This window comes from Triturus cristatus, chromosome 9 (assembly GCF_964204655.1).
Source record: "Triturus cristatus chromosome 9, aTriCri1.1, whole genome shotgun sequence".
Taxonomy (NCBI): domain Eukaryota; kingdom Metazoa; phylum Chordata; class Amphibia; order Caudata; family Salamandridae; genus Triturus; species Triturus cristatus.
Window position 1 is genome coordinate 589,883,305 of NC_140592.1, and position 144,179 is coordinate 590,027,483.

Below are 144,179 nucleotides of genomic sequence, written 5' to 3' on the forward strand. Positions count from 1 at the left end.
AAGAAAGGTTATGAAGAAACGATTTCAGTTTAAGAGGGTCCTCAAAAGAGCGAGTGGAGCCCTCATGTGTGATTTTACACAAACAAGGATGGAGGATGCCATAACGAATATTCAACTGTCTCATTTGTGGACGAAGAAGTAGAAATTCCTTCCTTCTTGCATTGGTAGCATTAGACAAGTCTTGTGAAATAAAGATGTTGTGACCAGACCAAGTAAGATGACGTTTGGATTTGGCAGCTGAGAGAACTCGCATTAGATCAGTAAATTCCAAAAACCACATGATAATACCTCTAGGTTTAGAGGCATTAGGTTGAAAACGTCCAAGTCTATGGGCACGTTGAATGTTTAATGCAGGGTCAGGAGAAATGCCTAAGAGCTCAGACAGAAATTTCTTCAGGAAGAGAAGCAAATCAGGACCCTCAATATTTTCTGGTAAACCATAAAGGCGCAGGTTGTTACGTCGGTTGCGATTTTCAAGGTCCTCAGTGTGAAGCTTAAGACGATGAATTTCCTGTTCTAAAAGTGGAATTTTAGTAGTAATATCTTGAACATCACTAATACGCTGCTCCATATCGAACACCTTAGCTTCCATAGTAATCCATCTGTCCTCAATTAGCTGGAGCTTCTCATTAGTAGTAGCCATAAAAGATTTGAGTCCCCTCACTTCATCCAAAATAGTGTCAAGAATAGGATTTTGAGATGATAGAATGGGTGAGTGGGGGTCATTCTTGGCTCTCTTGGGTTTGGTACCAGAAGAGACTGCTCTAGCCACATGTGAGGCTTCACTAGCCATCTTGAAATGGTAGGATGGTCGAGAGGTGATTCTTAATAAGGACTTCCGTCTGCCCATCCGTCAGAAGAGGACACCAGACTCCTCGACACGCCTTTGGAGACCAAAAACAATGACAAAAATGCCAAAAGAAAAAGATAATAGCATGTGCACGTGGAGGACGTCACCTTCCGTGAGCACTCCGGTGATATTATATACTCGTGAGCAAAACAGCGACACGACTAAAAATGACCAAACACCAAGAGGCTAGGAAGTGTGACAGAAATAAATCAGATTAAAGTAGGCACATATTAAATAAACGGAGCCAGAGAAAGGAGAAGAAAGTGCAACTGGCAACAGGAGCATTGTTGGGTTTTGCAAAACGGCTGGGCTGCAAGCCCTTGCCCGCGATTTTGAAGATATATAATGCTAAGTGCGTGCCTATGGCCCTGTATGGCAGTGAGGTCTGGGGCTATACGTCGTCAGGGGAGATTCAATTAACCGAGAATGCCTTTTTTCGGAAACTTTTGTCATTGCCTGTTTCTACTTCAATTTTTAATATCCATGAAGATTTGGGGGCTGAGTACCTAGTGGATCAGATTTCCGTCGCACCATTAATGGGTTGGTTAAGGGTTTGGGTGCAGCACCCACCAAGCCTAAACCAGCTCATTATACAAGATTGTCTGGCACTTGACAAAGCCATGTGTATTCCTTGGCTACGATATATTAAATCTAAGATGGAGATTCTTGGCTGCTTAGAATTATTTGAGAGACCATGTGAGCTGTCTAAATTAGAAATAAAAGACTTAAAGTCTCAGTTCATGTGCAGGGCAAAGTTGTTGAGAGAAGGCGAGGAAGCGTGTAAACCGTCCGTTAGGAGATTTGTCATGTTAAGTATGGGCAATGAGATTCAGCCATACTTGACCTATATAAATAATCCTTTTCACTTGTTCTTATTGATTAGGTTTAAACATGGCATCTTACCTTGGCTCCTAGCACACCCGAAGGGCTTTTTTAAAGAGGGCACCTTGGGCCCCTGTCCCTGTGATAATGCCTCCGAACAAAATACGCTGCATATGATTTTTTTCTGTAAATTTTACACCTTGTTACGTAAGAAATTTATTTGCCCCATTTTTAAGAACTGTCACTTTGAGCAAGTAAGGCCCGCATTGGTATTCCTGCAAATGCTGGGTTCTCCTTTTGTCTGTTTCGGAGTTGCCAGCTATCTTTCGGGGTCTATTAGAAGGAGAAATCGAATGTAGTTTAATATATCCTAGTCCTACTTTTCAGTATGTTTGATAGTCCGAGACCGGGCCTTTTTATCTTTTTCTCTTGAAACCATGAAATAGTTTTATAAATTTTGGCCTGCCTTACTTTTTAATGTCAATATTCGCCAATTATTTGTTCAAACACGTTCTTATGTATATTTGTGAACTGCGTATTGTTTGAAACTCCGTTGTTAATTATTTTCAAATGTAACTATTTGCAAATGAAATTTTGTGTATGCTTTGATGGTTTTAATTATTAACCGAATAAAGCTATTGTTGACTGACTGGCAACTGGCAACGCCTCTGAAGAGTCTCCAAAATCATGTTAAAAAAATAACATGCTGCTACTTAAGCACACAGCAATGAAGGCAAGAACATAACATCAGCTGCGAGGCGTGGAATCCAGCAACAGTCATTAGGTAATATGATGCATCAGATAATATAGAATTCAAAATAGAAAAAAAAAAAAAAATGTTGCCGCGCATTATAATCAGAAACGCCGGTTACCTCATATCATGCAGCAATGTGCGAGCGGTCATCACAAAATGGCGGCCGCCGCTCGCATTTCACTGAAGAGAAGACACCATAACGATTATTGGGTCCAGGAAAGCAGAATCCAAGGTCAGAGCGAACAGGAACGCCACACCAAACTTTCAGCAATTCAGACCCATCTTCGAGGTGTCCCCAAGGGTCAAATATCAGGCTGAAACAAGCAGAAACTCTCCGCGTACGAGCGGAGCTCACGGACATGCCGCCATCATCCCGCGGCGCGAGACCACGCCCCCAGTAAATCATACCTTAATCTTTTTTGCGCTGTATATTTATGCATGACTTATGCAGGTTGTAGAGTACATCATTGTTACCTTTCACTATTTCAGTGACCACAAGTTCAAGCCCATATGTGTTATCAGAATTCTTATTGTGATCTAAAAGAGTGGAACTTCGTAGAAATGGTCTTTGTGAAAGTGCTTCAGTGACAGTCATTAGTTGCTATTTAGCAATGCTCAACTTTGAAACGTTTGTGTTGATCAGTACTTAGTGCCTGATTACATGTACGGCGGTCCATTGGACCGCTGTACTCGTGGTAGCGGTCCGACCACCGCCACACTGCACCCCCTCCTGCAGTATTAGGAGTGGCGCGATCGGACCGACACAGGACTGCTGCGATCCAGGATCCTGTGGCGGTCGCGCTGCAGTCAGGGAGCTGCAATATGCTCGCGGTGCTGCTGTGGCACTGCCGAGATTATTACGAGTTACCTGTCTGCTGCCCGTTTCATGGCAGTGAGCCAGCCATGAAAAGGGTTGCGGGGAGGTAACAAAGGGGGCCTAACAGGGTCCCCGTGCCACTCTTGGGCCTGGGGGTGTATTCATGGTGGCTCATGTTGTTCCCACCTGGAATTGGACCCGTGTTCCTGCACAGTGTGGCATGCATGCCATAATATGCAGAAATATGCCGTTGGTTCTGTCAAGGCGGCGGATGCATGTTAGGCTCTCTTATGAGCCCGAGAGTCCACTGCTGTGAAACCACCTCAGCACTGCCCATCCAACCAGGATCAAACTCCTAATCCGGCAGGCAGGCGCGCCACGGCTTTGGCGGTATTCCAGCAGATGGCGCTGTGGGGCACTGCTGGAGGATCACCAAAGTCGTAATATGGCCCTTAATGTAAAAAAGATAAGTGCAGGAATTGAAGATTTCCTTAAGGGCCCTCACTAGCACTACTGAATGCCGGAGCAGCCAAATACAGGGCTGTCTAGTCTTGATTCTCCCTCCTGTCTCTTTGTTCCACCAAACTACAGTTACTGTCTCTCTGGCTCACTCTTCTTTTTTATCATTGTTTTTTTCTTCTGTCCCTTTTAAAAAAAATCTTTCTCTTCCTCCGTCTGTTTTCCTTTTTCGCCTTTCTCGCTCAATGCTCTGGGTCAAATCCTAATGATGAAAAATAAGTCCCCTTACCCAAAAATTAGCACCGGTGCACACCAACTACAACCACCTGCAGATATAAAGCACTGCTGTTGGACTACCATTCTGTGGACTCGGGCTCCAGGCATAGGGCAATGGCGCCTCTTTTACCTTGGACCAGCTGGTGGGAGTTGCTTGGGCAGTTACTCCTGGCGCCTGGAATTGTGTTTCAGTGGCTATTGGGCTTCAGGGGGCAGTATCTCGAGTGACCAACAGTCAGTTGCGTCGTTTTGTAGGAGCTGTTTTCAGCAGAAAAACGTCATGAAGACGTAGCACACAGTTCCTGCAATACGTTTTCTGCACAAAGCATTCTTTCACATAAGATAATTGCGCAAACTAGTGTAGCCACCTTGGGGGAAAATACGCAAAATATGTTTTAACTGATAAAATGGGAATTGATTGAGGTCACCCTCGTATAATGATAATTTAGCCTGGTCATATAGAACCAGATGGCACACTGTTGCTTTTTGCACGAGAATTTGCTCCAGTTTTTAAAAAATTTTTTTTAAAGGGTGTATTTATTTTTCAATTTCACAGTTGATTAAATACATCCATAGTTTTATATTGTACAGTGTTTATGAACAAAGAACAAACGTTGCATCCATCCCGCCCCATCCCATGCAGATATCAGAGAAGTCTCCCCATCCCCATAGGCCCATAGTAATACAAACTGTGTGTTCAGTACAGGTAATATAGCAAACTCCTTTATTCTTAGTCCAAAATCCTCCCAAGGTCTTGTTGTATCTCCCCTAGTCGGATCTTGAGTGACCAGAGTTGTTTTAAGTTTTACAATTTTGTTCCTTAATATTTGTCTTAGCGGTTGAAGAAATGGCGGACAGAGACAACAGCAGCATCAGAGTCCAAGGAGAGAGCGACAGAAAGGGAATGACTAAAAACACCAACCTGGCCATCTTTCTTTCCCGATGCCAACCTTCATCGGCCACACAGAGGGCCAGTGCAACATTTGCAAGGTGGGTGGATTGTCTCTGGTCTTAGGGGTGCTAGAGGTAAGTAAAAGCGCGGCAAGTGGGTGTGGTACAAATGTGCAAAAAAGTAGCTGTCAGTCGTTTAACCAGTACTCTGCCAAACTGAGGGCAACCACTGCCCTGTTAGGCCAGTAGTTTAGCAAGGATGCTATGGGCACTGATGCAAGCTATGGAAATGCCCCCTTGGACTGCCGTTGTGGTAGTAAAATACAGCAGTGTCGGGCTCCAGTTGGCCCTTCAGGGCTGTGGGCCCGGTGCCACTGCACCTACTGCACCAATGGTAGCTACCACCCTCTGTGGCGACCAAAGGGATGGCCTGTAGGAGGAAGTCTGTGGCTTCCTCAGCCACATCATACTTGCCTGAAAGCCAACAGCATGTTGCACAGATAGTTCTCAAAATGTGTTATTAAATGGGAAAACAGAACACTTGCAATGTTTGAAATGTTAGTTAACTTAGTTTGACAAAGTACAAATTTGAGCAAGCAACATATTTTTTTGTAAACATATTTGTAGTCGATATACACCATCCGCCTGCAGTCGCGCAGACGTTTTAGCTTCCCGGCTCACAACGTATTTTAACTTTTCTTTTATAGTACATGTATTGTAAGAAAAACACATCTGAAAATATCTTTCCAGACGCCTCTCCCTGCACCTACTGTGCTTCTGATTTCACATGAAATGTGGTGCACCCATGCAATCTTTTCCGCTCCATATATTTTATTAATAACCGAAAAGCACTAGTGAATATTCCTTTTTTGTCTGTTTTTGGAGGAAATCCCCACATGCAGCACTACAGTGTTTAGCTGGCTTTCAATACTTAACAATTAACATAGCAATTGAGAAAAGCTGTTACGTCATAACGGTGGGCCCAGGCCAAATTATTGTACCAGAGGGGGCTCCGTACGGAAAGGATTGAAGACTATTGACAGTGAGTGACGTAGGAAGTGGTTATGATGCACTTCCGATCAGGCCACTCATTTGCACAGCTCTGGGACTGGCATGTTCACTTCTCCATTTTAAATCACAGCTTTCTTCCAATGATTGTGACTAGAGTTCTTTCAAGTCTGTTGAATGGCTCAACTTCTTTTTAGCAGGATTATTAATATTATCATCATTATTATTATTATTAGTAGTAGTAGTAGTAGCATCGTTATCTTTGCAATATTACTATATTATTAACAACAGTAATAATAATAATAGTAATAAAATAATAATGACAATAATACTAATAACAAAAATAATAACAATAAAAAATAACACTTATAACAACAACAAAAACAACAACAACAATAATAATAATAAAAATAATAATTATTATTATTATTATCACCATTATTATTATTAGTAGTAGTAGTAGTAGTAGTAGTAGCATCGTTATCTTTGCAATATTACTATTATTATTAACAACAGTAATAATAATAATAATCATAAAATAATAATGACAATAATACTAATAACAAAAATAATAACAATAAAAAAATAACACTTATAACAAAAACAACAACAACAACAATAATAATAATAATAATAATAATAATTATAGTAACAACGTAATCACAGCCAATTAGGTAAATATGAAAGTTAAGAGCATGACACATTTCTGCCAATTCATATCCTTCCTTCTCCTCATGAGGACTTCCTTTTTCTTGCAGGTCAGGCTGGTCTCTGAAGAAACATTTGGTTTTAGCCCTGATAGTTCCATTAGTCCTTTTCTGCCCGTTTGTCCACCAGTGTGACTTTGTATCCCAAATTCTGACTCCACCGGATGACCGACATTTGAAAGAAACGACCCACTCCTTCTCTCGGTGGCAGGTAAGAGTCCTTTTCTTTTGTAGTTGGGTCGGTCAAGAAATTGAAGAAAGTTTGAGTGTCAGTGTAGTCCTCAACCTTCTTGTTTTTCCCACCAAAAAGTAAGTCTCATGGTATGCAATTCCTACAACTTGGTCAATGGCAAGACTGACTGGTTTTCACCAAGAAAATGTGACATAATCTCAATTTGTAATGTGTTGAGATATTTTCATACAGCAATGGTGCAAGACTGATTTGCATATATCCAGGTCTAAACTGGAGTAGCATGGTGAGCAAAAGAATGATGGATTTAACCCAGATCTCTTGACTGGGGGTGAATGTTTTGATTTGTTCTGCATTCCGTCCATAAATTGTGTGTCTTTTGTTACCTTCTAATGCCAGCATGCCACAGAAGAGCGTCTTGGCTTGCCTCCTTGTTACTCTGAGCTGGGCTCATACAGTGCACTTATTTTGAGGCAACTCTATCACTGAATTAGTCTCAGGGTGCCAGAGACAAGATTCAGAGGAGTGGAGGAAGAAGTTGTGGCATTGAGGAGGGCATGGTCTGCATTGCTCTCCCCACCTCTCAGTGCACATACTTTCTGGAGCACGTCTGCGGAACACAATACACTCCCTTGCCACAGCCGCTACGAGAGGATCACTTGGATGTGTGGATGCCTCTAAACGCTCACTTAGTAACTGCTGCAGTGAGAAAGCAAAGTAGGGTGTGGAGGAATACTTTGGAGAGCTCTGCATTCCCGTGAGCTTTTGGATGTGGGTTGGCTGAAAACAGCCACTGCCTTTTACTATAATATGCTTATGCCCACTGGCTCTGCTTTAATGAGGGCTCAAGAAATTCAGTCACCCTGGAAATTACGTGATGGGATCCCTTAACACCTGGAGATGATAGGCCAACCCTATAGGGCACAGATGAATTGCTGGAGAAAACTCCAAGTTCATCTTCTCCAGTTCATTCAGATAGTCACCTCCCATAGTTCTGTGAAAGATAAAAGTGCACTCCAAGGCTAGACATTTGTTCTTGACATGGATAAGATTTACCTTTTGCCTCCAGTCTGGGGTAGGTGAGAGGAGTGGGCTGCACAAGGCACGGCCAGCAACACAGATATGTTTTCCAAAGAAACCTGGTAGATGCCTGGAGACTGTGGTAGTGTCTGTGACCCAAGACAAAACTGGGGCCTGGTTCACGGACGGTGTGTGGGCTGAGGTCAGCGTTTCCAGAGTGGGCTTTTTGTCATATAGCAAAGCATAATTTATTCCATTTGTACAAGATAATAATGACAAGGGAGGATGCAAATTGTTTTCAAATGTATGTTCTTTGTGTATCCTGGGTTACGACTTCTTGATTACATGGCTGGTAGAGTGGCAAGCGTGAAGCTGGGCAGGTGACACAATGACTTAGTAGCTGTCCTTATGATGTCCAAGGTGCAGCCTTCTTTCAGGAAGCCTGTGCTTTGAAACCCAGCTACCCCACTTGACCAAAGTATGTGATTCTGGGCATGAAACACTGTATTCTTTTTATACTACAGTTCCCATAACTTGTAATGAGTGCCTTGGGGCAATCCAGTTGTACTCTTTGAAAGCACGTGCTACATGACTGAAGATATCACTACCAAGAAGTAATAATAATAACTTTATTGCATGATTTAAAAAAAACCTTTCCAAGGGCAAAAAATAAAATGTACCAAGAAGTAGGGATGTGTCGAAGACACAGGAACACGTATAAGGAAAAAAACAATAAAAACACATTGTCTGGATTGATATCAGGAGATTAGGCATTGTAGTTTGGTGACTTTCTTTTACTTTATCACCTTGTACACCACTACAGAGTTCCGAGGGGTTCATCGATGCGGAAAGAGTTGGTTATGGCTGTTTTGATGTTTCTTATTATTTATTGTAGATTTATTTTCTTTGAAAGGGGTTTCATTTTTGTGTCAGTTTGCAACGAAGCCTTTATTCTCTTTAGTTGTTTTGAGGATGTAGCTGCAAATGAAAAGGGGGGGCTATTGGCCCCCCCGCCCGCATGGCGGTGCGGCGACCCCTCCCCTTGCCCTCCGGACCTCTCGGTGGTGGGGCGTGTCCTCTGGGGCGCGCCCTGCCACGATTGGTTGCCACCCACCCTTGACCCGGATGGCGTTAATCGACATCCGGGTCGGGGGGAAGGGGGGGGGGTGGGCCGCTGGGAAATAAAGAGGCGGGGAGCGCCCAGGTGACCCCCTTGTTGCCTGGACGCTCCCCCACACCGGACGTGCCCCGCGCTCGGGGCTTCGTGTTTCATGGTTTCGGCTCCCGGAGGCTGCGCGGCGCCGCTATCGTTGTCCCCGGTTCAGGTGTCTTATTACTGCATTCCTCCAACGTCACATGGTACGCTCTGAGTGGTGGACAGCGGTGGTGGTCACAGGTCAATTCCGGCTGGGAGTACGCAGGATTGGAACGGTAAGAGGAGAGCGGGGGGCTCGCATTATATCGCTTCTGGTAGCCGCCGGGTGGGTCTACGTTAGAGTTTACTCACCCCTGACAAACCGGATAAGCCGGGGCGTTGCGGTTACGGTTGCATGGTGCTTACAGCCCCCTGTACATCCTCCTTCTGGTAAAGGTATTAAGCACACTCACACCTGTGTTGGAATACTAGGAGTGTAGGGCGGTGCACCTCAGTCATGCCGAGGTCGATGGGTGGTAAAGGAGGGTCCAGGATGGAGGTTATGATGCAGGCCATGATGCGGGAGATGAACAGCATTAATAGGCGGTTGGGGAAGGTGGATGAATTGGAGGCCCTCATGAATGAAAGGTTTGCTGAACCCCCAGGCCCTTCAGGCAGGCCTGCGCGGCGGCGAAAGGCACCCTTGCCAAGGGGGGATTTTGCTAGCCCGCCAAAGAAGTCTAAGGCCAAGAAGCCCAGGTGCAGTGCCCCAGCCCCAGTAGTTCCGGTCTCGATTCCTCCCGCACCCGCGAGTCCAGTACCTTTTATACCTGTGCCTGTAGTTCCGGAGCCCGCTGCACCGGCTCCTGCCATGCCGCCGGCGTTACCTCCTGTGGGCCCTGTTTCCCCGCCCGTGGTACCGATGCCAGTGCCGGGCCTGCCGCCACCGGTTAATCCGTTGCCTGCCATACCAGTGCCACCGGCCACACCCCCTGGGGCGCCCGTAGTCCCAGTTGATAACCCGGACTCGGTCCCTGCTGAATTGGCTTCTCAAATAGCGGCCTTATTGCCTTGGTTACAAAAGGGGGGCGTGTTACCGGCTTCATCAGATCACGCTGCGGAAGCAGCGCAGTTGGTAGAAAGGATTAAATCGGCAGCGGCAGCCGACAGAGCTGCGGTACCCTCATCTGCTTCACTTTCAGGTTCCAGCCCTGCTCAACCGACCGCAGATGGTGGTCAACCGCCCCGGGTACAAGGAAATGGTAAGGAGGTGGCGCTGCCTTTCTTGGGGGATGGGTCAATGCCTTCCAGGAGTGAGAATTTGGCACAACATGTGTCCCAGGCAACGAAAGAAATGATCTGGGCGGGAAAATATATTTACATTTTTTCATTGCTACTTGATAGCAGGGAAATGGAACATGCGAAGACACTAAAGGAATGGATGCTTCCTAGTGAATGGAGGGCACAGTGTTCTAGATTTAGGGTGGAGGAAACTTTGCTCAACTGGGTCAGGGCTTTCGCAGTATTCACGAGCATCATGTCCGAATGGCCGCCTAATGTGCAGGCGCCATTGGCTTGCTACCAGAGTAGGATTGTGGGGTGGAGCGAGCAGTACCCGGGGGATGCCTGGAAGGAGTATGATGTCAATTTCAGGAAAGCTAAAGAATTTGACTCATCACTGACATGGGATAGGGTTGACTCTGTGTCGTGGCATAGGCAGTTCTCAGGGAGCTCAGCCCCACTCCAGTCCACCAGTGCGGGCAGGGGGTACTCCACCAGACCTCAACACCCCTTTCGGTCGGCCCAGGGGAGCGAGGTCCCGGGTAGGAGTTGGGGGGGGGGGGTTTGAGAGAAAAGGGGTGTGCTGGGATTTTAATAAGCGCACCTTCACGAGGGCCCCTGGCACCTGTAGATTTAGACATGCATGTGCAGTCTGCGGTCACCCCTCCCACCCCGAGTCATCTTGCAGGTCTAAACAGGGCAACCACAGTCAGAGGGGGAGGGGGAAGCCGGAGTAGTGGAGATAATTTGGTTATCCCCACCCCTATAGATGTTTTGGCAATGATTCCTTGGTTGAATAGGTACCCGAATCACACAGCGGCCACTCTACTTCAGGAAGGCTTTTCCCAAGGTTTTAGGATCCCGGCAGGGGGGTACACAGGTAGTGCACATTGCAGGAACCAACTGTCAGTACAACATAACCCCACAGTGGTGGCTGCTAAGATTAGCAAGGAACTGTCTTTGGGTAGGATAGCTGGCCCTTTCTAGACGGTGCCTGTCCCCAATTTTGTGTGTTCTCCACTAGGGGTAGTACCTAAGAAAGAGAGGGGGGAGTTCAGACTGATCCACAACCTGTCGGCACCTAGAGGAGCGTCATTGAATGATGCAATGGATGAGGGGATTTGTAGTGTAAAGTACGCCTCATTTGACCAGGCAGTTGACTTATTGCGGGCACTGGGGCCAGGGGCGATGATGGCAAAATCAGACATAGAATCTGCTTTCTGTCTCCTCCCAGTCCATCCTCTGGACCACCATCTATTAGGTTTCACTTTTGATGGCAAGTTCTATATGGATAAATGCATGCCCATGGGCTGTTCCATCTCATGTGCCTATTTCGAGACGTTCAGCTCATTTTTGGAATGGGTCATGAGAGAGGCGACGGGCCACCGGCAGGTTATGCATTATCTGGACGATTTCCTTTTCTTGGGAGCGGCGGGATCTCAGGAGTGTGCTTGGGCGTTGCAGGAATTTTGTGTGCTCATGCGGGCTTTTGGGGTCCCGCTAGCGCCGGGGAAGACGGTTGGACCGTCCATCTGTTTAGAATTCCATGGTATCGAAATTGACTCAGTGGAAGGATGCTTCAGGTTGCCCATGGACAAAGTGTCTAGGTTTAGAGCAGCCCTACGTCAATGCCTACGCAAAGACAAGGTTACATTGCAACAGCTACAGGAAGTGGTGGGGCAATTGAATTTTGCGCTTCGGGTCATCCCAATGGCACGCCCCTTTTCACGCTCCATTGCTCAAGCTATGAAAGGGTTACGGGAGAAACATCACCGCACGAGGTTGTCATCTGAGGTTCGCCAGGATATGCTTATTTGGATGGCATTCCTGGAGGATTTTAATGGCAGAGTAGTGTGGTCAGGTCCTCCCGCCACATCAGCAGAATTGGGCTTATGGACAGACGCTGCGGGGAGTGCGGGCTTTGGTGCCATCCTGGGGACTAAGTGGGTCGCCCAGCGGTGGCCAGCGGAATGGAGAACACGGGGTCTGACCGCCAATATTGGCTTTCTGGAACTCTTCCCGATATGGGTAGCATTGATGGTCTGGCCGGAACACTTATGCAATAAATCCGTGGTGTTCTGGTCGGATAACATGACAGTTGTGGAATGCATAAACCAGCAGGGGGCACGCTGTCCATACATACTGCGCTTAATAAAGGAGATTGTGTTACAATGCTTAAAATGGAATGTGGTGTTCAGAGCCAAGCATGTCCCTGGCATCCTCAACAATGCAGCTGACTCCCTTTCTCGCTTTAAAATGCAGGTTTTCAGGGAACATCTTCCTGCGGCAGACCCCCAGCCAGCGCAATTCCCGGCAGTACTTTGGCAGATTGGTGCCCCAGATTACAGGACCTCGTGGTTGCTAGCTTAGCCCCCAGGACCAAGACAGCTTACGAAGGGGCGTTTTTGTCTTACCGGGCCTTTTTGGGGCAGGAATGGGAGGTTAGGTGGGCGCAGGAGGACAGTTTTGCAGCTTACCTAGAATCGATGCACAGGGAAGGGCGCTCAGTGGCGGCTGCGAGCAGACATAGGGTGGCGGTCTCCTTCTTCGCACAGGGTAAGGGTATGCGGGATCCCACTAACACCTCTCTGGTACGCAAGGCCTTGAGGGGTTGGCGCCGTTTACAGGGTTACCGGGGTGATAAGAGGAGGCCCATTGGACTGGCACGGCTGACAGCCTTTCTGGGGGCGCTGCACAGTGTATGTAGCTCACAGTGGGAAGTACTTTTGTTCAAGGCTGCATTTTCCCTGGCCTTCTATGGGGCTTTGAGGGTTGGGGAGTTAGTGGCTGGGTCAAAGGATGATAGGGTGGGCGGACTACAGTGGGCCGGCGTGAAGATCAGGGAGGACGTTATGTGGATAACAATTCAGAGATCAAAAACTGATCAGGATTCTCGGGGTCACACCATAGTGCTCCACCGGGCACGGGCTAACCCTTGCTGCCCGGTTTCTCACGTGGAGGCTTTATGCAGGCAGCGGGAGGGCACGGTGGGGGGCGCACTGTTGTGTCATGCCGATGGTACACCATTGACCAGGTACCAGTTTAGACGAGTCTTGGAGCTAACGGTCAGACGGGCAGGTTTTGATCCAAAGGAATTCGGCACCCACTCATTTAGGATTGGGGCAGCAACTGAGGCAGTGGCGAGGGGTCTCTCAGTTGAGAATGTGAAGAGACTGGGGAGATGGTCGTCCGAACGTTACAAGAGTTATGTACGAATTGACATGTTGTGATAGGATGGTGCTCACGCCTGGTATGTTTCTGGTTTTTTGCAGTTTCTCAAACCTGTCACGCAGGGGAGGAACTCGCCACCGGGCGCCAACTACCGACATCGGCACAGCACGGAGGACACAAGAAATTGGTGACTTGGATTGTGGGCCACTCTTATGTTAGGCGTGCGGAACATGTTTTTCTTTCAGGAGACCGTAGGAAGAAGGTGGCGCAAAAGGGGTTTGATATCTCATTCTTCGGGAGAGGGGGTTTATGCCTCAGCCAGTTTCGGAACTTTTTCCAGGGACTCTTAGCTCAGCAGCCCGCTCCCCCCTCAGTGGTGATACTTCACCTGGGGGAGAATGATTTGGCCAAATTGGGGAGGCGCATGCTTATTGAGGAGATCATTTCCACTGCGGGGTGGGTGGCCAGGACTTGTCCGGGTTCCACAGTAGTCTGGTCGCAACTTATCCCTCGGTGGCAGTGGCGAGGGGGGGACTCGGTCAGGGCGTTGAATCACTCGGTACGGAGGATCAACACTAAGTTGGACAAATTATTTCGAGCCCCCCGGTTGCAGACGATTCCACAAGGGTGTATCTGGGGTGAGCAGTTCTACCTGAGGGACGGGGTGCACTTGACTGAGGCAGCGAACGTCTTGTGGTCTAATAATGTCTGGGCCTGGTTGGAGGGATTTGCAAGGTAAGCACGCTCCTGGCTTAGGTCTAGGGAAGGGGGAGGCCAGATCGTCGGTCAACAATGCTGGCCTGTGGCGGTAAGGTCATGACCGGTGAGCAACTATTTTAAGGTCTGAGGGGGCGGGCATCATCCTATGGAGGTTCCCGCCCAGGGGGAGGGGCCATTGGCCCCTCCTAGAACTGCAGGGGCAAGGTAACTGGTGCTTCAAAGGGGCGCGGGTTGGGGAGTCACGCTTTCCTTAGGCTGGTAGCCACCCCGCGCGCGCATACTCATGACGTCACCGGATGGCACAGAGTAAGGGCCCTCCTTTAGTGGGTAAATGAAGTTCACGGCATGGACCGGGTAATTACCGGGCCCGGCTGCGCATGCGCACATCTGAGGCGCAGCTAGTAGGACCTGACACCGGTTAGCGACCTTGCCATTTGGCCCTGAAATGTTAGTATACAAAAATGCAGAGGAGGATGTTAGACTCGGTTAGGAAACAATCTGTATTAGAGTCTTTGTTAAGGATAGTCATTCACACCTGTTGACAATAATGTATCTAATGTTCTGCTGATTTTTGTATAACGGTTTATCATGCAATTATAAAGATTTTTATTGTTTTATATCTTAATAAATACGGCCGGGGGGTCTTGTGACCTCCCGCCTTCCAAAGATACCATGCTTATGTTCCTGTCTCCGGGGGTGGTGAGGTCATAAGGGGGGGGGGGGGGGCGGTAGCCAGTCACTGACCATGTGTATTTTTAGACATTTGGGGATTCAGCTGCAAAATCATTTTTGCACATTTGGGGATACCACCGCGCATGTGTTTTCCCACATTTGTTTGCTGAAAGGGTAAATAGATACTCTCTTAGTTGATGTAGGTATTACTTCCCATTGTGCACATCTTTTCCTTGATATAACATCCCCTTCCCATTGGTTTTTATCTCGCTGTTATCTCACAAGTATCCTCTCCATATGCATCTCTCCAGCGCCACATTTGTACAGGGCACATACACCCTTGGTTATTCTGTAATTCTGTACCATAATTTCGGACATTTCAGCCAATATGACAGTGAATTCTGGGATTTATAGTTTCACCTTTTTAAGAATGTGTATGGCAGTGGCAGACAGTAATTTGAGCAGTGATAGGGACGGGGGGCCACTCACTCACACCCATGCAGTCACACACACACATACCCATTCACAACCCTCACTCACAAATACACATACTTTCATATATACACACTGGCACCAAACATTACAAAACATAAAACGTAGGGGCATATCAGCACCAACCGGCGATAATTATCGCTGAGCGCGCTTAGCGCTAGGATAATTATCGCCGGCTATCGCTGGATTTTATCGTGGAGATAGCGCACTATCTGTGACGCTTATCTCCAAAGCGATACAAAATTCCAGAGTTAGCTGCCAAATATGCGATTATCGCTGGAAATCCAGCGATAATCGCACAACGATTGGCGATACGTTGTTGATCGGGCAGGGCAGACTTAGCCATTATATCCACCTTCCATTGGATATAATGGCTAAGTCAGATTGAAAGCAGGCATAAGAAAAGTAGCGATAAGCGCGGTTAGCGCTACTTTTCTTATCGCCATGCAAGTTAGCGGGAGGTTTGTTGATAGGAGAAATGTCGGTTAGCGACATTTTTCACGTTATTTTTGTGCGGAACGCCCACTTTGCATCTCATTAGAGATGCAAAACTGGGTATTGAGGGAAAGGGCGTTAAGGCAAGGATTCACGTGAAAACGGATGCTAAAGCGGCGATAATTTTATCGCGGCGCCTTGATGATATCCCCTTAGTGGCTGCAGCAATTCTGGAAGGAAACCTTTAGAAGTTCCAGGACAGTTCAGGACTCCCACCTTCTCTCATTAGCTGATCTTTGTTCAGTCAATGAAAGGAGACAGCAGCCCCTACCTCGTCGTGGGATGGGATCAGAGAGAGTTGCTGACCCCACCCCACGACGAGGTGCCAGTTATAGACACTCTGCCCTGGACACTTCAGGGCTTGAAAGTGAAGCGCCCCGGTCTGAGCCTATCAGCGACACTCCCCTTTATCATGAGGGGGATGTCCTCCAAGCGCTTTGCCAGGCTTACGAGGTCACACTCACAATAGATGTGACATCTTCACCCCGGCAAAGTCCAGCTTATGCAGTCAGGTGCCTGCACATTTAGCACATTTGTAGCACCTGGCTACCTGGCCTGAACGTAAAGAAACTTCAAATCTGCAAAAAGGTGGGTACGGGGCCCCTCCGTCTGTAAGGATGGTCTGCGGCAGATGTATGGGCATAAAAGATCTATCGTGCAAGTGCAATAAAAACGGCAGACAGGTACTTTATTTTCAGACATATTGCTAAAGTGTAGCACTATGCAGTACTTCTTTCACATGCTGTTAAGAATCCCAGGGACATCTTAAGGCTTTTGGAGGTCCTGGGCCAAACGTATTTTGGGGCCACCTGTTCAGAACAGCTTTGAATTTATGATCCAGTTTCAGCTCTTTCATGCCCTCTTTCGCCAAGTCACTGAGGGTGCACAGACACACTTGTCCACATTCTTAATGTGTTGACATCTAATATTCTGGGATAGTGAGGTGTGTTTTCAATATTGTAACACAGCAGCAGTTCACTAATATTAGTGCAAATATTCTTTGTGAAACTCCCATTTCTCAAAATTGATGTCCTCGTTTGACCTAAAAAATAATTTGGGGGTCGATGTTGCATGAAACATCAACACATTTTTCTGCAAAATGTTTGTAATAGATTCTCACGCATCACATGAAAGGAAACAGTCTGTTTAACAATTATTCAAGGTCATCAGGGCAAGACTCTCTGCATAACATACCTGGTTCTATCAGGGGGCCCCAGAAAGACTAGGGCCCTGGTCCAGAGCCCCCTTTGCCCATGTCTTAAAACTTCTCTGAAAACCATTTATACTTTATGGAAGGGTTCCCTACCTTCATCGATTAGGGTTCATATGCTGCTTAAATATTGTAATTAGTTTTGGCACTCTTCTTAGGATAACAACTAAAAGTTAATCTGAGAAATGTTTCATGGAAGCTATATTGACACTAATTGAGTTATATAGTGTTGCACTTATTTTGGGCTCATTTTTGGTACCACGAAAACAGGTTGCAAAATCTTGCAACAGTGGTTCGGATGCGTTTGTGGCACATGGATGCATTACATTGAGCTTTCACCCTCCACTAGCATTCATCCTGCTATTATTTTAATGCTAAACTGGGACAACTTGAAATATTAGTCGTAGATCTGTGTACATGGTGTATTTGTGACGGTGATGTTCGTAGTTGCCAAAGGTGGAAGAGGTGTGGCGCAGCGGCCAGGGCGACTGACTACGGAACCTGGGGGGTCATGGTTTGATCCCCAGTGCTGATGGCAGATCAGCCCAGCACCATGTGACTCTGGGCAATAGCTTGCTTAATCTTCCCGACGGCCCCCAGTGGCTTGACACCTTCGGGTAATTGTTCGTGCTTTACAAATACTGGACATAACATCACAAGAGGGTTCATGACATGTGTGACACCTTCAGCCAGTCTTGACTTTTCAACCAAGAGCACTTTACATGCTTAGATTTTTGAGGACGTCCTTACTGTGGTAACAGCAGATTTACATGCCCCAGAATACACTATGCTTTTGGAAAAAAACACACCAGGGCTTGCTGAAAGTATCACAAAGTCTATGGTTCTACTTGGCAGCAATGTGTTTAGTTAAACAAAATGAGTAGACTAGCATGCTATTGGGAAACATACTTTTATACTGCCAGATACTGAGGATCACATATGCAGCTCAAAAGCTAAACTCATTCTTCCTTTAATTTATCACCATTCACATCACTTAATCTGATTCATAGGAGTTTCATAGCAATTTAGAAGGAATGCAAATGGACAGCTCTGCATCCTCAATGATTTAACCAACCGTTACTGCTATTTAAAGAAAATATGCCTTTAGATGTTGCTTTTATACCTGATATTTATTATTTATATGATATTTATATATGGTTTATGCCTGATATTTATTATTTACATGATATTTATACCTAATATTTACTGTCTGATATTTTATACCTGGTTCCTTATACCTGATATAATTCCATGCATATACAATAGAAAGTTTTCTATAAAAGTTGATAAAAAAAACAAATATTACTAGGCCCACCTACACAGCAGCAATAGGGGCAGTGGGGACCATGTCTTAATGTCTGAGATGAGCCTCTCTATGAGTGGTTGGATATTAAGCTACCAGGTCGTCTTTGTGTCCAATGTCACGTACACCGCTAGGTAGCAGAACCACTGGTGACCCACCCGAAGGTCTGCTGCCCATTCGAGGTCTTGGGTGTAGGAGTTAGCTGGAAACACTAAGGACTTAGCCTCGTTAAGGAGTGGACCTAAAGTCTCACTGAATATCTTAAAGATCTGTAAGGCTCTTTGGCCTGTGACCTCAGGGTTGATCACGAAAATCAGAATGTCATCATCCGTATATATTGCCACTCTATTCCAGACTTCCTCCCTCCAGTCAAACTCCCACATCTGGGTGTCCACCCGGAGCCAGGCTGCCTGTGGTTCATCTGCGATGGCAAATAGGAGAGGGGACAAAGGGCACCCCTACAAGAGCCAGATGTTGGCAAAAAATTTAGCCCCAAAACTTAGATATCACCAAAGGGCAAACAGGTAAGCCCAGCTGACCGAAACAAAGGCCTTCTCCATGTTTGTAAGGAAGACCATCGCTGGGCGACCCAGAGTCTCCGCAAAGGCCTGTGCGCTATGGAATTGTCTGATGTTGTGTCTGCTGGCTCTCCATGGCATAAACCCAGACTGATTAGGGTGTACCAACATGGGGATCACCCTCAGAAGCCTGTCGGCCAATGCCTTTGCATTAATTTTAACCTCTAAGTTGATCAGAAAAATAGGACGATACAATAAGCACATGTCTGAGGGCCTTCCGAGTTTAGGGATAATCACTATCTTGGTGCTCCAGAAGTCCGATGGGAGATGGCGAACCTCCATAACTTCCAGTAGAGTCTCGGCTAAGGAGCCCTTCAGTCTGTGCATGAATCTTTTAATGAGTTCAACTGGGAGGATGTTTGGGCCAGGGTCTTTCCGGGTTGGAGTTGGGCCAGAGTTTGCAACAGCTCCTCTGCTGTGAGATCTCCCTCCAGGGAGGCCTGTTCACTCACTGAGAGACTCTGGAAGGGGGAGGTTATAGACAAATTCCTCTATTTGCTCTGTCTGTATAGTGGCCTGCTGAACATATAGCCCCTGGTAGTAAGATGTGAATTGTTGGACGATCAGTCTGGGGTCTGTAATTTTCAGTTTGGTTTGATAAGTGAGGTATGGGATTGGTGTGTGATGAATAATGTTGGAGCACAGTCTATGGTATAGTTTGCTTGATTTGTCCCCCACTAGTAAATTCCACTTTGTGAGGCAAGCCATATCCCCCTCACCTCATCTGGCTGAACCTGGCGAAGGAGTTGCTGGGTATGTTTCATTTCCCTGTGAGTCAATTTTGGCCAAATCCTTTGCATCTCGAGGGGTGAAATGCGAGCTTCTAGAAGGGAAACAGACTGCACCCGCCTCTTTTTTTCCCCGTTGAATAACTTATAGCCATTACCCTGACAGTGGTTTTAAAATCAGTCCAGAGGGTACCAAGGTATTCCACCGATCCCCGATTCGAGGCGAAATAGAAGTCAATTGATTGACCTGTGTTTCAGTCAGTGTGTGTCTTGTAAGGACTATGCAGCCATGAACCATCGTATTATGGGGTTTTGGTCTCACAGCCTCATTCGAAGGCTGACCAGTGCGTGGTCTGAAAGACCCCTGGCAAGTATACATGTCTGTGTGACATTATGAGCTTGTGACTTTGGTATGAGAAAGTAGTCTAACCGGGAAAAGGAGTGATGCATGTTAGTAAAAAGGTACATCCCTCTTCTCCCCGGGTATTGTTGGCTCCATAGGTATGACATGCCCATGGATTCCACAAATGAGGCCATCAAGGAGCACCTGTCCCGGCCCTGCTGTCCCCCTCGCCATCTGCCTTCCAACATATCTGTTACGCTGTTCCAGTCAGCCTCACCAACAGTCCCTCAGGGACCCCCCATGTAATCTCGCTATACCCTCCAGAAATGTCGCTCCCAGCATCGGAGGAGTGTAAAAAGTAATTAGTGTTAAGGTTTCACCGTAGAGGAGATCTGTGACTCGCGAAAAGTGCTCCTCTAGCTTTATATCAGTGTTATATCACACCACATGAATTGGACTCAGTTCCCCCCTTTGTGTTACATCACACTAGAATTGTCTTTCTTGGGGTGCTAACAATATACAAAGATAATAGCAGGTACCATCACAAACAATACCAGGTTCAGTTACATGGAAATGCATGAATATGATCACCTTCTCACATTCCTGCCAAAGATTTTATAATTGTTGTTCTTTCCTTGTTAAGTCCGAAAAACACCATCTGAGAACTTATGAGTTCTCTTATAATCATGCACAAATGCTGAGTCTCAAACAGGAGCACCCTGGCGACTCCACTCCATAAAATAGAATCACAAAATCAAATGCGAGTTCCTACCAGTCTGTAGCCATCACCTGCATGGGCGAACTCTATCAGTATCAGCTTGCCCCCACTACCCAGTGCTTTCCAAAATAGAAAACCCACCTCGGGTTGCGCCGATTTCAATCCGTAAGAGCTACACTGAAGAAACATCTCCATCCGTCAATAACAGGCAGTTATTGAGAAGTGCGGCTTCCTTAAATAGAGGCTGATCCAAGATGCCCAACGAGACTTTGTATAGGCCCGCAAGGGTTTGGGATTGCCAGTCATCTCAATCTAGTCAAAAAGTATGGCAGCCATCGTTGACTAGTCCAAAACAATGGCATGCATCTTTGACTAGTCAAGAATGATGGCGGCCACCTTGGACTGGTCAAGTATGACCTCAAGTCAACCTGGTTACTGAAAATGATGACATTTCAACCAACAGCAGGGTCCCAAGGGATGTCTTCTCCCACAGAGCTGCCTGCATGGTCCCTCCATGCTGGTCACATTGAAGGTGAGCTGAGGCAAAGTGCCTTTCATGACGTTATGTAGATTATGTCAGAGGTGTTCTGTAATGGTCTGTGGAGTCCTGTATATTGACTGTACATTGTGAGATAAAGAAGTTGTGTAATTAGAATGATGAGGTGTTTGTGAAAGCTGCCATTTTGTAAACAAAAGATAAGCATGTTTTTACAGTCAGTCTTGGGACAGCTCATGAACTGGAGGGATTCCTATTCTATTTTTGTGATTTTGTATAGTGCAAGACTACGCGGAGGCCACGCAGGCTGCCATAGACACTATAAATGGTAAAAAATTGAACTAACAAGGAGTTTCAGTCACAAAAAAGCCAGGGCTTCAAATTATTGCAGAAGGAAAGTTCACGCTCCAGTAGGCGCAGTGCCAGTGGTATGGTGTTCCAAAGCCTGGGGGCCAGTAAGGAAGTGGACCGGCCACCAGCAGCGGGATCTGCGGATCCTGGGGACCTTCAATAAGTGGGCTGAAGAAGATCTGAGGGGTCTCCCAGGGAGATATGGGGAGGCTAAATCTCTTAACAAAGAGGGGCCCTTTCTATTGATTGCCCTGTGCATGATGCAAAGGGTCTTGAAATGCACTTGGCGTTCCACTCAATGCCAGTGAAGATCTCTCAGAGCCTTGGTGGCCGAATGATGTTTAGGAATGTTCATCAGAGGACTTGCAGCAGCACTCTGCACAGTCTGCAGCCTCCTGACAACATAGCAGGGTGAGCCCAGAAACAGGGCATTCCCATAGTCGAGATGGATAACACAAGGGCCTTAACGATCACTCTTCTGGCAGTAAAGTGAAGGAGGTTAAAAACCTTACGCATTCCTGAATGAAGTTAAAATACTGAATCCTGAAGTGAAGCTCTTTTAAGGAGAAGGCCTCTTTCCAGTGATATTTAATTCTGAGTAGATCTAAGTGCACAAACATTGACAGACTTGATCATTGGTTTCCCGATGTAGGTGAATCAGGTTGTCAAGAGAGCTCCCCATTTGGGTGGGTGCCTCTGCCTACTACTAAATAGGATTGACCGAGATGTGTAGGTTTATGACCCTATTACATTGTTTAAATATGACATGACATCAGCATTCACCAAATCATACTAATGCAGGAGCCACAAAGGAGAATCCATCTTCATTATACCGCCCATTGAAGCTTCAGTATACTCTTTAAGTCAGATACATTAATCCTCAAAGACATAGATGATATTCTTCACATCAAGGACACTAGTAATCCTTGCCTTCTGATCCAACTTTACTTCTTAGTAGCCTTCAGTTTGGATGACTGCCAATACCTGACTCATTTCCTGCCAACAAATAAAGCATCAACCACAAGCACCAATTTCAGTGGCTCTCTTCCTTTTTCTTTGGTGTATAGCACATTTGAATGCCTCCACATCCCAGTGATTACCAGTCACATGCACAGCACACTGAAAATGTATACCTTTACTCCTTAAGTTGCAACCTCTATATGGAGCCTCACACAGTCCTCAAGAGTCAACCCAAAATCAAAATGCATCAATCTGGTGATGGTGCAGCAAAACTCTCTGAACATTTTTCCAATTCACTACTTCCATTGATTCAAGGACTGCCCCTTTCCCCCCTCGGTAGGGAGTCTATTACCTGCCTCCTACCGTGTATACCATCAATATTGACAACACATTGACATGCTCACGTACAGGGATGTAATCAGCCATGAAACTTAACAAATTCAAAATGGATACTAAACTGTTGGTATTCACCATTTACCGTCACCTCTCCTTTAAAGCACAACTCAAAGAAACTGCAAAGCTCAAAGAAAACCTAAATAGCTATATACCATCTCTCACCCCTGCACAGGACTAAATCATACATCACAGAAGCTGGCTTTATTACCACTACCTAACCATTTCTCATCTATCATCTGGCGGTGGCAATGTCCTTATTACTGGTTACCCTATCTCCATAATGGCTTCAGTGAACTCCATCCAATATGTTGGTGACTAGCTCATCAAAGAGTTGAAGAAATATGGTCAATCACAGGACAACTGCCTGCACCTAAAAATGATTGTAACATTTTTCATTTTCTTTTTTAAATACATCCTCTTATTCTTTAGTTAAACCAATCACAGGCATGGTGGCCTGCTGATCCCAATCATAGATGAGCAATTTGCGACCTACCTCATTATATTTATGAGATAGGTCGAATTGCGACCCACTATGATTCGGTATTTTATTAAATGACCTTTTAGTACATAGGTTGTGTCGCAAAATACAAATGCATTTGGTAAAAGTCAGCGTGCAAATTGCAACCATTTTTACTGAATTCAATTTTAGTACTTGAGGCACAATGGGCCCGATTCACAGAACTAATCTGAGACAAAATCCTAAACTTTCTACTTTTGATATTCAGAGAAGGCATTTAGTAGTAGTAAAGTTAGGATTTTGTCTTAAATTTGGCTTAAGACAAACTTAAGACAGACTTAAGACAAACTTAAGACAGACATAAGACAGACTTAAGACAAAATTCTAACTTTACTACTACTAAATGCCTCCTGTGAATACCAAAAGTAGTAAATTTAGGATTTTGTCTCAGATTAGTTCTGTGAATCGGGCCCAATGAGTCATAATGCCTGTTTCGTTTTGCGAATTGGAGGGTTTGCCGCAGCCAACTGTTTCACAATTCAGGCCTGAATTTGTCCTGCATTTTGGAGGAAATACCTGGTAAATTGGGAGAGGCCTGAGAGTATCTTTTTCTTGGCTTGTTGTGTGATCAAGACATTATTATTTTATTATATTCACATAGGGTGTCACAGTGTGCGGTACATTATATATGGTTTGCTTTGTTGCGTGCCAAAATTGCTCTGAGGATTGTTCATTTGCTGTGGGTAACTGCCAGTGTGATCAGCCATCATGGCTACTGGAAAAATCGAGATTTGTCAGCTGCTGGTTTTCCTCCATAAATCTGAACTAAATGCCACATAGTTTTTCACGTGCTGTTGTTTTCAAAAAATGTTGTCCTAATTCCTGGCACAAATGGATCAAGCTTAATATTGGTTGTTGCACAAGGGAGCAGTGCTGACACATTACACTTAAAGAAAGTTGAACGTTCCCCTCTCAGCTGTGGATTGCTTCAGTCTGGGATTTAAACTTGGTGACATTTGCTCAGGTACGATAAGTATCCCTCTCCCTTTGTTGTACTAGGGGAGGGGTTTTGGTTGTTGCATTAAAGTTGCATTAAATAAAAAACCGCAAATACAGACTCTTTTTCTGGAACGAAAATGTTTTATTTCACTAGCGGCAAAAAATCATGACACCGTTGTCGAAGTTGCAGGTATTTCAAGATGGCGCTCAGCCTCTAAAATTCCCAAACATGTTGCACTTCTATCCATGTTGCAGTTTTCACGCCTTCTGATTGTGCCCTGACAAATTTGGTAAACTCACTTCTCGCGAGTAATTTACAGATGAGTTCATTTATCTTCTGATTTTATTGCAGGTGCAGACTAAAGTTTGCAAAATGAATCTAGCAGCACTAAAGTGAGTGGAACTTCTTGATGTCTTGAGAACATTAAAGGAGCAAAATTCGGAAAGCAAATGCTGAATGCTGCCTTAGCTTAAAGTCTGATAAATCTGGGTATTATCTTTCAATTGGAATAGGGGTAACCAAAGGAGTGTGGTCAGTTAATCATGATATGTGCATCTATAAAATGCTGACGACAAAAGGGTTGCCAGGCCAATATAGTCTCCCCTTTTCTTGCCTGACGCACACCTAAAATTAGTGGTTAATTTCTAATAAAAGCCAAGGTCCCCAAAGCTTTTCTTTGGAGCCCACTGTAGCACATGTTGGGATTGCCGATTACCAAGCTTTTCATTCCGTCTCCCTAGCCTTTCCTCCACCATCCCCCACTTCCTGCCTGTTTATCTACCTCTTGCATGATTTATGCATTACTGCTTTCTCCCTTTGGTGCTGTTATCTCATGGTTTTCTTCCTCCTTCTTGTTTCTCCCTCCCCTTTCGGCCCTTCTCTGAGCCAACATTTGTAAAATGGAGTGCTAGTTCCCACTACCTGCAAACACCAGCACAAGTTAAGCACTGCCATAAACTCTACTTTCTCTCAAGCAGTGCATTTGCCCGTATATTAGACCACTCCTGTGCCTTTCCCGATCCTTTCTTTTAATGCAATCTTTATGGTAACTCCCTTCATTACTTAAAGACAGTGGCCTGCATCCCTCACCTGTTTTTTTGCAATAGTTTTAAATAGCTCGAATGTGGCCAACCGGCATTAGAGCGTTTTACATGAGCACCAGATTACAATACGCACGGTCAGGTAGATTTGTTTTTTTTTAGGCACAAGAAAGATTTGCGTGGAATCACAGGATGGTGAGCCGATGCTGGGGGCATATTTTCAAGTCCCTATCGCCACAGGAACAACACTTTTTATGACGTTCCTGTGGCGATAAGCCTTTCGCCCTTTTTACAAGGCAGCGTTAAGCCCCTTAATGTGGCTTTACGCCGCCTTGTAAATAAGGCACCCTTACACGCTATTCTTAGTGTGAAAGGGGAGGACAATCGGTGTTGCGGTGGGCGTTCTGCCGCACCACATATTGATTTTGACGCTGCCCCCTATTTACAAGGGTGGCGTAAATAGGAGGCAGCGCCAACATTAAGACCAGGGAAAACCCTGGCGAAAAAAGGCGAAAGAGGAGAAATGCTTAATTTCTCCTCGTTTTTGCTGTTTCTATGTGTGCTGCATTGTGCAGCACACATAGAAACAGCAAATCGCCATGAATGTGTACCTTCCTATACATAAACAATCATTTTAAAAATGACGATTTGCATCTTTTATGTGTGCTGCACAATGCAGCACACATAGAAGTTACAATTCGACACACATAGAAATTACAAGTCGCCATTCTGGATTGTTTATGTGCACAAAGGGACACATAAACAATCATTACCCCCAACGCAGACACCCTTGCACCATGGTGCAAGGGTGCCTGCGTTGGCGCTAGGCAGCTAGATATAGCGCCAGCGCTAGGGGAAACGCAGGGGTGCACCGCATTCTTGTGAATACGGTGCATCCTTATATTTTCAGAAGGGCGGAGCGTGGTTTTAGCAATTTTTGCTTAACGCCACGCTTCGCCATTCCCCTTTGAATATGCCCCCTGGTACCTCAGTTCCAAAGTCCTCAGTTCTTATCTCAGGACACATCACCTTCCTTCGTGTGACGAATAACTCCCTGATGTTCTCTCTTGGCCCGCCACTTGCCTCTTTTACTCATTCACTTCTGAGGTATTTTTTTTATTTCTACCCTTCTCAGCTCTCTCTCCCCCTCCTCAGTTCACATTTAGGTCCATGCATCCCTCGTTTTGCAATTTCTGGTGCTGACCTCGTACCATTTAGGTACTTCTGTTTTTGGACCATCTTTGATCTATCTTTAGCTCCCAATAGGCATGGCTTCCCAAGCCAATACTTAATGCAGTCAGGCCAATAAGCTTTCTTCTGCTACTATAGTGTCTTTCTAGATGAGTTGCCAGGGTGATCTACAGTGCAAAGCTCAAGATTTAATTAAAAGCAAGTGAACCACTTAAGGCTTCTGAGATATTTTACCCTCTTTGTTTTGCACAAGGCACAGCAACATTGCATTGAGCAAACAGTTGTTACCACTGCAAGAAGAGCTGAGAAACCTACAGGCAGAAGTTCAGTGTATGAAGAAAGCTGAGCAGCAACCTTCCACCACCAGGCAGGTACTTAGACTACAAACAGTGTCTTCCCACTTGGGTTCCACCTTTAAGGCTAATGTATTTCAAACAGCGAGAAGAGACAGCTGAGTATCTATAAGGGCCTTTAGTTCCTCTGATTCTATTACTACTTCTGACATCTCCTTCCTTATTGACTCTACCTTGCCCTGGAGCCTGGCATTGGATGGTATTTTGAAAATAATCTCCAATGCTATTAGTATATACTGAGTAAGGGGAGAACTGGGATAACGTCTATGTAGTGGGTAAGCCCTGGCATGTCCAGCCTAGTGATTGTGCTGATCATGTATGACTTTGTATGGTAAGTACTCGGTTTCTTTGCGTTCCAAACAGAGTCAGGTTCTATGGGAAATGCAACCGCAGAGGCAAACAGCTGGAGGATTAAGTAATGTGAAGATGCCTTTTTTTTCAATTATCACCTCCGAACAGTGTTGCCTTTTCAATATTCACAAGATCTGGCTTAAACTGAGGCTTCACTCATTACAGCAACTAGAAAACCTTGTAGGAACTCCCTCTGACACACTTTGCAGCTATAGCAGACTAGTCATCGTCAATCTTCTCAGCTATTCCACCCTGGTAAGGTTGCCACCTTAATCAATGTCATCACAACACCATGATTTTGGTCCTGTTATTTGTTGTTCAAATCATTGTTATTGTAAAAAATGAAACACAAGATGTGAGGAAGCCTAAAGCTTACTTAGAAATGATGCCAAAAATAGCAAGAAGAACACCAAAAGATCTAAAACAATTGTCTTTTCAACTAATTAGGGCCCTCACTAGAAAACTGTCTGTTGTAGCCTAGAGGTAAAACTGATAAAAAAACGACCTTGTGAATATATCATATATTTCGGGCAAAGCCCAACACTATTTAAGATATATTCCGGGAAAAGCCCAACACTATTTAAATGAGGCCCTGACGTCACATGTCCGCAGGAAAATTCTCATTATGAGACTTATTACGTTACGCAATACTGACTTTAATTCAGCATGGGCACACCAGGGGGAGAACATTGAGTGTAGGCTGTGTTCTTTCTACCAGGAATCTTGGCTGCACCTCCTGTGCTGCTGCCCTAAACTGAATAATGCACGTCAGCGTTTTATTTGCCCAATTTTTATTGCCAACGGGGCAAAGACCTATAGAGAGGCCTCAGCCTTATGCTTCACGAAACAAAAAACAATGAACCTAGCAAGACTGGGGAAATTTACGTATCTGCTCAGGATCGCCTTAAACGAGGCGTCAGAAGATATTCCCACCCCTTGACATATACGCCAGATCTTATAATACGCTGAAGGAGGCAGGGTGGCCCCTGACAGGCACCTAGGGGTTCCCCTCCTTACTTAAAGGCTAATTTGCAAACCAGATTTTTTTAAAGTCCTAGCCCACTTTAAAAGTTCCAATACTTATTTGTTTTATTCAAATATGGAAATATAAGTGACTCCGAGGACTTTCTCCAATGTGCCAAAGGTTGACGGACATTTATAAAGTCAAGGACTTTAAAGGGGAGGGGGAGGGACCGGTTTTTAACTGCTTTCTAACAATGCTCTTATTTTTTTCTGTTGAGATTTTAATTGATCGAACAGTTAATACAATTCAATTTAATATACCATTTTCTATCAATACCAGTCAGTACAGCTTGATCATTTGACAGAAACTTGTTACACTCAACAAAAATGTATCTAATATGCAGGTGTCAGGATCTTAAACCTGAGGAAGCAAGAGAGGGTCTTGAGGGGAAGATATCCTTCATATGTACAATACTAGCCTCATTATGCTCACAAAGCCCCTCTTGTACTTGCCAAGTCTGAAAACAAGGTTACACTATTAGGAAATGTGCAAGGTACAACCCTGAGTCTTATGGCTTCTGGGCCTCTTGGAGCCATTTAACTCAATAAAACTATGCCACAGATTTCTGTGCTAGTGCTTCACCCTTGTGTTCAAACCCTTCCCTTGCCTTACTCCATGTCACCTTAGGTAGACTAACTCGCTTTACAAGCGTCGGGATGGAGGGCATTTTATTGCATGCCCAACATCTAGCTATGCTTCTCGTCTTCTGAAATAACTCATTTATCAATCCCTGTCACATCCAAGAGAAACTTAAAAATCACACCACTTCCAAAGCAAAGGGGCTTCCTGCCTCATTACTCCTCAAAGTCAACGAAGCAAGCACAGAACAAATGTGGGGATTTTCTGAACCCTATTGTATAATCTTCAGATGAGCTGACATTAGAATACTGGACTGTTGAGAGTGCCATTGAAAACAGTGGATGCCTGTGGGTATAACTGCCACCAACTTCACAAAAACATTTTTCAAAGACTGTCCTTCCCCTTAGCTGCCTATCCTGGGAATCTGTGGAGTGGTGCAGGGGAATGACAGAGGCACAGGCTCTCGTTGAAGAAAGGGGCAAAGGCTTCCGTTCCCGTCTACTCCTTAGCTTCTACTGTCACTGTTATGCACTAAGAGACGGAACAGTGAGGTGGGTGAGATGGAAGCTTCCACAGCCATTGGCTGCACTGAGGAAGTGGTAGGAGCTGTGGTGGCTTAACCCTAAATTCCTGTGCAACTCCTGCTGCCCTTTCATATCAGTTACTTTGGGGCCATCAGTATGCAGTGTCCCGGCAGTAGCTGACATGGATGGACCAACTTTACGCAGCACAACCGAAGTTACCCACTTGGCCATCAATCATTTTTTACATTTTTAAGGAAAAACACACATTCATAGATATGCTTCATACGTCGGCTGTATTCTTCAATCTTTTCGTGAAAACACATTTGTTAGACCTGGCACCTTGGCGTGAGTTTCCCTTCCACTTTTTGATGGTGTGCCTCGACTGTTTTGCTGGTGTTGTCCGCTCAGGGCACTGCGCCACGGCTAATCCGTGCCGCAGTGCAAGTGCTCCCTAGATAAAGTGTACCTGTAATTGATGTCCATGATTGGTTTATTGGATTCACTGTCAGTCCCCAGTAAAGTGCACCAGGGGTGCCAGGGCTCGTGAATGCCAATGCCGCTGGTGGGCTTGCAGCGCTGGTTGCGCCACCCACGGAAGCGGCCTTGTAAAGTGTGTCTAGGGTCTGCCACCGCAGACCCTGTGCGCGGTCCCGGACCATCGCGCTGACTGCGCAAGTGCCCCCACTTGCCAGTCCCTAAACCTTCCCTTACCTACATATTAGCCACCCCTCTGGTAGGCCCAAGGGCAGGGTGCATTGTAGGCATAAGGTAGGACATGCCCTGATGTGTGTGGCATGTCTTAGTAGTGAATTACATCCCTTTTCGTTCTTCACTATTGAAGGCTACCTGCTCTCCATAGGCCAGAATGGGCTGCCGGGATCACGCCGACGCTGTGACCCCAGTGGACTCAGAGAGCATGGTAGAAGTGTCAAGTTTAGTATGCCTGAACTCAGGATGATAAAATACTTCTTGTAGTCAAGTCTATTTTAGTATCCTGGGTTTGTAAATACTACTTTTAGAAAGTTAGTATTTACTGACCTGACCATCTCAGTCCGCCTCTGCTGTGTGTATGTGTTCTGCCTGGCAACAGTAAGGAGCAGGGTTGGGGAATCCCCAGAGACAGGTTGGCTGCCAGGTGGTGGGTAGAGAGATTACACCTGGATGGGTGGGAGGAGTACACCTTGACTCTTGAATAGACCTGTGCTCTGCCACCACAAAGCCGGCGCCACCCCCTGTGGGGCGGCTGATGTCTCTGCCCTGCTGCTGAAAGGAAAGAGCAGAGTCACCATAACAAAGTGCTCCAGAACTGGACTGAGCCAGGCCTAGGCCCCCTGGCGCTAAAGAACAAAAGAATCATGGTATAAAAGTAGGAGCCTGGCTCCTAAGAAATCAGAATCCTGTTTACCACAAAGAACCTCTGCCCGACTAGAAGGAGAAGAAGACGCTGGAGGAGCTGGCCTGCTGCTTGCCTTGCTGAGAAAGGAGAGGAAGAGACTTACTGAAAAGACTTTGCTACTTTGTGCTTGAACATTCTCCAAGGGCTTGATCTGAGCTTGCCCCCTGAACTGAACCCCAGGAACAGTGGGTTCTCTGTGCTTCTTGCTCATCCTCCAATTCGAGCCGTGTGTGCATCCCGCTGGAAAGAGACTGCGCCCCTCATCGCCCCTCCTAGGGCCGTGACACCCAGAAGCTCGCCTGCCTCAAACCCGTGAGAGCCCCGCTCCGTCCCGAGCCGCTCTCTGTCCCCGGGCCAGGCCGCCTGCATCCCTGTCACCGCCTGCTACTGGAGCGCGCTGACCGCGCTATCACCCCTCCCGCCGGAAGCCGTCCGGCGACTGTGATCTACGCCGGGTCATCCAGCTGCACTGACCGTGCCCTGTGACCCCGCTTCGCTATCCCCGGACATCTCAGGCCGCGCCGCCCCCGCTGTGGAGACCCCCCTGCACCGCCGTGCTAAAGGGTCGCTGGCCGCGCCTGCCTACTTGCCCACACCTGCTGATTGAGGACCCAAGAACACGTCCCGAAGTTGAGAGTCGCACCGACCTGTGCCGACTCTCCTAATCACGAAAGAAGTCCAGTATCGGGCTCGGGGCCCGCAACGCCTTATTTCCCCGTTCGCAGGAACCGATCTCTGTGAGTACTGGAACTACAAGTAAAGAGACTACAAACTATCCATTTGAAACTACGAACCAAGAACATTTGCCTGCTTTACAACCTGGTGGCACAGCGAAAACGTTATTGGTCTTGTGATAAGTCTGCTGAGATATATATACCTATTTTTACATAAAGAAGCGTATTTTTCTACATATCCAAGTCTGGTGTCCGTTTCTGGGGGGATTGATGTATTTACTGTGTGTATGATTGTAAGTGCTTAACCAACAACGCCTGAGGAATCGCCTTGGCTGCTCACGCCACGCACCTAGAGGGTGAGCAAGGGTCATTCACAAGGGGTTATCCTGCGCCCTGACGTGGAGGAGAGGGTTCCTGCTTGACACAAGGGCAACCTTGCGCCAACCAGAGATCCCCGACTCTAACAACATTCAAATACCCTTCTTGAGGTACGCGTTCTCTAATTAAAACAAACATACAAGATCAATTCTTGATTATACATTTTAAGACCAATTCTTGTCACCCAAGTGCTACGCCACTGTACATGTGGCATATTTATTACATCATGTAAAATCAAAATTATTATTAAAAAACAGCTTTTAAATGAAGCTCACTAGTCTTGGGGCAGGTAGTGTTGTTACAGAAATTTCCTATGACAAAAGACAGTGATTTGGTCCCCAAGGGTAGGTGCTAATTAACCTTTTGAATCAAAATAGTCCTTTGGCGGTCAGTCTGGTGAGGACCAATAGGCATCTCAGTGCACTCCGCAGTACTCCTTCAACGCTACGTATTTTATCCTCTCACAAGTGGGACAACACGTTGGTGAGACCAGGAACGGATCTTCCAGCATATTCCGATAGGTGTTAAATCTTCATAGAGAGCATTCTATCCTGACATAAATTATCCATTCTGTGGTTGATCCCACTTTGAGGGGTCTAAGTTCCCTCAATGACATAACACAAAATGACGCCCCCCACAGAATGTAGGGAAGGCCCTGAGCCTACCATATCTTCAAGTTAGTCATTGACCTTGACCTGAATGTGGTCCCCTGAAGGGTGGAGGTGGCTGCACAGGCTTGTGTTACACCCCTGAGTTCCCTGCATCATGGTCCAAGACACTCGCATGGGACAGGTGCATGTACACCAGAGCGCAGTCGCTAATTGGAGCCTGGCTGTACTGTAACTAATCCGGCTTGTGTGGGCAGTGCATCCAGTTGTGATCAGGATTCGGCCCGGGCAGAAAGAAGCACCTCCGGGCGTTGAGGATTTTTTGTAAAAGGTTAATAGTGATCAGTGTGTGAGTGGGGATTGTTTTGTGTGTAATGATTTTATGTGCTCCATCCCTAACAATACTTAACAAGCAGTCCCGCTTAACAGAGTGACAGTGAAGGACAGACTCAGCTGTTAAGAATGTCGGGGAAGAGCTGCCCAGAGCTATGTTTTTAATTATGTTCCGCCCTCTGGGGTTATGTATGTTATTGCTGCATATAGACAATTAATGTCCCACTCTCATGTCTAGGCTTTCATTAGGCCGAGCCTAGGCAGTGCACATGCGCTGTCTGCAAGACTTGTAGGGGCAGATTTATGAGGTTTTGCCGTAGGGAAGCGCAGCAGGCCTTCCTGCTGCGCTTCCCTACGGCAAAAGAAAAGGGCAGGGATGCGCCGTATCTATAAAATGCGGCGCATTCCTGTCCTTTTCCCCTGCGCCGGCGCACAATGGGCTGCCTGCGCCAACGCAGGCACCTCTGCACCATGGTGCAAGGGTGCCTGCGTTGCGGAGATGAATATTTTTGTACAGGAAGGGAAACCTTTCTGTACAAAAATAATCACAAGAGGCTTTTCCGTCTTTCTTTGTGTGCTGCAGAATGCAGCACACTTAGAAAAAGGAAAAACGAGGAGAAATAAAGATATTTCTCCTCGTTGTGCCTCCCTTACGCCTCCCTTGGGGAGGCGGAAGCTTTTGGAACTGCCTCAGATTTACGATTTCTCGTAAATCTGGGGCAGTGTCAAAAGGCCATGGGTGTTGCTGGGAACGCCCCCAGCAACACCCATTGCACGCCCCTTTAATGCAGAACACTGCGTTAAAGGGACTGATATTTATGAGGCAGCATTAAGCCCAAAAAAGTGGCTCAGTGCTGCCTGATAAATATCACGCAGGCTTCTGCGCCACGGAACGTCACAAAAAGTGACGTTCCGATGGCGCAACGGGCCTCATAAATCTGCCCCGTAGTATTCAGTAAAGGACTTAGCTCCCGCCTGCTGCTTACCATTTATTCAGCGCAGTGTCGGTCTTCGCTGAATGGTAACTGGTTTAGGCAGTGATACATCACTTCTTTTTTTTTTTTACACAGCAGCACCGGCCAATTACAGTTTTGTTATCTGTTACTTTGGGGAACTCTTTTGTTTGTTAATTGCATTGCTTCATGCTCGTGTCAGTGCTCGGCATATGTCTGTGTGGTCCCCCCGCCACCACCAGCGGTTTTTTAGGTCTCGCCTGGCGAACGCAGCGCGAAGCGCTGCTGTCGCCAGCGAGATCTATTGTTGCTGACTCGCGCTGGAAGTGGGACAGGAGATGGGCACGCGCAGGCTTTGGCGGATTTGAGTTGGTGTACGCGCACGTACAGCCACGCGGTGTGCACATCTCCTGTCCTCTTCCGTCCTGAGCAGCCTCATGCAATTTCATTTTTTTTTTCTAAATGCGCACACGCGCTCCAAGCACTTACCGGCTCCTGTTGGGACTCTGCGCTGCTCCTCTGCTGTTCCTGCCGGTCACTGCAGCAACACGCGGGGCTCCGTTTTGCTCACAGGAGCCCCGAGCCGCAGAACACGCGAAAGTTACAGGTACCGCGCATGCGCGGGCAGCCCCCTCCCTCGCAGGTCTCCTCCCGGCCCGGATATGGAGCTGCTTTCTCTTTTGCTTGTTTTAACAAGCGGTGTAAAACAATGAATTTGGGAATCTATCTTTCCGCTGTGGTCGCTCAAAGGAAGCCTATTTAGAACCTTGGTCGCGCAACAGAAACTCATTCTAGTAGGGACTCTCTGTTTGCATATGTACAGATCTGTGCTTGTTTCTTTATGTTATATTAGGTGCATTTGTTTAGCGGATGTGGGCGAGCCACTGAAAACTCGAGCCGGGCTCAGTTTGAGTTCCTGTGAACCGTGAGCTGAAAACGAGGCAAGCTTTTAGGTGGCTTCTGCATGCACGAGTTAAAAACTAAACATCAACATTTGAGTTTAAAAGTTTACACAAATAGACAACAATTTAGTGGATGATTTGTACAAAGTGAAACCAGAAAACCTGGTCATAATTCTGGCTTCCCTACTTAAACAAACAGTGTGATCTGAGGCAATGGTTTTATTTCACCAATTCCCTCTTTCTACATTATCATATATGAAAACACCTTCAAAGAGGTGCTTTCAGAATACGAGCAGTATAAACACTGTGTGTTCGGTTTTATCATATTTTAGGTGATCCTGTGTAATTTGCATGGCAGACATTTCCAGGGCTCGGCTCGTGTACGGGCTCTAGAGCCAAGCTTGCTCGTTGGTTCTCCATGGTAATGACCGGCAAAGTTGGAGCTGAGAAATATATTATTTAGTGATGGAATATACGGCATTGTAGTTGGCTAGATTTAGCTACAACCCTAACTCACCTCCCCCCCCCCCCAAAAAATAGGATATGTTTTCTTGGCTGTATGAAAGATTTGAAACATTTTAAAGTTTAACGTAACGTCCTCAGCGACTCGTTTCCACTTACACACCAAATGAAAAGAATAAAATGCAGAGAGGTTGTGCTGTGCAAAATAATACAAGGCTTGTTTTATACATAAAAAGTGACAAATCGCGGCTATTTTTCTTGGACTGCTCTATAACATGTCTGGTGTTCTACAGATACCCTTTGCTGGTAATTTCACTTTCCACGTGAAACCTCTCTGACCTTTTAAAGTATTTCTCATTAGTCTCTTGCCACCCAGTAAGAAATAATAGTCTTATTAAAGTGGCAGAACCCGTTGATGAAGTCGAGTGCGTTTTATGAGATATTTAGTGCAGCAGCAAAAAGTGCTGCACAGGCTAGAAGAAGTTTTACAGGTTGTCTTCGCTGAGGTGGCGTAGACTCGACAGAAAGTATAATAAAAATGTCAAATAAAAAACTGCTCAATTTAGATAATTCCTCCTAAGGAGAAATGCACAGCACCGCCGTGTGATTATTAGGGGCAGCAACACGAGCACACGGGCTGGAGGGCTGCGGAGGGACCCAGCCCCATATTGTGCGGTGCCCGCCACGCACACATGTTGCGGGTTGGATCCGAGGGTTCTGTCCTTCATGCCTCGGTGTGTTCCCGGTCTGCGATGGATACGCTACAAAGTGGACTAGATCAAAGGTTACATCTATGAGCTGAAATGTCACTCTTGCACTGCGCAGACTGGCGGGGGTTGGGGGCAGCAGAAGAAAAAATAATTATTAATGTGCACTGAAAGTCTGAAGGGCACTTTACATGTCCAGCCTGTGTCTGAGAGCAAGCAGACTGTTCGGAAGCCCAGAGGTCACCAAGGGACACTTTACTGCGGAGCCACCAGGCGGCTCGAGGTCACTGTGTGTGAAGAATTTCTAGCGTCATGTTATGCGCAGCGTCGTGACACTACATAAGAAGGTAGGCAGATGTACGTATGGGAGGCGGGTTTATAGAATTCACATGTGGGATATGTCCAGTGAGACAACATCACTATACATTTGATACATTATACATATACATGTATACATAGATAATATATATTATAGCTTACATAATTAATCGAGGTTGCAGAGGCTATGTGGCTTATAGTAATAAAAGCGTAGGCCAGAGGGATCAGGCATGAAAGGCTGGGTGGGTCCTCGGACCTAGTGAGCTTTGAGGGCAGACTTGACTTGGAAGAAGAAGATAGAAGATAGTCCAGGGGTCTGACCAGGGAAGGTGTCAGTCGAGGTGTCTGAACAGGGCAAGTGTGGCCAGGCATGGAGCAGAGCAGATCATTCAACTGCACACCAGGGCTTTTGTGCAACATAATCACAGAAATGACTATAAAGAAGTAATCACTGTTGACTTATGTTTGTTTTACCTGAATTTATCAGAACAAGGATTGGCAAAGCCAATAGGTTCAGCCTATGTGTGATCTATTGGCTTTGGCTATGTTTTTTTTGGTATATTATAGACACTTTGCACAGCAACACGGGCTGCTGTACAACATTGCTTACAGTAAAGAAAACAAGCATTTGCAATGCAATAGGGCTCGCATTTATACGAGTTTGAGCTATTGGCATTGTAAATGACACTGCTTTTTATTTAATTTTTTTGTTTTTTAAACATAAATAAAAGGCACTGTCATTTACAATGCCAATAGCTCAAACTTGTATAAATGCGAGACCTATTGCATTGCAAATGCTTGTTCTATAGCACTGTTTTGTTTACTTAGCACGGGGAGCCAGTTTTTAGTTTCTTTGAACATCCTAGAAGTGCTTGCGTCTTTTAAAAACATCAGCTGCAGTTTAGTTTAATTTAACATGAGGCCATTTACTCACGTCCTGTCTCTGTTTATTAATAGTTCCCAGACATTGTTAAAAGAACAGTGTTTCCCTCTCTTGCAGTCTGGGACCTTCTACACCTTGACACGTGTATTTGAATGTGTCACTCCCCCTCGACCTCGTCTGCTGCATGCTCTCTTTCACAATGTCTCGGTAGAAGGAGAGTGCTGCGGAGTTTGTCAATCTATCTTGTGACATTTGAACTTACTTTATGTTCAAGCTATACATTAGTTGTAAGACAAATAAGTTCTGTTGCTGCACATACATACTGGACATTTTCATTTGTTATTACAATACCCAGCCAGCATGGTGGGGGTTGGTACCTTGTGTTGGAATGCGACAAATCAGTTCAAGAGTATGCAGATCTAACCTCTGTTCACACCCATCTCATAATGCAGTATTTTCTTCTCATGATTTAGTGGTGTGCAGATCTGTAAAGTTTGTTTTCTCATTAACTTCCCACAATTCTTCTTCTATTCTCACCTTTTTGCGGGCTCTCTGTTTGCTGCAATCATTCCTGCTCATGACTACAACTCCCATCATCAGTGGAGTGGTGTGGCTCACTGGTTAGAGGCGGCAGACCCGGAAGCAGAGGTCGGTCAGGGACCAGGGTTCGAATCCCGACGCGGCAGGGTCTTGGGCCAAGGTCAGCGGACTCGATAATTCTCGCCTCGGTGCCTACTCTAATCATGGATCACACTCAGCAACTCATAGCGTGCTTAATCTCCACTAACGGCCCCATCAGCGCTGGGGATGCTTGGTCTTCACCTTGGAGATGCCCAGTAAGGGACCATCTCACAGGGAAAGCCAGGATGGGTTCCCCAGCGGTATACAGCGCCGGGACGCCCCTTTGCTGGGGCAGCTGTGCGCTTTACAAGTATTTAACATTTAGTGAGGGAAAAGCCCTCCCTGCTTTTCTGGCTCTCGGTTTTGTTGCACGTTGTGACTTTCATCCTGGTGCTGGCAGAAACAGACAGTTTTTCTTCTGAATTTTCCCCGTTGGGGGTAGGGGGGGGGGGTTCTGGGAAGGTGGATCAGGGTCTCATCATGGAGCAAGTCAAGGTACAGATAGCCGTTGTCAACACTCGGGAGCTGCTGCAGTAGGGTATAGAGCGGGTCATGTCTTCTCCACTACCCTTCTCCCCAGCAGGGCCGGTCTAGCCATAGTGGGCACCGGCATTTCCCCAGTGCGCCAGAGGGGTGGGGCCGGTTTTGTGCCCACGGGGGAGCTTTTCTTACTGGGGGCCGGATCTGCTGCAGTGCTGAAATATCAGCCCTCTGAAAGAAAAGCGGGAGCTGTGCTTTTTGCTAGCACCCCCATCCCGGTCCTAGGGCCAGGCAAGAGCAGCAACCTGCCAGGGCTGGTTGCTGTTCCCAGCTCGACCCTGTTCCCCAGCTGTCTTATCTATCCCATCATCTCCACTTTTGTAAGAGTTACCTGGCCTGCTGTAGCATGGCACTCACTTTTATGTTTTTTTTAATTACCATGGCTCACTATTGCATTGCAAATGCTTGTTTTTTATTTGATCTAATGACGTGGGAATGGGGATTAATGGCGAGTGTAGTCCACTGCCGGGAGCCATAAGGCGATATTACCTCTTTGGTGTGTCGAAGTAACCACACTCACGCCCAGTCACTGGCTTTTCTGTTACCATGCAACATAAATGTTCTTTGATTTACAGTGATACAATCTCCTAACAACATTTCCATTTAAAATGTCCCCCACTCAGAAATGATTGAATATAAATATTAACTATTTATGTCTTTCCTTTACAATAGCTGAGTAATTGTTTTCATTAAATGTGATATATTTTATACGCTCCCCCAATGTTTACCTCTGTGTGATACGTTTCATTGTCTCTGAAATCATTTCTCTCTTTTCATAGCATATGATGGAAATTGTGGATAGCGTTATGAAAAACTTGCAAGAAGACTATGTCCATGTGGCCGATTTTGCCTTGGAATCTGCTGGTGCAAGTATTGTGGCGAGTGGAACGTCGCCAAACTATGTGCCTGATTGGTCCAACGCGCCCTGGTACATTTTTTCCCTGGAACACAATTTACGAATGCCAGAGGTCATTCTGCGTCCAGATGTCCATCCTGGAAACTGTTGGGCTTTTCCAGGATCCCAAGGCAAGGTGGTGCTGAAACTTTCCCGGAACATCCACCCCGTTGCTGTGACCGTTCAACACATTCCAAAAGCAATATCGCATGATGGTCACATCAAGAGCGCCCTCAAGGACTTCGAAGTTTATGTACGTCACATTCTGAAATTTAGAAGGCAGTGGTAGCGGCATCTTGCTGCATTGGCCTTACGGCTCAGTCCACCGTGTTGCATTAAGGGTTGTGTTAGAGGTATCTCCCAGAAGGACTTTTGACGCGAAACATGATGAAGCTGCTTACTGAGGATTCTCCTCATTGTGGCACACAATAAGTGCCAATAGTGTTCTACTTTGTAACTGGAGTTATGTGATTGTGCGGCTGCTGCGTTTTTCGCATAATTATAGATTTGCCGCATTTGCTATATAATCCATTATCTGCTGCGTAATCTGCAGATTTTAACAAAAAAATGTGTTTCTAGCTGACGTGGTTCAAAAGTTACTAAGAACTTAGCGACACGTGTTGCAGCACAGTGTAAGGCCCTTTGCAAAGACTCACTGGTCAGCTTACTGCTACATTCAGGTGTTAAACTGATATTAATGAGGTGCAGCCAATGCCCACACAGTGTTAACAAGTGTAAAAACCACTAAATAATGACGTAATGCTATCATAAAATGTACCGGATTATGTCACATAATTTGCCTTTTCTTCCTGTATAATTTGATCAACCCTGCAGCATAATTTAGCCCTCCCATGCTGCATAATTCCAGTGGCCCTGCATAAACAAATATTTTCAGCTTCTCCCTTGGATGGTGTGAGGCTACCTCATCAAACTCTTGGTCATATGTGCAACAGAATGACGGAGCGTGGCGTTAAGAAAAACTTGCTAATGCCACGCTCCGCCATTCTGAAAACGCACAGATGCAGCGTATTTACAAAGATACGGTGCGCCCCTGTATTTCCCCTAGCGCTAAATTAAGCTGCCTTGCGCCAACGCAGACACCCTTGCACCATAGTGCAAGGGTGCCTGCGTTGGAGGGAGTGATTGTTTATGTGCAGGAAGGTGTCCCTTCCTGCACATAAACAATCACAACTGGTGATTTGTAACTCCTATGTGTGCTGCATTGGGCAGCACACATAGAAGTTGCAAATCATCATTTTTTCGATGATTGTTTATTTGCAGGAAAGTACCCCCTTGCACAATGCAGCAAACATAGAAACAGCAAGAACGAGGAGAAATAAATAATTTCTTCTCATTTTGCCATGTTAAAACCAGGTCTTCCCTGGTCTTAATTTTGGCGCTACTCCATATTGACTCCATCTTGTAAATATAGGGCAGCATCAAGATGAATGGGTGTTGCGGCAAAACGCCCACCGCAACACCCATTGCCCACCCCTTTCATTCTAAGTAAAGCGTGAAAGGGTACCTTATTTACAAGGCGGTGGTGTTAAGCCACATTAAGTGGCTTAACACCGCCTTGTAAATAAGGCGAGGTCCCTTTCGTAACAGGAACGCCGTACAAAGTGACGTTCCTGTGGCAATAGGGGCTTGTAAATATGCCCCTCTCTTCCACCAAGAGACTATTGAAAATCTGAAATTAGGGACCATGTGGATATTGGGTTGCCCGGCGGGAAACCAGCAACAGATGGGTACAGATAGAGGAAAACACTACTCCACTGGAATGTCTTAAGAATGAACCCACTTCAGTCTGCCTGTGCATTGCATGGCCCATTAACCCCTTCCCCGCTCATGACGGAACCACTCCGTCATGAGCCACGGGTGCCGTGTGCTCATGACGGAGTGGTTCCGGCATGCTGCGGCCGTTGGCCGCCGCTCCGCCCACGCGGCGCTAATTCCCCGCCTGTGCGGGCGATTACCGCAGTGGGCGGAGTCGTGACGGAACCACTCCGTCATGAGCACAGCTCAACCGTGACTCATGACGGAGTGGCTCCGTCATGAGCACAGCGCCACCGCGCTGCCCCCAAACCCCCCCAGCGCTGCGGCGGAATTCCTGCCGCAGCCAAGGGGTTAAAGACCACATGCCATGTTGTCATATCACCTGGAGTTCAAACGATCATGTACAGCTGAGCTTTCCATATTGGCTACACACCTACTGGCATTATACACATTCAAAGGTGTTTCTGATTGTGCCTCATTCCTCGTAAGATATAAGATTGGCCACACAGACTCGCATAACTGTAGAATTTGAAGAATAAATCCTTGTGTTCCACACCTCATTCTTGCTCTTGCTATTGTGCAATCATTACACCAACATAGACATGGAGTATTTTTATAATGCTTGTTACAGTACAAATACCAAACCCCAAACTTGTTTTGGATTAATGACATAGCTTACGTCTCATGTGCATTGCGAAATCACAGCGAATAAGCAACCATATTACTTTCATCTAGGGGCACTGAAGATGTAGGTAAGACTAAAGCGATTTGAATCAGTCTAGAGAATTAAAGCTATGTTGAAGGCAGTCTTATTATCTTCCAAGCACCACACAGAACAGATGGCATATGAGCTAACAACTCAATTATTAGGTCTAATGAATGCTTTGTTATCGACATTGTTATTGATTGCCCCCTGTGAATATTTACATGAAGCTGTCATTTTACTGACCAATCTGCAACTCTAAAGACTAATTGTAGGTTTAGGTTTGGGTTTGGAAAGGCAATCTTAGCAAGGCCACCTCCCTTTCTGTGGTCAGGTGGCTGTCAGGGAATACCGGGCAGGATCCATGTTGGCTACCATTGTTTAACGCTAATGACCCAAAGCATTGAACAAAATTACGCTCCAGTTGGATAACCAAGTATTCCCTTTGTACTCCTAACTCTTTGATGGTAGCTTAGACGAACGGTTTCATCCAGGAGGTGGTAGCAGTTTTGGTCCTTCAATACTGTATGATACTGTAATCACACATTATAAAGTCAATCTAAAGTTCTAGCTGTTACTCCTAAGCTCCATAAGAGCTATAGGGTCTGATTACGAGTTCGGCGGTAAGGGAACAGCCATCGAAATGGCGTTGGACAACCAGCTGCTTATTTGGCAGCCTTCCCGCCATATTGCGATGTTGGCAGTATGCAGAACGGAAGACCGCTGGAGCATCGCTTCCACCGTCAGCCATTCGCCAACAGCCTCGACGGCAGCATAGGGCAGGCAGATACCAGAGGGCAGTACAGACCAGTTCACCCTTGTCTGAATTACGGGTAGGTTTTTGGTCGAGCTGACCGTGGCAGGAAGGCCGCCTGCTTCGAGTCGACAGAATCTAAGGAATTCGGCTGCATGACCACCAATTTCCTTTTCTTCCCTTCAGTTTCCCATGTGGATCCCTTTCTCCAGGGCCCCCTTCACATCAGTATCTTGGCCCTGAACAAAAAGACCCTGTTGGCGCCGAAATCCATTTACCCGTTGACTGAACTGGGCACATATGGGCCAGACTCCACCAATGGAAAAGTACTTGTAGTAGGTATTTTTTCATGTGTCATGCATATGTGTACAGTTAACACTTGTGCAGTCAAAAAATCACACCTGCATTGACACATATGAAGAAATATTGACTGCTGTCAGAAACACCGCTCTGTGATAGCGGTGTCATCGTAATACTGCCGTCCGGAGACCGCCGCTGTGGTGGTATGGTAGTAAGACCGCCAAACTCGTAATCAACCCTTAAGTTTCATGTCGGTAATGAACGGCATTTAACATTAAACATAGCCAGAAGGTCATAACACCCTCTAGGCAGATATATGGCTCCCAACATTATTTAAGTACAAAGACTTAAGCGGGAGAGCTGGATTTAGAGGAAAAGCTTTATTACACTGCACAATGATTGTAATCTGGAAGGGGCTTTGCAGATCTGTTTTCTGTCCTCTTGTAATGCAATGGAAAATTACCAAACAGATCAAGTGACATCCAGTCTATGAAATGACACAAAACATCCTTGATGCTGTGATTCATCTGACCGTTGTGTCCTAGTTTCCTCAGCACCTCAGGGTTCAGGCAAAGTGACTCCATAGACTTAAGTCATGGATGCAAATATTGTACCAAAAAAACAACAGCCTACCACCTAAAAGATAAAAGAGTGCAATCTACTACAAGGGGGTTGCTACTAAGTGGTAAAGGGGAGCTAGACAAGATCTCTAGTTCTGCATTGTGTGGTATTTTGGGTACTTAGAACTAAGAGTTACGGAACATATGTCAGGGAACCAGTGATACTTTGAAAAGTGTCCATTCAGTGTTCAGGATGATAAACTGCACCAGAAGATGGATTGGCATTTCACTGTTACCACCAATTGGGAGTCATACAGATTAGGAGCCTACAAGTGATTAAGGGTTGGTTACTCTGGTGACAAAGACACACAGGGGACAGAGAGCACAGGCTTGACTAGCTGGCTTCCACCAGAGACAATTGGCACCTTGGGTTAGTAACCAAATGGCCAATCGGCCATGATATCTCATAAACCTAAGGTTTTACAATTATGGTTCCTATGGTTCTGAGCTCAGGATAATCAGCCGCAGTCAACATAACAAACCCAACAAATGTCTATGTCAATGGAGACATTTTATGTTTACCGAATCGTGGATGGGCAACAAAGTTTTACAAAATGCCAGAGGAGTCCAGTAAATTTCTTCGAGCCATGCTTTTGTCCACTCCTGTGTGATGGGCCCAGGTGTTCACTGTCAATTGGTATGGTGGTGTCAAGAGGCTCAGAAGCAGACAGAGGGCCTAATTTACAAGGCTATTGAGCCGTCGGTGCATCACTTTTTTGACGCATCGGCAGCGCAGTGTGCCTGTCCATATTTATAAGGCCACATAAAATCACTCTGCGTGACTTTTCATGGCCTTGTTAATATGGGCCCCTTACATGGGTTACTCTGTGTGAAAGGGGCGTACCATGGGGGTTGCTGTGGGTATTCCCAAGCAACTTCCATGGAACCTGACATATTCCCAGATTTACAAAGTTTTATAAAGCTGGGAATGCGTCACAATCCTATGCCTCTCCAGGGGAGGCGTAGGAGTGGCGCAACGAGGAGTAATCCTTTTTTTTCTCCTTTTTTTTCTCCTAGTTTCCTCTTTTTATGAGGAAAAAAACATCAATTATTGTTTTTGTGCAGAATGGTGTCCCTTTCTGCACAAAAACAAACATCACCACAACCCAGGCCTCTTTTAACATGACGCAAGGGAGCCTGCACTGGTGTATGGCAGCTAATTGTGTATCAGCACAGGGGAAAGCACACAGAGGTGTCGTATAGTTGTTAATACGACGCATCTCTGTGCTTTTAAAATGACGCAGCTCGGTGCAGCAAATTGGCTTGTGGCACGCTGCTGCATCATTATTTTTTGTAAATGAGACCCTGAGTCCTTAAGCATCTGTGGCACACATCTAACCCACTGCTGATGCAAATGTCTTTCTTTCATCTTAGATTAGATTTGTTCAGGTCAGATGTACCTCAGATCCTCATGGCTCCTTGGCTGGCAGTATCTGTGACTGGTCCTCTAGGTCCCTCTCCTCTACAGTCAGCCCAGCAGCTCATCTTTCATACAGGACAAAATCGTAGGGCCTTATCTTATGGTTCAGGCTTTTTCGCATCCTTGAAAGAAACAGTGACTCAAAGTACGGGTCCTCCTAAAATACAATTTCTCCATTGGTGGTGCAGAACTTCTGTCTATTATGAAGTCCTGAGGTATCAGAGTGCTTTACATGAGCACCAGTTACGTTACAGACCGACACGTTCATTTTTTGTTAGGCACAGGGAGATTAAGTGATTTGCCCAGAACCACAGAATGTTGAGCGTCCCTGCCGAGACTCAAGCCTGGATCCCCAGCTCCGAGGTCGACCGCCCTAGCCGTTAGGCCACATTCTCTCCCCGTCGGGGCCTACTGGTGGAAAACACAAAGATAGCCATAATAAGTCAAAGCTGAAAATGTTAATTTACCTGCCTAAGTATTGCAGGAATGTTTTACCCTACAGACTCAACTTTCAGTCCTAACTCTCCATGACAAAGTGAGGCAGCCAGTTTGAAAGGCACTGTTCAGTACTGCTAGGAGAAGGTTTTGCCTGTACAAATAACACAATGCATTCTTATGTTTATATATTGCAAGCCTCAGATTTTTATTATTTATCTTCTGTTGTGTGCTAACAGTTTTGCTTGGAACTCTGTCTAGGGATTAAATAATGCAGAAGGGGAAAAGGCTACTTTTCTTGGACAGTTTGTGTACAACTTTATGGATGATCCTATCCAGATCTTCCGGTTATGGGTAAGAAGATATACTTTTTTCCAGATCAGATCTATTTGCATATATTTGTTTCCCCTGTTCTTATTGTTTATTCCTAGTTGACCAAAAATGCAAGTATTCTTGTTCTGGTTGTGAAGTCGGGGTTGTGAATCAGAGATGCTGCTCTTCTTAATTGGTGTCACTTAAAGGTTAAATTAAAAGCTGTGCATGGTTAATAGCTTTCTACGCCTGAATTGTGACATAGTCCAAGTTCCAATGGCCTAAGGTAAATTTAAAGACTTTATATGTTGAATGTTATAGGACACTATCCATCTTCATCAGTTAAATCCTCTGACACATTCATCAGCTGCTTTGTAATTCTGAGATTACCACCCTTTTTTGACAGAAACAATGACTCATGCTTTTCTCCACCACTGTCATCATTGCAAACATTCAAAATGATTCTCAAACTGAATTTAGTGTTTCAGAGCTGCAAATAGATTGGCATTGGGTTTCAGGCACTGTGACATAAACATACACTCTCTCTTCCTATTAGAAAATGTCACAGATAACCAACAAAATTTATACTATGGAAACCTCTTACTTCAAGACAATTCACCACAGAGTCCCTCAAACTTGATAGTTTGACATACATCACTCTCCTTACGAATCACCACTAATGTTTGGAGGCTTACTAGATCGCAAAGTATCACCCAAAGTCTAGCCTTCCCTTTGAGTGACCTCCCAACCTACATTAGAGAATTTAACTTCATTGGTGAGGAAAATTGACTTTGTATGAAATTCTTCTATACCATCTTCCTCAGGCGACCCAATAAATTATACTGGTAATTGTCAGGCACACAATTACTACGGCTGCCTGGCCATTGTGACCTTTATGTAAATGCCCTCTCCATTGTAATTTAATGTGCTTCTTTTCAAATTTACCTTGTGCATGATTCACTCTTTCACAATTGAAAATATCGCATCTATCCCTCATGCAATTACTTTTGACATGCTTAATGCGCTGCAAATAGACAATCCTGGAAAAGATTACAGGTGGATGTCAAATTACTTCTATAAAAGCTGCAAATTACCAGGCCGGTTGATGCCTAACATGTATGCTGGCATGGTCTCCTCCTATCTGAACAGGTGTTGTCTTGTCAGCTACCATACATCATAACCTGCTTCTGGAGTAGCACCGATTGGGGTTATCATAGTCTATCTAACTCTGGTGGTTTAAAAGATGCCCTTGGTCTCTCTGAGACATTGTTTGATATGATCTGTTATTTGCTCATCCATGCCATGTTGTTAAGTGTTTGCTTCTTGCCCTTGTAGAACAGCCTTCCATCTTGGTCCTCATCCTGTATCCATTCCCTGTTGGTTAGAGTTAAATCCCATCTTTGTGGTGCAGTGTGATACCATATTTGCTATACCTGACTTGTTGGGTTATAGTTTCTACCAAGTCAGTCATTCAATCAATCAAAAAACTCTATTTTGGTTACAAAAGCAACCATAAAAGTACATCACAATGACTTCAAACATATTCTCAAATCATTTATTTATACAAAATATGTCTTAAAAGCAGAAATATTTTTAAGTTTGAAAAGCTTTATTAAAAGTGTTTAAATACAAAAGATATCAGCCAGAACATCTAGGTTAAACAAAATAGGAATTAAATGACATTGAGCAAGCTAATATCCTAAAGATAAGAACAAAAGCATTTTTTTGTAGAGATTTTTAAGGGATAGGGGAGAGGGACAGAAAAGGGAGTGGAGACAAATAAATAAATAAAAGGGGGAAGAACGTTCTATCATTGCAATATGAGAGAATAACATTATGCAATAAAATGGTTTTTGCAAACAAAACGGCAATCAATAATTAAGTTAAGAAAAAGACAATAATAATAAAGAAGTCCAGCCTTTTAATATAGGAGAAAAAGGAATAATCTCCTAAAGGCGGTCTAAAATTTTCAGAAGTAGTACGGGACATGTTCTTCTTGGCCACCCGATCTAAGTATGAGGTAAGAGGTAACCAGAATAGATCCCTATTATGTGTGGGGTTACAGGAGGAAGCGAAAGCAATGTCTAATCTGTGAAAGTGACATGGAGAATTCCACCAACAGCGTATGGAAAGCTTTGTAAGGGACTTCCAATTAGAAGTAATATGCTGAAAGGCAAGGGCAAGCATAAGATCAAAGAGACCATGAGAGTGCAGAGGAAGATCTAAAGAATCAGATAGGCTGCCAAGAAAAAGAATAGGTATAGAATGCGAAAATGAGAGTGCGAAAACACGAGAGATATATAACCAGACAGTATTCCAGAATTGAGAGACAGAAGGGCAAAGAAACAAGAGATGAAGAAGGTCAGCATTAGGAAAAGAACATGTCCAACAATTAGAATCAGGAGAGGAAGAGAAACGGGCTAGAGAAAGCGGAGTAAGATATAGTCGGTGATATAAGTAGAATAAAGAATGAGTAAGAGAAGCCGAACGAGAAATTTTCAAAGATCTAGACCAAAGTCTATCCCACTGAGCAACGGACCAAACACAACCTAAGTCCGCCTCCCAAGATAATTCCACTTTAGATTTAAGACGCTCTGGGTTAGGGGATGAAAAGAATTTATAAATGAGAGAGGCCTTGGGAAGAATAGAAAAGATTTTGAGAAGAGGAGTTTGGGAAACAGAAGAAGAGGGGGAGGAGGGAAGAGAGTAAAAGAGGTCAAGAATAACTGTCATCAGAGTGACACATTTTTGCAAAAAGGAACGAGGACAATGAAAGGAAATCTGAAATTGGGGAAAGGAGCAGGGAGACATTCCATCGAAAAGCTGATTAACCCATATGATGCCCTTGGACCTCCAAGATTTCCAGAAGATGGGTATATTATTTATAAGTATAAGCGAATTATACCAGATAGTGGAGTTCAAAAAGGATTCGCGAGTAAGAGGCATAGGATTGAGAAGAGGTTTCAGAAGAGAAGAAGTATATTTAAATAAAGGAAGTGACGTATAAGAAGTCTTAGCGGAAAAACGTGTAATCTCTTCAAGAGAAAAGGGCAACAACAATGTCTGTTCGATATGAAGCCATTGAGGAGTGAAAGGAGAATTGGCAGGCGTGAGCCATCTAGACGCTTGACGGAGAGAAAAGGACTTGTGATAAAGATGAAAGTCTGGGAAATTGACACCACCATTAGATTTGGACTTACGAAGCATTGTAAAGGAAATTCTAGATTTCTTGTTGTTCCAAAGGAATTTGGATATACAAGAATCAATTCGTTTAAAGTACACTGCTGGGATATCAACGGGCAACATAGAGAAGAGGTATAATAAAATGGGTGCTATCATCATCTTGATTGAGTCCATTCGTCCCCACCAAGAGAGAAACAAGGGGTTCCAAGAAGAGAATAATTGCTCAATTCGAGATAATACCGCAGACATGTTGAGATTAATTGAAGAGGAAATAGAATTGGAAAACCAGATTCCTAAGTATTTAATTTTCGAGCTGTTCCAAGCAAACCCAGTTGATGAAAAGAAATGGGGGAGGCAAAACTTAGTAAGAGGGAGAATTTCAGTTTTATCTGAATTAATTTTATATCCTGAAACCTGTGAAAGTGAGTCAATTTCAAACAATAAAGAAGGGATAGAAGTTTCAGGAGCAGAGATGAATAAAAGAATATCGTCTGCATAGGCAGAAAGTTTCAATTGACTATCCCCATAAGGAAAACCCAAAATGGAATCATTGTTGTGAATAGAAGACAAAAAGGGTTCAAGAGCTAGAACAAAAAGTAGTGGAGATAAAGGACAGCCTTGACGAACACCCTGTTGAAGAGGAAAATACGAGGAGACCCGACCATTAACCAGAACCGAAGCTCTAGGAGCAGAATATAGCAAAGAAATAAGAGAAATGAAATGGGGGCCAAAACCATGCCAACGCAGTGAAGCGAATAAGAAAGACCAATCAACTCTGTCAAAGGCTTTCTCTGCGTCAACAGAGATAGCAGCTAAAGGTACAGAAAGAGAAGGGACCTTATTCAAAACATTAAGGAAGAGGCGAGAATTATCAGAGGTGAGTCGCCCCTTAACAAATCCACACTGCTCTTGACCAATAAGGTGGGGCATAAGGGGATCTAAACGCAAAGCAAGTACTTTAGCAAATAATTTATAATCTACATTGATTAAAGAGATCGGGCGATAATTCTTGCAGAATTTGGGGTCGCGACCATCCTTAGGAATAAGACAAATGGTGGCCTCCTGAAACGTACCCTCTGCCTTACCCGATAAATAAAACGATTGAAAGAGAGTCAGAAGTCTGGGAAGTAAAAGGTCAGAGAAATGTAAGTAAAATTCGACTGAAAAACCATCGGGCCCGGCGTCTTGCCTTTGGTGAGAGTGGTCAGAGCAGTAGAAAGTTCATGCAAAGAAAGGTCAACTTCAAGATCTGAAAAATTAAGATGAGGAGTCAGGGGTTTAGGAATTTTGTCAAAATAGGCTTGAATAAGAGGAAGAGTGGGAGGAGTCTCTGGTGTATAAAGAGCGCGATAAAATAACTGAAATTGGTCAAGAATGTCCTGATCCTTATGTAATAAAACATTGTCGACAGAGTAAATAGATTCAATAAGGGAGCGTTCTTTGCGCGACTTAAGATAATTAGCTAAGAGCTTCCCTGATTTATTTCGACTGCCATAATAACGAGCACTACTGCGAAGAAGTACCGAGGAAGCATTATCAGTCGTGATTTTATTGAATTCTAACTTGGTTCGAATAAGTTCCGGAGAAGCATTATTATTAGGGGAAGTATAGAACTCATGTTCCAAAGATTTAATACGAGCTAGTATATCTGTTTGCTTCTGAAGAAACCGTCTTTTCTTCTTGGATACAAAGTCAATAATAAATCCGCGAGCAGTGGCTTTAAAAGAATCCCAGAGAAGATGGGGAGAGATGCTAGGATCTTCATTAAGCGAAAAGAAATTGATAGCAAAAGAATGAAAAGAAGAGGAGAAAGAGGGATCGATAAGAAGAGAATTATTAAAGCGCCAACGAGAAGGCTTGGGATGTGGAGGAAACAAGTCAAGGTCCGTCACAATGGGGGCATGATATGAAATGACTATGGGTTCGATAGAGGAAGATAATAGGTTTTGAGATAAAGAGGGAGAAAGAAAAATGTAATCAAGGCGAGAAAAAGATGCATGAGGAGGAGAGAAGAAGGAATAGTCCAGGGTGTCAGGGTGAGGAAGTCTCCAAGAGTCAGTGAGATGGACTTGAGAAATAGTGTCTAGAAATTGTTTGTGGGGCTTGTGAGGTATAAACCGGACAGTTGACTTACGATCAAGAAAGGGATCTACAATCTGGTTACGATCACCACCAAGGATGAAAGAATCATTCCTATGTTGAATACATTTGTTCGCAATTGAGGGCCAGAAAAGTAAATCGGGTTGAGTGGGACCATAAGCATTAAACACAGTAAGGGGGATAGAATTCATTAGTAACTTAACTAGTATCCATCTCCCATCAGCATCTGTTTCTTGTAACAAAACTTTACACTTTAATCTCTTGTGACATAAAATAGCAACACAATTTTATTATTGGTAGAGGGAGAGAATAAGACCATACCCACCCATCCTCGTTTTAACTTAAGGGACTCAGCTTCAGTGAGATGAGTCTCTTGTAAAATAACTATATCAGGGGAATACGAAGCTAAGTAAGAGAGAACTCTCTGACGCTTAATGGGATTAATAAAACCTTTTACATTCCAGGAAATTACTCTGAATTTAAAAATTGGAGAACATTAATAGAAACAAAGATTACAGCATATGAAGAGCAAAAAATGCCAAAAAGTGAAAGAATAAAGAAGCAAGAAAAAAGGAAGGTTCCAAGAGGAGAAGAAAGGAAAAATAAAAAATAAACTATTGAAAGAAAACGAATGAAAGAATAGGATAATAGTACAAACAAAGGGGAGACAAAAATAAATAACAAATGAGAAAAAAGGGAAGGGAGAAGAAGGGGAGGATGAGGAGAAAAAAGTACAAGAAGAGACAGTACATATCCAAAAAGGATGACTGAGAGTAACATACCTGAAGGGGACATAAAGAGGAGAACGGGGTTGTGGGAGGATTCAACAAGAGTGACCTCCCGGCATCAGGAGATCAAGCCGCACCAAGACGGAAGGTGAAGAAGACGAACCATATGGGATGAAGGGGAGTACACCAGACGATCTAGGTGAATAAGATAAGTATTAGAGACAATTATAATGAAGGAAACATATTAAAAAACATAAATGCATGGAAAAGGAAATACAATACAGCAAAAAGTTGAGAATAGTAACAAGAGTGGACTTGGGAACATGTCATAACAACAACAAACCAACACTACAACAGGCAGAGGCTAATGCGAGAATGATAACTGAACTAGCCTGCAGGAAAAAAAAAAAAGGAAATTAAATTGTCAGCCATGAGCAGGAGTGGAGGTATCCATGCCAACATTAGTCTGAATATGAATGAAGTTTTTGAGTTCAGCAGGATCATGAAAAGTCCAAGTTTGATTTTGATGGGTAACTTTGAAGATGCAAGGGTGAAACAAATCATACCTGGCACCAAGAGAATGTAGGGGAGCACGAAGGTTCAAAAACTCTTTCCATCTTGCAGCGGTAGCATTAGAAACATCCTGAGCGAGAAATACCCTCTGGCCCAACCAAGAGACTTAGGGCCATATGTAGGTAAATTACATTTACCGATTCTTAAATATCGAATTTTACCGATTCGGTATTTATGAATCGGTAAATGTAATGTAGGTAAATTATTACCGATTCGGTAAATATCGGTATTTAAGAATCGGTATTTACCGAATCGGTAATGGCAACTGGCTTCCCATTCATTCCTATGGGCCTGGAGGCCCATAGGAATGAATGGGAAGCCAGTTGCCATTACCGATTCGGTAAATACCGAATCGGTAATAGGGGAGGCATTATCATGGGTGGCAGGGTGTCACATTGACACCCTGTTGCACCCCTGATTCGTGCATGTGTGCACATGTGGCGCACATATATGCCCTAAGGGCATGTATGTCTGCCACATTGCACATTTCAAATAGCACAATAATGCTTTTTTACAGGTATTCGTCATTTACCATCAACTTTTAGTTGGTGGTAAATAACGAATCCACACACCGACGAGACACTCCCCCTACATATCATTTCAGGATTCGGTATTTACCGAATCGGTAATTTTATCGATTCGGTAATTTTACCGATTCGGTAAATTACCGAATCCTGAAATATGCCCCCTACATAGCAAAAGCCTAAATACCGGTCGGTAATGGGATATTTACCAAAAATCGGCCGTTACCGACCGGTATTTGGCTTCCTACATATGGCCCTTGGCGTTTGGATCTAGCTGCAGAAAGAACTAAAAGGAGATCAGTAAATTTCAGAAACAGAATGATGACTCCTCGCGGCTTTGTTGACGACGATGAACGAGGACCAAGTCTATGAGCTCTTTGGATACTTAAAGAAGTGGTAGCAGGGAGGTCCAAAGCATCAGAAGGAAAGAGGAGAATAACGAGAAAGGGTCATCTCCTTCCAAAGACTCCGGCAGACCATAAATGCGTAGATTATTCCTCCTATTTCTATTTTCTAAATCCTCTGCATGTTGTTGGAGGGCAAGAACAGATTTTTCTAGTGAAGAAATACGTTGAGAGTTAGTATGGATTTCTGTAACCTGCTGCTCCATGGATAACACACGATTTTCCATAGTTGACCACTTTGCTTCAAAAAGCTGCATTTTAGTGTTGGTCTCCTCTACAAACGGACGTAAAGCACGTATCTCCTCCAGTAATAACTCCATGGATATAGGAGATGGCGACTTATCTAGGGGAGGAGAGTCCTGTTTCAAGCGCTTAGATGATGTGGTAGGAGGAGAAGCTTTGTTGAAAGTTGGCTGTGACGAAGAGGGACGGTTGGGTGCTGCTGTCGCCATTTGATCTGTGGTAGAAGAGGAGCCCGCCGTTGAGGAAGAAGAAGAAGGGGCCACAGGAGAGCACTTCGAGGGCACAAAAACAAATTTTGGATTGCGTAGTTTGCCCATAGAGACCTGAGCTCCCAGACAGTGGAATGAACGAAGACCAAACTACAGGTGCGCGTCGTATTCCAAGCACAGGAACTACCAAGGTGCGCGACGAAGAAGCGCAGGAACCACCGTGAACAATAAAAAAAATAAAAAAAACTACTGCGGGGCAGCAGTGCTCCAAGCTCAAGGCTCAAGTGGTCGTCCCAATCAACTGCAGAGCCACGCTTCTGGTGAAGGGCTGAAAGACCATTATTCCACTAGGTACTTCACATATAAATCCTCGGTTGGTTTCAAAATGACATTTGAAGTTTACTTTAACATTTATAATGGCCTCTCACTAAACCCAAACACAACTGCTCAAAATATATCATTTGCCGCTATCGTGGATAGTGCGACGACTGACGCACAAGAACATACTACTCAAGCGCGTTTACAAAAACTGCAAGTCCATGCTGGCTATACTGACACAACTTCGCCCTTTGACGTAAACCGGCAGATGTAAAACCATTAGACGATAGTGTGCCAGTCAGTGAGCAATCTGAGATCTCCTCAAACACGAAAGCGCTATGCTGCAGTGTTGGGTTCTTTGTATAATATATTGGTAGAATGATCCTTCGCGGCTCACTACTGAAGAGTTCTGAGAAAATGTTCCTCTAACAGGCCAATTGTAATCACGTCTGCCTCATAGCATTAACGACTGGACTGGTGCGCGCTTGTTTTATTAAGTGTGACAAGGAGAGGAGCAACACGTGCAGTAACACAGGAACATACTGCGTGTGTGAGAAAAACATCAGGTTTAGCGCATCTTCGCCGTGTCAAGAGATAGAGGACATGTATGCGCTCCAGCCTCACACGAGCGTCGCCTAGGTCTCAAAATGGCGGACGCGCTGAGGCGCCGACAAATCACGGTGAAACGAAGCATATCAGGCAAAGTAGTTGCTTATTGTAGTCTCACCGGTCGCACGCCTTGTTCCGCTCCCCGGAGCTGCAAAGGAAGTCGCTGGGACGATACAGAAACCACCGAGAATCAAAGGAGATCCGTCTCGGTGCAGCGGAGCTCCGAGCTCAGGCGGCCATCTTAGTTGGCATCCAAACCACGCCCCCCAAAAGCAGAAATATTTTAAAACAACAAAAACACAGCAGGGCATATGCACTTAAGAAAGTAGTTAATGAGAGACTTCATTGGTCTGACATCATAAAGTGCAAGGATAACATGTATTTTCTTTCAGTAAAAACACCTTTTAAAACCATTGCCTTATACAAAATACCTCCTGAAAGCAATAACAGTCAAAAACAGCAAAATCGCAGCGTAGGCACTTCAAAAAAAGTAAATTTCACCTCACAATTCCAGCAGCATAAGGTGCTGAAGTAACATAGATTTTGTTTGACAATAGTACATTTACAAAAAGGAACAAATATTTGCACACAGGGAACAGTAATATAACTGTTGTAGATAAACCAGGGCAGCACCACATCTTCTTATTCTACTCACCTTTAAAGCTGAAATAAAAAATATTTTATCAAAGACAGAATAAAACTGACAAAAAACATTAAAGTGAAGCAAGTTCTGGGTAGAAGATTAATCGAATGGACAAATTAAAACTTTAGGTGGATCAAATTGACTCATAGTAAGACCGAAGTGCCATCTCACAAAGCCCAGCTTGAATTTAGTTAACAGCAATCTGTCCCAAGTGCTGTCAACCCACTCAAGTTATGGCTGCAAGGCTGGCATGGTTTGAAGCTTCACATACTCCCTAATTGAACTTTATGAAAGTTTGGTTTCCTCCATTTGATGATGCCTCATTGCTTTAAAAGTTTTCTTGGCCCAAACCAAATCAGAGTTGGTCATGGCTGCTGGAATAGACAAAAGGGCCGGCCTATCCAGATTAATCTATTCCTACTTAATATATTTTGACCAGAGGATTTTAATTCCTCTGTCAAATGAGAGGCAGTCTAAAATGACCTCCCTGTTGAATGATGTGTGTGGATTTGTCCATACTGCACACCACATGGCAATGGGAGCCATTTTGATAATATGTGCACATACTCAACCCAAGCTCTTGGTGTACAATTAAAGTTGAACAGGTAGGGGGAACTCCCAGGCATTGCCTAAGCACCCTGTTACGTTTACCCGGGAGGGAGTTGGTATTTAAGTAACCACAAATGCCCATCCCATAAGTAAGAATGGGAAAGCGATTCCCCCTATAGATCTCCAAAAGGTCGGGCTCTGGTTTTCTTCCAATACAGCATGTTAGATTATAAATAGGCCCCATCACACTCATTAATCTATTAGGACCTTTAGTTGTGTAGGGTCCCCAATTCACCCTGGCATCAAGCACAACACCCAGATACAAAAAAGCCTGCTTGGAACCAAGGGGTGACCTCACAAATATACATTGTGCATCTTATAGTGCCTGGAGCCGCAGGCCATGGTGAATGATTTGGTCAGTTAGTTGCAAGGCCAAGTGACCCATAAAAGAAACAAACTCCTGAAACAAGGTGCTTAGGATGTTAAGGGTTCTAGCAATTAATATGGCATCATTGGCATACAGTAATACTTGGACCTTTTTCTTGCATATTAAAGGGGCGTCTGAGATTTTTTATGAGAGGACGAAGCCTAGTCCATTGATATACAAAAGAAATCAAATTGGAGCCAAGACACAGCCATGGTGCACCCTCTTCCCCAGCTTAAAGCTGTTGGTACACTCACCCGATGGGCCGAACCTTACTGAAGCTGTTAGGACATAGTGTAGGGCCAGCAGAAATTCCACTAGGCCACTATCCACCCTAAAATTGTTTAGAGTCTCCTACAGTTTGGATCTTACCACACTGTCAAAGACACAGGTCAGGTCCATGAAGGCCAGGCAGATAGAGCCATGCTCAACAATGGTATATTTACTAATCAATAAGTGCCAAGCCAAACATTGCTCCACCGTGCCAAGTCCCTCACAGAAACCATATTGCACCTCTAGCAGCGTGTCCGACTCCTTAATCCATGTTAAAAGGCTCTCAGGGACAACTCTCCCAGCAAGCTTCACAGCAGAGCCCAGCAAAGATAATGACTGATAACTGCCTAGCAGTTGGGAATTGCCCTTTTTAAAAATGGATACTATAATGGCAGTATGCCAATAATCTGGAAGGGCCGTTTTAACAAGGGCATTAAAAAACTTGCACAGCAAGGGGACCCAGAACTATGGTAGAGATTTATAAAGGTCCATAGGGACACCCTCAGGCACCGGGGTTTGTCAGAAGGAGACTTAGGTGCCGATTCCGATCCTGTAAAACCCGGGGACGAATGGTCGTACGGAGCGTATTCTCCATACGACTCGTACCCGGGAAATCCACCTTACAAACCAGCAAGTACAACTCGTACAGAAATACCATTTCCGTACGAATCGTAAAAAACACTGTAGGGATAAAAAATACCTACTATTCTGATCCTGGACAGCGCGTACGTGACGTCCGCACAGAGTCAGGCAGCGTTTTACAGACCAGCAAGTACTATTCGCACCTACAGCACTCCGCACGGCAATTTTTTTACGGGAGCCTAAAAGTGCCGGAAAAGCGAAGTACGCTGCGATGCACGATGAAAAGGGGGCCCGGTACGCGACGTACACGCCATCAACCACATCGTATGTGTCATCATGTATGGTGCGTACCCCAACATTGCATATGTACGGTGCGTACATAAGCGCTGTTGGGGTACGCACCGTACATAGGCCAACAGTGCGTATGTACGGTGCGTATGTCCGCACCATACCCCTCCACCCGCGTATGTCTGCACCATACCCCCCCACCCGCGTATGTCCGCACCTACCACCCCACCCACGTATGTACGGTCTGTACATACGCGAGAATTGGGGTACGCCTGGGGTATGGTGCGGACATACGCGGGTGGGTGGGTACGCCTGGGGTACGGTGCAGACATACGCGGGTTGGGGGGAGGCTGGGGGGGCCGTACGACTTGTAACCTGGGCACAAGTGTACCCAATGTAGGGGTCGTACAAAGTTCACTCCGTACGGGACATTTTCCATACGCTTGTGTATTCGGAACGGCGTTTTTTTTTAACGGATCGGAATCGGCACCTTTATAGTAACCTCACAAATTTCTTTGAGAGTAAATTCCAAGGCTAGGGGGAAAACCACCTGCTCCTCAATTGGCTGAGTGGAATTGCCAGAAACATATAAAACTTTAAAGTGGTTAACCCAAACCTTGGGGCTAGTGAAAGTAATAGCAGAGTTTTATTTAGCACCCTGAGACTTAATATGATTAGCCACTGCCCAGAAAGCCCTGGTATCTTTCGGTCTACAAGCCAAAACTAGCCTCCCCCAGGATTCATTTTGGATCTCATTGCACCTGTGTTGTTGGGTCACCTTATACTCTGCTCTGCACTGATGTATTTTACAGTTGTTCCTGGGCTTTCCCTTCAGCGCCTTATGTAAATTTGCCAAGGCCTTCTCGCTGATTGGTGAAACCATTTGGCTGTGTGATTCCTGGGTCTAATGGGCTTCATAAGCAAATGACTTATGTTTAGACCCAGCTGGGCGAATTGATTAGCCACACCCTGGTGGTCATCAGAAAGGGCAAGACATTTAAAGACTGTATTGAGATGATTAGCAGACAGATTTGACATAAGGGCTGGTATTTTTGTGTTTCCCCTATTAATTCAAGGAAGCAAGAAATGTGTCTGCATCAGAACCTCTGTAGAAGTGCTATTGGTAAGGAATCATGTTTAGCATCAAGCCACACAATCAGAGATATAAAGAGATGACTGGTTCTCTCTATGTTTAAAGAGAATCTGAATAACCCCAAGGTAGGTTCACTAATTAAAAGGCACAAAGAACATTCAAGAAATATGACCTCATACACATCACAGTACTTATCCATTACACAAAAATAAAGTTGGTGCCATGAACGCTATTCCCATATTCAAGTCTCCGCCGCTTCTAAAGTATCCTTGGATTCCTCCCTTTGTCTGATAATACCAACTGGTAACACGCCCTTTGTTCTTCATTAAAATGATTTGACCTTGCCAGTTCTTCATTAAAATGATTTGACCTTGCCAGTTCTTCCTGTCCCACTATCTCAGAACTGTAATTTGCTTTTCACTAACTAATGAATGTCTTTGGTCTGAACCTGCAGGGACGAAAACATGTCGAAAATAGCCTTCACGTTAAAATCAAATGTCTCAACTGTAGGCTTAAGACCCACTGTCAAGCTAATTTAACAATTTCTTTAATTGCATATTAGCTAGCTCTGCAACCTACATATAATCCCATAAATGAATGAAGGAATCAAACTATATTATGCTGTACTCTTAAATGTGGTACAATAAACTAAAACATGTATAATTAACCAAAAACGACAAATGGTAACAATTTATTAGGAAAGCATTGACCACACATATGACTAATTCTCACTAACCCCTGACGAATGCACTACATTAAATGCATTTTTGAGCACCACTTTACAATCTAAATGCATAGAAGATTAATATTAGCAATCCAGCTGTTTGTAAAAAGGAAAAGCATTAATATGCACACACATATATATATAAAAAATTCACAATGAATGCACGTTTTATACCTTTGGTGCACCATATCTCATTAGTATAATTGCATCACACGAGTACATAAGGCCAAATGTAAATATATATGGCGCCTAACCAAACGTAAAAGGTTGGAGCCAAAATTATGTTACTCCAATCCCTCTCTGTGATGGTGATCAAGATTACAATAAGACCAATCAAAACTTAGTGGTCTTGAGCATCTTTTGTCTAGGCTCCTCTAGAGGGTTCATATACTCATAATATTTGCTCTGACCTTTTACCTCCACATCTCCTCTCTTCCTCTTCACTCCCTGCACTCCCTGTCAAACTTGTGCAAGTTGATATCCTTTAAAGATCAAAAGTAGGAATATTGCATAAAGGGTGAATAATAAAAGATGTTTCAAACTAGTGCCCATTATTCAATTTCCCAAGCTTCCAAATCATCGGCCTATCAAATCAAATCCATTTCCAGTGGCTTCCCAAGCACCTGATGCTTCCAACTCTTTCAAATCCTTTGTCAACTCAGATATAGTCTTAATGTATTTCTCCAGATCCTTACTTTCGTCTGGGATAGAAGTACATCCTTGCTTGACATTTAACATTATCTAGAGACTCTGCCCTCCTTTGTAAGCAAAAGGTCCAACTCAAGTTGGTTTTGCACAACCATGGACCTCATCGCAATCATCTCAGTTTTTACAAGTAATAAGGAATTTGCAGTACTAGTAGACAATTTACCCACTGTTGTAGAGAGATTTCTAATTTTCAAATCATTGAGAATTACTTCCACAGATTGGATTATGATCAAAAAATATTTCCTACTACCTCTGCTACACTAACACCATGTTTAGTTCTGTATTTCTCTTCCCATACAGGATCATTAAAATGCTCCACAAAATAAATCTTCAGGAAAACTATGCCAAGATAACAGGTACCATGCAATCCATCAGGCAACTTAAAATACATATTCTGTTCACCAATAAAATAGACTCCAGGACCCACAGGATCCTGTCCCGCAACGAAACGAGAATTTTTCCCCCTCGCTTCAAATGTGCATTCACATTCGCTCTCTCCTAGAATCACGTATCTATATACCTCTGATCAACTTATATACACAACTTTCCTATGTGTTTCCAATCTAAAACTAGGGTGGGTAAATTTCCTTTTTCCTGAGGTTCAATTTCTTCACTACTCCACTCGTGATTTTTAAGAGGCTTATCAGGTTCATTTTGAGACTTTAAGTCTCTCAATCTATCCTCCACCAAAATCCACATCTTATATTAAACAGGTCAAATTAGATCAAAGTGCATATGCAGTGTCTAGTGAATTGAGTTAAACAAAATATTTGCCTGCAATCTCTGCACTTTTAAAATATGTATTTTTATTTAAATGTTTCATAGGGTGAACTTGTGGAAGAACTACATCATAATTCAAAAGTTTATATTGGAAACTGCCTTCTCCATAAAATATACTTAATAGAAGACTGCAAGAAATACCATATGTCAGAGGGAGAGAGAATGACAGATAATTCCCTCTGAAGCAAATGTGGGAAACTGAGTACAGACATAACAACTTCTAGCATTCATCTTATCTATATACTCATAAAGCAATCTAAAATATACATTTGAGGTATAATCCCCTCTCGATACATCTGTGTGTAATTTCCTAACCTCCCATACTGCATGTTACTATCAGAAGAATGTTTGCGTAATTGGGGCAACAGTAGATTTTTAAATTCGACTGAGCTTTCTGCAGCTGAATATGACCCTATAAACACTATAACTAATACTACAACTAAAGCCATTAGTGTGCTTGCTATGATGTATCTATGACTACTGGTATTAAAATTGGCTTCCGTTACTTCTTGGAATCTAAACCTTGGGTGGAACGTAGCAGCTGCAGAGGCTTGTCTGTCGGTTTTCAACTGCGCAAACAGCAAAAACTATTTTCAAACGATATACAGAAATCTTCATCAATCTTCATTCGCCCTACTTTGTGCTCTTCTAAAGGACAACCATAGGCTCCTTTGACTCCCTAGGTTCTCTGTACTCTTCCTTTCTTCCATACCAAGTTTATACATTTCTTTAGAAATAAACAGTTCTAGTTCACTCACTATTATTCCAAGTATGGAATGCTTCAGTTCATCAACTAACACAGGAAACTCGTTTACATCCAAAAAGGGAAATTCAGCCACATCAAAGATAAGATGTCTCAAGGCACTTTGTCTTGTCAACAAAGGAAGTTCAAAGGGAAGATCAAACTGGGGATCAAGTTCCTGAAGTTTCACTTCAACTTTCACAATGATTCTAACATTCCCATATCTAATTCTCTCTGTCATTTACAAGGAAGTATGTCAGTTAAGGGGATGAGCACATCTGGCAGGGCACTCTTGCTCGCTTTGATCTCCTGAGTGTTGTATTTTCTTCTCCTTCACTCAGATCTGTATGCTCTGTATCCTCTGGGATAATTGAGAGAGCCTTTTCTTCTTGCCGGACTAGTCTCCCTCTCTCCTGCCTTCTCAGGCAAAGGCAAAATTCTCCTGCTGCCCCTTGCGGTTATCTAGTACTAGGCTCGTCATCAGGGTCTGAGTCTATCTCTGTTATGACCACTGGAGTAGTATCTCCTTCACCAGTTTCATCATCCAACTCTCTAGAACCCTCCTCAGGCCAATCACTTGCTATTTCAGTTTCTGTCTGTTCACCTCCAGCTTGATTAACCTGCTCCGATGATATGTAGACCACCATTGGCTCCTCTGGAAGAGGTGCTGTTATTTCATCAAGGGGATTCGGAACCCTGCGAGTATGGGCAGCATAGATCCAATTTGAGAAACCTCTGCACCTCACAGCAGTTGTAGTCATGAGTATGACTTTGTATGGCCCTCGTAGATGAGGCTCCAAGCTTGACTTGTGTACATGCTTCTTCACCACCACCCAGTCTCGGCCATGGCACTGCTCCTGGTTTGGTGAGGCTGTAGCAGGTTCAACCTGATTGGTCACAGAATGCACCACGTCAGCCAATCCTCTGAAGTAATCTAGTGTCAGGCTATCAGTAATGTTCACAAGCACATTTCTAGTACAGCTGACAGTCTCATTGCCCTTCCCATGATGAGCTCATTGGGAGACAGTCCTGTCCTATGATTAGGTGTGCAGCGCAGACTAACAACGGCAAAGAATCTGGTCATTTCAAAGACATAGAAGCACACACTTTGGCAAGTCTTTATTTCTGCGTCCCATTAACCTGCTCCACAAGACCTGAAGCCTCAGGTCGGCAACTACAATGTAGTCTCTGTTCAACCTGCAAGGCAGCACACAGCATCTTCAGCACTTCACTATTGAAGTGCATCCCTCGGTCCAATTCCAAAGAAGTTGGGAAGCCGTACCTTGGTATCAACTTCCTCCACACCAGCTCTGCTACTGTAAGACTATCCTTCCTTCTGGTGGGATACGCCTCAACCCATTGTGAGAAAATGCACACCTCAACCAACAGAAATCTCAACCTGTTGCACATAGGCACCTCAATAAAGCCCATTTGCACCCAGTTGAAGGGACCACCTATGTGGCTCAATGTCACTACAGATCTTTTCCCTACATTGTTCTGTTGTCACACAACACATCTATGACGTAACGCTTCTGTCATCAACCTGAACCGTGGATTAAACCATGTTTGGCAAAACAATCTAACCACGGCATCCCTCCCTACATGCTTCGGACCATGGCAATGTCTAGCCATTGGCGGCAACAAACCATTTGTCAACACAGGTCTGCCATCTCCTGAAACTCATATTTCATCTTCATCTCTTTTAACACAACCTGCGTTTACCCAGCTCTGCTGCTCTGCTTCTGACACCTCTTCTTGTAACCTCTTAACTTCTTCCCAATCATCAGCTGCTGTAAGCCAAATATTGTAATTGGTCTCATCTGTTTGTTTGTTCATTTACATACTCTCCATTAAATGTGCAAGCATTGTAAGCACAGTACCTTGCAAATTTGTCCCCATATCTTTTGCCGACTGTCACATAGTCATCTCCTTCCACTGTGCAGAATATTTTATGACCACAACTTGCTCAGGCAATTGCAAAACGTTTTCTTACCTGTTCACCATTACGTATAGGGGATCCTGATGACGTCATAAATCCCCTCTGGGGCCATAACTGTCCGAAATTGTGCACCACACCAAAGCAGGATTGACTATCTGTAAGTATAGTCACCTGTTATCAATATGTAACATAGCATGCTCAGGTAAGAGCAATCAATTCAGATACTTGTGCGGAGACTACACTTTGAAGCCAAGCAGCTTCCACTACTCCTGTAATGTTACAGACTGCATAAGCAGCTCTCAAATTTCCTTAGTGATCTCATAAACATGAGTCATCTACAAACAATACGTAATCAGATTCAGGTAGTTGTTCATCTTGTATATCTAGTCTTGGCTTGGTGCATAGTTTAGTGACATTGAGACAGTCATGCTCCACTTCACCATCATCATTGTCATTCTCAGTAAGGGGTAGCAAAGTGTCAGGATTCAAAACAGAACACCTCTTTAAGGACACATTTTCAGCCACCAGTATGATCAGCTCATATTGGGTCAGGCTACTGTTTATGAGGTGCTGTGTCCTTGTTAACAACATTTTGACAGAATGAGGAACATATACAGTTATGGGATGACCCATTAGTATACTTCCACACGTTTTGATGCTGACACCTGTTTCTGCCACCGCTTTAAGGCAACCAGGCAGCACTGCAACTACTGGATATAACGTGGCTGAAAGTAAGGAACTGGTCTTCGGGCACCTCAATGTTTCTATGTTAACACTGAAAGAGCACAGCCCTCTCTTTCACTGCAAAAAAGTTAAAAAGCTTTGTTGTAATCAGGTATTCCTAGTGCTGGGGCACAGCAGAGACTTTCTCTCATCTCTAGGAAATCCATCAAATAATCATTGTCCCAAGGCACTGGATCTGACACAATCTTCCTCTTACCTGAGCATGCTATTTTATAGATCGATTAGAGGTGTCTATATTGTAAGGCTTGGCCATAAGGGAAAGGTTGGGGAGCCAACCATTCCCCAAACCATACTGACTTCTTTCTGCGTTGTTGGCAGATTCATTTGCATGATTGCTGAAATTCTCTTTTGTGACACCCTTCTCGCACCTTTCTCAATATGATGACTAAGATGTGGCACTGCTCTCAAACAGCAGTGCAATGTATTAGGGGACACCTTATGTCCATTCTCAGCCAAGTGGTTTAGCAATGCAATAGGGTCAGTTTTGCATGCTTCATGAGTATTTGATGCATGTAGCAGGTCATCAACATATTGGACTAGGAAAGAGTTACAAGGCATGATGAGAGTCTCCAAATTCTTCTTGAGAATCTAGTTAAAAATGTAAGTGCTATTCATATACCCTTGTGTTACTCAGCACCATGCCAAAAACACGGCTGCCGAGCCTGAAAGCAAAGAGGAACTGACTGTCCTCATGTAAGGGTATGCAGAAAAATGCCTAGCACAAATCAATAACAATATACCACTCAGCTTCACATGGAATTTAAAACAATATTACAGATGGATTCAGTACCACAGGACATTAGGGAATCAGAATATCATTGCTCTTGCGTACTAAGTGGTACTTACCACTAGGCTGATGCAGGTCCATATTAGGGGAGATACATGGACTTCCCATGGTCTTGTTCAGTATAACTTGTTTAATCATTGTCTAAATCACTGGAATTATCCCAGCAATCATGTCAGGGGTCAAATTATACTGCGGTGTTCTGGGATACTTCACATTTGGTTTCATCTGTATACTGAAAGGCTCAAATCCTTTACTGAGCCGAATATCCTTTCCTAAACAATCCCAAATGTCTGGTCTCATTGAATCTCTGAGATCTAAAGGAAAATCTTCTGTCATTATCGGATACATTCCAATAATCAAATTCTGATTTGCTAACTCAAAGGCAATGTCCTCATCACGGGTTTGTAGCTCTATTTCTTTCGGGGTACAGTATATGGTGCAGTCCAGTGTTCACAACTTCTCTAATTCACTTCAAATTTGAATGCTGTGGATTCATTCCCAAATTTGCATCTTCATCCCTGGTATTCTCATATTTTCCATATCCTGATCACTAAAAGAGAGTCAGTAGCTCTTCTGTATAGCCTTTGTTGGCTCCAGATCAACTTCATATTTCTGAGCTAATTCGGATAATTTGTCATGGGCTTGTCTTGCTCTCTTAGGAACATCCTTACTCATTAACAACAGTTCACTCTGCTGATCAGTTTCTATTTGATCCAGTGCAAGACAACCACTTATCATTTCATCTATTTCCGACTTCAATTTTCCCACATCCACCAAGTTTATTTTCATGGTGGACTGAAGAGTTCCCTGGCTCACGTCTGTACTCCCACTTTCATTTACTTTAACATTAAGGACTTTCAAAAAGTCTTCTAATTCCTGGAAGTGTTCTGCTATGTATATTTAAAAGTGGTTCCCAAGTAAATGAACCCAGATTTGGTAAACCCAGTAGTGACCTTAAAGGTTAAAATCCAGTCATGATGCACGGATGGGTCTGCACTTGCACCACAAGCAGAACTTTTATTAATCACACTTAAAGGACCAAATTCTGCCACCCTCTGACTCATGGGTGTAACTTCTAGTGATTGTTGTTGACCGGGGACAGCTGGGTTTTGAATCCCATTTCCCCTTGTACCAGGTTTATATATAGAAACCAATGGTCCAATGGAAACTGTAAGTGTATCTGGGACTGTACAAACAGTTGGGGTCCCAAAAACGCAAGCCCCTGAATTTCCTCCTATCTTTTTTTGATTCACTGTATTAGTCCCCATCACATTCTGGTCCTTCTTCACCGGAGAAATCCCTACCATATCAGGACTCATACTTACTGGTGCAGTAGGCAATCCAGTATTCTCATCTGCAGCATCGCTCCCACCTCCCACTGCTCGAATATCATTATACAGAGATGGTTGGTCAGACATCAATATATCTAGAAGACTGTCACTAGTATTGATATCTCTGTCTTCATTTTACACTCTGGACTTTTTTGTTATATTCTTCTTTCTCTTTTCAGTCCCTCTTTCCACTTCTCTGTTTTGTAATAATGGGTACATTTTCACTCCTTCTAACATGTCAGTTTTCCATCTTTTCTGCTTTGCATCCCAACTCACATCTGCATAAGTATGCACTGCTTTTTTCGCTTGCCTCTGATATCTCTCGTTTTCTCTGGAATGAGCATCACGCTCCCTAGCGTTAAGCACTTCAAATGGCACGGGTCTAGGTTGTGGTTTCATCTGATATCGAATTTTCATCAAATGTGTCTGCATCAGAACAACTGTAGAAGTTCTGTGGTAAGGAATCATGTATAGCATAAAGCCACATAATTAGAGATGTCAAGAGAGGTCTGTACCTCTCTAAGTCTAAAGGAAATTTGACTAACCCCAAGGTGGGTTCACTAATTAAAATTCACAAAGAACATTCGAGAATATGACCTCATACACATCACGGTACTTTTACATTACTAAGAAATAAACTTGCTGCCTTGAACACTACTCCCATATTCCAGTCTCTGGTACCAAAGTGTCCTCGGATTCCTTCCTTCATCTGATAGTACCAACTGGTAACGCTCCCTTTGTTCTTCAATAAAATTATTTGACCTGGCCAGTTCTTCTTCTCCTCACTATCTCAGAAATACAATATGCTTTTCATTAACTAAGGAATGCCTTTGGTCTGCACCTGCAGAGGAGAAAACATGCAGAAAGTAAACTTCACGTTAATATCAAATGACTCAACTGTAAGCTTAAGACCCACAGTCATGCTAATTTTAGCAGTTTCTTTAAATGCATATCAATTCTACACCTACATATAATCCCATAAATGAAAATCTTTAATGAAGGAATCAAACTATATTATACTGCACTCTTATAAGTAGCACAATAAACTAATACGTATATTATTAACTAAAAACGACAACTGGTCATAATTTGGAAAGAACGCATTGAACACATATATGACTCATTCTCACTAATCTCTGGCACATGCACTGCATTAAATGCCTTTTAGCACATCACCTTACAATCTAAACCTACAGAAGATCAATATCAGCAATCTAAATGTTTCTAAAAAGGAAAATTGTTTATATGCACACACATGTATATCAAAAACACACAATAAATGCACTTTCCATACCTTTGGTGCACCATATCTCATTAATATTGTTGCATCACACGAGTACATAACGCCAAATGTAAATATATATGTCGCCTAACCAAACGTAAAAGGATGGAGCCAAAATTATGGTACTCCATGTTCGCTATATTCTTTCCCCAATTCCTCCCCCATAGGTCCAGTCCATTAGATCTCAAGATGCAAAAATGTGATCAATGACTGATCCATACTCCCCCCTCACAAAGGTGTGTTTGCTTTTGAGGGGCAGAAAGAATACTTCAGTTAACTGACATTAATGAAGCCAAAAAATGTGATAAATTGGGAAAGTGCTTGGGCTCTCTGGTCCTTGCACAGGCATACATGCCCTGGGCTGATAGTATCAACTAGAGTGTTAACATTATCTTCCTGTGTGAGCCCCTGTTTTATGCTAAAACAACAGCCCAAAATAAGCTGGTACCCTTTGAGCAAAGGAGCAAGTTTATCATCACCTGTGATAAAATCATAAAGCATTTTAATTATAGCACTAAAGTCAGACCCAATTCACCCATTATAAAAGTTAATAAAATACTCAAACCATTAGGCTAGGTGGATAAAAAAACTAGCACTAAAGTGATATCAGTGCAAACCAGGCTAATTTTACTCACTAGGGTTACTCTAAATCAAGAAGTTAGCCCTACCTTTGCCCTGACAGAGGGAGATGGAACTGCTGAAACTGAATAGGAAACATAGCTGTTCAGAATAAGTCATCAGTGGCACAAGTCTCATGAAGAAAACTAATATCAAAATTATATATAAAGGTAACCCAATTCTCACTGGCAAGGCTAGCAATGTTCCAAAAAAGTATTTTGACCTCTTGCGTGATGTCTTGGTTGAGATTCCTGCTCCCATGTCTAGGCTTCTAGATTTGGAGTTGGCCATTGTGGGACAATCAATATTAGCTATATCGCTGGCTGGTTTCAAGCCACAAACCAAATGGCCTACTCTATAGCTGGCTTCCGGGCCTGGGCACGGCTCAGACCCCTGACAGACACTATGTCAAATCAAATCAAATCAAAACCAGGCTTTATTCGATTTTAGAAATTAAAATCATAAAAGCAGACATATTGATAAAAATAACAATTAAAAATCAAGACATAGGTTACATATAAAAAGCGTCATTACGCATCAAATGGAAATGTATTCAAGGTAATAAAGATGAGTTCATGTAAACCATGTAAAATTTCTTAGGCAATGGTATCGCCCTGACTAGATCAAACCTGTAACGGATTTAACAGTTTAGTTGTTTAAACATTTCCTGACTCGTAGCACACCCTTTAAAAAGCCCACCCCCTCCTTCCCATTCCCTTGTTCTGACCCCCCCCGTTTGCTGGTTGGCCGCCTCCTACCTAAATTTCTGATGCAGGTGCAGTGGCGAATGGCTTTAGCGCGAACACAGCGCAATGAGGACAGAGTGGTTCCTAATCTGTTGTTACTGTGCCATAACCTGCATGCTGGTTGCTGAACTACGCAATACCCAATAAGATACTGTTGGAAGCTGGTGAGCCTATACCGCACAGCATCTAGCGGTTACCAGTCCTCTCATGCTATACCTACTGCAGACTATGAATGGGGTATTATAGAGGGCATGATGGAAGGTATACCTATGCGCTGTTCGTTTGGCTTGACACGGTATGTTGAGATGCACTGCTTGTCATGGCTGAATTGTACGATATGCTAGACAAACTGCATGCGGATACAGCTACGCTCTCATGGGAATGTATAACAACTGTGGCATTTGAGATCTTTAGAACGTAGGGTCATTGGCCCTTAAGGGCGAGCTTGGTGAAGTTCAATTAGGTTGAGCTAGCTTGACAAATGTTGTAATATTCCAAACTTGCCTGTCGGACAGATGGCTCGCGCAGGGCATAGTGCCTTTAAAGTGGAACCTTTGCTAGTGACTATCTGCTCATAGGCCTGCTCCCGGGGTATCGCTAGGGTCCTCGGGCTTCCCTGTCTTTGAATTTGCTCTCTGAAGTGTGTAAGCTGTTCGCTGCCGGCCTATAAGGTTGTAGGCGCGTAAGCTGTGTAATGCCTCTTGCACGACCTGTTAAAAAATTAATAAACGTTGGTTAACAAAAAGCCCATCACTGAGCCAGTACAGTAACAATTTTCCAACTTCTGTAAGTACACAAGGGCTGGGTGGCATTGCCTCCATCCACCTTGTTTTAGGAAAGGGATCAACCATCTGTGTCTTTCATTAACATAATATTTACAAAATAAAATGACGTGTAATGTGGTTTGCGGTGAAATGTTATTACATGGGCAGCAGCTATGTCAATTATTATCAGCCATTTGCCCCAAAGGCGCAAAGTGATTCGGAACATGGATATTATAGGGGGATGGTTGAGGTGGCTTAAGACCATAGGAACCATCCCAAATTTGAGGATATTTAATCACGTCTCTATAAAAATAACCAAGAGGTGAAATCTTGATAATGCCAGGCTTATGTTGAACTTGGAGGAAAATCCTAATCAGATCACCTACAGTTCTCAGATTTCTGAAGGTAACATTAACACAAATTCTTTGTGCATACTCCTCAATCAAACCCACCCACCTTGCCATAAGAACGTCAGTAAATATTTTGCCCTGACACCTCAAATTCCCATGGATCCAATAAAAAAAGTGTGAATTAGGTCCACAATAGACTCAGTTGCGTCCGTGTGTGAAGTTGGACCATTAGCTAGAATGATGACAAATGGGCAGTCTGCCAGTGGGAGAGCTCACCTATAGGCAAGACCTGGGTCCGAGCTCACCTTCCTATAAGATGTTTGGGGATTTACATGTGGTCTCCGAGCCCCTGCTTGTGGGCCAGGTGCCTCATTGTCCCGCAAGGAACAAGATGTAGCTAGGACTCTCACGCAGGCTCCATTAGTTATATGAAAGTCCTGCCGCCTCACCCCCCCTCCTGTAGGCAAGGCTCTTGTACAGATCACACAGTTTCTTCTTGATACGCCCAAGGGGATCATACATACCCTTCAACTTAGAATCCAAAAAAGCCTCCACATCCATTCTGAGTTGGACAAACACCCCCAAAAGCCTCTTTCATTGAACCAATAATATCCGGCGGCAGATTCCCTGTTGAGCTAGGTTGAGTTGAAATAGCGGTATACTTACAAATGACCCCTCGCTTCTGATAGCCAAAAAATAGATTTGATAGCCTGCTCAATAGAGGAAGATGCACCTTTCTGCTAATCACTCCCCACTAGCTTAGGTTGACACTTTGTGACACAAAGGTTCCCCACTCAAATCAGAATTTTCAGCTAACTGGCTAGTGGAGGCAGCTTGCAAAATATGTGTGCCCCCGCAATCAATGAGTGCTAAGGCATTTGGCAATCATCTTTCAACGGTGCAAATCTCTTTATTAATAGCGCCCACTGCCTTTTCAAAAAACCCTTTGAGTGTGCTGACCTTTTTTTTGCAGATGCCCCCTTCATATTGGGATCCAGTTTTTGCCTAACCATCCTTTCATGCTGAAGGGCAGGTGATAATAGAAAAAAATAAAATGTTGCTAAAATGCACAAGACACATTTAAAGAGTGATCTAAAGGCAATCAGGATGAACAATTAATAGTATCTTTGACAACAGGTCGACGGGGGTGGCCAAGCCCAGATTCTAACAGGCTCTGACGGCCCTGCTCTTCACCTGGGCACGTGTCTGGACGTGCCCTCAGGCAGACAAAGCTGTTAAATAGTCAAAAAACTTTATTTCGGACAAAATGTCCTAGAAAGTGCATACACATAAGTAAAAAGAATAGAGTTATACATGCAGTTTCAAATTTAGAAAATCATCGAATCATTGAGTCATAAAATTTGGACAGAGATAACACGATTTTTGTTAGAGAGTTCATGGAACAATAAATATATAAATTAGACTAAAAAGCATTTTTCAATAAAAATAGGAAAAAAGAAAAAAATCCTATGTTTAAAACTAATGCATGAATGATGAATAAAAGAAATACAATTACAGCATAGAATTACACAATCAAGTTACATTTTGGGATCTCAGATGAGCCCTTCTAGTGCACCATGCCGAAAATAAAAAACCGGCAACCGAATAAACTATTGGGATACCAGTATCAGATTTCAGTATCCTAAATGCTTCAGAACAAGACCTGGTGCCAAGATTCCTGCAGATCTGAGCCAACCAGCGACTCCTTGCCTTCTGGTATCCAGCACAACAGAATAAAACGTGCAGCTCTGTTTCCTCGGGGTAATCACACATAGGACAATGGGTCGGATTTTGTTTACTCCATTTAGATGTAAAACAACGTAATGGGAGTACCCCGTATCTGAATTGTAAATAGAGCTTCCTGGCTGCAGGTGGAGTAATGAGATCAATTGCCGGTTCAAAGCAAAAAAATGCTTTGATTTCTAAAAAGGCACTAGTACATTTCCCAATCCTAGAGGAATTATTAAATTGAGCTAATCTGTGATCACTATAGCAAGCCTTCATTTGACCCTTTGATATTGATAAACAAGCAGACTCGGGATGAAGCCAACAATCTCCAAGACCCAGGCTAGTTAGGAGAAGTCTTATATGGTTGAACCACGGAATTTTCAAAGAACCACAAGACCTTAGTACCTCTGTGAGCTCCTCCCTATAAGGTATAAGCTCGGGAGTTGTCCACAGGCGTCGCCAATACATAATAGGTTTAAGTCCTACAACTTCATCTATTGGCATTATGCCTGTGTCTAGGCGTAACGGGACCCAAGGGGTACTACGGGGCAATCTAAATAATTGTCTTAGATATTGGTTCTCCACCTGTAATAATTTTGGCGTGTTTAGGTGGCCCCATAATTCTGCACCATACAATGCTCCACCCCTTGCCTGGGCCCTATAAATTTCCACAGCTGGACTAACATTTCTTTTGCTGGAATTGTTAAAAACCTTCATAATCCCTCCTGAGGTTTGTGCTAGTTTTAATGTAGATTTTGTAATATGTGCCCCCCAATCCATAGACTCAGTAATTGTAAGTCCCAGATACACAAAAGATGACACCCTTTCGAGCGGTTTACCATTTAGGCATGGATTGGGACGTGTGCTTTTTGGACAATTAAATGCCATAAATTTTGTTTTCTGAAGGTTTATTTCTAAGCCACGATCCCTACAAAACTCTTCGAATTTATCCAAAACCTTTTGTATCCCCATGGCTGATTTAGCAACCAAAAGGGTGTCATCGGCAAACATCATAGCCGAAATTCTGCGAGTGGCTAACTTGGGGGCATCTAAATCTTTTGCCGCTGACAGGGTATCAATTAGGCCGTTAATGTAGAGACTAAACAGGGTGGGTGCGAGAACGCAACCCTGTCTTACTCCACGATTAATTGGAATAGGAGCAGTAAGATTACCATCCTTTCCATACCTAATTTGGGCGTAATTGCATTCGTGTAAACGTTTAAAAAGATGTATTAAATAAATAGGAACCCCCATCCTTCCTAAAACAGACCATAGTTTCTCTCTCGGGACCAAGTCGAATGCTGATCTAAGATCAACAAATATTAAATAAAGACTACCCCCCTGTAAACAGACAGTTTTCCAGTATAATAATTGCAGTCTTAAGACTTGGTCCAGAGTTGATAATTTTTCTCTGAAACCAGCCTGTAGTATAGACAAAATATCCCTCTCCTCCATCCATGACTGTAGTCTGAGGAGGAGAACTCTCGCAAAAAATTTTTGGGGGATGCCTATCAGACTTATAGGTCTGTAATTGGTCGGAAGAAGTGGGGAACCCTTTTTAAAAATCGGAATTATTTCCGCACCTAACCAACTTTTAGGAATCTTCATGCCTTGCATAATTGCATTAAATAGCACCTGACCAGCCCCAACACACAGCCCCTCCTCCTCAATGCGGGCCATATGGACGATGAAGTCCAGCTGGGGAGCACCTCTCCCGTACAGAGCTGTGTCCTGCGCTGCTGGCAGGCAAAGCTCTTAAATAGCACCAGATGGGCGTGAACACAATCCTTCCTCCTCCTCAATGCGGGCTTTATAAGCGATGAAGTCCAGCTCTGGAAAACCTCTACTTTACAGAGAAGCGTCTGCGCTACAGGCAGGCAAAGCTGTTAAATAGCGCCCGACCGGTGCGATCACACAGCTGTCCCCCTCTTCCTTGCGGGCTTAACGGGCGATGAAGTCCAGCTTGAGAGCACCTCTCCCATACAGAGCAGCATTCCATCAAGTCCTGTTGTCCAGAAATGTATCTTTCTCCTCATTGCTCATTCAGTCTCTCAGGCATGGAGACTCTGACCTTTGAAAAGGTTTTTATTTTGTTTTCTAATGTCTGCCTCAAACTTGTTCCTGTAAATTGTTTCCTGCAACTCTAGGACAGATTTCCCTAATTCATCAGTAGCTGTTGGTTAAGCCCTTTTGATTGTTTGTCCTGCTATTTTACAACAACACTAATAAGGGTGGTGTTGTTATTAAATGTCTTAATAGTCAGATGTTGTCAACCACTAACTGATCTTTGTCCTTGTGGATTTATCTTCTGTTTTTATAGTACTAATTGTGATCTGTTCTTCAATTCCGAGAGATTAAGGTATACATAAAAGACATTTTGGTACAATTTGTTTTCCTTTTTGTATTAGGAATATACAGGAACCTTTGAATTCATTCAGCTCCGAATACTGAGCAACTGGGGCGAACGTAAATACACCTGCCTCTACAGATTTCGAGTTCACCAGGAACTTCCAATGCAACTACGGACCACCGAAACAAAAGAACAAGAGACAACAAAAACGTCATCCGTTCCATAGTAAAATGTTTGTACTATCAAATAAAAAACACCCAGGAAGTTGACACTATGGCCAATTGTAAAATGTTTTACATACAACAATGTCAAACAATAATTTAGCAGGAGAACCACTGTAGTCCAGTTTTATTAATAGTTGTATGGTGGGCATTGATAAGGTGGTGAAATAGGATGTTTTTTGCCACAAAAGTGAAGATTTGTGAAAAGAATATATGTAATGTGTTTCAAAATCACTCAACAACACCAGTGGTTTTATCATTAAAGGTAGTCTTTCTTCCAGTCATGTGTGATTCTTCCCAACCCCTGGAGCCCACTCTACATCCTGTACCCCATAGATATCATAACAATAGGTATTGTACTCCTGTGATGATTAGTGTTGTGGGAGATGTTTTCCATCTTTCCATTAAATGTAGTATAAATTGAGTTTATCCTACCGTAGATTGTGTTTACAATGTCCTCCATCTTGCACCAACATCACAATGTATAGTGTGATGATTATTGCTGTCCCTTTTGTTCAAAATAAAGCAAATCTGGGATCTACACTAATAAACAGCACGCGTTCCCAGTGTCTTTCTCGCACCACACATAACCATAGACATGTCAACCATCCCAGGCTATTCCTATAGAACGTATTAATTATATTGCTCAAGTAAAATGTGAAAATGGCTAAAATCCAATATATTACTACCATGAGGAAATCTTTGAATGTATTTCATAGTGAAATGTTTCTTCTTGCTTGTTCCCTATTGGTGCTTCCCATGAGAACCCTGTACTTGTGTAGAATGTATGAATGTCTGTGTATAAAGTCTTATAAAAGGATATGTGGATTTCTGTATTCAGCAGACCGATTTTGCCTCGCCCTTGGAGGACAAATTTATGCTGGATTTCACCTAGAACTGCCTTGAGTTCTCTGTACTTACGATTTGTTTGCTTTGCTTCAAAATTGATATGGCATGTTCTGTGTAATCTGCTTCTAAATTCTTTATATATTTATTTTTTATTTTAAGCAATTTATTGAGCGCGCAAATACCCGAGGGTACAAAAACATATTCTTGCTTTTACAAAAGGCCTAAATCAAAGGATCAGTGTGAGTATATGATGAAATTCTTTACTCCTGTAACTAACAAGAGCATTACTAATCAGAGCATGCATGATGTAAACTGCAAAATTAACAAAAAGATGAGAGGGTATGGCAGATGCACTAAAGGATAGCGATAAATGACAAAAGAGGAGAAAGGAAAACATAGTGCAGAACATATCACAGGGAAAGACAAAGATATTTTAAGGGGTCCGCCTCCAAGATTAAACATTGATATAATCAAGAAGGGATCTTTATGTACAGTACGGCAGCCAGAGGGAAATGAGACAGTGAGAAACTGGGATGGGGAAAGTATGAGCATAATTATTTAGTTAAGGGAAAAACGTTTGTAATTGTAGAGGTGGTTATAAAGGGTATCTATTATGTGTGCGGTTATGCAGCTTATTTCCAGCAATAACACAACTGCACAAGTAGTTGTTTGCAGCTCTAGCCTTCTTAGGATTTATCATACTAATGAGCTAGATTTTCCCCCTGAACAATATATAATGCAAAGTAAATGCAGCTTCAAACAAATTCTCAGGGATATTTTTGGAGCACTCCTACTGTCTATCGGAGTGGCATGAAATGATGTAAAGATCAGAAAATGATCCAATTCATAAAGCTTTATTCGGTGCATGAAAAATGACCATAAAAGCACAACCATAATAATAAAACAAATACACTACAATATCAGATACAGCAAAATAACAATTCAAAAGCTACAAATAACAAATAGTACAAGCTTAAAAACACATACTTTTCCTGGCCTTGATTGAATGAATTTAAAACTTGGCAGTTAAAAAACAGATATCGGCGTTTTGTAGGTTAAAAAGTAAACTCATTGCTTGATTAACTGTACGTATACCATATTTACAAAACATAGGTTTTAAATAGGCAATATGAAAATTCATATACAGTTTGCAGATAAGAAGAAAGTGCACAGTGCTCTGTTTAGAGATGCCATCACACATACAGGGCCCTTGTGGATATTTCATTAATGTTGGCAGTGCCACCAAATGATGAGCAATACCAAACCTCAATCTAGTTAACACAAACTTATGGGATGGCCTCGTTACACATACTAAATAGATGGGTAAACCTTCATCAAGCTTATACTTATTATAAAACAAAACAATAGATAGAGAACCATTAGCAATGGCCCGTTTTCTTGCTGTAAATGCCAAAAAATTAGTTTTCAACTCTTTTTTCGTAATTAAAGATGTTGCGTTAGGGTCCACCAAGATGTTTAAATTAAAAATCTCAGAAAAACATCTAACTACATATTTTAACCAGGGTATATTTAAGAATTTGTCCAGCGAGAGACAATCCTCGATGACCAATCTATTAAAGGTTTTTTCTTCTTGTAGCCAGATAGAACGCCAAATCATAAGTGGCCTCAAAGATAGTTGGTCAATAAGAAAATTAATATCAAGCTCTCGATGGATGAGGTCAGTACAAGCAGTGGGTGGTAAAGATAAGAGTTTTTAAAAAAAAGCATTTTCCTCTAACTGCAAAAAATGGGCAGGAAAATGTCCCCAAACACCCGCCCCATACAGAGCAATACTGACACACCTGGCTTGATAAATCTTAAGCATATCCGTGGTACGTCGGTCCCCAACCTTCGCAGCAAATCTAAAAACGCCATGGGCATTTTTAGCCATTTTGATACGAATATTTTTAAATTCATTTAACCATTTTCTATCATTAGAGAAGGTAATACCAAGATAACAAAATGTATCCACCTGAAGCACCTTATCCTTATCTATAAAAAAGGAAAAATTAGCAGATTTACTTTTCTTTACACTTTTGGCCCCAAAGGTCATAATATACTTTTTCTTCTTGTTGATAGTCAACGTCCTATCCTTAATAAAGGAAGAGAATCTATCAATCAGACGCTGCAATCCTAATGGAGTTCTAGAAAGTAGGACAGCGTCATCAGCGTATAATAGCACAGGCACGGGAGAACCTTTGATCAAGGGGGCATCTGCTGGGATTGTTTTTAAAATCGCGTCGATTCCGTTAATAAATAAGATAAAAAGGAGGGGGGCCAATACGCAGCCCTGTCTAATGCCTCTTTTTACACTGAATTTGGGAGAACATTCACCTTTGGTCCCAAAGCGCACACAAGTTTTTAAATTCCCATACAGTCTGGCCAGAAAATAAATTATTCCCTCTGGCGCCCCTAACTGTAACAGGGTGGACCATAAAATTGAATGGTCCACCAAATCAAATGCGCTGCTAAGATCCGCAAAACAAAGGTAGAGTGAGCCTAGCTTAGCATCTATATATTTCCCGATCAGAAGGTCAAGATTTAAACACTGATCAAGTGTACCCCTACCCTTTCTAAATCCGTACTGACTGTCAGCTAGGATACCCTTTTGCTCAGCCCATTCCTCTAACCTCACGAGCATAATTCTGCTCATGATCTTAACAGACGAGTCTAAAAGAGAGATGGGTCGGTAATTTTTGACATCGGACCTACTACCTTTTTTATGTATAGGAATAATAATAGATTCGCCCCAGGTTTCGGGGGGCACAGTACATATAGCAGCATTAAAAACTGTAGCCAAGAGAGCGCTCCATATATCGGGGGCCGTTTTATACACATCAATAGGGACCCCGTCTGGGCCCTGGGCTTTACCCCCCTTGCTAGCACAAATTCCGGATTCAACCTCACTAACAGTAATATTTAGGGGTAAGACAGGCCAACTAGTATAACAAGTGCCAGTACAACTGTTAGAATCAAAAATATTTGAAAAATGGGTAACCCAGCCGTCACTCGAAACATTGGAAGTTAGCATTGGGGTATTCTCATCCCTAATAAAGGGGGAATTGATAGTAGCCCAAAACAAAGTACTGTTAGATGATTCCGCTGCTTGATTGAGTGAGTCCCATGCCAGCTGCTGTAACTCTCTCTTCCTTCGCCTTAAAGCAAGCTTATAGTCCAGCCTTAATTTTACAACAGACTGAGTATCCCTAGGTTTTTTAGCAAGCGCAGTTTTTAATTCAATTAATGAACGGGTGCACACATGGTCAAACCATCTTGGGACATTGCTACATTGGCCCCCCTTGGATTTTGTAAATCTGGCCTCAATAGTTAAATTAATGTCCATAAAAGCATTTAAAACCTGCAATTCGTCATTAGAATTTTCAAAAATAATACTAATACTAGGTAAGCAGTCCCTCACAATAAGACCAATTAAATCACTGGCGTTATCCCCAGCCCATCTCAAACGAACACCATTTGGTCTATGTGATTCAATATTAGAGACCACAATGCCCGTTTCAACACAGCTATCAACCCAAAAAGTTGTTTCCAAAATAATCCAGTTGTGGTCGCTCAGGGTAGTTACTTCAATCCTAGGTGACGCACAACAGGAAGCAATATTAGAGGAAACAATCACGTGGTCAATAACTGAGCAAGAATGATGACCCTTGAAAGTAGGGATAATTTGTCCCGAATCCTCTCTCGGGAAACCAAGAATTTCTAAATCATAGTAACCCAAAAAAAATGTAATGAATCTCCATAGTTGTTATGACGAAAATGTAGGTGTTCCACTCCCACATCGTTGGTAAAACCACAGACATTTTCAGTTGACAGTTCACATAACGGGATATTGAAGTCACCAACCCAGCTAAAATCAAAAGAAACATTAGCTTCTGGGTTTAGATTTTCGATGGCACTAGCCCATTCGCGGACGACTACATCCCTGGAAATATCAAAAATATTATTATAATAATTAATCAGTAGGATATTATGGGCGTGTTCCTCTAACAACCAGAGAATCTGGGCATGTTCACCCACTGTTAAATACGTTTTTACTATGATTGGGCGATGGATTGACACTAATATTAACAGACCCCCCTTTGCTCTGCCAGGCCCAGTACCCTTTGCCACCAGATTATATGGCGCAAACCCCTCATAATTAATTTCATCCTTACACCATGTCTCCTGGAAGCATGCGATATCAAAAAAAATAATGAAATTCTGCCAGCCCGGAGCCTTCCCAGTAGATTTTAACCCTGCAACATTCCAACTGGCTATAATTATTCCATTGCCCTTTGTATTGACCCTAACTGGTGTAATAAATACAGTTGGAGAATTTCCTTCCATTAGATTTTCATTGACTGACCCCCTACAATCATTATCAGTAAAAACTTCCGCCGTAGGCGGCTCCGGAACCAGATTAACATTAATAGTTTCAGAGCCCCGCTTATACATAACCTTATATGGGGAAATCTGACTCTCCGGGTTAAGTCAGTCATTAGAATCCAAACTGTTGAGGGCATAAAAGCGATTATGCAAGGGAATGGCTAAACCCCGTTGCTGTATCGGCGGGGGTAGCCAGGACGAGTTATGATCATTAGGGGACATATTAATAAGGTGGCTATAGAAAAAGCCGAGGGGGTGTACACAAATACCATGATCGGGCAATGATAGGGAGGCTGATCTAAGCAGAACTGTAGTGACGTGTTGGGGATATTTAAAATTAACAATAACACAGTCACCTTTACAGGTCTTTCTAGAATTACCAACCCAATTGACCTTTCTTGTTGTTAAGATATCATTAGAGAGGGCCGTAGGAAATCCACATTGCTTATGCAACCAAGCTACAGTTTTGTTTTTCAGGGAATCATGAGATTCATACTGAGACTGGGGCATAAGTGAATCAACCCGTGGTACGTTAGTTAAAACCACCACATAAGGGGCACAATCTGGGGGAAGGTTAACAAAACCCTTTCTCCTTACCTCAGTCCAACCCACATTGCTGTCGGTTACCAGGGTAACCTGGTTTTCTTGGCTCGCAGTGTGCAGTTGGGCAGGAACAACTATTTGGTTGGCCCTGGTCCCCTCGACAGATGGTACTTCTAATTGATTAACCTTAGACCCCTCTGCAGATGAAATTACTACCTCTTTCCTTACGTTGTGACTTACATCGGTAGTCATTGGAATACCTACCCGAGTGGTGTATGTATCCAAGAGATTAGCCAATCTAGTTACTTCTACCGAGATCTGATCTAATTTAGCCACCAACGGTAAAATAATCTTATCAAGCTTGGAGTCAATATAGCTAAAGAGCAAATTAAACTGCTCAGGGTTCAACTGGGCATGACACTCTCTTTCTTGAGTCTCATCCCCCCCACCTATACTTGTAGAAGGTAATTGAACTCTCTTAGCCTTTTTGTTTCCCCCTCGTTTTATAGGTATTTTCCAGCATGCCCTAACGGCTCTACACACCGGGACAGAATCTCCAGGATGGTCAGAAGAGTCATTTACCACCAGCTGACTGGGAGTCATTAACACTAGATCATCACTGTTAATCGGCTGGGGATCGTGATCAGGACTAACATCTAACACTGGTACACCTGGGGAGATTGACAAGGTAGGCGGAGAAGCTGGAGGGCTACCTTGGCTGAGGGAGAGTCGGCGTTCATAATTAATTTCATTAACAACTTTCAGTAGATAATTATCTAGTGAAGTAGGCCCTGCAGAGGTTTTGATAGATTTTTGTTTGGACATGCTTACGACTACAAACGCACCCTAGTGCACAATTGGTAAAAAATCACGCACCCAAGCTATCATAAATTGCACAACAGACGAAAATAAACAAAATACAAAGCAATAAATCACCAATGAGGCTAGTTTGGTGCCCCAAACACAATGAGAAATGGCATTGGTATGATAAAGGGAGACTCACAATCGTGCATCAACCCTGGCAACATACGCCAAGGTCCATGGCCCTGCCCTGCCTTGTACGGCCACAGACGGCTTCGCCCGGCTCGTCCCGCTCGCGTCCCGCGTAGCGGGGCTCAGCGCTGCTTAAATGCGCCTCCTGGCGCCGGCGCAGTGTAGGTAGAGCACGTCGCCGCTGAGGCTGTCGGGAATTGAAGTCCCGTGATGGCGGCGGCGCTGCTTGCGGCTGCAAATGACTCCTGGCAGTGGCGGTGCTGCTTACGGCTTCGTTTGACTCCTGGCGGTGGCGGTTGCAAATGACTCCTGGCAGTGGCGGTGCTGCTTACGGCTTCGTTTGACTCCTGGCGGTGGCGGCGTTATCAGCGTGGTAAGTCCCCCCACTCCGACGGCCTCAGCGCTGCTTAAATGCGCCCCCTGGCGCTGGCGCAGCGTAGGTAGAGCGCGCCGCCGCTGAGGCTGTCGGGAATTGAAGTTCCATGATGGCGGCGGCGCTGCTTGCGGTTGCAAATGACTCCTGGCAGTGGCGGCGCTGCTTACGGCTTCGTTTGACTCCTGGCGGTGGCGGCGTTATCAGCGTGGTAAGTCCATTTTAGTTGATAGCCTTGCCATTAAAGCTGCAGGTGCTTTAACAGTAATAAATGAGGAATTGCTTGCAATTTGAGCTATGATTATGTAAAATCGCATTGAGTTGAATTTACTCCTCATGAAGGAAGGCGGAGTTTGCAGAGTCATTCATGCCTGGGAATGTTGTGCTTACATACTGTGCGTAGGTAAGCAGCTTAGCAGTTATGCTACTAACATTTGGATTGCAATTTATGAACTAACTGAGCTGGAAGAGTCAGGTGCCTGGGAAGGATTGGGATCTATATTCAGATCCATTGGAAAGAGATTTGCCAAGATAGGAAAATGGCTTGGTGGTGTAGGTGGAGGAGTTACGAAATTGCTTCTAACCCCTCTTTTGAGTGTATTAATTGGCATTCCATTTGTGCTTATTTTCTTAAAGTTTTGCCTAAGAATATCATCATGAAATGGTATTTATTGTGATTGTGGGAATAAGATGTTGTCAGCAATGAGAGAAAGAAAGAGAAAGAGTCTTGCACCAAACGTCACATGATATCACTGGATGACTATTGCTGTCCTTTTAGTTCTAAACTTGTTCTAAAAGGCACACTAATAAACAGAGAGTGTTTCCTGAGACTTTGTCTGACCTTACCTAACCAAGAACATTTAAACAGTCTCAGGCTATTGCTATACAATGTATCAACTGAATTGCTCAAGTAAACTGTGAAAATTACTAAAATCCAATATATTATTACCATGAGAGAATCTTCAAATGCATTTCATAGTGAAATGTTTCTTCTTACTCATTCCCTATTGTTTAAAGTCCTGAGAACCATGTACTAGTATATAATGTATGAATGTCTTTGTCTAAATTCCTATAAAAGGACATGTGGATTTCTGTATTCAGGAGACCCTTTTTCCACACCTGTAGAAGGCAAATCTATGCCGGATTCTCTGTACTTATAATTTCTATGCTTTGCTGCTGCATTTATATGGCGTGTTCTATGTAATCTGCCCCTTAATTCTTTATATAAAGCTTTGAAATGAGAACCCTTGTCTGTCATTCTTACAAGAATGTTTCAGCCCCCATTTTGAATTTTGATCTAATAGAAACACTGACCACCGGCAGTTATGGTGCACCAAAGACCATATTGGGACTATTCCACTCCCGATGAGTAGACTTTAGGATAAGTTTGCGCTCCGACAGTGCTATATGTTAGTAAAGTAAGATGACTTAAATACAACACCGATTTACATGACACGTCAAAGTTAATTTTGAAGCTGGTAATCAGTTAAGAAGGAAATGGGCTTCAGGTCTTCTCTGATGACAATGGCTGGAGCCCATTAGTATGCTCAGTTTTGAATACCTGTCTCTGACTAGATCAAAACTTCAATTACTGCTCTTCCTCTGCTCATAAATTGTGACAGGGTAGTAATCTGTAGTAAATCAAGTTCTCAGAATATCAATGTGTCCACCCCACTATAAGGTTTCTAATGGAATAAATTGTGAAATTTCAATAGTGAATTATCATTAATTCTATACTAACTGTTATACATTTAAATATTTTTTTTTTTTTTTTTGTCCTCATCTCACCATATAGCACCTGCAATAAAGAGCAGTAAGCCAACTATGATCCTGAGCTCCCTCTGGCTTCTGCATTTTGCATTAGCTATAGACCTACCCAGGTCGGCTTCTTCTGAAGCTAGGTGTAATCATAGGACCTGGGGGTATTAAATCAATCTCAAATCTCTTCCCCAGCTTAAAAGAGGTGACCACGTGCTAGTTACCATACCATCCAAATGACCAAGATCTAATCGGGCAGTACTAAAAGAAGTCCGCAGCCATTTTTCGTACAGTGGAGGTGATGGATCTTTCCATAGCCGGCATATCTCCCTTCTAGCTATAAGGATTAAATACATAATCAGACCTTTCTGTTTTGCAGACATCCAGTCTATCAAATCCTTATCAATTCCAAAAATTACTATCGAGGGGCTCAAGTTGATCTTAGCTTTGAAAATGGCTTGGAGCGCATATTCTACTTGCTGCCAAAAGGGCCTCAATATGAGACAGTCAAAAAAGATATGTAAATCATCGGCCGGAGAGAATTCACATCTTGGGCATTTTGCAGAAACTAGGGAAGCAAACTTGGCTATTTTCTTTGGGGTATAATACAACCGGTTTATGACATAGAAATGGTTCTTTTTTAACGAGGCAGGTTTGATGGATTTGTATAGTATAGCCAATGAGGATTCGTATAGCTCTTCTGCAACATTATCCAGGGCTGACAGGTTCCAAACCATCTGTTGTGAGGGAGACTCAGTTGTAACATTTTCCAAAAGACTTTTATACCAAAAGCCGGCCTCTTTTTTGATGAGATTTATATTTTGGAAAAGAGACTCAATTTCCCAATTTCCACCTATATGTTCTCTCTCTGCGGAAAACCAGGAAACCAGTTGTAAATACTTGAACTTTGAAAGAGAGCAACCAATTCGGGACTTTAACACCTCCCAAGGATGGACACCTTCTGGAGAAATGAGGTCAGCCCAGATCGTAAGACCTGCATCTTTTATGGGTTTAGCAAGGCTATCTTTCAGACAGGCGGGGATACCTGGGGAATCCCAGATTGGGGCAAACTCTGAGTAATATGAGATTCCCCACATTTTCCTGATTTTATACCACCCATTTAGGGCAGCTTTTAGTATCTTCAAGCGCACCTTTTTGAAGAACCTCGGGGCTCCGAATTTGTATAGGAAACCCCTTCCTCCACCTTCGAAAGTAGCCATTTCCTTCAGAATCATCCCCCAGTTTGAATCTCCCGGGGAGGTGAGTAGTGTCCGAACATTTTTAAATTGGAATGAATAAGAATACAAAAGCAAATCGGGAAGGCCGAGACCTCCCTTCAAAAGTTTTCGCCTTAGCTTCTTCCATGAGAGCCTCGTGGTTTTATTGGACCAAATAAAGCTGCCAATCTTGCCTTGAATTTTGCTAATATCTTTGTTAGAAAAACTAAGAGGGATAGTACTGAATAGATAAGTTAGTTTAGGCAAGATTACCATTTTTACCAGGTTAACCCTTCCGTATATAGTTAGGGGTAAGTTCTTCCATCTTAAGAATAGGTGATCAACCTCATTTGACACTTTTTTCAGATTAACCCTCGGAATATCCTCTAAATTGCTCACTATAGTTACCCCTAGGTATCTAAATTCCTTACTAATACGGCCAGTCCAATTCTCGACGTTCCAGCACATCACCTCCGTTTTAGTTGAGTTGGTAAGATACCCTGAAAAGACACCATATTCATCCATGATTGATTCTACTCTGGGGAGTGCCTCACTTGGATTATTGGTATATATAAGTAGGTCATCTGCATAGAGAGCTACCTTGCTGCTGTATAAGTTAACACTGAAGGGAGTAATTGACTCTTCTAGACGTATGGCTTGAGCCAAAGGCTCTATGTACAAATCGAACAACAGGGGCGAGATAGGGCACCCCTGCCTTGTCCCTCTAGTTATTGGAAAGCTGGATGTTAACATGCCATTTAGTAGAATTGTAGCAGAGGCCCCCTGGTAGCAATTAATCAAAGTCTGAGTAAAAATTGGGCCCAAGCCCATTGATTTCAGGAGTTCCCATAAAAAGGTCCAACAAACGCGATCGAAGGCTTTAGCTGCATCGAATGCAGCAATAGCCAGGGACTCCGACCTTGCAATCGCTAGGTCGATACTACCCATTAATTGGAGAGTCTGATCCTGAATGTATCTACCAGGGATAAAGCCCTTTTGGTCCCCGTTTATCAAGAGGGGGATTACCTTGACCAATCTCCCTGCGAGTATGCTCATAAAGATCTTATAATCAGCATTTAGCAGGGAGATTGGTCTGTATGAGTCTGCTTTCCGAGGATCTTTCCCTGGTTTTAGTACAAGAACAATGGTAGCTTCTTTCCAAGAGTTTGGAACTCTACCACTTAGGTTATATATTGAATTAAATAATGCACACATCCCAGGGACTAACTCATTTTGTAATATTTTATATATTTCGCCTGGAAGGGCATCTGTCCCTGCAGCTTTATTATTCTTGATCTTACTAATATATAGTTTTACTTCTAACTCAGTTATAGGGGCATCTATAGTGAGTCGACTGTTTTCAGTTAACGTAGGTAGTTCTTTGTTTTGCAGGAGTCTATTCCTAATGCAGATAGCATTCAGAAGTGGTTGCAAAACAAAGAACTACCTACGTTAACTGTATACATTTAAATATTAAAGTCCTTTTCCCTTTAGATGAGTAAACCACATGAACAATATTAATGCATATGTGTTAAGGAAAATTGTTAAACAACTGTATATAAGTATAAACATCAAGGCACACATTGATTATGTGTTATGTGACTGCTAACACGATAACAAATTGTCCCATTCCTCTACTTGAACATACACAAAAGAGATAGAAAAGTGTTCCAATACCTTCAACTACAATAAGTCAAAATATAGTCACTCTTGTTAGATGTTCTGAGAATATGTTGAACATCATTGGTTTGGGCTTCTGTTTCCACCAATCAACCCTCTGCCAGCACAAACACATCCATTTGCTCCGAGAGCCTTCAGGTCATAAATCTTGATTTCATGAACCCTCTGTGACACAAGTGGGGTACATTAAGAACTACAGACAGGCATTAACAAACACTTGCAAAACCAATAGGTCTGGCCTTACATTTTCTACTTCCCACCCCAAACCATGTTGTTGTCACTTTCTCTGCCTGTACTAGTTTTCTAATGCAAATTCAAGAACAACTGTGGTCACTATACAACCCCACAAATAAAGGAATATATTTTAACAAAATTAGGATGAACAATGAGGGATAGGCTAGGTCTAGTATATTGAATATAATTTCAGCTACGATGCTCAATAATATCAATGATGCTTCTTGCATCAATGATGTGCATTTCTGAAATGTAAACATCCTATGCTGTGAGAAGTGAATGATGATCAGAACAAGAACCCCATTAAATAATACAGCACCCATCTACAAACAAGAAATCACATCTGCAGCTGAACACTCTTGCCTAACTATCGTATTGTCATTGTCCGAGTCACAGAAAAGTACTATTTTCAACATGAAGGAAATTACCTTTACCCCTAGTATTGCCTTTTTCACACGTCATATTTGTTTTTTTCTGCAGTCAAGAGACTTGAATGTCCTGTGTTCCTCTGTCCTTGCTTCATACTATCGATCTCGCTCAGATTATTTTTGAAAGTTGAAATTTGTCACTTAAACTAACTTTTTTAAGTTACTTGCGTTCTTATGTTTAGCTGTAGCTTCTTCCTTAGCAATCACTGTTAGGCATGACTGGTTAAGCCTTTGTATCTTCTGTTTAAAAGCTGCAATTGATTTTGATATCAATGAACCGTTCTTTTTCCTGGGACTAGCTCACAGCACACACTCAAATGAATCCCTTGCAAAACCAGGTTGTTTCATGAAAAATTGTTTTGATGTCTCCACAATACGTTTCGGGCCATTTCCTCTTGCTGGCACGAGGCCTACCCACACAAGTGAAGCCCCATTTTTATGGGAAGACTTGGGGGAATGCTGGGTTGGTGGAGGTTTGTGGCTCCCATACATTTCCAAATCTTTCCATCACAGAAATGTGAGGAAAATGTGTTTTTTTTAAAAGAAAGTTTGCGGTTGTCAAGGGATTCTGGGTAACGGAACCGGGTGAGAGTCACACATGTTACCACATCCTGGATTCCACTGGATGTCTTGTTTTAAAAAAGATACAGGGTTGCTAGGTTTCCTTAGGTGCCGACTAACTACGACCCAAAATCCACAGCTAGGCACATTGCAAAAAAAGGGCCAGTTTTCAGTAGAAAAATGTGATGTGGCCATGTTGCGTTTTGGGCCATTTCATGTCCAGGACACTAGACCTACCCACACAAGTAAGGTATAATTTCTAGAGGGAGACTTAAGGGAATACAGAATAGTATAACAAGTGTAATTACTGTTTGTCTTTCTATGCTTTTCTGCCTTCCAAATGTACAACAGTGTGTAAAAAAGAAGTCATTTTAAACAATACCCTCTAACTCACATGCTAATATAGGTACCCACAAATTCAGAGATGCAAAAATAACCACTACTTCTAAACTCCATATCTTGTTCCCATTTCAGATATACATAGGTTTCCTTGATACCTATGTTTCACTCTTTATATTTTACCAAATGAATTACTGTATACTCGGTACACAATGAAAAACAATTGCAAGGTACAACTTAGTTATTGGCTCTGGGGCACTCGGGTTCTTGGTGAACCTACAAACCTCATGTATCTCTGCAAATCAGAAGGTTCCAGCGGATGTAACGGTATATAGCTTCAAAAAATGTACCATAGTTTGAAGTTACAGGTCGAAAATGTAGGCACAAATGGCTGATTTTTTTCAACTAAATTTCAATATTCATTTATTACAACTGTTACTTTCTCTGGGGAAACCATGAAGGATCTACACAAATAACCCCTTGCTGAATTCAGAATTATGTCTAATTTTCAGAAAAAAAATGTATAGCTATCTTGGATCTAATATTGGTTTCATACCCATTTCTACCACTAACTGGAAGGAGGTTGAAAGCACAAAAAATAGTGAAAATAGGCTATGTCCCAGTAAAATGCCAAAAATGTGTAGAAAATGTTGGTTTTCAAACAAAAGTCGGCCTGTTCCTGAAAGCTAGTGATTGAAGTACCACAAACCCTTCGTTGATACCATTTGCAGGGAAAAAACAAACGTTTTCTTATGCAGCACTTTTTTTTCCCATTTTTTTTTTAAAAACCCACCATTTTGCTGTATTTTGCCTGATTCTTTATCCCCTCCAGGGGAATCTGCAAACCATGGATACCTTTAGAATCCTCTGCATGTTGAAGGAAAAGACTGTCAATTTGCAGTGGATACCTTATGAGGACGAAATATTATGGAGGCCTAAGCTCGAACTACCCCAAATAGCCAAAAAAGGGCATGGCACACAGGGTAGAAAAGGCTTGGCAGCGAAGGGGTTAAAGCATTTAAATCCTTCACACATGTTAATGAAGTTAAGACACACAGTGAATATAATGTTGGTTACATGTACATAATTGCATATTTATGACGTATAAGGGTGGAGCCTAAATTGTGCTGCTCCAACTTTTATCTGTGACTTGTAGGCCACAAGACACAATCTAATAACACTGTGCGAAAGAAGATAGCATGGGACAGCGGTGGGGTGTCTCAAACGTTTATGAAAATGCTGTATAATGAATTTTTCAAGCAAGCGAAAGAGCTTAGTCTCTCACTGACTCTGGAGACAGGATAGAAAGCTTCTCTCCAGCAATCACTCAGGCGTAGACCTTCAAGGACATTGAAAACAAAACACTACAGGCACTCCTCAGCCATTTTGAAAATCAACAAATGCAAATAAGATAATAAATACTTTTATTTGTAAAAGGAATGATCTATACAAGATATATCAGAATGGTGTCTCTAGCTTGGACATGCATGCATTATCCAGAAAGTTACTTTTGTTCTTCTTTTCTGTAAATACATTAAAAGGACCAAACCTACTCCAGCACAGCATGAAATAGGATGGTTGCCATGTGGCAAAAGAGCGGCCAAGCAGTAAAAGCTTACAACAAAAGCAAATGAAAAACATAATTGACAGATTGGCCCATCAGCGCTGCTTCTGTAGTGGACTAACTCTTAGGCAGAAGTGCACGTTGTACACAAGCAAACTTTTGTCACTCCCAGTGAGAGTAGCCAATGGCTGAAGTGGGCTGATCAATTACCCCATACTGTATGCCATTGTGGGCATAAGTAAAATATGAATGACTACTTGACTGACCAATAGAAAAGAGTGCTGTCCCAAAGGCCCTCCACGAATGTATAATATGTAAATAATAACTAAAACAGCCTTAAAGGGGGCGTGGCTTGACAGGCCATCATGGCGGATGCAGCTTAGTTGAGCTCCGTCCACCTACGCCATAATCCGTGATTTATCCTGCCAAATCCTGCCTGGAAGAAGACTCACCTAGCTCCGCCGCACACTCTGCCTGCCCTGGAGTGTGGAGATCGCCATGTTTTGAAGATCGGTGGCAAGGTTGCTGAGGACGTCACGGATCCTTGGGCCGGACCGCCAAGTGCTGTTCCCGCTGCTGAGGTCAGCCTGGGGACTGTTGGATAAAGCTGCGGGGCGGGCACTACTCAGCACTCCAGAATAAGACCTTGACGGAGAGTGCCCCGTGTCTCTGTCTGGCTGCTTTGGCGGTATGCACAGCACCGGTGTGTGGAGATCGCTGTGGCCCATCCCCCTCTACGTCGCGTCCGCCATTGTGCTGGTGCCGCTCCAGAGGAGTGGCGACACCTGCCTTCGGACGCCGCCTTTAGTTCTTGGTGACTCGTTGGTGCTTGGGGCACGAATTCCAGGAGGCAGCGTGCTGTACCCCCGGTAAACTGCGTGGCTGTGCCGCCGTGGGGGTTCGTTGCCCGGCACCCTCCCCCTTCAATTGGCAGCCGCCGTCCCCCTGGTGCTGCGCTGGGAGTGCGGAGGTGATTGTTCTGGGGCGCCGCCCAGCTTCCTGCAGTTGGACACGTAAACCTAGCTGTCCTCTGTGCCAGGACATGTGGCATTTTGAACAGGCACTGGTGTGTGCAGGCCCTGGCGGGGCGGACTGAGTGAGACGCTGATTGGGCGCGAGGAGTCTGGTCATGACCCAGTTGGTGAGTGACCCCGCCAGTTCTCCTTTGCCCCTAGTGACCTGCGCAGGCTTGGCCCGGTCCGGGACTAGTTGGCGGCAATGCCGGCGCCCTTGGGACTGATCTCCATTCTCCGAAGAAGCACGCTATTGCAGCTAGTTCCAATTGGCCTCCACTGTTAAGCCTGCATTACATCCGGATACATGTGCACTGCCATGAGGGACTGGAGACGTGGCCTGAGATCGCTTTGACTGCTGCTTTTGGTTGGCCCCCACTGTTAGGCCTGTGTTGCCTCTGATAATTGCGCACTACCCGGAGGGAGCGGAGAAGTGTCTGCTGGAACAGTGGTGGGCCCGCAAATTGCTGTGACTCGTGGCCTCTTCCGGTGCCCGTCTCATGTGAGTTCTCCCTGGGCCTAGAGGGCTGGAAGTGGTACATTGGACAGTGTGGCCGCCTTCCTGTCAACGGACCCTGCTTCCCAGCCTGATCCTTTCTGTGTGTTTTTTGCTCTGTCCGAGTCTACCCTCCTGGTTCCTGCAATCCTAGTTCCGCCTGGGGAGACGGCCACCTACCACGTGGGTACGGGCTCATTACCCCCTTTTGTCGGTTCCACAGCCTGGGCCGACCATCCTAATGGGCAAGGGCGGGCCGAGTGGGGCCGTCCCCAAACAGGGCACTATTGACCAATATACTACGGCTACCAGTGGCGCCGTTGGCGGTGATGGGAGCAGTTCGGCACCAGACAATGCGGCCCTTCTAGCGGCAATCAACAGCGCCCGCGACATGCTGGACGCTAAGATCGGCGCAGTGGGATCTGAAGTCTCATTCCTACGCCAAGATCTCCGCAAGGCGGTGGACCGGATCACTGAGGCTGAAACTAGAGTCTCTACGGTGGAAGATTCTGTATCCTCCCTTCAGAAAGAAAGTAAACAAGCTGACAGTTGACACACAGGAACTTGCCTCTAGGGTAGAAGATGCGGACGGCCGGGCTCGGAGGAACAACCTGCGCTTCGTGGGTCTGGCCGAGGGTTGTGAGGGGGCATCCATGACAAACTTCATCACAAAGTGGCTCAAGGACATCCTACCTAACGACCTCCTATCCTCTGCCTTCGTTGTTGAGAGGGCGCACAGGGCCCTGACACAGAAGCCCCCCCCTCCGGGCGAGGCCCCAAGGGCCATCATTGCAAGGATCATGAACTACGCTGACCGGGACGCTATTCTGTGATTCGCCAGGACACACAAAGACAGCTTTATTCACGACTCCTGTTCAATCTTGATATTCCCGGACTACACGCGCCTGGTCCAGCAACAGCGCCAATCCTTCATGGCCGCAAAGCACAGACTTAGAGAGTTGAATGTTCAATACATGCTGTTATATCCGGCCCGGATGCGAGTGATCTACAACTCCAAGTCCTACTTTTTCGACACCCCTGAGGCGGTCTTCTCATGGTCGGACGAGCGTGTACAGCTCCGAGCAAACTCTCCATCTGCCATAGACTCGGACTCGCAGTCCGCAGCCGCGCCGCAACAAGTCCCAGAAGCGGCGGGGGCCGGGGTCAGACAGAGCATCACCGAGCCCTGAGCGACTGTCTTGATTGATCCAGACTGCTCCACACTCCAGATGGTGAACTGTAAGACACTGTATATGGTTGATTATATATCAGTACTGTCGGGTTCTGGGTGGGCGTGGGCACTGGACCATGAGCTGCTGGGCTGTGGGCATCTTGCACTCCCTGTTTTCTTGGGGTTATAGGGTGGGGTGGGATCCCTGGGTGTGATATCTGGGGGCCCTTCGTTGGGGGTCCGCTGCTCTTTGCACCGCGACAGATGCTCCTTGTGCTTGGTAGTGGGGGAGATATCCCTTCAGATATGGTGTTTTTTTTAAGTTTATATGTTTTTGTATTTGCAGACGGTGGGATATTTTTCATGTTGTCTTCCTAGTAGATGTCCTAGCTCCATTCAGCATTCACTTAGACTTTAATGGCACCTGATGACAAAAACTCCCGTGGGGACGTAACAGTGGTATCTTGGAATGTCCGGGGGCTCCTGAATAAGGTCAAACGTGGGGCTGTTCTCCGACAAGCTAAGAGGTATGGGGTTGATATCCTGCTCCTACAAGAAACCCATTTAATGGGCATGAATGCCCCGTGCCTCGCTCACTTCCGTTTCTGTCACATTTACCACGCAGGCTTCACGAGGGGCTCCAGGGGAGTGCCGGTTCTTATTCATCGCAGGGTTTAGTTTAAATACATCGCACATAGGGCAGATCCTAGGGGTCGATTCCTGTTCATCAAGGGGACGATTTGTGGCGAACAGGTCACTATAGGTAGCATTTATGCCCCCCACCATTGGGCGCTACTTGTATCGCAAATTTGTTGGGGGTCTGGGGCTTTCTTCCTGCTGGATTGACCCGGTTGGGTGGCGACTGGAACAATACCATGGGGCCCTTGGACCGCCAATGCACCCTAGACTCCTCACAACCGGTGGGTCCCACTAAATTGTCTACTCTTGCATCGACAATGGACTGGGCTGACATATGGCGGGAATTTCACCGTACTGAGCGGGAATACACATATCTATCGATGGGACATGGGTCGCAATCCCGACTAGATTACTTTCTTGTCCCCCGGGTTTTTCTTCACAGATTCTCGAGAATACACCATCGTCCCTGTTGTCTGTCTGATCATTACCCGATTACAATCCAATTCCACACGCGCTCCCACAGGCCCCCATTACGCTGGAGAATGTCCCCCTGGGATCTCAGCAGCCCGGCCTATCACGACATGCCCCACATGGTGATTACTACCTATTTAGCCGACAATGGCCCCTCTGCCTCTTCGAATGTTGTTCTCTGGGAAGCCCTCAAGCTGACTGTCCGGGGATATGAAATTAGCTATCGCACACAAGAGAAAAGTACGCGCCGCGAACAGCTCGATGCCCTAGAAATGCGCCAGGCGTCCCTATCTTCCCAACTCAGTGTCAATCCCTGCCCCGTCATTCGCCGCAATATAGTCCTCACACAGCAATAATTACGTCAATATCTGTTGGGCGAAGCCAAAGAGATCTGGGGAGCATCGCAACACCGGATATATCAGTGGGGGGATAAGTCCAGCAAAATGGTTCACAAATTGTGCCAAGCCGACGGTGCCCCGGCCGTCACGCCCCTTATTCGTGGCTCTGACGAGTCTCTGCACACGTCGCCGGCGGGGGTAGCGGAAGAATTTGCGAGACACTTTATGTCCTTATACGCCCGGAGGGAGCAGATTTCTGCCAAACTTTTTGCGGAGTTTCTCGTGGACATCTCACCTCGCAGAATCCCCGACTCCGTCCGGGAGCGTCTGGAGACTCCAATAACACTAGAAGAATTAACTGGCGTCCTGAACGCGATCCAGCCGGGTCGCGCCCCAGGCCCTAACAGGTTCCCCATGGAATTCCTCCGATCCTATATGCCTCTCTTAGGGCCTCATTTATTGGCAACCATGGCAGACACATCCGACCAGGCATGGATACCTAGTGACTGGCGCCACGCAGAGATAGTGATATTTCTTAAACCTGGCCAACCCCCTGAGGACCCGTCTTCCTATCGCCCCATTTCCCTTATAAATTTCGAACCCAAATTGTTAGGGAAAATTCTGGCCGACTGCCTTAGGGGGTGCATTACCGATTTGATACAGTCTGACCAGGAGGGATTCATGCCACAGAGGGCCACTAGACATAACATCAGGAGAGTCCATAATGCCATCGCTGCGGCCACCGCTTTAGGCCGTCCAGCTGCCCTTTTGTTAGCCGATATCGACAAAGCATTTGACTCACTAAGTTGGGTCTACCTTTTTCAACTGCTCGAGGCAATTAACTTTGGACCCCGTTTCTTGGCATATATACGCCTGCTCTATACGGACCTGACAGCATCAGTTTGAATTGCGGGAAACCGCTCTCGCCCCTTTCCGATCCAGAGGGGTACCCGCCAGGGTTACCCACCGTCTCCATTGTTGTTCGCCCTGGCGGTTGAGCCTCTGGCGGCCTGGGTCAGAGGTGATCCGGTTTTAAGTGGATTCGATTGGTCCCGCTCAAGATCTGATCGCATAGCACTATATGCGGATGACGTTCTCTTTTTTATGACTGATCCATGGTATTCTGGACCCCGAATATTAGAAATTCTTAGAGTATTTGGCAGTACCACCAGCCTCCACGCTAATCCAGCTAAATCCATCCTCTTCCCAGTGTGTGGACATCAAGGCTGTGAATCATGGGCCGCGCAGTTGTCCCGGGCCACAGATGGTTTTAAATATCTGGAGATATTCATCTCCCTGTGCCCTAAGATTTCATGGGCACACAATATCACCCCACAGTTGATCAGTCTCAAAAACGAAACTACAATATGGTCTGCTCTCCCTTTATCCCTCTATGGGCGCTCCACCATCTTTAAGATGGTATCCCTGCCTCGGATTCTATACCGCCTCTAAAATTTCCCTTACCCTATCCCTTGTGCATGGTTTGATCAAGTCAATGCAATACAAAATAAGTTCCTTTGGGGTGGTGGCGCTGTTCGCGTAGCGCTCCGCACCTGCGCACAATCCACGTATTGTGGAGGGATCGCGGCAGCTGACATTTATTCATGTTGCGTAGCGGCCCACATCCTTTTCATCAACAAATTATGGTATAACTCTCCCACTGATCCGGCCTATGCTATTGAACACGTCACAATGGAACCCGTCCCCCTCCTCCACTTACTGTATAGCTACACAAGGTTTGACCATTTTCCACCAGCTGGCAGGCAAGTCATACAGCTATGTAGGGCAAAGACTAGACAAATGGGATGGAAAGGGCGACTTACTCAACAGACCCCCTTGTGGCACGGTACGTATCTTCGACCTGTTAACACACTGAGCGGGTTCCGGGGGTGGGACTTGGTGGGGATTTCGACCCTTGGAAACGTTTTGAAGGGCACTACTTTAAAATCATTCCAGCAATTGCAGACAGATTTCGGCCTCCATAAATCACAATTTTACAAATTCTTACTGCTTCGACACGCACTCTTCCCCCTGATCCGCAATATGGAGACTCTCCCTGAGTTCCAGCCCTTGGAGGGACGCCTGTTGATGGGAGACCTCGGACCACACAAAATTAGGCAAATATACCAAACTTTGACAACACACACTCCCACCACTCTAGACAAGACCCGACTGGCCTGGCAGGCAGATGTTCCCGAATTGACGGATGATGATTGGGCTGAGGCGATAGCCAGTCCAAGGGGCGCGGCGGTCTCCACACGTTACAGGCTCATCCAATTCAAATATCTACATAGAGTTTATTACACGAGGGTGCGCCTGTGGCGACTGGGAGTTATTCAATCCCCAGTATATCTGCGGTGTGGGAGGGAGGACGGGTCTGGAATAGAGTTAAGTCATGTCTTAATGAGTTGTTGGGGTGGGTGCTCCCACTGGACCCACGTCTGTTTTTTTTGCATTCTACTGACGACATAGGGGGGAACCGATATAAACAACATCTATTGTTCCTCGCCCTCACTATTGGCAAATGAGTCATAGTGCAGGGATGGAAGGCATTCTCTCCCCCGACTAGAGGCAAATGGAAGACGGAATTAGATAGGTGCATGGGAGCCGAGATCGCGGTGTTTGAGGCTAGGGGCTGCCCACGGAAACATCGCAAGATATGGTCGCGGTGGGCGACATATCGTGGAATTGACCTGCCCCCTCTGCCTGTGGAGGACATCTGAGTGGCATCCTCCGCTCCTTGCTGTGTGTCCCCTAAGTTCTTATTGCTTGATTGTTCTATTGTCTCACGGGATTGTGTATTCTATATCTGCTGAATCATGTGCTGTACTTCGAAGATTGACCACTGTCTGCATATTGTTTAGAATATTATTTTACCTGCATGTTCAGCAGGGATTATTTATTTTCCTGGAAATGGTTATTGATGCACATATTGCCCGAATGATCCATCGTGTTATTGTGGGGCTCTTGCCTGATGGTTCGCAAAACGACCAAATTAAATTTGTTGTTAAAAAAAAAAAACAGCCTGAAAGTCCGGCCCTAAACATATTTAGGGTCAGAAAGTAGCAAAATGTGTCCACTTTTCACAGAGGATCCAAAGTGTCTTTGTAGCTCCTACCTATCAAGTTCCAATGTCCCAACTAAAAAATGTCAACAAATCTGCTGTTCCTCAGTACAGTTGGTGTAAAAGAAATGCAACAGTTTAGTAATCCTAAACAACATAGTGCACTAAAAGTACATAGTGTAAAAGCATTATAATGGGTGTGGGTATTACACTACACTCTCTAAACTACACAGGCACTCCATATTTCGATCAACGACAATGGCTCAAGGTATCTGCCTCTCAGTATCTCACTCTAGCTTCAGGTCATGAATTCAAAGAGGCTGTAATTTCATTCTGTGCATTTCCAAAGAAGCATCATAGTTTTTTGGATTCTATTTTTATTTATCATTATAAAACATAAAACTCAGTCATTTTTTTTTTTCAAAAAGGAGGTGCACTGAACGTAAAACACGAAAGTCCAAAATGTTTCTTTTCAAATTTTATTTCATAGTTGTACACAGCGACAGCCAACGCGTTTTGTTCCTATATGGATAGTTAACGGAACTTCTTCAGGGCTGTAATAAACATAAAAACATTTATATAAGATATATTAAAATACATTAAAAATGACGGACAATGACATAAAAATGCTGAACTAACATAATACTTGACTGAACGTATTTTTTTCAAACACAAAACAAAAAACGAAATTTATCTAAAACAACATAATACAGACTGAAAATAACTATAACAGCATATAATTTTGAGGATATGTACAGTGAAAAAGGGACAAAACATTCAATACCTCTTTTTTTTTTTTTCTGAAAGACAACAACATATAAAGGTTAAAAAAGAAATATAACCTTTAGATTTTTTAATATCAATTATACTGTTAGAAAGAAAGAAGAGGAGCCAAAATTCTCCTACTTTGCATCTATTTCTATTTAATAGATCTGCGAGAACTAATTTTGGCCTCACCTTCATTTTTTGTAGAGCTGTGTTAAGTTTCCATTTAGTATATTATTAGGTGTAATGTGAATGTCATCTGATACCGAATTGTAAATCAGTCTGACTAAATAAATCAGAGAGAAATGTGAAGGGAAAAGGAGAAGGATTACAAAACAAAAGAGGCCAGATCAATTGTAAAATCCAAAGAACATACCAAATCCAAAAATTATATTTATTTAATGTAACATAATGTTTCTCACCTCAAAGTAATAAATAGATAATCCGTAACTCTACCCACAGGAGAACTATTCACTGTTTCTTCAAATATATACAGTTGGATTCCTGCAGCCACATATCTTTCAAAAAGAGATATAAAAATCTAAGTTCTAAATCTAAACCATAAGAATATTAACATAAGCCTTCTAACGCTAAACTTCATTTTATATCTTACCTATATGAAATAGTAAGGACATCAATTTGTTTCTTTAAAATTATTTTTGCAAAATTGGCAGACCAAATCAATCCTAGTCAGTTTCTTAGCACCATCTACAAGAATCAGAACACATTATTTGTTATATTCAATCAATTAACAGTAATTCAAATGCTTTCTACTGTTTATTTTATGTAGTCCAACTGCATTGCGATAATATTTGTCTCACCGGTTTAGTTGCACTAGTATATCAAGATATGACGAGTTCAGATAAGTCGTCTCCCCAAATTACGGGCACTTTTTATATCCAGGGTGCCTGTGCACAATAAAGAAATATCAACAATAAAAGCAGCAATGACATTCAAGTGATTTCTCAAAATAGGCAAATCCGCAAAGGTGCGTCTCACGACAATAACAGATGAGAAAGCAACATAGAGAAAAACATCGGAAAAAAGGGGGGGGGAGGAGAAAAATATATAAATATTCATCTCATTCCCCACATATTATTCATTTAGTCTCATTTGTGTCACCCTTGGCATCGACAGTGCCCAATCGAATATCAAGATATAAGACACCCCATTTTAGCACATCAAGCGAATCATTAACATTAATCCATATCTTACACACCCCATTGGAAACCGTAGAAAATGCTAGTCTTAGTTTAATGCAAGTACCCATTCACCGCGTTAACAATATTCATTTGCCAGACTCCAACAGAAACATCCGTATGATACCTTAATAAGCGATTTCCATCTCGGTGAGCGGTTCCGTCTTCCTCGGTACATAGCCAAAAAAACACCGTAAACAAATAGCACCATATTTATACCCCAAACCTGATTTCTCGAGATGAAGAACACCTGGTTTCCGCGTTTGACACAGACTGATGACATCATAAGGAGTCAAACACTTAAACCACGTCTATTTGCAATAGGGGCATACAGAGTAAAAGTGTCGGCCATTTTGAAATGTCTTTTGATTGTACATATGCATGGAAAATACAATCCTGCTTTTTTTTTAGAAGGCAACAGAGATCACAGGAGACAAAATCTACAGTGGTGTTCTCCCTATCTCCTTCAAAGAAGATCACCTGCATAAGAACGACATATATCTTTATATATCACTATAATAATATTTTTATTTCGTATTTTAAATTTTAAATTTTAAACAGTACCCTTGTGATCATTGAATAGTTTTAAGCCCGCATCTTATACTAAAAAACAGTAAAAATTCCAATTATATCGCAAACCGGGTTTTAGCGGAAGCCATATTATAATGGTGTTTTCTCATTTTCTCACAACATAAAAAACAGTGAAGATTCAATTCTACTATAAACCAGATTATTACGGCAGCCATATCGTAATGGTATTTTCTCAATCTACCTCAATGGAGAAGGGTCCTATTTTGAAAAGACACCCGACCCCGAATGTCACTACAACGCTGTTCTCACACCGAATTCAAACCTTCAACAATCAACAGTATTCTCACAAATTTCAACCACAGAACTAATTGCATTCCGGAAGATTCATTGGCGACAAAATACAAAACTACACTTGTGACGATCTCAATTCTCCAACGGCAACCCAGAGTTACAGATTATCTATTTATTACTTTGAGGTGAGAAACGTTATGTTACATTAAATAAATATAATTTTTGGATTTGGTATGTTCTTTGGATTTTACAATTGATCTGGCCTCTTTTGTTTTGTAATCCTTCTCCTTTTCCCTTCACATTTCTCTCTGTTTTATTTAGTCAGACTGATTTACAATTCGGTATCAGATGACATTCACATTACACCTAAGAATATACTAAATGGAAACTTAACACAGCTCTACAAAAAATGAAGGTGAGGCCAAAATTAGTTCTTGCAGATCTATTAAATAGAAATAGATGCAAAGCAGGAGAATTTCGGCCCCCCCTTCCTCTTCTTTCTTTCTAACAGTATAATTGATATTAAAAAATCTAAAGGTTATGTTTCTTTTTTAACCTTTATATGTTGTTGTCTTTCAAAAAAAGGAAAAAAAAATGTTTTGAGGTATTGAATGTTTTGTCCCTTTTTCACTGTATATATCCTCAACATTATATGTTGTTATGGTTATTTTCAGTCTGTATTATGTTGTTTTAGATAAATTTCGTTTTTTGTTTTGTGTTTGAAAAAAATACGTTCAGTCAAGTATTATGTTAGTTCAGCATTTTTATGTAATTGTCCGTCATTTTTAATGTATTTTAATGTATCTTATATAAATGTTTTTATGTTTATTACAGCCCTGAAGAAGTTCCGTTAACTATCTATATAGGAACGAAACGCGTTGGCTGTCATTGTGTACAACTATGAAACAAAATTTAAAAAAAATAAAAGAAACATTTTGGACTTTTGTGTTTTACGTTCAGTGCACCTCCCTTCTGAAAAAATTGTTTAAATCTGTTCACAGAGGCACCATTAGGTGACAGGTGCTGGAGTTTTTTGTGCACTAACGGCCTGATAAGGCGGCATTTGAATAAGTGAGGTGCCATCAATTATGTCCGTCACCTGGTAGCTTTTTTGTTGTTATAAAACTCAGTCATTGACTTTGAGAACAGAGGGGCATATTAACAAGGGCTTTATCTCCGCTAAAAGCCAAAGAAGCGGAGATAAAAATATCACCCTATCAACAACAGGGTGCTAACATGCAAAACCGCATGTTAGCACCCTTTTTCACTACGCTTCCCTTTGCATCTCTAATGAGATGCAAAGTGGGCGTTCCAGAGCAAAATAATAGGAGAAATGTCGCTAAGCGACATTTCTCCTATTATCAAGCATAATGCTAACCCTGTTAGAGACAAAAAAAGCAGCGCTAACCACGGTCAACACTGCTTTTTGACGTCTGCTAATTTTCAGATTTAGCCATGTAATCCAATGGGAGGTGGATTACATGGCTAAATCCACCATGGACTATCAACAAGGATATCCCTATCCTTGTAGTTTTATCGCTGCATTACCAGCGATAACCTCCCAAAATGCCACTATCAATGGATTTTTTATCGCCTAGGCGGTTAGCGTTGTTAATAACGCGATAACCAGGCGATATTAGCCAGCGATAGTGGGCGTTTTAAAAAATTACCGATAAGCGCCCTTAGCGTTAATTTTCCCTGTTCCTCGTTAATATGCCTCTACATTTCCACAAGCAGAGTCAATGCCCCGGTACCCTCTTGAGGAGTCAATGGTACTTGTACTCATCACAAAAATGGATCTTCTATCATGCATATTGGCTCATGTTCTCCTAGTTCCCCTATTATTTCAGTCTAATATTGTTCCACGGATAACCACTGACAGTCATGTAATGCTGTATGTGACCTCATATTGATGAGCCTCCACTTCTTGCTTGTCAGTCTATCTTAAACACACATGGGCCTAAAAATGTTTCTGGACTGTCCGTATCTGACCCTTCTGGTTGTCCCATTGTATCCATCCTTGGGTTATGTTAGTACTTCTGCTATGATGTGGTCCCTCATAACATTTGGGGTGGGCATTATTGGGTGAAAACAACAGGGTTTGGAGGAATGGCATCAATCCCTACAAGTCTTCCACTATTTTTTCTAAGGTCTACCTCTTATCCTAGAAAGGTCTTCAACCAGTGCCCACTCCTGTATGTCTCTGAGTTAATACTCTATCTTAGCTCTTTGTGGTTGAAGCAAATATACTGTTCTTCTTTTCACTGAGAGTAACCCAAGTATTGAAAATGTATGTTTCATTTTGCTTCCTTTCTGTCATGGAAAAGATTGATTATCTTTATACATTTCTACTCTTACAGCAGATTATGCAGTCTCTAAGCATTGAAACTAGCATTTGTTAGTATTACTATTTTCATCCCCTCAAAGGGGTGTCGCAAATTTGTCTATCCATCAATGAAGGGCAACCTGCACATTCATACAGTGGAAAATGACCAAAAACCAAAAGTAATTGCCAATTCCCCTCTTTTCTTTGGAAAAGACTCACCCTCAGTTAATTTTCAAAATCAACAAACTTCCCTTTTGAATTTACTCAGATGTCTCCCATCATATAATTTCAACCACTGTATATTAGACCAAAGATAAGAAATCAGGGCAATATTAACACAATATAAATCAGGTATACTATTGTTTTATTAAAACTTTTTTTTGGTTGTATCCCAGATTGTATTACAGTAATGTATCCACAAATATTAAATGATTTTGCTGTAGACAACTTCATATAGCACATTCATGTAAAGATATAACAATCAGTTAAAAATAATCCACATTTAACAATACTAATTGTTAATTGTACATAATTCAATCCAACAATGAAATAAAACATTTAATGAACAAATCAAAACCACATTTCATGTAAAAAATATTTAAAAATGAATACAGTTGTGTCCTCTTGTCGACGCGTTTCGGTGTATAGTGTAATGCACAACACCTTCTTCAGGACCGATAATTTAAAAACAGCTCTCACTAGCATTCACAGTTAATCTACAAAAAATGGAATACATACAATTATATAACAATCATGTGGTATATATTTATTGATTCTTTTCTATGGTTAGATATACTAGACTAGGGATGACCAAAGAAATAGACCGAACAATCTTACATGAACCAAAAATTAATTACCGGTGTGCAAAACAGTTACATTTAGTACTCCTGAAGGATCACAACGTTGTTGAACCTTAATATGGCTATGTTCACTATGTCTGATGGCTGTATATGTCATATCGCACAGGGTACATTGCTATTAATTTAAATGTACATTATCAACCCCATAACATTTTATATAATAAGTTTAATGGGGGACCTATATTACCAATAACCATAAACGCTTGCCCATGGAAAATCGATGGAACCCCCAGGGTGATGATCAATTGTAAACCCATATATTGTTTGTGCATTTACTTACACAGCAATGGGGCAACAAGGTCATAGTCCGTAAATGAACAGGAAAACCGTAATTATTGATTTCATCCTGGTAATTGAATACAAAGAGTGTAAGAATTTACAAAATAGAAACATTTTTATCTTTTTTTTGTCTCCTATGATTATTGTTGTTTGTTTCTAGATACATGTAAAGAGGGTCACTCACCCAGATAAAGCGCATCTATCTTAAGAGTTGCTTGTGCGGATGACATGTGTCCAATTAAAAGATCATTTCTTATTGATTAGAGACTGTGAAAGCAAATTATATATAGACTAATATTAGTCACCTCCCATTTAATAGACCCAAATTATTATGAGTTCTATTACGACGTGAAATGGCTCACCTTCACGATACTGAAACAGTGTTCATTTGTATGTTTCATCATCTTCCCATTAAAGTTGAAGGACTGTGGTTATCTCACTTTTTGTCCAGGGATCGATGGTGTTTCTGCTCGTGTTAAATTAGAGCAGAGACCAGTTCCTAAGGTATCAGAAGGAGCTCTCAGTAAGTTACATGATTAAAAGAACCGGGTCAATGCACGTTGGCTACAGAGGCTATTCAATAATTGCTGTTAACTTAGTAATAAAACGATGTCACTGGGTATTTCTGTTAAGGTGACTATCATTTACTCTATACCTGTTGGGCACAGTTCGCTAATTAACTATTTAGACGAAATTGTATGTTCTGCTAACAAAACGTGATAGAGCTATGTAAGCGACTATTCTAGTTATTCTTATACACGTAAACGTAGCCGTAGTGTCATCCTCATAAAAACGCTGTGTACCGCTATGGGTTTCACAAGACTTTATACCAGTTAGGCATAGTTCACTAATTAACTGTTTTAAACGAGAATATATGTTCTATTTTAAAACTGTGATATAACTATATTGGCAACTATTCGGGTTATTGTATATCACGCAACTATAACCATAGTGCCACCCTCATAAAGCCGAATCACTGTGTACCTTAATAACAGTGATGGGACCGTCCTTTTTTACTGGGATGCCATATTTAAATGTAATACTTTTATGCTATATCGCACGGTGATTATAATGTCTGTGCGAAAAAGGTCTGCGTGCTACGGTTATCTTAGTTAGAACCTCTCTAAATATTTATATGCGCGGTTGATAGTTTTTACCTTACACGGAGCGTAGCGTCTCCTCGTACGGGAATCCCCAGAAGTTCTTCACAAACGGTCATAGAGTATCCTCTCTGTTTATATATTCTTGCCGCGTTCCACGTAATTACGTTTTTACGTAAGGAGCGGCCATTTTAGTAGTTCCTAGATCGTGATTATGTCGATCGTTAGACAAATTTCTAAATACTTTATATCACACAGATGACATGACACCTATTGGGTCAAACTAATTTCGAAGTCAAATTTGAATGTCAGATATTGAAGGCAACACTACACTCTCACTGATGTTTCAAACACCCGAGGACATAATATCCACTATGTTTGTAGTTCTCCATAAACCCTATTTACGAATGAAGCGGCCATCTTGTTAGTACTTGAATGTCTAGTTATACATGTTGGCCCAAGATGTATATATTTAAGCAGAATATATAAGGTACAAAAAGTTTCTGTTTTTTGAAATCTATTTTAAAATATGTCGTTTATAAGGTGCTGCCTACTAGGTCATACCTGTGCTAAGATATTAAACAAGTGTATCCATAAAGAAGGGTATCCTCATGTATTATCCTCATCATGTCTACACTTAGCAGTACAGTATAGTAATCATAGTGTACTACTCATACTGGTAATTATAACCATATTCAACTGAAGAGTGGAAAGGAAGTCGAGTTAAGTTGTCGATACAATCCTGTGATGGTGACATCACAGTGGCTTAAATCAAGGCTACAGTTGCAACTATCCAAGGCTACTAATTATATAGAAAATACACACAGATATTTTTGACGGAATTTAACAAGTGCCTGAATAATATATTTTTTAGAAGAACGTTATGTTCAGTATATAGTGTGAACAGTATAATCCCTATCTAATAATTCTTTCCCATTCTTCCCTATTATTAAGGCCCTGATAATAGGTCTTGAATTTGGACATGAAGAATTGTTCTCTCTGTTTTCTTCTTATGTCCAAATCCCCGCCTCGTATTGACATTTTTATTTTCTCAAAAATGAACCATTTAAGATCATCTTCCTTGTGTTGCATTTCTTGCCAGTGCTCAACTAGTGGTGCATTCTTTTTGCCGTTTTTTATTGCTGACCTATGTTCAGTGAGGCGAAACCGCATTTCTCTGCTAGTCTCTCCAATATATCCCTTCTGGCAGGGACAGATCAATAAGTATACCACATTCTTGGTTCGACAGTTAACCATTTCATTTATCCAATGTGATATCCCATTGAGTACTACTTTTTGTTCCTTGATAATCGTCTTACAATGTGTACAGGAACTGCATGGAAAGTTGCCTTTTAGTTTCATTCCGTCTGCAATATTAGTTTGTACATTCATTTTGGGTTCACTAAACGTTTTTACCAAATGGTTTCGAATGGTTTTGTTCCTTCTGTAGGAAAATATAGGTTTATTCAGTGGACATTTACCTGGTTTGTTTAACAAATACCAGTTTCTATTTATCAGATTCTTAAGTTTGTTACTCATATTGTTAAAGTTGGTAACCATAACAATATCCTGTAAGGTTTTTTGAGACTTATCTTGCTGTTCGAAGATACTGTCTCGATTATAGTATTTTGCTCTCTTGTGGGCTTCTTTAATGAGTCTTTTGGGATACCCACGACTTAAGAGTTTTCGTTGTAAGGTAAGTGCATGTTTTTCAAAATCTTTCTTATCACTACAATTACGTCTGATACGTAAAAGCTGACTAAAAGGAATACTATCCTTCTGACACTTGGGGTGGTGGCTCGTGTGGTGTAGAAGGGTGTTCCTATCTGATGGCTTGGTATAGAGCTCAACGTTAAGTTTGTCATTTATTGTTTTTATAGTAATATCCAAGAAATCAATAGATTCCTTGCTTCTGTTAGCTGTAAACTTAAGGTTTGTATCACCACAATTGAGCCAATCTAGCAAAGATACAAGGTCATTTTCCTCTCCATGCCAGATGAAGAACACGTCATCTATAAATCTGGACCAATGTCTTATATTTTCAAAATAGGGAGTAATTTCATTGTAAATATGACGATCTTCAAATTTACCCACATACAGGCAAGCCAGACTGGGAGCACAGGTAGCTCCCATGCTGGTACCTTTAATTTGACAATAAAAGTCATTTGTGAATAGGAAAATGTTATTCATGAGGATAATTTCAATGCATTCTACAATGAAAACTTCCTGTGGCGAGAGATCTTCTCCTCCCTCACCAAATATTTCCCTTATCATTTCTACAGTGTCATGTTGGGGTATATTTGTGTATAGTGACTCTATGTCTAAACAAACCAACCACTCAGATTCTTTATTAAAATTAAGTCCTTCTATTTTAGAAATCATGTCTGTTGTGTCTTTAATATATGATGGAAGTTTTTTGACAAGGGGGCTGATGAATTTATCAACATATTTGCTTAGTGGCTCCGTGATTGAGTTGATGCCCGACACAATGGGAAGCATAGGAGGGTCCACAATATTTTTGTGTACCTTGGGAAGCCCATAAAGGGCTGGGATTACCGGATGGTCATTGTGTAAAAACTGGAACTCATCCTCACTAATTACTCCATCCTCTTTTGCCAGCCTTAGTAAATTACTGACCTTTACTTTTAATTCAGTCCATTCACCTATGCTAGATTTCCTATAATGTGCAGGTACATCCAATAATTTCTGCATCCTCCTATTATAGTCAACTGTGTCGAGGACAACTATACTTCCACCCTTGTCGCCTGGTTTGATTGTGATGGAATCGCACTCATGGAGATTCCTAAGAGCTGTCGTTTGATTTTTGCTTAGATTTCTATCTACCCATTGTTTTTTATCAAACATTGCCTCAAGCCCTCTGGTGATAACCTTCTCGAAAATATCAACTTCCTGTCCTACCATACCAATTTTGGGTGTCCATGTTGATAATGGTTTCAAGCCTGATTTATTTATAGTGGGCCTTGGCTCCCTATCCTCAAAGAATGTTTTAATTCTGATCTTTCTAAAGAGATCACGTATGTCTTTCTCCATTGTGTATTTGCATGCTTGTGAGCTAGGTGCAAAACCTAAACCCTTTTCTAAAGTGTTAATTTCATCTACAGTAAGTGCCCTACTTGATAAATTAATGATGGGGGCTTTTAGGGAGTCTGTTGCTAGTCCCAGTCCTTCTGGCTGCGTGTTCGCATATATGGTCTCATCTGTCCCATTGTCCTTTGTTGATTCCCAGAGCGACCCCTTCCTCTCGTTCTGAATGTTTGGGGGTGTCTCCGTTTTTCTTGTCCTAAAAAAACAGGATAGTCCCGACTGCTACCTGCTACCTCCTCTCTCGGATCGTTCCTGGGCCTAGTATCTCCGTTTCTTTCTCCATCTGAGTCTGAACTATTATACGAGGTGTCAGAAAACGTAACAGTTTTTTGGAAATAATTATTTTTATTGTATTGATTGTTCCTTGGTACTTGCCCTGTTGGGATCGGCTGATCATAATAATCTTTTTGTAAGTAAGGATATACCAGCTCTGTATTAAATTTGGCAATATCCTTCCGCAACTTGTTAGACTTTTTGTTTATTAAGTAGTCTCTGTAGCCAGTTATATCTTCCTGGATTTCTTCCAGTTTACGTTTTGCATCTTCTAAGGCTGTACTATCTTTGAGTTGTTTTTCTAGGGTTTCTATTTCTTCCCTTTCAATTATAATTATTTCCTGAGCTGTTTCTATTATCAACAACATCCAGTCGCGACTACAGCGATTGGCTATTAAAGTCCAGTTCTCCTTGAATTTCTCATTTTTCACAAAGAGGCCGGGCTCGTTTCTAATTTGTAGCCCTTTAGGGATTATACCCTTTTTACAATACTCTATTATGAAATCCGAATGGATTTCAGTGCGGATAATTTTTTTCTTTAGATTCCACAAATTATTCCACTTTTCATCGTCACCTTTGGATAGGGTTACGGTATTAAACCAGGAAATACAGTCTTTTCATGCTCCACATGACACTCAGGCCAGCGATCATTACTTCAAAAGTAAGTAGCAACTGAACTGTATATTTCTCAGTCATATGGATCAGATGTGGCCTGGCGGGGAAGGATATAAGGGAAATGTAAAAACAAATAACAAAAAAAACCACTTGCATTATTGCTCCAACAAGGGTCTCTGCTCCGCTGGTCTCGGGCCAGAGCAGCAACCAGGAAGCATACCCAGGCTCCCTTGACCAATCACAATGCTGCAGTGCAGCTTTGCGATTGGGCTGAGCACCATGGTTCGGCACTCAGACGGAGACTGGGGGCCTGGGCATGTTCTCTAACCAGGCTGTATTGCAGCCTGCGTGGAGAACATGCAAAGTGCACATGACTGTTTGGCCGGCCCCAGAGGGCGGGTCAAGCATTCATGCGCACTTGGAGTGGGCAAACCACTCCTCCCCTGCACTGTTCTGAGAGCAGAGCAGAGCAGCCCCACCCGCCCGTCCGCCTGTTCGTAAAGCAGCTGAAAACAATAAAATGAGAATTACAACAAGTTATCATTTTATTTTTCCTTTCGTGGCACTGCTTAAAAGCAGTGGGGTAAAGCTCCTCCGCCTTAGCGGAGTAGCCGCTATTGAGCCACCGGTGAGTCATCATGCTCTCTGCTTTCAATCTACCAAGAATACTGCTAAAGTAACCAGGGCGTGGGCCGCAATGTGGGCGATTGGCGCATTGTCTACCCTATCCTTATTGCTGTCAATAAATGTAGACCTCATAAACAAACTTCAGACTCTTCAGAACACGGCCGCTAGATTAGTCCTTGACCGCCTGCACAGATTCCCGTCGGCGATATGTTTAAATACTCGTCACTGGCTTCCGGTGAAAAAACAAACCCTCTTTAAAACTCTATGTTTAACTAATAAACATATGTATGGAATCGGCCCAAAATACTGTCAGTCAAAGTTACGATGGTATCAACCATCCAGGACGCTGCGCTCTAGTGATTCGGCTCTACTTATCCCCCTTAGAATTCATACTGCTAGGCAAGGGGGACGTGCATTTTCCTCCTTGGCCCCTACATCTTGGAACAAAATGCCTTACTATCTTCGCAGTATGTCAGACCACAGCAGTTTCCGCAAAAAGCTGAAGACCTGGCTTTTCGGAAATTAAGTTTCAAGTCCGTTTCCCTTCAGAGTTGTCTGCAAGCGCAATGAGACTTGTAAGAGCGATTTGTGCGCGATACAAATGCCCCTGACTTGACTATACAGAGGGGTACTAGGCAAGGGTCCCCATTATCACTTAGCTATAGCACCTCTAGTGTTGTGGATCAGAAATGATGCATTGGTGCGTGTGTTTAGGTGGCAAGAGGGGGTGAGGGCCTTATATACCTGTAAACTGACAACATTTTGCTCTTCCTGCAGAACCTGCCCCTAGGGGGCGACGAGTTGTACAAATACTGGAGCTATATGGGGTGGTTAATTGGCACAAATCCATGCTGGTTTCCATTAAGGAGGAAGTAAATAACCATGGGCGGCTTAACCAGCTGCAAACATGTACAGATGGGTTTTAAATGCTTGGGAACGCATTTAGCCCTGCCCGCTGGTGCCAAGCAAAAGAACAATTTTGCACCTCTTGTGGAATGGACTAATCAAGACATGAGACGTTGGGTACTCTTGCCCCTCTATATTAAGGGCAGGATCACATTATACAAAATGATTACGCTCTCTAGACTTTTGTATGTCCTAAAGAATCTTCCAATAGAGGTCCTGCATCACATATTACATAGCATCTGAGCCGCATACAGACACTTTATCTTGGTCCAAGCCAGAGTGTCCTATGCAAAGTGCGTCATGCATCCTTTTGACGGGGACTGAAGGCAACTGATATCCGGTCCTACTATTGGGTAGCGCAGCTGATGGTAGTGAATGATTGGCTCTCAGGAGACTGAGATGATTCAGCACACCAACTACAGCAGGAGAATTTTGGTGCCTGTAGCACACTATACTTCCTCTACCATACTAGGCTTGATCCTGCACTATCCGATATTGCAAACATTACATTGGAGGCATGGAGAACTTAACTTGCTACCCATTAGATGGTATGAAACACCCACAAAGGAGATACCATTGTGGGTCGGTAACTCATTATAGAGTCTGAGAATTCAAAGACTGAGACAATATTGGCATTAGAAAGCTGGGGATTGTCTGGTCAGGAGGGCACATAAAGTTGTTTGAAGCACTCAAGGAGCAGGTAGATCTACACTGCACTCAATTATTCTTAATCCTGTAGTTAAGATAACTATTGATCCTACTGCAGACTCCCCCAGAGACACTTCCAGAGTTTATACCCCTAGAGGCTCATTTAATGCTGGGAACCATTGGACCTAAGGTAGTAATCAGACTATATTGACCCCTTATACTTAATGTTTCTGACACTCTTGCTGGCTTGCTGCAGTTATGGCGGGGAAAGGCCAAGATGGCCCAGCATGAGTCAGCAATCTTGGTCCACCTATGGTTTATTCAATTCCGATATTTACAAAGTATCTGTTATAGGCAACTAAGACCCTGTGGAATTAGTAGCAGACCTAACCCCATCTGCCCTAGATGTTTGGTAGAGGATAGAACATTCTTACATATGGTATGGGCAAGACTCCTGACCTGGATATACTGGGTACACATAGCACATTGTCTGCAATCAGGGTGGGGCAGGCCAATACAGCTCACGCCCAGGATGGACCTCCTTGGCATTCCAGAAGAGTGGCTCACTCTGAAACTGGACGGTGGAAATCGATTACAGCCTAGTCATCGGAAAGGAGGTATTCAAGCCTATGGGATACCCACAAAAGGATCACATGATATGGGGGACATGATATGAATATTCTCAATCATGGAGAAATATGATCCTAATGCCTGTAGAATGATGGATTGGGTATTGGACAGGGATCCTTTCCTGGCTCTTAATGCCCCCTATTCATCTTCATGGCACCAACGTGCAACACAATCTCTTCTCCCTGAGCTTAGATGGCCACACAGAAAATGTAACCAGAGGTTTCCTGATTAGACTTGTTTTTATTGCTTCTTCATCCTTTGTAATTACAATGGGGGTACAATGTTTTGATATGCCGTATGTTTATTGTTGAAATTATCAATAAAAAAATTATAACAAAAAAAGGTGACTGGTGGCTCCTTGTACTAGGACTGTTCCCATGAGGCACAGGGTCAAGACTGATTTGCATATGGCTGTGTCTGAACTGGGGTAGCGAAGTGAGCTAAAGAACGATGATGGATTCAACCCAGATCTGTGACTGGAGGTGAGTTTCTGAAAAGTTTCAGTGCTCCGTCCACCATCTCCTTGTGTTTGCTTTGTTCGCCCTAAGTTGGCAGGGTATGCCCAGACGTGGGTCCCTTGCTCACTTTGCCACTGGATTCAAGCTAGCCTGGCTGATGAGGGCTGTTGGCCCAAAACCGGTCCCAGGATGCTTGTTTCCGGTCCAGGGAAGACATGGCTTGGCAGTTCGGGCTTGGCTGTTCCCATGAGGCACAAGGTCAAGACTGATTTGCATATGGCTGAGTCTGAACTGGGATGGCGAAGTGAGCTAAAGAACGATGATGGATTCAACCCAGATCTGTGACTGGGGGTGAGTTTCTGAAAAGTTTCAGTGCTCCGTCCACCATCTCCTTGTGTTTGCTTTGTTCGCCCTAAGTTGGCAGGGTATGCCCAGGCGTGGGTCCCTTGCTCACTTTGCCACTGGATTCAAGCTAGCCTGGCTGATGAGGGCTGTTGGCCCAAAACTGATCCCAGGATGCTTGTTTCCGGCCCCAGGGAAGACATGGCTTGGCAGTTCAGGCTGGACAGTTCCCATGAGGCACAGGGTCAAGACTGATTTGCATATGGCTGTGTCTGAACTGGGGTGGTGAAGTGAGCTAAAGAACAATGATGGATTCAACCCAGATCTGTGACTGGGGGTGAGTGTCGTGGCTGTGCTAGCAAATTAATAGGGCTAGCTGATCCAGAGCTGAACCAAGGGTCTGCCTTGACCCTAGCAACTCATGTCCGAGAAAAGCTATGAAAATGTTTGGCATGTATATTGTGCAACGAACATATTGCAAAATATGGGGAGCGTGACTACGACGCGCTGCAGAATGGCTGCCTTCTGAAGGGGCTCTGCAGGTCAGGCTACATAACCCTCTGCCAGCACCTTCCAGACATGTATTCCGCTGATAGAACATCAAGCCGCCATGTGTGGTAACTGTCTGCACTGTGTGTGCGAAGTTTCGGCAGTGCAGCAAAGGCAGAAACAGCAAAACTGACCGTAAGAAGCTGCGACTGGGTCAAACAGCTGAAAATGGCCGCAGTGCACCCAAAGGCCTTGTAAAGGAGAAAACGCTGCTGTGTACCATCGTGACGCCAAGGCACCTGCCCTTGCATATCGTAGCTGTCGGGGTGCCTGGAGATGAACGGGGGGGCTGTGCTGTGCACCCTGTGCAGCTGAAACCTGTATCCATCCGTGGCGGACCTAGACAGGCGGAGCGTGCATGCGAACCTTCGGGCACCTGAGACTGCAGCTGAGGCAGACAAGGGGGGACGGCACATCCTCCTGTGATACGCTGCGACTCAAGCTCGGAGCGGAGAAAAAAGACTGGTGACGCCAGATGAAGAATCTGGAGCAGAGCTGAGCCACGTACGAGTGCGATGAGTGGGGCCGGGGTTTGCCTGGGTGCGGATCTGGGCTGGGCCGCGCCGCGCCGTGTAGGCCTGGGCCCCGACTGGTGTCTTGTGCCTGCTGGGGACTGGTCCGAGCGGTGTTGGGCCAGCTTGCGGCCTGCCCTGGGCCGAGCCTTGGAAGTGCTCTCCCATTGGGGCTGCCTCTGCCGAGACTACTGTGCAGGAATTTGGGGACAGCCGGGGTGGGCCTGCACCACCATGTCTGCGCCTATCGCTCATTAGTGTGGGGTCGCGGATCCGGCTGAGTTGGAGCCCACTGGATCGCCCCGTTCAGTCCGGTAGCCAACGCAGAACCCCCCCCAACTGCCTCAAAACGCAGATAACCTGCCTCCTGCTTCACCCTTCCAATTTGCTGCATCTCCAGGCCCCCTACACACATGAGTTGAGGTGCACTGCTACAGCACCTCTGATAACCAGCGCATTGGAAGCAATGAGCTCCTGGTTTAGGCTGGGTCGCGGGCGGTTGCGGCCCATTCCGCCTATAGTGTTTAGTAGTGACCAAGGGGCCCAGCTGGACTACCTTGAGGACACGTTTTACGGCCTTCTGCCTTTATTGAGGTGGACTTTGGGTGGCCACCGCCACCTTGTCCATTGCTCCTGAGTTGCATCGTGTGTTGGTGATTTCCGGCTGAGGTGGAGGCTCGGTGGGTCTCTTCCCTTTGTCCGGTAGCGGGAGCGTGCTTCCAGGCCTGCCCTATTACAATTGGGGACCTGCCTCTCTCTTCTCCCTCTTCTACGCTGAGGCGGGCATTTCATTCTTAATGCCACGAAGTGGGACACACTGCTGAAGCACCTACAATAACCTGGCCACTGGGCGCACCTGGGCCACGGCAGCTCCTGCGCTGCAGAAGACTGTGAATTGCTCTAACTCTGACGACTCACTGAACTTCGTGTGCCTGGTAGGTTAGACTTGCGCTCACGCAGCATGGCTCGATATCATGGGTAAGACAGACCCCAAGCAGCCAAAGATTCCCTTTGAGAGCAAGCACCAAACATGCACAATGGAGGCAAGCACTGAGCCGGACAATGCCCTGGGTCCCAGGGCCATGCCCGAACAACAGGAAGAAGACATGCGCTCCATTTTGTTGGATGTGCGTTTCAGCCTTAAAACAATAGACAACAAAATAGATGCAATTATCTCCAGTGTGGACACTGTTAAAAAGTGGGTAGACGCTCAGGAAACACGCTTGGATGTTCTGGAGAATAGGCTGTCAGACACTCAGAACTCTCATGCAGAGTCTAGAACGTAAATATTGAGTACGGAAAAAGTTCTTGCTGTGATCAAAGCTAAGAATGAGGATTTGGAGGTGCGTTCCTGAAGCAACAACTTATGAATTCTAGGCCTTCTGGAATCTATAGCAATCCCAAAAATGAAACCCTTCATTGAGAGCCTTCTGCGTGAGTTGTTTGGTCCAGTACTATTGCAGATCATGATTGTGGAGCGTGCTCACAGATCGCTGGGCCCCCGTCACGCATTCAGCTGGCAACTCCCCCCGCATGCCCTTTTGGACGCAGCATTTAAGGTAGAAATCAATGTTGCCATCTCACAGTATTTTACTACCAATGAGGGATCAGTGGATTCTGCTTCTATTCTATGGGAGGCCTTTAAGGTGGTGATCAGGGGGGCCTGTATTTCCAAGCAATCAAGGGTGCTTAGATCAATCCGCTCTACTCTCACAAAACTAGAACAGGACATCAAAACCCTAAAATTTCTTTTTTTCTACTCTTGAGACCCCAAGCAACTGGCTTGTATACGGAGCAAAATCTCGGAATTTGAATTGGAGGCGGAAAGGGAGACCAGGTTCCTGGGTAAAAGCGCAAAGGCGCGAAGCTACGGGGAAGGTGACAGGCCAGGCAAGACCCTAGCAAATGCACTTAAGCAACACACATCCCCCAATTTTATAGCTGAACTGCTAGACGAGGATTCCTACCCCATTAGAAGACAAATGGCCACCCACGAATACCTGACCACCTTTTATTCCTCATTATACACCACCATGCAGAGAACACCCCATCACGACATAGGTGACTACCGGGACTCAACCGAGCTGCTCTGGCTCAGTGCGAGCCGTAGGGAATATTTAGATGAACCCTTTATGGTCAAGGATATTACGCAGGTCCTTAGAGGCATGCCAGGCGGAAAGGCAACGGGGCTGGATGGGCTGACCACACTTTTTTATAAAACATATGCGGAGGATCTTGCACCCCGTCTTCTTGATGTATACCAAGAGGTGCTGGAAATTGGTATATTACCGCCGACTATGCGGGAGGCGGTTAATATTTCCGTGTTAAAACAGGACAAGGCTATAAATATTTGTGAGTCCTACAGGCCCCTCTCGCTAATCAATGTAGATGCCAAAATCTTAGCTAAACTGATCGCCAACAGACTACAGCCGCTTTTGCCACTGATCGCTAGACCAGACCAATCTGGCTTTATTCCGGGTAGGTCGACAGCCCACAACATGCGTACATTCTTTTCTACTATTCACGAAATCGACCCTCAAATTCCAGCCATTGCGGCGTTTTTGGACGCAACTAAAGCGTTCGACTCTCTGGAATGGCCCTTCCTGTTCATCATCCTGCCTTGGCTAGGCTTCAGCCCTAACTTCGTTAAATTAATCAGATTGTTACATACCAAACCCACCGCCGGGCTTAAAGTGAATTGCTTAATATCGGATCCCGTCCCCATTTCTCGAGGCACCAGGCAGGGCTGCCCCCTGTCACCACTACTTTTTGCGGTAGCTATGGAGCCATTGGCTGCTAGAGTTCACCAACACCACTCCGCCCGAGGTCTAGTTTTTACAGATAGGAATCTCATCATCTCAATGTATGCAGGCGACATTACACTATACATTCGACACCCGGATGAAAATCTAAACCCAGTGTTGAGAGAAGTCCTTCGATTTGGCGGAATGTCTAGCATTAAAATTAATTGGTCAAAATCCTCTATTCTACCTCTTACAGATGCCCAACGTGATACCACAATGGAATTTCTGCTCACATGGGTGAATGATGCCGTAAAATACCTGGGCATATGGCTCAGTAAGGACCTACAAAGCATCTGGTGGTTGAGTTTTGGTAAACTGGAGGGAAAGTCGAAATTCTGGGCTGCCTTGCCTCTGACACTAGCGAGCAGGATTGCCATAATTAAAATGATAGTTCTCCCTAAACTTTTATACCTCTTTGTTAATATTCCCATACCCCTAACCCAGGCCTTTTTTAAGTCTCCACACACCGTCATGAATGCTCTGGTCTGGGCCAGCGGCCAACCCCGGGTAAGCTGGGAACTGCTGATGCGCCCACTGTCACAGGGAGGGCTGGGAGCTCCCAATTTCGAACTTTATGCACTGAGCGCGCAAGCGCACTTTCTTTACTTTTGGATACACCCCATCCCGTTTCAGCCACATGTGGCCATTGAGAGTGACGTGGCTGATCCAGACCCCCTACACGTCGCTGTTTATCAACGTTATTTTTTTTTGTTTACATTTTTTTATTAGGCAATTAACACAATGCATGTCAACCATATTACATGTGAATCCATTTTTGTTCTGCATCAGTGTGACTTAACATTGCTTCGTTTTCCCAGGGTAGTTACATTGGTTGTCGCGTCTCTGGGACTAGTTGTTAGCACTAAGTCCACACGCCTCCCATCAGTGCATCCCAGTAGATCGTCACTTATGTCATCCCGGGGGCGTGGACGTGTCCCTGATTCTTCGCCGTCTATATGGTTTTCCCTCCGACTATCTGTGTAGCTTCTCCCTGATAACGAGTGTATTTAATTGTGTCAGTAACTAGGGCATCGGTATTTGAACTGCCGATGGGTTCAACTGTTAACAGTGGGGAGGGGGGGAAGAAGCTGTGAGAAAAGAAGAGGAAACGTATAAGGGTAGGGTAGAGGGGAAACTAGTGAAAGGATCAGAAGGGGGTGGGAGGGGGTAGGGCGGGTTGGGACGGGCCGTCGCGGTAGCCTGTGCGCTGAGTAAAAGTAGGTGTGTCGGACTCATTCTAGGGTGAGCCAGTGGGGAAGAAAGAGGGTCGGCGTGTGGGCACGCGAGAGGGAACAGGGCCTCCGCTCGGCTCTCCTAACAAAGCCCTCTACTTGGCTAGTGTACCTCCGCCATCATCCCTGGGTCTCGAACGGCAGGGGGAGTGGGAGGAGTGCAGAGGTTAGGCTGTGTCGCGTTCTGTGCTTCTCCCTCTGTGCATTGTTGTTTGAACTGTATGAGGAGTTGGGCCCACTCCATAGATATGGGGTGCTTGCGGATGCCCCTCGCCTCCTCCTCTCTGATTGACTCCTCCTCCGCCGCGCCCCATTTTTGTAACGCTCCCTTCCATGCCGCTTCCGAGGGTCCCGCTGGGGCCCTCCAGTGCATAGCAATGTTCCTTTTGGCCAGGAGGAGAGCCAGAGAAGCAAATTTCCATTGCACTTTTTCTGTTTTCTTTTTCGGGGAGAACCCTAGAGCACATGCCTCCCACGTGGAGGCCACCGGGAGATCAGTCGTCGCTTGAAGCATGTGGTGCACTGTGCCCCAGTATCGTTGTATGGATGGGCAGGCCCAAAATATGTGCTTGAAGTCTGCGTCCAACAATTGGCAGCGGGGGCAGCGAAATTGCGTATCGGGGTAGAATCGGTGGAGCTTGTCTGGTGTCAGGTACGCGCAGTGTAGGATGTTGAACTGTATATTTTTGAACCGGGCGTTTCTGGACACCTTTTTTGGAAATTCCAGCGCTTTGCGCCACTCTGAGTCGTGGAACTCTCGGCCCGCATCCTCCTCCCATGCGCCCCAGAGCCCGTCCAAGGAAACATCTGTCAGTTCTCGGATCGCCTTGTAGTGCCACGTGATTAGGTGACTGCCGGACCCCATGCGCAACAGGGTGTGCAGCACCGGATGTGTCGGGGGCTCACCCTCCCGCAGGTTCCAGAGTCGACCACAGCTTTCTACCACTTGTCTGTGACGTAGGAATTGTCCAGGAGGGAGATCATGCCATTCGACCATTTGGGCAAACGTCTTCAGTTGCCCCTCCTGGAACAACGCCCCCACCTCTGTGATGTCGTGGTCGGCCCACACGCGAAGGGCTCCCGCGGTGTAGTATCCGCCGTTGCGGGTGTGTTCCACCAAGGGAAGCAAGGGGGAGTAGAGCGGTCGACCCTTGGACAAGCGGTGTACTCGCATCATGCATCTGCGAGCTATGGCCACCTGTAACGGGTGTGTGCGTACTGGTGTAGTACCCGGTAGTAGCAGTCGCCGGATCTGCGGGAGGGGTATTCTGCCTCTCTCCGTGATTGTCTCTCCTATTTGCCTCCCCGCTGTCCAGTGGGACAGCCCCTGGAGCTGCGCCGCGAGGAAGTATGCCTCGAAGGACGGAGCTCCCAGGCCCCAGCCCGTCGTGGGTAAGTATAGTGTGCGCAACGCCACTCTATGACGGCCCTCTCCCCAGATCAGGGTCGCCAATAATGTATCCAATTCCTGGAAGAAAGAGCGCGGCGGGACTATAGGAAGGTTCGCAAAGCAATAGAGCATCCTCGGCACCATAATCATTTTCGCTATGGCGACACGACCGATGGGCGCCAACGGCAGCGTCTTCCAGAATCCCACCGCCGACTGCAAGCCCGCTAGTGCCCTCCAGTGGTTACCCTCAAAGAGATCCTTGGGGGAGTGGTATAGTCGCACTCCCAGGTATCTGGGGGCCGATTCATCCCACGACAGTCTATGTGGGCCCAGCTTTATCTCCACCTGCTCCGTTGTAGCACCCAGAGGGAAGATTGACGATTTTCCCCAGTTCACTCTGAGCCCCGAGATCTCTCCAAAGTCCCGCAGCACGGTCCATATCGGTGTGAGATCATCTGAGATGTCTCGAACATATATTAAGAGGTCGTCTGCGTATAATGACACGCAATGGGTCGTGTCCGCAATGGGGACCCCCCAGGTCACCCCCTCCCGACGCAGTCTCATGGCCAAGGGCTCCATCGCTAGAGCGAAAAGGAGTGGGGACAGGGGGCATCCCTGTCTGGTCCCCCTGGACACCGGGAACGGGGCCGATACGAGTTTACCAAGTCTCATCCTAGAGGTGAGATCTCTGTACAGGAGCTGGGTGTAGGCCAGAAGCGTCGGACCAACGCCTACGTGTTGTAGGACCTCGAACAGGTAGCTCCACAGCAGGGTGTCGAACGCCTTTTCCAGGTCCAAAATCAGACATGCAGCTCGGGGAAAACGCTCTTTTGTCTGGTCCTGGAAATGGAAGAAACGACACAAATTATGTGAAGTGTTGCGGCGGGGAACGAACCCGCATTGGTCGGGGTGCACCAAGGTGGGGAGTATTTGGCTATAACGATCCGCTAGAATTTTCCCCAGGATCTTGCAGTCCGTGTTCAGGAGCGTTATCGGGCGGTATGAAGCCGGGAGCGCGGGGTCTCTATGCGGCTTCAGGAAGGTCACTAGCATCGATGTGCGCATCGATACCGGGAGTATCTTGTTGGCCAGCGCCTCCTCGTATACGATGGCCAGTCGTTGCGCCATTTGCGCCCCGAACGCGCTATAGTACTCGAGCGGGAATCCGTCCGAGCCCGGCGCCTTCCTGCGGGCCAAAGATTTGATTGCCTGCTTCACGTCTACCGGTTTAATCTTCTTGTCGAGTTCCGTCCGGTCTGCGGGCGGGATCCCAGGCATGGGCTCCTGACCTAGGAAACCAGCGAGGCCCCCGGGTGGTACGGCACTTGGGGATCGGTATAATGCCGCGTAGTAGTCGTGAAAGATGTGTAATATGTCAACTTGGGAGTGTTTGAGCTGTCCATCTGGGGCCTTAAGTTCTGTGATAAGGGGCGATGTTGTGTCCTGTTTGACCAACCATGCCAGAAGTGATCCCGCTCTGTTACCCTCCCGGTGTGCCCTGGCCGCGTATGCCCGAAAGTTGTATTTGCGCAAATCCCGTAGCATTTCAGCATGGGAGGATTTTGCCGCCGACAGTTGTGCTGGAGTTGCTGTCCCCTGGTCCACCCTTTTGGATATGTCCTCTAATTTGGTTTCTGCTCGTTGTAGGGCCCTGTCCAACACCCTTCTGACCCCCACCACTTGCTGAATGCAATACCCCCTGGTGCTGACCTTGAACGCGTCCCACTCTATTGACCTAGAGGAGGCCGTGCTGTCATTCAGTTGAAAGTGGTCTCGTATGTATTCCTCGTGGGTTCGACTGAAGACCGGGTCGGTGAGGCAGTCACTGGGCAATCTCCACGTTGGAATTGGGGGATAAGGGGGCCTCCATCTAAGGACCACCGCGTGTGCATCGTGATCCGACACTACTCTACCCAGATAATCTGAATCTTGGACTTTCGGCAAAAGCACCGCCGAACAGAGGAACCTGTCTAGCCGGACTCGTAGATCGTGAAGGACTGAATGAAAGGAGTAGAGTTTGGTGGTGGGGTTGCGCGCCCTCCAGATATCTGTTAACCCCCATCGGTCGACCCAGCTACGGAAGCATGCCGCTTGTTTATGTGCCGGTGAGTGCATCTGTGGGGGGTGTGATCTATCAAGGTGCGGATCTAGGGTGCAGTTGTAGTCCCCTCCCAGAAGCCATGGGATAGACGTGTGGTGTGCCAGTGTGTTCGTGAGCCTGCCCCAGTAGCTCTCCTGCTCCATGTTGGGGGCATATATACTCCCTATAAGTAGCTGTTGGCCCTCCAATAATCCTATCAGCACCGCAAATCTACCTTCTTTATCAATTAGTCTGAACTGTTCCTTGAACGGTACCCCTGGTCTGATCCACACCAACGTGCCCCTTGCAAAGGCGGAATACGTTGTGGCACATATGATGCCACGCCATTTTTTTTGCAATCGGTCCGCCTCCCCCGCAGTCAGGTGTGTCTCTTGCAGGACTGCGACTTGGGCCTGCTGTCGTTTAATGTACGCATAAACAGAGTATCTCTTACGGGCCGTGTGCATTCCCCTGACGTTCAACGTGATAAATTTGATGTCTGTGCTAGGGGTTTTGCTGGACATAGTGTGAGTGGTTGGGTTGGCATGTATGCGCTGCCCTGGCGTCTCCCCGCCTGTCGTTCCCACTCCAGCGTCCGCCACCTACCGTCTGTCTGTGAGTGATGTCGTCAGTAAGCGCAGCTCAGCCTGCTCCCGGAGTAAGTGGGGGGTAAACCAATAAGAAGAAGGGGGGGTGTAAACTGCAACAAAGGGGAACAGTCCCAATACGAGGGGCATATCACACGTGGCAGTATGTCCAAACGGAGCATCATGCTGAAACTTTAGTTCGTAACTGAGGGGTGGTGACTTCGGTGGTTCCTGGCTCTCATCTGCACTGCCGCCCGCTTGTTGTCAAGGTCTATAAAGGTCCTGCCCATACTCCATTTTCTACGGGTCATTCCAGTTCCGTGGGAGTGGTGGTCCTTGGCATCGTGAGCGCGACTCAGTCGGGTGAGCTCCGTCCCGTTTCGGCAAGCTCCGATATCAGTTTGTGTATCCTTGTCCATTGTGCTGGCCGTGTTGGGGCACTTGTATGTGATGGCCGTCGGTGACTCGTTATATGAGCGTGTCCGCCGTCTGGGGGGTCACGATCGGGGGTGTCATCGAGCCCTCCCGGGATCTGGGTGTTGCACTTCTCTCGTTGTCCGAACTGAATATATGCCGACCTCTCTCCAAGTCGGATTCTCTCTCTTGGGGACTCAGCGTGGCCACTGCCTGCAGCGCTCTCCTGCGTTCCGCGATGATTTGCGCTAGGTCCGGTGAGCTTGCCGTAGTGGTGCCTGATCGCACGCTGAACTGCGTGGGGGTGACCCTTTGGGGTCGGCGGCCCGAGCGGCCAGACTGCTTGTCCGTGCGCTGGCTGGAGCCGTCTCTGAGGCGCCTTGCGTGTTGTTCCACCCAGGTGTCCGCTTCCCGCGGATCCGTGAAGAAGTGCGTCTCCCCTTTGTACATGATTTTGAGGCGGGCCGGAAAGAGGAGGGCATATTGTATGTTCTTTTGGCGCAGGGAGCGCTTCACCGCCAGGAAGGTGGTTCTTAGTTGCTGGACCGCACGGGAGTAGTCCGGGAACAGCATGATCTGTTTGTCCTCTATTTGTAGCCGCCCTTGCCGCTGGGCCGCCCGCAGGATAGCGTCTCTGTCCTGGTAGTGTAGGAGTTTCATTAAGAATGGACGTGGAGGCATGCCGGGCTGCGGCTTGCGCGCTGGCACCCTGTGGGCTCTCTCCACCGAGAAGTAAGCGGTGAGGTCGTTTGCGGGCGTGAAGGTTGTTATCCAGGCGGTGATATATTTAACCGGGTCTGATCCCTCTATTCCCTCCGGTAAATTCATGACTCGGATGTTGCTCCTTCTGGAACGGCCTTCCAAATCGTCTGTCTTGGCTTCCAGCGCCTTGATTCGCGTTTGGAGGTCTTTCAGGGTGCTGTGATGTTGTTGTACCTGCGGTTCCATCGACCTGATCGTGTGCTCGTTGTTTGCGACTTTATCCGCCAATTTCCGATGGTCGTCACGCAGAAGGCTTAGGTCCGATGCCAGCTCGCCAAATTTTCCCTCTAATGCCACTCTGGAATGTTCAATGGCCGCTAGGACCTGGTCTAGTTTTTTGGACATAGGATCTTCGCCGGTGGGTCCGGTGCTGGATTGGGGTCCCACGTGGGTGGCAGGGGTCGTCCTCTGTTGGTTCGGGGCCTGTGGCGCCCCGGTCGTGCGTTGATGACCCATGTCGGGAGGGGGGGATATCCTCTCCGCTCCGAGGGCCGGGTACGTGCAGCGGTGTCCACCTCCGATGTGGCTAGCGTCCCTTCTCTGCTTCCCGCGGGGCTCCTCTGCGGGGTTTTGTCCCTGCGAATGGGCCGTGCGCTCCCCTGTCCGCCGCCTTCACGGTGGTCCGGCCCCCGGGTGCGACCCCGGGTCCCACCAGGGTGAGGAGGAATCCACCGCCGCCCGCGCTGGTCCGGGAGAGCCGGGTCTCCGCAGGGGGGCGCGCCATCCCTGGATCCGGGCACTGATGTGGCGAGGTCGGCCTCGAGTTGTCAGGGAGTCGGTACTCCGGGGGGATGTAGCGTGAGCACGGGGCCCCCGGTGCTGAATGTTCCCCTCACATGCCGTTCGTGCCTGCGGTATTCACTGCGTGGGGCCCCTGTCCATCGTGACCTGCAGGGGTTCACCGCTCTCGTGATGCATGGGGAGCTCAGGCAATCCAGCCACCAGCACCCCGCTGTCCGCCCAAAGCGGCGATCATTGCGCAGTTGGGGGTGCACCTCTCCCAGACGCCGAAGCCCGGCGCGCCTCCACGCCCTACCGGATAGGTGCCGGGGTCCGGTTGTTATCACTGCTGGGGTTCTGGTGCCAGTCCAACTCCTTGAATTACTCCTGTCTGTCCCGCTAGGCTGCTAGTGACGTGTCTTGTCCTCCCGTGGCCTCCACCGGTGCTGGAGATCACTCCGTGAGTCCTCGTGGGAGCTGGGGCCCTCCCGCTGACTGACCGGCTCCCGCTGTTGGTTCTGTCTGGGCGGGGTGAGGGGGGGGTTTCTTCATGTCCTCTCCCCCCATTAACCCTCTCCCTTGGGTCCGGCCGGCCGTCCCCGGACTCCGCACTCACCAGGAGGGGGGAGGGGCGCCGATCTCGTGCTCTCTCCGGCCGTTGCAAATCCCGGCCCCGGCGGTCGTCTACGTGAGTTGGCGCTGCAAGCGCTCCTGCGGGTGCTCCCTGGGGACTGCAGTCGCTCCCTTCGCTGAGACCAGGTTAGGGCCGGGGCTTCGTGTCCGCCTCCGCCCGCTGTGTCCAAGCGCCTCAGGCGCGATTCATGGGGGCCGCCATTTTAGCCGTTAGCGGCTAGCTGGGTCCCGCGCAGAGCCTCCACAGCTGTGGCCGCGTCCAGTTTGGGGACTCCGGGCACGCCGACGTCACCTCCGCAGGTTTCTGGTAGGACACGCTGAATCTCCCGGGTGGTGGGAGCCGGGAAACAGGTATAATTGACCCGTGCACGGGCCGCCGAGCAGGAGCCTCAGAAGGACGAGTGCGCCATCATGGCTGGCTCGGCCACGCCCCGCTGTTTATCAACGGCATAGTAGAAACTCAAACAAAATAAACACAGTCGAAACCCTACGCTGGGCCTGGGAGGGCCTGAAGAGGAGGACAGGTACTTCACTGATGTATGCACCCTCCACACCGCTTGCATTCCACCCACACTTTCCGTTCCTACATGACGTGCTCGCAAAATGGGCATCTCTACGCTAGGCGACCTGTACCCACAAGACACGTTCTTAGACCCGCCAACAGGTCAGGAAGGTAAGCAGGCACCGATCCTAGATTTACTACTATATTACCTTTCCAGCTCCTCCAGTTATTCTGAAACCGTTAGAACAATTATTAACCACACTGACCTCTCGTAAATTGGTCACCAGGCTCTATACTCTCACCGAAACAAACATCCCAAAGGTCGTGGCCCAGTGGAGAAACAAGCTGATAGATCTGCCCACAGATGCACAATGGGCGTTTTGTAGCACGCAATTAAGGTATTTATTTCCTCCAGTCAAAATTACCCCCTCCCTCTATATGGCGCTAACTATGAGCGAACCGATGATTCCTCTCTTATTAAATTTGCCGTCTTGACGCCCCCAGTTTTGTTCTGCCTCTTCATATTGACATCAAGTCTCTATAATAACTGTTTGTTACTGACTGTTCTAACTTATGTGAAGTTGCATTTTCTCCAGGTAATGTAAATCTGTGTAATGTGATTGTACTGTACTGTACTGATACTTGCTGGAAAACCCCCATGCTAGATGTCTTGACTGCTACCATTGTGCAATGCATGTAACTAATCTGCTTTGTTACCTAACTGTCTAACTAACTGTCTGAATAAAATGAAAAAAAAAATTTTAAAACAAAAAACATATTGCTAAATATTGTACAGTCTCTGCAAAATTAAAAAAATGTGTTTCTTTAACACACAGAAGCATTTTACCTTAGTACATCAGATTATACTACTGCATTAACAAACATTTATTAAAAGTGATAGGGGTATATTCACAAGAACGTGTTCTAAACATCACCAAAAAATTTTAGCGCAACTTTCCACATCGCAGCCTATCGCAGGAAAATAACCCCGTGTCAACGTGGAATTCACAACAAGGCGGTACCATGCGATAGCCTGCCGAAACTGCAGACAATGTCCGCGATACAACCACATCGATGGAGATAAAAACACAAACCACAACACAAAAAAACCTACGATGGGCCAAAGCGCGATGAGGAAATCAGCAATAAGCAGCGCCAGGCCTGCAATACACACCTGGCAGGCGGGAAAAATCACCATAAGAAAAACACCCAAACACAAACTGACCAACACCCAAGCACCATGGAGGCAGTCGGAGCAGGCGCAGAGGACGAGCACAACCCCACAAGCACCCCAGACGACCAGCCCATGACCTCGGGGACAGGGAAGGGCAAGGACAAGAAGAAGAGGAAAACAATGTTCAGTCCGCAGGCGAACAGGATCATAGTCACGGAGGTGATGGAACACCATCAACAACTGTTCGTCACCTCCAACGTGTCATTGGGCACCAAAACTGGAATATGGCGGGACATCGTGAACAAGGTGAATGCTGTCGGAGAGCACAAGAGGACAATGGACGAGGTCAAGAGGCGATGGAATGACATCAAGTGGAAGACTAAGGAGAAACTCGTAGCCAACCAGAAGGCAGCAATGCAGACTGGAGGTGAGGGCCCAGCGCCAAAGCTCGTGCTCGATGACATGGAGGAGCTTGTGTCGACAGTCATCAGTGTGGCTACTGTGGCCGAAGTCAGGGGACCAGACACTGCTCGACTAGACACAACACAACTGCAACAGGGTGAGTGACCATCAGGTACTGGGGGGACAGGTGGAGATGGCCACGATGGCACACATGCACAATCAAGCAGAGCACAGTGCACACACTCATTGACTCTGGGCCATTGACCAGATCCATAGACTGTCACAATATGCAATGCCATGCTGTCTGAATGTCAACACGTACCATGCGGCTACATACATGTGGACACATTGCAATACACCATCTCCCCATCACATTGCAGGGCCACTGTCAACACCCCCTGCAGAGCAGTCCCAGCCATTCTTCACTAATGATGAGGAGGACAACCCCAGCATAGACGCACAAGCCCTCCTAGACGTCATTGACATCATCCACGACTCACCTCCAGGATCAGGGCTGACCAGCTGCATCGAGGAGACCCCACCACCCAAACCACCCAGCAGGAGGCACCCATGGCCCCGGCAGTCTCCCAAGACCCCCAGGAACAACACATGGTCTTCCAATGCCGTGTGCTGGAGGCCCAGAGGGAGATGGCTGAGCGGGTGGGGTTCGACCTCATGGTTACCAAACTGGACGCTATCCATGGGTATCTAGGCCCCCTCCATGGTCTCCAATGAGCCCTGATCGTTGGAGTCCTGACGTGGAGAGAATAACACCTGTCCGCTCAGAGGGGCACCAGCGATACCAGCCATGAGCTGGCACACATGCGGAGGCTCATGGAGGACATGGTGCGGATGGAGGCGGAAAGATGGCAGCCACCGCGGCACACCAGCGAAATGTTACTGGGATCTACCATGCCCTGCAGATCATTATACTATTATGAATATATGTTTGCCTCTGAACCCATAAATCAAGACTATATTTGATCTATCAGTCCTTTTTATTGACTGAGAATAACAATTTCATTTTTCTTTTTTCACAATTTTCTGCAAACAGAGTAAACTCTTCAACAATAGACTACTGTGTTCTTTACAATATTCACACATATATCCTATACATCATATTTACATTTTTTTACAAAGACATATACATAAAACAAATAATATGACGTTGTGTAACTGAATTCTCCACTATTAGTTTGTTCAGTTCTTTATGAAAATGTCCGATATTTTACACCTTTGGGACCTTAAACTAATTGTTCCTCAAATTAGTTGGCTTTTACTGGTCCTAAGCAGGGTCAGAAACAATCGTTGCGATGTTTTACACGGGGGAACCTTGTATTTATTGGATTCCTTTTCCTGGGGAAGAAAAAAACTTTTTTCGCTATCCCTGTTTGTTCTGGATCTCTGCTCGTCTAATTTTTATCGCCTACGCGTTTCGACCTGTTGTATGGACCTACAAAATCTTGGCAAGGTCTTCTTCAGGGCTTGCTTTACTGGAATGTGGACATCTTTCTCCATAAACTTTACTGGTCTCCAAAATCTTTGTTGTGCCTGTGTGGCTCGAACCGGTAATGTTCTTTGTCCCGGCTGTGTTCCAATTTGTTGGGAGATGCCGGTTCGTTTCTTTACTGGTTTGCACTTGTGTTGTTTTAGTGAGTTCCAGTGCCTTTTGAAGTATTGATTTTCGAAGAAGGTGAAGGCTAGAATTTCCTTTTCTCGTTCTTTGTGTCCTCCGCGTCTTCGCCACAGTGGCGAAGACGCGGAGGACACGAAGAACGAGAAAAGGAAATTCCCCCGTGTAAAACATTGCAACGATTGTTTCTGACCCTGCTTAGGACCAGTAAAAGCCAACTAATTTGAGGAACAATTAGTTTAAGGTCCCAAAGGTGTAAAATATCGGACATTTTCATAAAGAACTGAACAAACTAATAGTGGAGAATTCAGTTACACAACGTCATATTATTTGTTTTATGTATATGTCTTTGTAAAAAAATGTAAATATCATGTATAGGATATATGTGTGAATATTGTAAAGAACACAGTAGTCTATTGTTGAAGAGTTTACTCTGTTTGCAGAAAATTGTGAAAAAAGAAAAATGAAATTGTTATTCTCAGTCAATAAAAAGGACTGATAGATCAAATATAGTCTTGATTTATGGGTTCAGAGGCAAACATATATTCATAATAGTACATAACTGATTCTGGCCTCTGTTACCCTTATCGAATCAATCCCCCACTTTCTTATTCCTGCAGATCATTATGGCATTGCTGCCACAAGGCGTGGCGCAGATGAATGCTGCTGCCCCCAGACCATTCACATCTCCGCCCCCTGGTGTGCCATTGCCTCATAGTGCGGCAGACGTATCCATTCCGGCACCTGATGTGTCAGTGGCACACAGTGCCTCAGCCGGTACTGCAACACCCACAGGTGGGGCAGAGCACACATCCGGGGACGAGGACATGGATGGGTTTGTGATCAGGAGGCACTAGCATTCATTTCCGCCACTTGGCCTGTTTCAGCTTGGTGCCGCACATGGCCCCATGACCTTCCACTGACCCCCGATGCAATCTGATGCACTCACCTTGGACAGCAACATGGACTGCCATATCCTGTTTGATGACCAATGACAGGGCGACCAGACTGCGGACTGCACCTTTCCCCTTCTGCATTACTTGTCCTCCCCAGATGGACTCTGGCTTGCCATCCACGGGCCCATATTGTGTAGTGTGCTCGGCATTGCCCTGTACCGCTCCAGCTGCAGAACTGCACTGGATGTGCAATAAACATCCAGTGACGCACTGCTGTGTTATGTCTTTCATCATTCATGTATGAATGTGTGGATGAATATAGGGACAATGATTTCCATTGCGTCAATGATGCTCATCCTGTGGGATGCCAGTCAGGGGGTGCTACATTGCATATTGTGTACCGGGTGCCGTGAACACTACAACAGGGGCACACACATCATTCACTTCAATGTCCGGACATGAACTGAACCATGCCCAGAGCCCACAAGCCATTGTTGCAAGCCATGCACTGTCCGGCGTACGGCAGGCCAGACCACTCCGCTTACGCTACGAGAGGGGGCCCTCAGTTCTACCCGTCGCCGGCATGCTCGCTGATGGTGTGCAGGTCACTGGTCTAGTTGTCAGCATGTCACAGCCACTTCCTGAGGGCAGGTTTGCGCGCACACCACACCCATCCGGCACAGGCGTCACAGGCCATGTGACTCCACCAACATAAGGGGCCGATGATGTCACATTCCCCTCTGCTGGTGGTGACTGGAAGTCGGACGCTCCATGGTCCTCAATCATAAAGGGCCCATGAGTTGTTGCGAACAGGGTTAGTTGCACCCGAGGGCCTACCACCGCATGGCGCTGACTGAGGTTGCACAGGGTTAGTGGCACCCGAAGCTTTGCGGCCTGCACAGGCACCCCGCCACAGGACGGTGACTTTGGGTGCATTGAGTTAGTGGCACCTTAAGCTGCTGAGCGGTGTGCAGCCTGCGATGATGCCCCGTCCCGGCGGTATGGACAGCTCAGGTTTTGTGTGCCCTGCTGGACTGCAGTGTAGGCCAGAGCCATCGGGCAGCACGGACCTACCGCCAGGTGGCATCACTTCCGGGATCCGAGAGTTAGTAGCACCTATTGAGCTGAGCGGGTGTGCAGCCTGCGATGAGGCCGGGTGCACTGGTATGTCCTCTGCCATGGAGTAATCAAGACCCAGCACCAAACGTGAGACCTGGTGGCCTGCGGAGCGGGGCTGCATGGTGTGGAGGGTGCCATGTCCAGTGGCCACAGGTTTGTGGCTTGCAGCGGCACATGGTGAGACCTCCTGTATGCACGCCGGTGGCGGAAGGTGAGCAGTGAGGCCTGGGTGTGCATGGGAGGGCATGCTCCGATGGGTGGCTGGAGGTCCTGGGGTGCCTCTGCCTGGGTGTGCATGGGCAGGCAGGCAATTTTGTCTTGTGCAATTGTGTGTACTGTGCCAATCATGTATCTGGACTCTGTTTCAGATGACGGGTCTGTCTCAGATGTGTGACCTGGTGTACTGCTATACATACCGGCAAGTGGTTGGAGACACACCGGTGGCAGCAGGTGAGCAGTGTGGCCTGGGTGCGCAGGGGAGGCACTCTCTCTCTCTCTCCCCCTCTCTTCTTCTCTCTCTCTCCCCCTCTCTTCTCATCTCTCTCTATCCCTCTCTTCTTCTCTCTTTCTCTGCCCCTCTCTTCTTCTCTCTCTCCCCGTCTATTCTTATCTCTCTCTCTCCAACTCTTCTTCTCTCTCTCCCCCTCTCTTCTTCTCTCTCTCTCACCCTCTATTTTTCTCTCTCTCTCCCCCTCTCTTCTTCTCTCTCTCTCCCCCTCTCTTCTTCTCTCTCTCTCCCCCTCTCTTCTTATCTCTCTCTCTCCCTCTCTTCCTCTGTCTCTCCTTCGCTCTCTCTCTGTCCTTTGATGTGCACAGGACACACCTTCTCATCATGATTTTTGTCTTGCAGGCTGTGACCTTCGGATTGTCCCGAGGGGAGCCACCATGTGTCCTCATTTCATTTCAGTTTTCATTTTAATAAAGCTTCATTTGTTGCTTCGAAAGTGAATGTGTGATGCTCAACAACCGCCTCTCGTTCTACACTCCCACCCGCCAGCTCTGCTCCGCCAGCCTCGCCCTCGCCACCGTCCCACGGATTCGCAGAACCACCACCGGGCAGCCAAAAGATGTAACTCCCTCCCCGCACACCTACGAATGACCCAGGACCATCTCACCTTCAGGAAACACCTCAAGACCTGGCTTTTCGAGCAGTAGCAGCACCCCCCCCCCCCCCCCCTCAGCACCTTGAGACCCTCACGGGTGAGTAGCACGCTTTATAAATGTATTGATTGATTGATTGATTTTTGTGACAACACATGCATGTCACCAGTTGTGATTGTGCAACATCATGCTGATTATTTTGTATATGTTTAGGTGTAACTGATGTGGCATGTCTTTGGTCTGTGAGGTGGCGGGGAGGGTGAGTCCTGGGGGTAGTGGCGGCGGATGTTGTTGCCCTTTCGGCCCTCCGGGCTGCATGTTCAGTTGCCCGGGTATATCTGTTGCTCTTCAGGTGTGGCTCTGGGCTGGGCTCCCTTTTGTGGTGCCAGCTGTGGTCCGACTTTAAACCAGGTCAGAGCAGGTGTTATTTTCCTGCTGCTAACACGCCTTGTCGCCTGTTTTGTGTTCTTTTTACAGTTCTGGCTGGTCGTTGTGAATGTTGTGGAGTGGTGTTGTCGCAGATTTTGGCATGGGAACGCCTACTCTGGATCTCATTAGCGATAGTTGTGGGGTTCATTTGTGGCGATGTTTTTAGCGGCTGCTATCATGGGTAAACTGGTGCTGTGGGCTGTTAACACCAGCTTGTGATTGGGGAGATAAGTTTATCGCAACTTTGGCTGCGATAAAGTGCCGTTAACTCGTCGATTAATCCTTGTGAATATCCCCCATAGTTTTTAATCATGAACTTAGAACCATTACTGGCTTGCTCCCAACAGTAACAAATGTATTTCAACCTGCACACCTTGTTTTAGAAGATTTAACTTAAAAATAACTGCATTTATTAGATTCTGAACAGTGCGTGCTACTGTGATTTAGGGTTCAGCCTAGGACCCTGCGTACTATTTAACCACTATTTTAGGATATAGAGACTCTCCAAACCTATTCACAGTGCACAGCAATAATCCTGAAGGTTTCAATAAATATTCTGTATTTGATTGCAACTAATTTCTATTAAAAAATTACACATTTGCAGCCAAAAATGTTTTGAAACATTTCTTATTGAATCGATATTTTCATAATGTTTAGTTGATTTAGGAAGGAACAAAATAAGTAAACAAAAAGTAAATATAACATCCATGAAATCAGATGGTACAATCTTTGTACATTTAAATCATAACAATAACGTCACATGTTGCCCAAAATATTTAGATACAATTTAAATTAAAAGACCCAATGCATTTCGGGTTAAAAAACCCTTTGTCAGGGGAAAATGTTTATGCCTTTAGTAATCACTGACACAGTCTTCAGTTGTCTCCTGCCGGGAACTAAAAATTAAGTTTAAAAATATGAACCAACAACATTATATCAATGTCAGAAAGGTATTACAATATACAGCAAATGCTTTATCTGTGTCTGCCTCAACTGTGAAAGTCAGTGTGCAACCATAAATGTGTGCCCATCAAAATGTTTGTCTGAACGAAATACTATCCTAGTGTTTCGGTGTGACTTAATTGTGCAGATCCACACTGAGATTCACAATCTTAGAAAAAATTCCCACACCAATAGGTATGGATTTCCACACCTTACTAGCATGCAGGTAAAAATTTTGGATTACATATCTCGGGAAGTAGCCCTTCAAACCTGTCTCAGGCCTGTCATTGCAATGCCCGTGTGTGCAGTGTACTCACACTTTGACTTGGCTTTTAAAACCACTTGCCAAGCTTTAAACTCCCCTTTTATTATACATGCCACCCCAAAGGTAGGCCCTAAATGACCCTAGGATCAGGGTGCTGTGCAACTTAAAGGCAGGATATGTACTTTAAAGTTTTGCATGTCCTGGTAGTGACAAACACCAACATTTCTTTTTTCACTGCTGTGAGGCCTACTGCTCTCATAAGCTAGCATTGGGGGAACATCTCCGGGAACTGGGAACTTGAGCAATTACTGCAAGATCCGCGACCGAGGAAGAAGGAGATAGCCCTATGGTATGCCCGACTTCAAGAAGCAGAGGAAGCCAAGATCCCTTCCCCAGCATTAGTTTGGAGTCAAACACCACTGGCTATGCATATTGATGGATTATTTGACTCATCATTGAGGATATTATATAAATACATAAAGCCTGCTTCCCTGAAGAAAAATCATTTTTTTGCAATAAATAGGCTATATTACACTCCAGCCAAAATATCAAAATTTGCACCTATCCCGCCTCCATGCTGCCCAAGATGTAGTCTTGTTAATGCCGACGACATACATATCTTTTTTCAATGCCAGGAACTAGCTACATATTGGAAAGGAGTGGGCGATACATTAACATCCATATTTGAAATAGATATTGTAGTAGATCTACCCCTGGTGTTTTTTTGGTAAAAATGATTCTATTAGCGGAGTGCTCTCACAGGAACAAATGGCTCTTGTATTATATTTAATTCTCCTGGCAAGAAGAGAAATTTGTAGCAAATGGAAAGATACCACCCCCCGGGTAAGGAGGGATGGTTGAGAGCTGCCCTTAACATGGCACGACTAGACCAAGACACCAGGGAGGATAGCCCACCTAGTACTTGGCGGTATTTTATAGGATGGGCACGACAGAGGTACTTGATTAATTAATGCAGTAAGATCAAAAAGGGCCATATTCCCCAAGGCCCCATGATTACACCAGTCCTCAAAACGTGAGGAAGGCCGTGGGGCCTAGAAAGAAACAGTGAGCCATAGGGCCCACAGGAACAAAATAAGTTTGGCTTGTTAAATTTGTGAAAGTCTTTGGTGAGATGAGGGCAAAAAAAAAAAAGCTAGCATTGGGGGTTCCTTAAAACACCTTTTAAGCTGTAATTCCTGATCAGAAAGGATTGCTACATCATGTTTCATATCTTTGGAATGGTGGTGAAAAATCCTCTTTAGTGGGAACGTTGAATTTGACATTATCATTTTAGAAATGGCACTTCTCTGCTCTAAACTGTGCTCTGTGGGCCTGCAGCCTGTCTCCAATACATGTCTGGGCTGGGTGACAGCTACACTTGGTGCATTCCCCCCGAAAGACACAAACAAAGGAAAGCCTGGGTGTGACAGAGGACTCATATGCATTCTGATAGCTTTCCTGGGTGGAAGGGGGAAAGGTGGCTTACACTTACATCTGAATATGCTGTGTCCTGTCCTCACACAAAGGTCTGATTACCTCCCACAGATAGCCTGACAGACAGGACTGGGTTGAAAGGGATCCTTATGCACCTGAGAGAACTCCTTTGAAGTCACCCCTATATCAAAGGCACTTTTTGGTATAAGTACCAGAGCTCTGACCGTACCAAATCAGTAACTACTATTAATTTGCAGCCCACACTGATTACTTGCAGCCTCACTAGCCCCTTATCATACTAAGAGACCCCGATAACGATTGAAGGTCAAAACGTCATCAACAATTGATAAAGGATAGTCCAAAGAACACTAGAACACACTCTAGGACCCTATGATTTGTCCAGAAACTTTAAAGGACAGCCTTTAAACTCCAATAACGAACCCCTTCTTCTAAAACCATCACTTTATCTTTATTCACTTGTTGTTGTTACTTCACTGGGGTCACATAAGCCACGTGTTTTGTCTCTCCATAAGTATGTGAATAGTGTTAATATACAGTGGAGGTTATGAGTGTATAGTTTTTCATCAACAAATTTTGTAATTGCAAATAAAGAACACTCGCTTCAGCTGAAGTAAGTGTTGAATAGAATCTCTGTTGGGCTGTTTTCTCTCCAGTCATATGTTTTTCTCCAGTCATAGATTAAATGGAACTTCAACTAATGAAAAACTTTATTTGAACATACTTGACTGTATCAATTGCTAACTATGATTACATCGCTGCAAGTAATAAGAAACTTGTGAAACTTAATTTTTTAAAATTAAATTAGTTCCTTGTGAACAATTGTGTTAAAACTGACTAATTTATGATGTAAGCATACCGAATCCCACCACACCCCATAGGATAATTTAGATGATGATTTCCAATTAAAGGTGATTTGTTGAAAAGCAATCGGCAAAACAATATCTAATAACTTATTTTTATGGAAAGATGATACAAGATTATTAGTTAAAGAGCCTAGAAAAATGTAAAGTACATTGAAGGAATGTTCTAGTCTAACAATCTTTCTAATCTAGGACCAGACCTTATGCCAAAAAGAAATTGTATTTGGACACCTAAACAGCATATGCATATGGTCTGCCTTAGGAAAGTCCCAAAACCAGCAGCTAACAGAGGCATCTGAGGAGAATCTGGAACAATTGAGTGATACTTGCTGACCTAGAAATGTTATATATACGTGCCCATATCTTATTCCAGAAAGTAACTACCCAAGTGATACCAAGGTCCTGTTCCCATAGGATTCCAACTTGGAGTTAGTTTAAGAGGGGTCCGAAAGAGACTGAGTTTTATAGATAAATGAAGCTTTAGGGCCAGTTTTCAGGAAACCAGTAAGTCCAGAAGCAAAGGGAATTGAAGAAGTAGAGTTTGTAATGACACATAAAAATCAAGAATTATATTTATTAATGATAAATAACATGGATAGAAAGTCTTGGGGCAATGATAATCAAGACAGAATTGAGGAAAAGAAATAGGAGTATTATTGTGAAAAAGCTGAGATACCCATATAACACCTTTATCCTTCCAAGTACGCCAAAAAAAAGGGCGGTTGTTGAGTTTAATCAACAAGTTATACCATAATGGCATTTTAAGAAAAAGAGAGGGCGTCACAGTAATGGGGAGAAATGTAGTTTGGTGTAATGACGCCATATTTTGTAAAATAATGGAGTGAAGAAGGAACTTTGTGGAGGAAAAAGAAAGCATATCTTTTAAAGTAAAAGGAGCAATAAAGGTTTTTTCAAGCTCTAGCCACAATGGAGAGAAAGGTGTAGACAATTCAGAGCTCCAGAGCGCTGCTTGACGTAGGGCGAAGGCTTTATGATACTGCCAACTTCAGAAAATTCACCCCTCCCGCTGATTTGAGTCTCTGTAAAGTAACTAAGGCTACTCTTGTTTTTTTATTGTTCCATAAAAATCTAATAAGAAAAGAATTAATTTTCTTAAAGAAATGTTTTGGAATATGAAATGGTACCATGGAAAGGAGATACAGCAAAATAGTAGAAATCATAATTTAATAGAGTCTAAGTGACCCCACCATGATAAAAAACATAAAGGATTCCAAGAAGATAGTATAATCTCTATTCTAGTAATAATTTCTCTAAAGTTAATTTTGATGGTTTCCTGATTAGAGTTGCTAAACCAATTTTAATCCTGGCTGAAGTAGACCACTTATACCCAGTAAAATTATAAGAGTAACAAAACGTATAATTATTAAGTGGAAGAATTTCCGTTTTATCTTTATTTATTTTATATCCTGATACCTGCGAAAAAGAAGACATTTCCAGTGAAAGTGATGGCTAGGAACTTTCAGGAGAGGAAGCAAACAAAATAATATTATCTGCATATGCAGCATACTTGAAATTACAATTTCCGTAAAAGAAAACCAGAAGTAGAAGAATTATTATGAATGCAATTTAGAAAAGGTTTAAGCGCTAAACCAAATAACAAAGGAGAAAGCGGGCATCCTTGTCTAACTCCTTTATGAAGGGAAAAATAGGAAGAAATGTTACCATTAACTAATACTGATGCATGAGGTGCACAATATAAAAGAGAGATAAGTGCTGTAAAGTTAGGTTAAAAACCATCCATTTTAATGATTGAAGCATAAATTCCCAACTTATTCTATCAAACGCTTTCTCAGCATCAATGATTATGGCTGCAAGAGAAGCTTCAAAAGTATGAGATTTACTGAGAACATTGGGAAACAAACGGGCATTGTCTGATATAAGTTGTCCTTTAATAAAACCAGATTGCTCTTTTCCAATAAGAAGGGGTAGAAACGACTCCAATGGAAGAGCTAAAAGCTTAGCAAATATTTTGTAGTGCAAGTTGGCCTATAATTTTTACAATCATGAGGATCTTTACCACCCTTATGGATTAGACAAATGATTACTTCTTGAAAGGAACCTGAAGTGGTAGAAGAGTCAATGACATGCTTAAATAACGGAAATAAATAGAGTAGCGGGAGATGAGAGAAATGCAGATAAAATTCCATTGGAACCCATAAGGGCCTGTTTTTGTCCCCACTTTAATTACTTTAATGCTCAAGACAGTTCATCAGAAATAAGATCTCCTTCTAAAGAATCAAAGTCCAGGGCAGGAGGGGTAACGTGAGGAGTCTAATCCAAATATTCTGTAAATGTGGAAGAAGGGGGAACTTCTTCTGGGGTATATAAAGACTTAGAAAATGTTACAAATTCTTCTAAAATAGCTTGGTGATTAGTGATAGACTGCCCCTGTGAAGAGGATATAGAATATATAATGTGTCTCTCTTCTCTTAAACTTTTAAATATGTTTCAAGCAATCGAACAACTTTATTTTTCCCACCATAATATCGGGAACAATTCCGCAAAAGAATATGGTTAGCTTCCTCAGTAGAACTAGTATTAAACTGCAATTTAGCCTACAACAAATGATACAAATCTGAAGGCCATTTAGAAGAGAAGTAACGCTGTTTCAAAGTTTTTATTGATGAGAGTAACATTTTATGTTCTTGCGCTTTGCTTTTCTTTTTCTTGGAGACATAATTCAAAATCCCTCGCTGATGCTTTAAACGTGTCCCACAATAAGGCAGGTAAAATATCCAAATTAGCATTAAAAGAGACCAATTCTGAAGCAAAGGAGCTAAAAGAACTAGAAAATTGAACATCTTGAAGCAAAAAATTATTAAATCTCTATCTATGCCACTGAGGTCTAGGGGGAACCAAATCCAAGTCAGTGATAACCATGGCATGGTCAGAAAGTACAATTGGCATTGTGAAAGAGATTTAGACAGAAAAATATGGTCTAGTCGTGAAAGTGTACCATGAGTAGCAGAGTAAAAAGCATAATCCTTAACTGTAGTATTAGACAACCTCCATGAATCAACTAAGGCACTTTTAGAAATAGTAGAAAGAAATTGCTAATACATTTTATGTGACACAAATTGAACCGATAACTGCGTAGCCAAAAAAGGCTCTAACATTTTATAACAATCTCCTCCTATGATAAAGTATGCATCATAATACTGTGCACATTTTCTTGCAATTGAAGGCCAACAAGTATGATCAGGTTTTGTGGGAGCATAAACATTCACTATAGTTAAAGGTATATTATTTATCAGGACATTATTAATAACCCACCTACCAGCATTGTCCGTTTCTTGTGAGACTACAGTAAGATTAAGAGACTTATTACATAAAATCACAACCCCATTATTTTTAGTTACAGAGGGAGAAACAAACATGTGTCCCACCTAGTTTCCTTTAAATTTCAGTGCTTCAGACTAGCTAAAATGAGTTTCTTGTAGAAGTACAAGTTCAGGATTAGATTTACCTAAATGCTATAATATTCTCTGTCATTTAACCGGATTGAGGGACCCCTTAATGTTCCATGATATTACCCGGAATTATATGGAGTGAATCAGGGGTAAAAAAATTGAGAACCATAAAATTACTACAGTTTAACATCATTACTATCAAGAGAAAAACAGGAAATGATGAAGGAGATGAAAAAGAAAATTGGAAAAAGATAGCACAGGAGGAAATAGAAGAAAAAATTGCAAGATAAAGAGAGAGGAAAACCAGGAAAGACAGAGAAAGAGGGTAACAAAAAAAAATAGACACAAAGAGAAAAGATAGTACATATCCAAAAAGGATGACTGTAAGGACATACCTGAATAAATAACAATAGGAGAAAAAACAATGGGGTGGTGGTGACACATGAACGGTGACACACCCAGAGGGGAAGGAGTCCATCATGCACGCAGACTAAACACACTTACGAGGTGGGACTGCACAAAGTAAACATATATTATAAATCTGTAAAGAAGACGAGGAGGGAAAAAAAAAGAAAAACTTAGAAGCAATAATGTAACTCATTAAACATATTAAAGCTTCAAGGAAACCTTATTAAACTATCACAGAGGAGAAAAGCTTTATGGGACAGAATTTTTTTTAAAAACATCAACCATTGGAGGGACCAGCTGTATCCATAGTGACCAATGTATGACACTGTATGATTTGTTTAAGTTCACCTGGATCTTCAAACGTTGTAGTGTTATTCTGGATTATCACCTTAAAAGTACAGGAACGAAAGAGACCATTTCTGGGCAAGAGCTTGGAGAGGAGACTGAAGATTCAGGAATTCCTTCCTTCTAGCTGCTGTTGTATAATAGACATCGTGAGAAAGAAAACCTCTCTGACCCAACCACAAGACTTGACTTTTCACTTTAGCCGCAGAAAGAACCATCAACAGGTCAGGAAACTTAAAAAAAAGAATAATGACTCCTCTTGGTGTGCCTGGAGACGATGGCAATGCAGGAGAGGACCTAGCCTATGGACTTTCTAAAAGTTCAGTGTATTAGAGGGAGGCATAGCTATCAACTTTGGTATGAATGTGGTAAAAAAATGAGACAGGATCACTCCTTTCCAATGCCTCTGGAAGGCCATAAATTCTGAGATTAATCTGCCTGTGTGGCCCTGTTCCTGTTTTCCAAATCCTCTGTATGTTGTTTAAGTTGAAAAACGTCCTTCTCCAGATAATTGATCCATTGCTCTGCCAAAGACACACATTCCTCCATCCTTGACCATTTATCACCCAAGCGTTGTACCCAGTTATTAGTCTCTTCCACAAAGGGAGATAATGCACAAATCTCTTCCAGTACTATTTCCAGAGAAATAGGAGACATGGACTTCTCAGGTGAAGGAGGATCTTGTTTAGGTCGTTCAGATACTGAGGAAGGAGACTGATCCTTACATTGGGAGAATTGCAGAGAAACAGCACAAGGTACCATAGCATTGGCCATTTCACAAGGAGAATCCAGAGACAATTGAAAATGTCTTTGAAGGAGAAACAACAGTTCCAGCACCTGACCCAGGAGACAAGGATTGCGCCTTAGGAGTGAAAACAAACTGCTGTTTCTGTAATTTTCCAATAGAAAAGAAAATTACTCTAAGTCAATATTCTCCAACAAAAGCAGTATTATCACAATTATTCATATGAGGAGGATTCAATAGCAAAATAAAATCCAAATGTTCACCAGCAGGCAAAAAATAAAGTTTATTCAGGTGCCAATATACAGTCATAATACACCATTTATGACCTTAGAACAGTGTTACAAGGAACATATTGCATATAGTCTTCCATACATCACTGCAGCGTAAGATATCCCCTCTTTAAAACTGCTGGAAATAACTATGGTGCAAGCATTCCTCAAAGCGCATCCTAAGCAGTGAAATTCTGTCAGTGTGAGACAAGTTATAAAAGGGCGGCTGCCGCCTGAGTAAACTCTACATCGGTGAAAGAAATAGTTCAGAAACTCTCTGTTTCCTCTTAAAAAACAGCCTGCCAACTACCCTAACTCTCCTCCTGTCCCCGCAGTCACACACCGTCCGAAATGTCATTCCTTGTTCTGCGGTGCGCCGGCCATCTTGGGTGGCGCTGAAGCCACGCCAGAAATGCCACTTTCAGAAAGTGGACATTTTACTGCTCTAAACCTTGCTCTGTGTGCCTGTAGCCTGTCTCCATACACATCTGGGTGACAATTACACTTTGTGCAGTCCCTCTTGACTGCCACAAACACAGGAAAGGTTGGGTGTGACAGAGAACTCATCTGCATTCTGAAAGTCTTCCTGGGCAGGAAGGGGATGTGGTGGCTCACGCTTACATCTGAATAGGCTGTGTCCTGTCCTCACAGAAAGGGCTGATTACCCTCCACATGTAGCCTAGTAGACAGGACTGGGTTGAAAGCGATCCTTGTGCACTTCAGAGGACCTCTTTGATGTCACTGCTACATCAAAAGCACTTTTTGGTATAAGTACCAGGGCTCTGACCCTGCCAAATCAGTGTACTACTGGTCCTGGGGAGACCTCTGCTGGAGTAAAGACTGCTGTCCTGAATGTATTGTCACTTTGCTGTGACTTACTGGTCTGCTTGTAGAAAAATACTCTTTTGACATGGTTACCCCTCACTTTTGGCCTGGTATCTGATGCAACTTGACCGAGAGTGTGCTGGGTTCCTGCTAACCATGTCCCCAGCACCAGTGTTCTTTCCCTAACTGTACAATTTTTCCACAATTAGCACCGCTTTAGGATCATTGTAAGTCCCTAGTAAGTGGTACTCTTGGTACCTAGGGCTTTGGAACTAAAGAGAGTCCCTAAGGGCTGCAGCATGAATTGTGCCATCCTAAGGGACCCCTCACCAAGCTCATGCAAAATGCCATGTCAGCCTGTGTGTCTTGGTTTAGAGAAAACCAAAGAGTTAACATGGCAAACACCTCTGTGCGACATGCCAGCAAAGCACTGCATGTGGTATAGGTAAGTCACCCCTACTGCAGGCCTTACAGCCGGAAGTCAGGATCCACTATACCCATGTGTAAGCATATCTACCCAAATGGATGTGTCCCTGTAATATTCAAGTTTACCCTTAGATATTACGAGTGTGCAGGGAAACCATAATAATTTATTTATTTATTTATTTATTTATTGGGCTTATTGAGCGCGACAGCTACCCAAAAAGGGTTTCCCGGCGCTATAGAACACTGGAGCAAAAGAATGAAGGCAGGAGAAGGTCATAAGAAAGAGACCGGAGCATGTTACTGGTTGAAAAGCCAGGTCTTAATGGCTTTGCGGAAATGAATGTAGCGGGTTTCCAAACGGAGAGATTGTGGGAGGGAGTTCCAAAGCTTAGGGCCTAAAAGGGAGAAAGATCTTCCTCCCATCCTTACTCGGAGAGTTTTGGGAACACAGAAAAGGCCTTGAGTGGAAGACCTCAGGCAGCGAGCAGGCATGTAAGTGTGCACTAGGGTTTGGAGGTATCTAGGGGCATTGCCCCATCTTATTCTATGCATGAGGCTGAGAGCTTTGAATTTGACCCTATTTATAACTTTTAGCCAGTGAAGCGCCTTAAGGTGACCGGACATGTGTTCCCTCCTACTGCATTTGCATAGCAGTCTGGCTGCAGCATTTTGAACCAGCTGGAGACGTCGCATGACTGCCTGTGTTACCCCCAGGTAAAGAACATTGCCGTAGTCTAAGCGGGAGGTGATAAGGGCGTTAACCACAGACTTTTGTGTGTCGTCTGGGAGCATCCAAATGATTTTTCTAAGCCATCTCAGAATTGTAAAACAGGTGGCTGTGAGATTGTTAACTTGTGGCTCCATAGTGAGGCCATTGTCAATGGTAATTCCAAGATTACGGACTTGTCGCGACGGGGTTGGTAGTGGGCCCATTTCAGATGGCCAGTGTCTGGAGTTCCAGAGGTTTTGGTTAGGACCCACTATTAGAACCTCTGTTTTGCTGCCGTTGAGTTTAAGCATATTAGTGCTCATCCAGGTGGCGATGTTCCTAAGGCCTGTCTGCAGGAGGGAGGGGGAATCATTGTCACAATTAGATAGGGAAAATATAATTTGTGAGTCATCGGCGTATGTAAACATTTTGAGACCAGCTGCTTCAGCGATCTGGGCGAGCGGTGTTACATAAAGGTTAAAAAGCAGGGGACTCAACACCGATCCCTGTGGCACTCCATAGGGGGAAAGATGGACATTAGATGTCGCATTGCTGGAGGAGATTTGAAATGTCCTGAAAGTCAGGAAAGATGCGATCCAGTCTAGTGCTTTACCTTTAATGCCCATATTGGAAAGTAAGGCAAGCAGTATGCTGTGAGAGATGGTATCGAATGCTGCGCTGAGATCGAGTAGAATCAGCGCAGCGGAGTCTCCTTTGTCGACCAGAAGGCGGAGATTTTCCATCACTCCGAGTAGTGTTGTCTCAGTCGAAAAACCGGCACGAAAACCCGATTGAGAGGGGTGCAGGATGTTGTTAGCCTCCACAAACCTTGCGAGGTGTTCATGGACATGTTTTTCCAAGATTTTGGAAAAAACGGGCAGGAGGGAAATTGGACGGAAGTTTGCCAAGATTTTTGGGTCATCCGAAGGTTTTTTGAGTAGGGGTGAAACCATGGCATGTTTCCAAAGTGATGGGACCTTAGCCGTGGAAAGGGACAAGTTCAGTGTATGACATATCATGGCAAGTAGTGGAGTGTCCAGGAGTCTGAGTATTGAGATCGGGAGGGGGTCGACAGGCGAACCAGATTTTACTTTCCCTAAGATGTTTTGCAGAGTCTGGACATCGATCCGGGGCCACGTTGTAAGAGGCTCATAGGATAGATGAGGTTGGGGGGAAAAGTCCACTTCGTTAGAGCCGGGGACTTGTGCCCTTTTAGCATGAGCCAGGTGTTGTTTAAGTATCTCTTGGTAGATCGTCTCAAACTTCGTTGTAAAATGTTTCGCTAGTTCTTCACACTGGAAACTGTTCAGGGGAAGAGGTTTGGCTGATGTATTTGCGCCTGCTAACTCTTTTACAAGGTTAAAAAGAGTCCTAGATTTGTTAGTAGCTTCAGAGATAGATTTGGCTACATAGTTGGCTCTTGCCGTTTTGCAGGCTTTATGATAAATCTTAAGCTCGTTTCTGTAGTTCGAGCTGGCGACCGAGGAGTAGTCTTTCCTCCATAGGCGTTCTAGGCGTTTGCATTTAGATTTTATAGCCTTCAGTTGTTCATTATACCATAGGGCAGGGGAGTTATGAGGGGTGGATTTTTGGTGAGCTTGGGGCAGACAAATGTCTAAAGCACTTAGAAGCCAATTGTTAATTTTAGTGGCTACGATCTCTATGTCTTCGGTGTTAAATATTTCATCCTGAGGGACAGCAAGTAAGACGGACGCGAGAAGGTTTATGTCCAGTTTTTTCCAATTTCTAGAGAAGGACTTACTAGTCCCGCTCGGAAGGCTAGAAGTTGTATGATTATCCACGCTGAAATTTATAAGGAAATGGTCTGACCAATCAAGGGGCAGAGCAGACTGGCAGTGTAGCAGGGGAAGGCAGGAAAAAATAGGGTCCAGGAGGTGGCCCCCCTTGTGTGTTGGGCCCGAGTTCCGTAAGGTAAGGTTCATGGCGGCCAGATCCTGAACTAAATTATTTCCTGGTTTGTTAGTTAGGTCGTCAAAGTGAACGTTCAGGTCGCCTATGATGGATAAGTTGTTGTAATTTATCCTTATTGAAGCAAGCCAATCCACTAGTTGGGAGGCCCAAGGTTGTATAGGGCCAGGTGGACGATAAATCAAGAGACCTGTAATGGTGAAATTAGGGTGAAGTTGAAGTTTAAAAAGGGCCGTCTCACAGGCAGTTAAGGGAATATGTTCCAACGTGCATTGCAGCGTTTTTTTAAAAATGACTGCTATCCCACCTCCAATGCCGGTGGTTCGGTCTTTTCTAATGATGGCATAATTCGGTGGAAGGGCTTCAGCAATATCTGGGCCAGAGCTGGCATGAAGCCATGTCTCCGTGAGGAAAAGGGCGTCGAATGAGTTGTCGGACAGGAGATCAAATATGTCTCTTTTGTGTTTGCTGAGCGACCTGCAGTTCAGGCTACCGAGACGCCATGTGTTTGCCGATTTACGGCCATTGGATACAGGCCGACAGAGCTGCGGAACGTCAAGTCGAAAGTTGCATGCGGAGCATGCCGTACAGGTGTTCCTATCGTGGGATAAGATAATAAGTACATGGGCTGGTCACCAGTGATTACAGGTTCCCCAGCTACATGATGGGTTTACTGTACTCCAAGGTGTTTGATAACAAACACCACATCTTAATAAAATCACACTGATGCCAGTGGTGGATTTATTAATATATGCGCCCAGAGAGCACCTTAGAGGTGTTCCCTGAAAACCTGCCGACTACTAGTGTGTTGATTGACTGGTCTCAACCACCCAGCCACCCTATTCAGGTTTCTGACCTCCTTAGGTGAAAGCCTTTGCTCTCGGAAGACAGGCACAAAGCCTGGTCTGGGCGGGGGGAGTTCACACCTCATCCAAGCAGAATGGGCATTCCAGGGCAGGAAGCTTCAAAAGCCCTGTCTCCTTTGGTATGCGACCCCAGGCCCCTCCAGATAGGGGAGGTGCCTACCTCTCTGTCCTGAACCTACTTTTTGGCAGCAAGACAGGTGGGAAAATGTATTAGATTAGGAGCTGTGCCCACTTCCAGCCAGCACCACCCCTAGGGTGGGCCAATTGATGAGGACCCCACTTTTCAGAATCCTCCATCTTTGCTGGAGAGAATTGGCCTATTAGTGTCAGGGTAATGCCCACTTCCCACAAGAAGTGGTCATGTAGAAGATGTGGTCACCCTACAGGTAGGCAGGCCATTGGCTACTACTTGGTACTCCCCTTAACGCCCCTAAATTGAGTATTTAGCTGGCAGCCCTGAACCCATAACTTCAGATTCGACAGATCAACAGAAGGACGAAGGAGAGTCATTGCCTGGTGAGAACTTCAGCAGGACTTTGAAGAATACCCTGCTGTCCTCAGCCCTCTCTCGACAATTACAGCAGAGTGACTCATCCTGCAAGCTGTAGAGCTACCAAAGCTTTGGTTAGCCTGCCAGCACTTAAACCAACACCGAAAGTATCCCTTGGAGTGGAGGAGCTACTCCCCTAAAGTCTGCAGGCAATGACAAGAAGAGTCCGGTCCACCGCCTTGCATCTCCCCGGCCCAACTGACACCGCAGATGACCAGGAGATAGTACTCATTCTCT

At 44.5% G+C, this 144,179-nt stretch overlaps 1 protein-coding gene across 1 annotated transcript; it reads left to right on the top strand.

Moving 5' to 3' along the window:
- The first annotated feature begins 4,820 nt into the window (after nt 1-4,820).
- Nucleotides 4,821-74,228, top strand: LOC146798371 (SUN domain-containing protein 3-like). The gene is made up of 5 exons (XM_085625636.1): nt 4,821-4,968; nt 6,636-6,795; nt 38,917-39,285; nt 45,302-45,394; nt 73,747-74,228. Exons 1-5 carry the CDS (start codon nt 4,826-4,828, stop codon nt 73,912-73,914), a joined length of 933 nt encoding a protein of 310 aa, XP_085481762.1. The 5' UTR covers nt 4,821-4,825; the 3' UTR covers nt 73,915-74,228.
- The last annotated feature ends 69,951 nt before the right edge of the window (nt 74,229-144,179 follow it).

Coding starts and splice junctions, on each gene's coding strand:
- LOC146798371 (XM_085625636.1), top strand. CDS start 4,826: ATGGCGGACAGAGACAACAGCAGCATCAGAGTCCAAGGAGAGAGCGAC. Junction 4,969..6,635: donor GCCAGTGCAACATTTGCAAG/GTGGGTGGATTG, acceptor TTTTTCTTGCAG/GTCAGGCTGGTCTCTGAAGA. Junction 6,796..38,916: donor ACTCCTTCTCTCGGTGGCAG/GTAAGAGTCCTT, acceptor CTCTTTTCATAG/CATATGATGGAAATTGTGGA.